Below are 131252 nucleotides of genomic sequence, written 5' to 3' on the forward strand. Positions count from 1 at the left end.
AGAAAAAAGTGGTGACATTAGTCTAATTCTAATTAATAATGTAGCAATAGGGCAGATTATCTCGTCCTAAATACTCACATAGGGTCCAAAACGGTAAAATGTTGCGGCAATGTAATCAACGTCCCAATAAAGCCTCCCCCGGGAACTGAGGTAATTGCAGCCGCGCACGGTAGGGCACACGCAACAAAACCTCCCGATGACCCAAGGCACAAATTGCTGGTGCGGGTGAAATATTGCGGTGGCCTGAGAGGGCAACCTGAAGTGATATGAGAAGGTCAAAAAAAAAAAAAGAATGTGAAAGTGAGAATGAGTAAAAATGTGAAAGAATGAAAAAAAAAAAAAAAAAAAAAAAAAAATATATATATATATATATATATAATAAAAAAATATTAAAAATTATGAATAAATAAATATAAAGGTGAAAAAATGAATACAAATAGTGAAATAAATGGAATGTGATATAAAAGAGGGGGGTGTAGGTTGACTAAGTGTATGAACTATGTGAGCATTATTGATGTTGTGTGAAAAGGTGAAAGGTGACAACAGTGATAACAAAAATAAATAAAATAAAACATGGTGACAGACAATTGTGGATGACCTAGGAAGTGACTTACGTGTTGGAGCAGGGCTGAAAACAAAGGGAAGTGTTGAATGCAATGTGATGACTCGGAGGTGTATCAGCATGAGTGTGACAGGGGAGGCAGCTTATATGTACCCCGCACACGTGCACGCCGGCTCTTACCAGCGTCACGCTGGCGTGTGATAGGCAGGAAGGGGCTCCGGAGAGGGCGGTGAGCACCGCCCTCCACAGAAGCCCATATTCACTGCCAGAACAGCTGGGATGGAAATCACGTGCCCTGTGCGTTGGCCCCAATCATGACGCCACATACACAGGGCAGGGTGCGTGGCGCCGATGCTCTGTAGGCATCCGCCCGCTACCCCGTAACACTCCCCGCCCCCCGGTGGGCGGAGAGGGGGGAGGGGGAGGCACATAGAGAGCATCGCAGCTCCCGGGTAGAGGACAAACAAGGAACCGGAGATCACCACAACCGCAACATACCCCAAATGAACTGGCGCAACGGCACTGTAGAACTACATGGATACAAAATTAATGTACCCTGAGTGTGTAAAAACCGGGTATGGTGGCATAACCACCCGGAATTTACAAACCTCACACTGGGGTAGTAGGGGAACACTACCAACCCAGTCATCAAATCTCCATCCCTGTTCAAAACGAATAGAAAGGGGGGGAAAAATTGGGACTTTAATTGAGGCACATATGCGGTGTGCCTCCATCCCTATGCTAAGTGCAAAAAGAGAAGGGAAAGTGGGACTTTGATTGAGATAGATGACTTTGTGGAGGCTAAATTGAAATAAATGCAAAATTGTTTTATTAATGACAAACGTTGTAAAGAATATGGCAATAAAGTAACCACATATACATTCAATACAGTAATTAGTATAGACTCCACCCACACATAACATACAAGTGTGGCATGGAAAAAAGTTTTGCATGAGTATGGTATAGTCAAAGCAGTTCAAAGGTACATAACATAGGGTAAATTTATATTATTACATATGACATAAAAACAGCACCAGCGGCAGGAGTATGGGTGTAGCAAGTATAACCAAAATGAATAAATAAATAAATGTCAGAATTATTAATCTGCTGCAGACTGAATTTCAATGTGTCCATTACAGACACAAGAAGCATCACTTGTGCCCGACGCGTTTCGTGTAGAGACACTCCTCAGGGGCAGATGCTAAAATATATCTGCAGAATGTAAAGAAAAAAGTGGTGACATTAGTCTAATTCTAATTAATAATGTAGCAATAGGGCAGATTATCTCGTCCTAAATACTCACATAGGGTCCAAAACGGTAAAATGTTGCGGCAATGTAATCAACGTCCCAATAAAGCCTCCCCCGGGAACTGAGGTAATTGCAGCCGCGCACGGTAGGGCACACGCAACAAAACCTCCCGATGACCCAAGGCACAAATTGCTGGTGCGGGTGAAATATTGCGGTGGCCTGAGAGGGCAACCTGAAGTGATATGAGAAGGTCAAAAAAAAAAAAGAATGTGAAAGTGAGAATGAGTAAAAATGTGAAAGAATGAAAAAAAAAAAAAAAAAAAAAAAAAAAAAATATATATATATATATATATAATAAAAAAATATTAAAAATTATGAATAAATAAATATAAAGGTGAAAAAATGAATACAAATAGTGAAATAAATGGAATGTGATATAAAAGAGGGGGGTGTAGGTTGACTAAGTGTATGAACTATGTGAGCATTATTGATGTTGTGTGAAAAGGTGAAAGGTGACAACAGTGATAACAAAAATAAATAAAATAAAACATGGTGACAGACAATTGTGGATGACCTAGGAAGTGACTTACGTGTTGGAGCAGGGCTGAAAACAAAGGGAAGTGTTGAATGCAATGTGATGACTCGGAGGTGTATCAGCAAGAGTGTGACAGGGGAGGCAGCTTATATGTACCCCGCACACGTGCACGCCGGCTCTTACCAGCGTCACGCTGGCGTGTGATAGGCAGGAAGGGGCTCTGGAGAGGGCGGTGAGCACCGCCCTCCACAGAAGCCCATATTCACTGCCAGAACAGCTGGGATGGAAATCACGTGCCCTGTGCGTTGGCCCCAATCATGACGCCACATACACAGGGCAGGGTGCGTGGCGCCGATGCTCTGTAGGCATCCACCCGCTACCCCGTAACACTCCCCGCCCCCCGGTGGGCGGAGAGGGGGGAGGGGGAGGCACATAGAGAGCATCGCAGCTCCCGGGTAGAGGACCAACAAGGAACCGGAGATCACCACAACCGCAACATACCCCAAATGAACTGGCGCAACGGCACTGTAGAACTACATGGATACAAAATTAATGTACCCTGAGTGTGTAAAAACCGGGTATGGTGGCATAACCACCCGGAATTTACAAACCTCACACTGGGGTAGTAGGGGAACACTACCAACCCAGTCATCAAATCTCCATCCCTGTTCAAAACGAATAGAAAGGGGGGGAAAAATTGGGACTTTAATTGAGGCACATATGCGGTGTGCCTCCATCCCTATGCTAAGTGCAAAAAGAGAAGGGAAAGTGGGACTTTGATTGAGATAGATGACTTTGTGGAGGCTAAATTGAAATAAATGCAAAATTGTTTTATTAATGACAAACGTTGTAAAGAATATGGCAATAAAGTAACCACATATACATTCAATACAGTAATTAGTATAGACTCCACCCACACATAACATACAAGTGTGGCATGGAAAAAAGTTTTGCATGAGTATGGTATAGTCAAAGCAGTTCAAAGGTACATAACATAGGGTAAATTTATATTATTACATATGACATAAAAACAGCACCAGCGGCAGGAGTATGGGTGTAGCAAGTATAACCAAAATGAATAAATAAATAAATGTCAGAATTATTAATCCGCTGCAGACTGAATTTCAATGTGTCCATTACAGACACAAGAAGCATCACTTGTGTCCGACGCGTTTCGTGTAGAGACACTCCTCAGGGGCAGATGCTAAAATATATCTGCAGAGTGTAAAGAAAAAAGTGGTGACATTAGTCTAATTCTAATTAATAATGTAGCAATAGGGCAGATTATCTCGTCCTAAATACTCACATAGGGTCCAAAACGGTAAAATGTTGCGGCAATGTAATCAACGTCCCAATAAAGCCTCCCCCGGGAACTGAGGTAATTGCAGCCGCGCACGGTAGGGCACACGCAACAAAACCTCCCGATGACCCAAGGCACAAATTGCTGGTGCGGGTGAAATATTGCGGTGGCCTGAGAGGGCAACCTGAAGTGATATGAGAAGGTCAAAAAAAAAAAAAAGAATGTGAAAGTGAGAATGAGTAAAAATGTGAAAGAATGAAAAAAAAAATATATATATATATATATATAATAAAAAAATATTAAAAATTATGAATAAATAAATATAAAGGTGAAAAAATGAATACAAATAGTGAAATAAATGGAATGTGATATAAAAGAGGGGGGTGTAGGTTGACTAAGTGTATGAACTATGTGAGCATTATTGATGTTGTGTGAAAAGGTGAAAGGTGACAACAGTGATAACAAAAATAAATAAAATAAAACATGGTGACAGACAATTGTGGATGACCTAGGAAGTGACTTACGTGTTGGAGCAGGGCTGAAAACAAAGGGAAGTGTTGAATGCAATGTGATGACTCGGAGGTGTATCAGCAAGAGTGTGACAGGGGAGGCAGCTTATATGTACCCCGCACACGTGCACGCCGGCTCTTACCAGCGTCACGCTGGCGTGTGATAGGCAGGAAGGGGCTCCGGAGAGGGCGGTGAGCACCGCCCTCCACAGAAGCCCATATTCACTGCCAGAACAGCTGGGATGGAAATCACGTGCCCTGTGCGTTGGCCCCAATCATGACGCCACATACACAGGGCAGGGTGCGTGGCGCCGATGCTCTGTAGGCATCCGCCCGCTACCCCGTAACACTCCCCGCCCCCCGGTGGGCGGAGAGGGGGGAGGGGGAGGCACATAGAGAGCATCGCAGCTCCCGGGTAGAGGACCAACAAGGAACCGGAGATCACCACAACCGCAACATACCCCAAATGAACTGGCGCAACGGCACTGTAGAACTACATGGATACAAAATTAATGTACCCTGAGTGTGTAAAAACCGGGTATGGTGGCATAACCACCCGGAATTTACAAACCTCACACTGGGGTAGTAGGGGAACACTACCAACCCAGTCATCAAATCTCCATCCCTGTTCAAAACGAATAGAAAGGGGGGGAAAAATTGGGACTTTAATTGAGGCACATATGCGGTGTGCCTCCATCCCTATGCTAAGTGCAAAAAGAGAAGGGAAAGTGGGACTTTGATTGAGATAGATGACTTTGTGGAGGCTAAATTGAAATAAATGCAAAATTGTTTTATTAATGACAAACGTTGTAAAGAATATGGCAATAAAGTAACCACATATACATTCAATACAGTAATTAGTATAGACTCCACCCACACATAACATACAAGTGTGGCAAGCTTGAGTAGATTTCCTTCGGAAAAACCATCCAAGGCTTTGGATGAGAATTCCGATCGTGTGTACGGGGCATTAGTGTGCTATTGTGATTCTATTGTCAGTGTAGAGTATCCGTTTACTGTGAATCTAGTGATAGTTCAGTCAGTGTGAGTGTAGTGACCACCATTCATCTTTATATTAGTGTGAATCTAGGGATAGTTTAGTCAGTGTGAGTGTAGTGACCACCATTCATCTTTACATTAGTGTGAATCTAGGGATAGTTCGATCAGTGTGAGTGTAGTGTGACCACCATTAATTTTTATATTAGTGTGAATCTTGGGACAGTTCAGTCAGTGTGAGTGTAGTGACAGTTTAACACAGTATATTTAATTGCGTTACTGCAAGTTTAACGCTGTATATTTCAGTGTGTTACATGCCGTTTAACACAGTATAATTCAGTGTGTTACTGAAAGTTTAACGCAGTATTTTTCAGTGCGTTGCTACAAGTTTAACGCCGTATATTTCAGCGTGTTACCTTCCGTTTAACGCAGTATATTTCAGTGCATTAGTGCACATTTGATGCAGTATATTTCAGTGCATTACTGCAAGTTTAACTCTGTATATTTCAGTGCGTTAGGTGCTGTATAATGCAGTATATTTCTGTGCATTAGTGTATATTTAACGCCGTATATTTCAGCGCATTACCTTCCGCTTAACGCAGTATATTTCAGTGTGTTACTGTAAGTTTAACGCCGTATATTTCAGTGCATTACTGCAAGTTTAACGCCCTATATTTCAGTGCGTTATGCACCATTTAAAGCAGTATATTTCTCTGCATTATTGCATGTTTAACGCTGTATATTTCAGTGCGTTACTGCAAGTTTAATGTTGTATATTTCAGTGTGTTACCTTCCATTTAACAAAGTATATTATAGTGCGTTACTGCAAGTTTAACGCCGTATATTTCAGTTCGTTACGCACCATTTAACGCCATATATTTCAGTGCATTACTGCAAGTTTAATGCGGTATATTTCAGTGGGTTAGTGCACATTTAACGCAGTGTATTGTAGTGCACCAGTGCATTTTTTCTGCAGTATATTATAGTGCATCAGTGGAGTGTGTCTGTGTAGTGAGTACTCAAGTTAAAGTGCACCAAACACCACTTTCCATTGATTAAAGTGCATCTACACATTTCCACATCTTTATTACATTTTGTTAATAAGCACCCCCCCGCCCCCATCATGTCTGGGAGGACAAGGAGAGGCAGACGTTCCCATGGCACTGTGAGGGGGCCAGCAGCATATGTGTCCACAGGCAAACCATCCTCATCCTCTGAAACCCAAGGAGAGACTAGCACACAGTCCACTACAGCTGCCAGAGTGGCTAATCCTGCCTGCTTGTCCACAGCTATTCCTGCCATAGCCCCACCATCAGGCATGGAGGAGTCAGCTGAGTTATTTGAACACAGTGTCAACCACTTGCTCCTTGGCGATGTACAGCCATTAATGGATTCAGATGTTGGTTCTGAGGTTGAGGAAGGCAGGAACATGAGCCTACAGAGAAGGGAGAAAACTGGTACACAAATTGGCAGTCATGTTCTGCTGCAGCGAAAAAAAAATACAGTCACTGCCACCCACTTGCCCGGCGTCTAAATGCAAGCTTGTCAAAGCTTCTGCCTTTCTGTCTGGTGGATTCTGCACCTTCCGTGAATTTGCACAATGTGCTGTACCAGAATGGCAGGTTCCCAGTCGCTATTTCTTTTCACATAAGGCCATTCCAGCTCTGTACCATCACGTGCAAGGCAATGTTGTGGCATCATTGGGCAAGGCAGTTAACCGCAAAGTCAGTTACTGCTGACACGTGGTCCAGCAAGCATGGTCAGGGACAATATATTACGTTCACAGCACACTGGGTAACTCTGCTTGCAACTCGGAAGGATGCACGATAGGGCTCAGTGCTGCAGCTTGTTGCGCCCTCACGTCTCCATACAGCTAATGGTGATGATGCAAGATTTGTCAGCTCTACCTCCTCCTCCTCCATGCCCTCCACTGCTGAATTGTCCTATGAACCACAAGTAACCCCTAAGCATTCAAGGGGCTATTCAATGAGTCAGGCTAAAAGGTGCCATGCAGTGCTTTAGCTGGTGTGCCTAAGGGACAGGAACCACACTGGAGCAGAGATTCTTGCAGTTCTGCAGGGGCAGGCCCAGAGATGGTTCATGCCATACCAGCTGGAGCCAGAAATGGTGGTGTGCAATAATGGCATAAACCTCCATTCCGCACTTAGACAGGAAAAGGTCACACATGTGCCATGCCTGGCACATGTCCTCAATTTGGTGGTGCATCGTTTTCTAAATAGGTACCGAGGGTTGAATGATCTTCTAAAGCGGACCAAAAGAGTCTGTAGCCATTTTAGGCAGTCATACACAGCTAGTGCTTGGTTGGCTGAAATTCAGCGGGAATTCCACCCGCCTGTAAACCGCCTGATTTGTGACATGCCCACCAGGTGGAACTCGACTTTGGGCTGTCAACGAGTACCTGTGTGAGTATGGCACAACGACAGGCTCAGGCCGGCTCGTCTTTTTTTCCCTACACCAATGGCTGCTTATAAAGGATGCATGCACTGTACTGTCACCATTTGAGGCCACAAGGATGGTGAGCCATGACAATGAATCAGTGACACCATCCCTGTTGTGTTTCTGCTGGAGCAGACTCTGCAGGGCATTATGGACAGGGCACTTGAGGCAGAGCAGTGGGAGGAAGAGCAGGACTTCCTTTCCTCTCAAAGCCCACTTTATGCAGACACCAGTGTTCCTACACCACAGAACACACAAGAGGAGAGGGAGGAGGAGGAGGATTCTGGCAGTTTTGGGGGCATTGAAGCAGAGAAAGACATACGTCAAACAGTAAGAGATGGTTTTCCATATTAGGAACCCTTGGGAGTAGTAGTAGTACGTGGCTGGGAGGAGGGTCCTCAGTGACCCAGAGGAGTCTGCTTCTCATGCCTCCACAAATTTGCGGTGCATGGGCTTCCTCATGCTTCAAAGCCTGGGAAAGGACCCAAAAATACGTGGCGCAAAGGAGAAGGATCACTATTGGTTGGAAACCCTCCTTGACCACCATTACAAGGGGAAAGTCTCAGAACTCATCCCGTCCCCACAGAGAGTGCAGAAGATGAAATCTCTTGAGGGCAAATCTCAGGAGTTTATCGAACGCTTTTCCCGACTCTGTTAGGTTACAGTGTCCTGGAAAACGCAGTTTTGATGCTACTGTTGGTCAAGAGAGGAACGGTGGAAAAGGCGGCCACCTAAGTGATGCATTTCACAATTTTTTTTAGTCCTCGCCGCCCAGGGCTGTCAGCTTCCACATCCCATCGGCAGCGACTGCATCACCTGGTGGACGCTTATCTGGGGCGAAAATTGAAATGGAGAGCTTTCCATTCGACGATCCAGTGGCCTACTGGGTCTTGAGAATAGACCACTGGCCAGAACTTGCCCAGTATGCAATTGAGCTGCTGGGCTGCCCTGCATCCAGTGTACTTTCAGAACGGGCATTCAGTGCTGCTAGAGGTTTTGTTACTGATAATAGAACGCGTCTGTCCACAGACTCCATGGACCGTCTGACATTTATCAAAATAAATCAGTCCTGAATTACCAGCAGCTATGAAGCCCCTGATGCCAATATCGCTGATTAAGTGTTTTTGGGATGTGGAATCTCTGCAGGACCTCTAGGCTGCCTAGCCTTGCGGGTGTTGATATAATTTGGAAGAATGTTTTTGGTGTAGGTTTTATGGGCACAATTAACACCCAAAGACCACATTTTTCCACACCAGTTTGACAGGTGCATATGATTGCAATTTTTGACAGCAAGGCCAATTCTTGCTTTCATCAAGAGCACCTCTTATAGGGTTACGGTGTGAAGGTGCAACCGATACCCAAAGACCAATTTTTACCACACTTGTTACTTCTTTTCAAAATCTGTGGAAGAGACACCAGAATTTATCCCAAAAATCTTTAAACTTGTCCCCAGTGCATTACATTGTGGCCTCGTCATACAGACTGGCACCCCAAGCCTTTGCTTACAAAATAAAGAAAGCTTGCAGGGAAAATGTAATTTTTGGGTGTTTTAAATGCAATTATTGCTGCAGCAGCTTCTATATATCCCCCAGGGTTGTACCATGACCCCATAACCATTTTATGCCTAATTACTTGCATATAAGCCTTCAAAATGAGCACTTTTGATTTTTAGTTCCGAACTTTCGCAATCTTGGAAAGTTCTGGTGCAAACCGAACACAGGGTCATTCGGCCCATCCCTACTCAACTGGAACCAGTTAGCTGAAGTCAGCAGTGTTGGCAAACCGGGGGGGAGCAGTGACATCACTGGAGTATGCTGTCCAGTTCTGGGTACCAGTCCTCAGGAGGGACGTGCTGGAACTGGAGAGAGTCCAGAGAAGGGCAACAAAACTAATAAAGGGACTGGAGGACCTTAGTTATGAGGAAAGGTTACAAGCACTGAACTTGTTCTCTCTGGAAAGGAGACACTTGAGAGGGTATATGATTTCAATGTACAAATACCGTACTGGTGACCCGACAATAGGGATAAAGCTTTTCCACGTAAGGGAATTTAATAAGACACACGGCCATTCACTAAAATTAGAAGAAAAGCGGTTTAACCTTAAACTGCATAGAGGGTTCTTTATTGTAAGAGCGGATAGGATGTGGAATTCCCTTCCACAGAAAGTGGTTTCTGTTGTCTTCCTGTGCCTGTTATTTTTTGTTGCTATATTGCCCACCCCTCTGCTGGATTGCTTTTATATGTCCCAACAGTCTAATGCCGCGTACACACGGTCGGACTTTCCGGCATACTTGGTCCGGCGGACCAGAGTGTGCCGGACAATCCGCCCATGTGTGGGCGCCGGCGGACTTTTCCGGCGGACTTTTTCCCAAAAGCCCGCCGGACCTAGATTTGAAGAAAGTTTTAAATCTTTCCGCCAGACTCAGTTTCGGGCGGAAAGTCCGCTCGTGTGTGTGCTGGTCCGACGGAAAGCCCGCTCGTGTGTATGCTGGTCCGACGGACCAGATATGACACGAGGGCAGGGTATTGCATCTCGCGCTCGCTGCAATAGGAAAAACAAATTTTCCTATTGCGGTGAGCGCGGGGCATACCAGGCCCTTAGGTCTGGTATTGATTATAAAGGGAACCCCCCTACGCCGAAAAAACGGCGTGGGGTCCCCCCTAAAATCCATACCAGACCCCGATCCGAGCACGCAGCCTGGCCGGTCAGGAAAGGGGGTGGGGACGAGCGAGCGCCCCCCCCCTCCTGAACCGTACCAGGCCACATGCCCTCAACATGGGGGTGGGTGCTTTGGGGGAGGGGGGCCGCCCTGCGGGCCCCCCCAACCCAAAGCACCTTGTCCCCATGTTGATGAGGACAAGGGCCTCTTCCCGACAACCCTGGCCGTTGGTTGTCGGGGTCTGCGGGCGGGGGCTTATCGGAATCTGGGAGCCCCCTTTAATAAGGGGGCCCCCAGATCCCGGCCCCCCACCCTATGTGAATGAGTATGGGGTACATGGTACCCCTACCCATTCACCTAGGGAAAAAGTGTAAGTAATAAAACACACTACACAGGTTTTTAAAATATTTTATTAAACAGCTCCGGGGGGGGGGATCTTCCTCCGGCTTCGGGGGTCTTCTTCCGGCTTCGGGGGTCCCTCCGCTTCATCTTCTCCCGGCGTCCGGTTGGTTCTTCTCCGCTCTCTTCTCTCCAGTTCTTCGGCCGGCTCCTCTGCTGTCTTCAGGTAGCTCTCTTGCCAGCAGAGGTCCGGACTTCTTGTCTTCTTCTCTTCTCCAGATGTTGACACGATGCTCTCTCCGGCTGGACTGCTCTCCGAGGGCTGCGTTGTGACTTATATAGGCGGAGACCCCGCCCCCTTTTGATGTCACAGTCCCTGGGCATGCTGGGACTGTGACATTTTAGGGGGCGTGGTCAACATCACCCAGTGACCACGCCCCCTAAAACGTCACAGTCCCAGCATGCCCAGGGACTGTGACATCAAAAGGGGGCGGGGTCTCCGCCGAAGAACTGGAGAGAAGAGAGCGGAGAAGAACCAACCGGACGCCGGGAGAAGATGAAGCGGAGGGACCCCCGAAGCCGGAAGAAGACCCCCGAAGCCGGAGGAAGATCCCCCCCCGGAGCTGTTTAATAAAATATTTTAAAAACCTGTGTAGTGTGTTTTATTACTTACACTTTTTCCCTAGGTGAATGGGTAGGGGTACCATGTATCCCATACTCATTCACATAGGGTGGGGGGCCGGGATCTGGGGGCCCCCTTATTAAAGGGGGCTCCCAGATTCCGATAAGCCCCCGCCCGCAGACCCCGACAACCAACGGCCAGGGTTGTCGGGAAGAGGCCCTTGTCCTCATCAACATGGGGACAAGGTGCTTTGGGGTGGGGGGGGCCCGCAGGGCGGCCCCCCTCCCCCAAAGCACCCACCCCCATGTTGAGGGCATGTGGCCTGGTACGGTTCAGGAGGGGGGGGGGGGCGCTCGCTCATCCCCACCCCCTTTCCTGACCGGCCAGGCTGCGTGCTCGGATCGGGGTCTGGTATGGATTTTAGGGGGGACCCCACGCCGTTTTTTCGGCGTAGGGGGTTCCCTTTATAATCCATACCAGACCTAAGGGCCTGGTATGCCCCGCGACGGGGCTCGCAAGGTGTCAATCTCGCCGATAAAAGCGGCAAGATTGACATCCTTTTCTAGTCCCGTCGCACCTGAGTCACGTTCAAAATGAACGGACTTGTCCGTGTGTGGGCAAGTCCGTTCATTCTGAAAGTCCGCCGGAACTCCGGCGAAAGTCCGTCGGAAAGACGGGCGGACTTAGCCCGCCGGAAAGTCCGGGCGTGTGTGGGCAAGTCCGTCCGTTTTAAAGTCCGGCGCACCTGGCGGACAAAGTCCGTCGGAAAGTGTGCCGGACCAAGTAGGATAGAAAGTCCGACCGTGTGTACGCGGCATTAGAATTCATGTGTTTTTTTTTTCTAACATCCTAGAGAATAAAATGGCGGCCGTTGCAATACTTTCTGTCACACCGTATTTGCGTAGCGGTCTTACTAGCGTACTTTTTTAAAAAAAATACACTTTTTGGAATTAAAAAATAAGACAACATTAAAGTCAGCCCAATTTTTTTTTATATTGTGAAAGCCAAGTAAATTGATACCCAACATGTCACGCTTCAAAATTGCGCCCGCTCGTGGAATGGCAACAAACTTTTACCCTTAAAAATCTCCATAGGCGACATTTAAAAAATTCTAACGGTTGCATGTTTTGTGTTACAGAGGAGGTCTAGGGCTACAATTACTGCTCTTGCTCTACCAATCGTGGCAATACATCACATGTGTGGTTTGAAAACTGTTTTCATATGCGGGAGCTACTCCCATATGCGTTCGCTTCTGCGCACGAGCTCGGCGGGAAGTGGCGCGTTTTAAATTTTTTTTTATTATTATTTATTTTACCTTTTACTTTTTATTTTTACACTGTTTAAAAAAAAAAAAGTGTCACTTTTATTCCTATTACAAGGAATGTAAACATCCCTTGTAATAGAGAAAAAGCATGTCAGAAAGACCTCAGATCTCATATTTACACTAAAATGCAATAAAAAAAAAAAAAATTGTCATTTAAAAAAATTAAAAAAATAAATTGGCCCTTTAGGAGCTATGGGCGGAAGTGACGTTTTGACGTCGCGTCCGCCCTGCAGTGTCATGGAGACGGGTGGGGGCCATCTTCCCCTCACTCGTCTCCACGTCAGCCCAGGGGACAGACGCGATCGCCTCCGCCGCGGCGGAGGGCACTGGATCACGGCGGGAGTGGGGCCCCCTCTCCCACCGCCGATAAAAGTAATCTTGCGGCTAGCTGCTGCCATAACAACGATATCCGTCACCAAAGTAGGGACGTACATCGGCGTGCGGCGGTCCGGAAGTGGTTAAGTACAAATACCTACTGTAATTTTCCATTCCTGGCGCCAATGTGTCCCTCAATGGATGATTTAAAAAATAGGATTTTTTAACTCAGAGCCCATTAAGGGACACAGGTCCCATCTCTCCGTTTTTAATTTCATGCTCTTGCTACTACTTTCCTGGTGCCTACATGTGGTAGCCCATTCTGTATGCTGCAATGTTGGCGCCAGAAAATGGAAAATTGTATCTAATACTTACCATAATTTTCCTTACCTGACGCCAATCCTTGGCAGCATACTAGCACACGTATGGTGCCATGTTGATGCCAGGAAAGCAGTATCAAGTGCATAAAAAAAAGAAGAGGTGGGATCTGTGTCCCTCAGTGCGTTCCAAGTTCCAAAATCCTATTTGATTTTTTTCGTACATTGAGGGACACATGAATTCTTAGACTGTTGGGCTGTATACAAGCAGTCTAGCAGAAGGGTGGGCAATATAGCAACAAAAACAGGCACAGGAAGACAACAGAAAAATGGGACCTTTATTCAGCTCAAAGTACCTCCTGAAGAACATAGTGCCCGAAGCTGGCATCAAACAAGGCCTAAAATACCAGGTGGATAAACTAAAAAAAAAGAAATCAGTAGACCAGATAGTAGCCTTGTAAATTGGGAAAAAAATTGCATGATGTCGAAAAGAAACACTCACAGATCTAGTAAAGTGAACCTTGACAGGAACGGGTGGAACCTGATCATCAAGACTATAAGTTTGCATATTGGTCTGTTCCAGCCACCTAAGGGATACCCATAAAGGTTTTAACTGGAATACCAAAGAAATACATCTTCCTGAAAAAGCAGTGCTTGAAACAAACACTCATAGCCTGAACCATATCCAGACAATGGAGAGAAATTTCCTTTTGGTGAACTGGAGATACACAGAGGGACAGGAGAGCAATGTCCAGGTTGAGGTGAAAGACAGAAGCTACCTCAGAGAAGGACAACATCTTCGGCCTAAACAACAACTCGCCCCTCAGTAAAACTAGAAAGGGTTGCCATGGTACTTGTGTCGCTCAATAGTTTTCAAGTGCAAAAATCCAACTTTTTTATCATCCATTGATGGACACATGAACTCTAATGGCCCGTACACACGGTCGGATTTTCCGATGGAAAATGTCCGATCGGAGCGTGTTGTCGGAAATTCCGACCGTGTGTGGGCTCCATCGGACATTTTCCATCGGATTTTCCGACACACAAAGTTGGAGAGCAGGAGATACAATTTTCCGACAACAAAATCCGTTGTCGGAAATTCCGATCGTGTGTACACAAATCCGACGGACAAAGTGCCACGCATGCTCAGAATAAACAAAGAGATGAAAGCTATTGGCCACTGCCTCGTTTATAGTCCCGACATACGTGTTTTACGTCACCGCGTTCAGAACGATCGGATTTTCCGACAACTTTGTGTGACCGTGTGTATGCAAGACAAGTTTTTAGCCAACATCCGTCGGAAAAAATCCATGGATTTTGTTGTCGGAATGTCCGAACAAAGTCCGACCGTGTGTACGCCCTATTAGACTGTTGGGACATATAAAAGCGATCCAGCAGAGGGGTGGACAATATAGCAACAAAAAATAACAGGCACAGGAAGACAACAGAAAGATAGGTCTGGTTTTCAGCTCCTGGTGGCCTAAAGCTGGCAGTAAACAAAAACAGTAAACAAGGCCGTATCCTTGCAAACTCACAGATCTAGTAAAGTGCACCTTGACAGGAACAGGTGGAACCTGATCCTCCAGACTATAAGTTTGCCTATTGGTCTGTCTCAGTCACCTAAAGATTATAGACAGAATACCCAGGGTACCCATAGGGGTTTTATCCAGAATACCAAAGAAATATATCTTACTGAAGAAGCAGTGCCTGAAAAAAGAGACTCTCATAGCCCGAGCCATATCCAGACAACGGACAGAAATTTCCTTTTGGCGAACCAGAGATGCACAGAGGTACAGGAAAGCAATGTCCAGGTTGAGGTGAAGTAGAGAAACTACCTCAGAGGAGGAAAACGTCCTGGGTCCAAAACAAAACTTGTCCTTCAGCAAAACTAGAAAGGGTTACTTGCAGGATAAGGGCGCCAGTTCACACATTCAGAGGGGATAGCCACAAAAAAAAAAAAAATCAAATACCACCAGGTGAGTAAGAGTAGAGAGAGGAATGTTGCAAATTGGTTAACATAGCGATATTAGAAGTGCAGAAATAACCAGTTTTAGATTCCATGGAGCCACAGGGGGAGATACAAAGAAGACTTTCTAAACAAAAGGTTTAAATCAAGGTGTTAAAGACCAACGGCATCTAAAAGGAGACCCGGCAAAAATCCGGCCTTTGAAAATTCTCAGGGCCAATGCTGGCCCAGACGCAGCAGCATAAAAGAAAAGATTTGTCCCATAGAGAATTTCCTATGGTGGAAGCGCCAGGACTCCACTAGGTGAAAGTACGCCATCCATTCCTGATGAATGGGAAATAGTCTTCATAACTTTATACAGAGAGCAGAGCTGAAGAAAACACACACACTTAGGCCTCTTTCACATGAACGATCCGTTCAGGTCCGCCTGTCAGTTTTTTAGGCGGACCTGAACGGACCCTCCATAGACCTTTATGGAGCGTCGGATGTCAGCGGTGACATGTCCGCTGACATCCGACCCGATCCGAAAAAGTGTATCGTAGGAAAAACCTACTTTTCCATCCGTTTTCGGATCGGATGACCACGGACTCTACGGTCCGTCATCATCTGATCCCCCACAGGGGAGAGCGGCGCTCTGACAGGTCCGTCGCTGCACAGTGTGCAGCGACGGACCTGTTATCTGCCTGCTCAGCGGGGATCCACGGAGCGATCCCCGCTGAGCAAGCGGATATTCACAGGGCGGATCATCACGGATCCCTCCCATGTGAAAGGACCCTTATGGATACAAAAAACTAAGGCATGATTGTTGTGGCAGGGTTAAAGGATCACTAAAGTCATTTATTTATTTTTTTTTTTAAATAACAAACATGTTATACTTACCTCCACTGTGCAGCTCGTTTTGCACAGAGAACCTGGTCTTCTGGGGTCCCTCGGCGGCTGTCTCAGCTCCCCCCCGCAAGGACTCAACACCTTCATGCAAGCTCCCTCGCATGGTGTTGAGTGCTTGCGGGCGTGCTCCCGTGATACAGCCGGTGGCCATAGCCGCTCACTGTATCACTCGGCCCCGCCCCCGGCGCGCCGCATCATTGGATGTGATTGACAGCATCGCAAGCCAATGGCTGCGCTGCTTTCAAACCATCCACTCTAGCCAATCAACAACCAGGCTGAGCGGCGAAGAGGATGTCGGGGGTGAGCGCGGGACTTTCGAGGGGTCAGGTAAGTAAAACGGGGGGGGGGGCTGGGGGGGGGGAGGGGGCAGTATTGCCGGATGTTTTTTCACCTTAATGCATAGAATGCATTAAGGTGAAAAAACTTTTACCTTTACAACCCCTTTAACCTGTTGACAAATGTTTTTTTGTTGCCGGTGTCCATTTCACTTGTAGGGGGCAATATAACCTACAGTCTAAGAATTCTCAATGGACAATAAATAAACTTTCTTTCATTTACATTTGCTTTGACCTAACACACATTAAAGTACCTACCGCTTTGACATGCTTTTTTGAAGCTTTAATGAAGTTGGGCACTTTGTACTGATTTTCTATTTGTTTTAAAGGGGCCCAGTAGAACCCCAGCTCAGTAGTACAGTACCCCCACTCAGCAGATCCCCAGATCAGTAGAACCCCTGTTCAGCAAGTCCACAGCTTATTAGTACCTTTGTTTAGCAGATTCCCCACTTAGTAGTAACCCCCAGCTATGCTGATCCTCTGTTTTTCTGATCCTCTTCTCTATCTGGTCCCTGCTCACCTCCCGCTATATTGCTCCCACGCTGCTCACCTTGTGTGGCATCTGCTAGTTTCTCCTGCTCTGGTGATCCTCTGCCACTCAGTCCTCTCTCTCCAGTCCCCGCACACCTTCTGCTATAGCGTTCCCATGTTGCATGCCAAGTGTGCTGTCTGCTAGTTGCTCCGGTCTGGACCCCGCTCACCTACCTCCACGCTGCACACCAGATGTGACGTCTGCACTAGACATTTCCATAATATATACACATGAACCGGAAGTGACTGCTGATGATGTCTTTCCGGTTCGCTTGTTGGTTTCCCAGTGCATCCTGGGATATCTCATACCTGCAATACCTCTAAAACAAAGTGCAGCTAAAGCTGAATAAAAGCCCTCAAAAGCTACAGGTCCTGTAAGCGGCCATTGTCATAGACTTCTATGGAAGCTTTGAAGACGCTTTGAGGCGCCAAGAAAGCAACATGAGGTATCATTTTTTAAGCAAAGCAAAGACAACTTCCCCTGGTATGTAAAAAAAAAGTTACCACAGAGCCATCTAGTGTACGAAAAGTATGTTGCGCTTACCAATCCTATCACTAGGACTGAAGCCAATATACTAGTCGTGCACCAGCCATCCATTTTTTCAGTTTTCCAAAATCTATATTGAGCTTCAGAGGTAAAGAAGTTATCAAATTTGAAGTGACTATCACGACCCCTGAAGAGCTTTACACAAAATTTGTATAAACAAAGCGTGATATGCCAATTGGTAAAATGAGTGAGGTGTAATGAGGGGAGTGTTAGTCACCATCTGCACCAGAGTGAAGATTTTATGAGTGGATGTTGGGGTCGCTATCTGGAGGCACTTAATTCTGTATATTAAAACTGAGCTTCACCCAAAATGGGAAGTTCTGCTTGTCTGATCCCCCCCCCCGCCCCTCCGCTGCCACGTTTGACACCCTTCAGGGGGGAGCGGTTACCTGTCAAAATCAGGTACCTGCTCCCACTTCCTGGTAAGATCGCCGCAATCTTTGTGCGGTGATCTACATAATTCCTAGCCACTGCTGCTTCTACCCGCTACCTTCTGGGAGACACACTGGTCACCAAAAGACAGCAAGACCATTTAAAAAGCACAGCGCAACTCGCGCATGCACAGTAGCAAACAGGGCTCCCTAGTCAGGTAAGTGTCCCTATCTTAAAAGTAAGCAGCTACAGTATTCTGTACATGGTTAACATAGGACAGAATTAAATTTAGACTTGGGAAACTTAACATTAATAAATTACCGGGACCAGATAGCTTGCAATTTGAAGAGGGATATCGTTGTTATGGCAGCAGCTAGCTACGATAACCCCGGTATCCTCTTCTTCAGCGGGCGGTCCGCTTGCAGATAAAAGTAGTCTCTGCGGCGGATTCACCGCAAGATCAATTTTATCAGGAGAGGGCCCACCCCTCCCGCCGCACTCCGGTGCCCTCCGCCGCTTTTCAGAGCCGCTTGCAGCGGCGGAGGCGATCACGTCCTGTGTGGTATGGAGATGAGTGAGGGGGAAGATGGCCCACCCATCTCCATACCATTGCAGGGCGGAAGCGATGTCAAAACGTCACTTCCGCCCATAGCTCTTAAAGAGGACTTTTTTTTTTTTATTTATTCTCAAACTTTTTTTTTATTGTATGAGATTTGAGGTCTTTTTGACCCCAGATCTCATGTTCAAGAGGTCCTGTCATGCTTTTTTTCTATTACAAGGAATGTAAACATTAGAAATAAAAGTGACACTTTTTTTTTTTAAAGAACAGTGTAAAAAATTAAAGTAAAAAGGTAAAATAAATAAGAAAAAAAAAATTTTTAAACGTGCCCATCCTGCCGAGCTCGCGTGCAGAAGCGATCGTAGTGCTGCATATGAAAACAGTGTTTAAACACCACATGTGAGGTATCGCCGCGATTCTTAGAGCGAGTGCAATAATTCTAGCCCTAGACCTCCTCTGTAACTCAAAACATGCAACCTGTAGAATTTTTCAAACGTCACATATGGTAATTTTAAAGGGTAAAAATTTGTCCCCATTCCACGAGCGGGCACAACTTAGAAGCGTGACATGTTGGGTATCAATTTACTCGGCAAAACATTGTCTTTCACAATATAAAAAAAAAATCATCTAACTGTTGTCTTTTTTATTAATCTAAAAAGTGCGCTTGTAAGACCGCTGCGCAAATACAGGGTGACAGAAAGTATTGCAACGACCGCCATTTTATTCTTTAAAAATGTATGTTTGGGGGGTCATAAGTAATTTTCTAGCAAAAAAAAAAGTTGTTTAACTTGTAAACACCAAATCTAAGAAAGAGGCTCGGGGATGAAGTGGTTACTTGACAATTGCGCAGTCGTGCAACACTGTACCCAAACACAAGGTTGTTGGTATTTGATCACCTCTGCGTTTTTTTATTTTTTGCGCTATAAACAAAGAGCGACAATTTTGAAAAAAAATATATATATATGAAAAAACACACATTTATTCATGAGTTTAGGCTGATATATATTCTTCCACATATTTTTGGTAAAAAAAAAAAAAAAAAAAATCAATAGTCATATATTTATTGGTTTGCACAAAAGTTATCGTGTGTACAAACTATGGGATAGATTTAGGGACTTATTATTTTTTGTATTGTTTTTACTAGTAATGGCAGCGATCTGCGATTTTTAGCGGTACTGCGACATTGCGGCTGACAAATCTGACCTCAAATGACACTTTTTGGGGACCAGTGACATTATTACATAGATCAGTGCTATAAAAATGACACTGGCAGGAAAGGGGTTAACACTAGGGGGCGATCAAGAGGTTAAGTGTGTTCCCTAGGTTTGTTCTAACTTTAGGGGGGATGAGCTCACTGGGACATGACAGAGATCACTGTTCCCGATCACTGGGAACAGAAGATCTCTGACATGTCCCGTCAGAACTGGGATCCGCCTTGTTTACACTGACAGATCCCTGTTCTGCCTCTGTGCTAGGTGTTCGTGGGTCGCCGATGGACAGAGTCCACCCGACCCTCAGGCACGCTCCTGCAGCAGGAGCACGCCACCCGCAACTGTGCAAGCCGCCATACAGGTACAGCGATTCACGCAGCGCTGCCAACCTGCCGCAGTATATCTGTGTGAGCTGGTCGGCATGTGGTTAAAGCGGAGTTCTGCCTAAAAGTGGAACTTCCGCTTATCTGATTCCTCTGGTGCCACATTTGATACCTTTCAGTAAAAAGCAGGTACCCGTTCCCCACTTCTGGAAGACTGGGCCGCGGCAAAGTACATCAGCAGCTCGGCCTTCCTCCTCTTCTGTCAAGCCAGTGAGAGAATGCAGAGAGCTTCACGCATGCGCAGTAGGGACCTGCCCGTGAAGCAAAAAGGCTACACTGTTGGGTTCCCTTACCAGCAATGGCGGGGGCAGCACCCTACCAGCCGATGTAAACATCAGCTGCGGTGCCGACGTCGCTGGACTCCAGGACAGGTAAGTGTCCTAATGTTAAAAATCAGCAGCTACATGTATAGCTGCTGGCTTTTCATTTTTAAAGGGGCGGGTGGAACTCCACTTTAAGAACACTCTATTGACTATGCACTTACACAGAGGTAGACTTCTGTATATGTAATTTAAATAGTGAAGTGCTATCTGGGATTGACAGACTGTTTTTCTTAATTGTACTAATTGATATATTATATATGGTAGCTGCTAACTTTTTTCATATTAATTGTTTTATATAACTTTTTAATTTGTGTGTCCCTCTGACCGTGGAGTGTTTTGGAATTTTCTTCTGATTCTTGACTATATGGGTGTAGCCAGCCATTTTCCCAGTGATTGGAAGCCATTTTGCAGTGGACCTTTCAGCTCTCATACAAGTCAATGGGAATGTCCACTGTGAAATGGCTGCTGGCCACATCCTTATGATCAAGAATCAGAAGAGCTGTGTCCGTCGATGAACGTGAGAGAAAACAGCTTATTTTCTATAGCAATTTATATCGGTGCTTGCCCCTGCAGAGCTTACAATCAAAATGTATATATATTACACACACACACACCCACCCACTGCACATTTTGATTCACCCTTGGAGAACAAACATCAGGACTACAGTACACGTGAAAGAATTTAGAATAATTAGATTTAATACAACAATATTTAGACCTAAACCCCCTGATAAAATATGCAAAAGCTGTTAAGTTGTTGTAAACCTTTACACATACCAACTGAAGTGGCTAACCTCAGGAGATACACAGAGGTTAGGCAAATCCACCTACATAGGTTGTACCTGATTATCTACAGCCCTCTCTGCTCTACATCCATTCTAAGTCCAGAATATACACAGCACTTCTTAGCTTCAGTAGAGAGAGGGCAGGGATATGACGTCACACTGCACAGCATAGAGAAGGAATCCGAGTGTAATCTGAGACCTGGGGGGAAATGGACACACAGCCCCTACACAGCCTCATGGGCAAAAATACAACTCCAGTTGCAAAAAAGTAGGGATGATGTTTAAAATTTCCATAAAAAAAAAAAAAAAAAAAAAAAAAAAAAAAAGAAAGAAGAATGCAATGATATGCAAATATCATAAACCCACATTTTATTCCCAAAAGAATATAGAAAACATGTCAATGTTTAAACTGAGAAAAAATACAATTTTAAAGACAAAAATAAGGTCATTTTATAAAAATTTTTATAAAATTGATGGCAGCAACCTGCCTCAAAAAAGTTGGAACAGGGCCATGTTTACCACAGTGTAGCATCCCCTCTTGTTGCTGGAGTTTTGGGAAAGGAATATTGTCCCATTCTTGCCTGATTTAGAATTCTAACTGCTCAACAGTCCTGGGTCTTCTCTGTTGGATTTTTCATTTCAAGATGAGCCAAATATTTGCAATTGGTGAAAGATCTGGACTGCTACTAATGATCGTTAGTTGCAGCCCTAGTTCACAGACAGTGATTTTTGGAATTATTCCTGAGCCCATGCAGTGATGTCTATCACAGAATCATGCCTGTTTTTAATGCAGTGCCATCTGCATGGCCATGCTTTGTCCTTTGCGCACAGAGATTTCTTCAGATTCTCAGAATCTTTTGATGAGATTATGTACTTTAAATGATGATTTAATATCTTTGCAATTTTACATTGAGGGACATTATTCTGCTATAGTTCGACAATTTTTGGACGCAACGTTTCAGAGATTGTTGAACCTCTGCCCGTCTTTTCTTCGGAGACACTCTGACTCACTAATGCCGCGTACACACGACCGGTTTAGCCGCCGTAATAAACTCCGACGGAATTCCATTTAAGCAGTCTTGCCTACACACGGTCAACTCAAAGTCCGACCGTCCAGAACACGGTGACGTACAACACTTACGACGGGACTAGAAAAAGGAAGTTCAGTAGCCAGTAGCCAATAGCTTCCATCTCATACTTGCTTCAGAGCATGCATCTTTTTTGGTCCATCGGACCAGCATACAGACGATCATTTTTCCCGATTGGAATTGGGTCAGTCGGAAAGATTTAGAACATGTTCCATTTCTAGGTCCGTCAGATTTTTCGAAAAAAAAAAAAGTCTGATGAGGCCTACACAAGATCGGTATATACGATGAAAAGCTTCCGTCTGACTTTTTCTGTCAGACATTCTGCTTGTGTGTATGCGGCATAAAATGCCCTTTTTTAAACAATGTTACTGACTTTCCAATTAACCTAATTAGTTGCAAAATGTTCTTCCAGCTCTTCCTTGTTAGTACCACTCACTTTGCCAGCTTTTTTGTTGCCCTGTCCCAACTTTTTTGAAATGCGTTCCTGCCATCAATTTTAAAATTAACTTTTTCTTTTCTTAAACTGGTAGATTTTCTCAGTTTAAACATTTGATATGTTTTCTATTTTCTTTTGTGAATAAAATAGGGGTAGATTTTACACGATGTCCCAACTTTTTTGGAAATGGGGTTTTACACAGATGATCACCTGCTATGTGCTGGAGGGGGGGCAGCCCTCTCCCAGGACTGTCTGATGACTGTCAGAAATGACTCATGCAGATAACATGGGAATGAGAGAGGAAACAGGAATCACACTAGGTGCTTTGGATGGAGGCAAGTACACAGGTTAGAAGGATATACTTTGTTCTGTTATCATTCAATCATTCAGAGGTTTACAACCACTTTAAATTTTGACTGGTAACACCATTTTTGAAAGGGTCATTCTAACCTATGATGTTTTTTCAAAACTGCCACCAGTACCGACTTTGTAACAAAATGTCAAGATATAAGAATATATAGTACATGAATTACACACAGGGTATTTTATATTGTTATCTCCAGCGCTCCAGCCTTGGAAAGAACTTTAATAGGTTCTACATCCTTGATATCCTGAAGTTTTAAACGTCTCTCTAATTTAGCATATTAATTGATTTCTGTTCCATGAAAGCCCACATTAAAACTGCAGTACAAGTATAGTTATAGTTTATGTAATCTAGCAGCTGTCCAAGTTCTCAAGAAGGTCTCCAAACTCGAATTGTCCACGATGTGTAGGGTCAATCTACACAACCGCCAATGTGCAAAACAAATAGGAAAGTACATGATTTTTCTTTTCAGGGAGAGACATGATAAACGTAAACCAGCAACCACATCTTGAAATAGCAATCATTCATCACCTATAGCAGGGGTCTGCAGACTGTGAAAACATAGGGCCAAGTTACTGCCCTTGGGGGGGGGAGGGGGGCAGACTGTGGCCAGAAAATGCCCTGGCATTGGTAGGAGTAAACAATGCCATAGGCTTGGTGGTCAGTGGGAGTAAAAAAAAATCAGTGTCAGTGGGAGGAATGGTGCCTTATCATTGGTGTTGGTGGGAGGAATAGTGCTGCATCATAGGTGTCAGTTGGAGAAATATTAACCCATAACTGGTGTCAGTGGGAGTAATAGCGCCCATCATTGGTAGCGGTTGGGAGGAATAGCACCCCATCATTGAGGTTAGTGGGAGGAATAGCGCCCCATCATTGGTGTCAGTGGGAGGAATAGTGTCCCATCATTGGTATCAGTTGGAATGAATAGTGCTCCATCACTGGTGTCAGCAGGACGAATAGTGCCCTGTCTTTGGTGTCAGTGGTAGGAATGGGGCTTAGTATCAGTAGAAGAAATAGTGCCCCAAGGGCCAGATAAAGGCAAGCAAAGTTTAGAGACCACTGACCTATAGGAATGGAGCAGAAGTTTAAGAAATAAGGATCTCTGAAAAAAAAAAACAGTATTCCACATTTGGACAATAAAAGACAAAATGGATTTGGTTATGGATAAATCCTACAAAAGGTTAGAACCCCTAGCACAGGGGTGTCCAACCTGTGGCCCAAGACCGCTATAAGTGTGGCCCAGCACAAAATCATAAACTTACATAAAAATGTTGATTTCTTTGGGGAATTTTGTGTAAAACTATGCTTACAAACACATGCAGCCAAAGAAAAATGTCACCGTGTCTCTTTACAGGAATTTTATGTTTTATCTTCCAAAAGAAAAATCTCTCACTCTCCACAATCACGCCTTATTCATGGCAGCAGTTTTCGGCAGCACTGATATTTGTGAGCAACTATTTTCAAGGATGAAGTAAAATGAATGGTAAAATTGGAACCAAAATATCTGAGGAGCACCTTGAGAATTCATCGAGAATTGCTACTCTATCCATCAAAAACAGTGTCAGATATTGCACTAGTTTTATGTTGCCCTCTTTTACTTTTATAATAAAAAATATTACAAAAAAAAATGAAGAAGTTTTATTCCTCAGATTGATATATATTATCTATATCAGCGATCGTTAATTTGTGATCTGCCCGACTTTTTCTGCTCATGAGCTCTCCTTATGGTTATTGTATTGTATGTGCAGCACAAAACAATTCCTCTTCTTCCAATGTGGCCCAGGAAAGTGAAAAGGTTGGATGCCCCTGCTTTAGAGGATTCTTATTTTGGTCTTTTACCTAATTTGCTACCCCAGTGACAGGAAGAGAAAACAAAATATCTTCAACAGGGGCACATCCAGGAACAAAGACTTTATTTGGCTGGAGCTTCGCTTTAAATCCAGGACTTGATGATAAACATCCAGACTTGATTACTTGCTAAACTGCTCCCACATTTAGCACAGGAAAAGTGGGAGATCAGAGGAATGGGGGAGATTTTGGCACACCAAGAAAAAGGACGCAGAAGAGTCTCTGAGTATATAAACTCTCTGTGATATGTTGGCAATAATAAGTCCTTATTGTCAGTCCAATAAATTGACCCAGTTGTAGCTTATTTCAAGAGCTAGAAGCAACTTTCCATGTAGACACAAACAAAAAAGAAGTGAAGCAGTGCCATCTGAGTGTAGTATTGATACAAAATTGGCAACTCACATAGAAAGCAATAAAAGCAATTGTCAAGCATCAATTACCACTGTACTCCGGACCAAACCCGCTGGACACAGGCACCTCTAAGGCTGTCCTTAGCTGTGCAGTGTACCCACACCGACAAGGGAGTACTGGAAGCCACCAGCAGAACAATGGACAGCGTTAGAAGTGCCTGTGTCCAGCGAGTACACCGGTGATTCATGCTTGACTAGCACTTTTATTGCTTTCTGGGAATTACAAATTTTGTGTCAAATTCTTAAGTGTGCAATACTACACTCAGATGGTGCTGCATCCCTTCTTTTTTATTGCTAAAATGGGAGATCACAATGTTAATTTTCTGAGGCATAGTTAGTCCTGCTTTAAGATTCCCCTGAGTGAACTCTTTCATGTCTGTTAAGATACGACTTAAAGTGAAAACTTTTACTGCATTTGGAACAGGAAAATGGCTTCACTCCTGAGTGAGTTCGCTGATGTTTAGTAAGATACATTCTTGAAGCAAAACATTTCCCACATTCAGAACAGGAATAAGGCTTTTCGCCAGTGTGAGTCCTCTGATGTACAATGAGACTGGAACACCGAGAGAAACATTTCCCACATTCTGAGCAGGAATAAGGCTTCTCTCCTGTGTGGATTCTTTGATGTTCAATAAGAATGGATCTGTCAGTAAAACATTTTCCACATTCTGAACACGAGTGCAACTCCTGCCCCGTATGGACTTTTTCGTGTCTTGTAAGGGATATTTTCCAAAAAAAACTTTCACCGCATTCGGAACAAGAGAACGGCTTCACCCCTGTGTGAGTTGTTTGGTGTACGGTGAGATAAGACTTTTTAGCGAAACATTTCCCACATTCTGAGCATGAGTAAGGCTTCACACCTGTGTGAGTTCTCTGGTGATTGACAAGATGAGACCTTTTAGCAAAACATTTCCCACATTCTGAGCATGCATAAGGCTTCTCCCCTGTGTGAGTCATTTGATGGCAGGTAAGGTCTCCTCTCTTGATATAGGACTTTCCACACTCTGAACATGAAAACGGCTTCTCTCCTGTGTGAGCTCTCTGGTGAAGAACTAGGTGATGTTTGGAAGGAAAACACTTTCCACATTCGGAGCAAGAATAAGGCTTTGCCCCAGTATGAGTCCTCTGATGGGTGGAAAGCAGTGCTCTGTGGGTAAAACGTTTTCCGCATTCTGCACAAGGGAAAGGCTTCTCAGACGAGTGTGTTCCCTGGTGCCAAGTAAGTCGCTGTTTCTGAGAAAAAGACTTTCCGCATTCGGTACAGGAATAAGGCTTTACACCCGTGTGGGTATTCTCGTGTTCAAGAAGAATCCACCTCCGGGTAAAAGCCCTCCCGCACACAGAGCATGAATAAGGCTTCACTTCCGTGTGAGTTCTCCGGTGTAGAAGAAGACCAGATCTATAGGAAAAACATTTCTCACATTCTGGACATGAAAATGGCTTCTCTCCTGTATGGCTCATCTGATGGGAAAGAAGGTGGCTCCGCCGCGGAAAACATTTCCCACATTCTGAACATGAAAATGGCTTTTCTACTTTCTGACTTCTCTTGTCTGATGCAAGTTTGGCTTTTTGGATAGAGGATTCACCATGCTGACTTGTGTAAAGAAGTGAGTTTTCAGCAGATGGAGCCCTATGTGTGGATGAACTGCTTAATAGAGCAACGCTGTGAAATACTGGATGGAGTTTTGGGGTAATAGGGTTATCTCCTGACGAATTGGATGTTATGTCATCATTTTCTAGATCACCAGCTGGAAAGAAATTAGTACGTTCTTCCATATTGTACTGTCTGTATCGGCCATCTGGAGAAAAAACATATGAAAGAACGTTACATTGCTCCAAGCAAATATACAGTGGGGACAGAAAGTATTCAGACCCCCTTACATTTTTCACTCTTTGTTATATTGCAGCCGTTTGCTAAAATCATTTAAGTTCATTTTTTTCCTCATTAATGTACACACAGCACCCCATATTGACAGAAAAACACAGAATTGTTGACATTTCTGCAGATTTATTAAAAAAGAAAAACTGAAATATCACATGGTCCTAAGTATTCAGACCCTTTGCTCAGTATTTAGTAGAAGCCCCTTTTGATCTAATACAGCCATGAGTCTTTTTGGGAAAGAAGCAACAAGTTTTTCACACCTGGATTTGGGGATCCTCTGCCATTCCTCCTTGCAGATCCTCTCCAGTTCTGTCAGGTTGGAAGGTAAACGTTGGTGGACAGCCATTTTTAGGTCTCTCCAGAGATACTCAATTGGGTTTAAGTCAGGGCTCTGGCTGGGCCATTCAAGAACAGTCACGGAGTTGTTGTGAAGCCACTCCTTCATTATTTTAGCTGTGTGCTTAGGGTCATCGTCTTGTTGGAAGGTAAACCTTCGGCCCAGTCTGAGGTCCTGAGCACTCTGGAGAAGGTTTTCCTCCAGAATATCCCTGTACTTGGCTGCATTCATCTTTCCCTCGATTGCAACCAGTCGTCCTGTCCCTGCAGCTAAAAAACACCCCCACAGCATGATGCTGCCACCACCATGCTTCACTGTTAGGACTGTATTGGACAGGTGATGAGCAGTGCCTGGTTTTCTCCACACATACCGCTTAGAATTAAGGCCAAAAAGTTCTATCTTGGTCTCATCAGACCAAAGAATCTTATTTCTCACCATCTTGGAGTCCTTCAGGTGTTTTTTTTAGCAAACTCCATGCAGGCTTTCATGTGTCTTGCACTGAGGAGATGCTTCCGTCGGGCCACTCTGCCATAAAGCCCCGACTGGTGGAGGGCTGCAGTGATGGTTGACTTTCTACAACTTTCTCCCATCTCCTGACTGCATCTCTGGAGCTCAGCCACAGTGATCTTTGGGTTCTTCTTTACCTCTCTCACCAAGGCTCTTCTCCCCCGATAGCTCAGGTCTAGGAAGGGTTTTGGTCATCCCAAACATCTTTCATATAAGGATTATGGGGGCCGCTGTGCTCTTAGGAACCTTAAGTGCAGCAGAAATTTTTTTGTAACCTTGGCCAGATCTGTGCCTTGGCACAATTCTGTCTCTGAGCTCTTCAGGCAGTTCCTTTGACTTCATGATTCTCATTTGCTCTGACATGCACTGTGAGCTGTAAGGTCTTATATAGACAGGTGTGTGGCTTTCCTAATCAAGTCCAATCAGTATAATCAAACACAGCTGGACTCAAATGAAGGTGTAGAACCACCTCAAGGATGATCAGAAGAAATGGACAGCGCCTGAGTTAAATATATGTGTGTCACAGCAAAGGGTCTGAATATTTAGGACCATGTGATATTTAGAGCTGGGCGATTTTCTCAAAAAAAAAAAAAAAAAAACTGTGATTTTTAAAAAAAAAAACTTGATTCACGATTCGAATCGAGTTTTTTTTTTTGGACGCCGCGCCGGTCCCGAGGAGCTGCGGGCAGGAGTTTTTAGGCGAGGCCGCGGCGTCCGGCCTCGCAGACTAGGCCGAAGCCGCAGCCTAGCCTAAAAATTCCTGCCCGCAGCTCCTCAGGACCGGCGCAGTGAAAAAAAAAAATCTAAGCCAGATCTTGTTACCAAGCAGTTGCTGGAATTTTGTGCTGCTTTCCATGTTCTTTAGGAAAGCTATCTCCATGTTGGCTGAGCAAAGGTTTGTTATTTCAGGCCTCTTATCATGCACCTCCACCACAGAACAGCATATGGGCAATCATTCAGCAACAGCTTTAGTGAAAGATGGAAATCTGCGCCACAATACAGTATTCCAACTGCTGCCCAGAAAGTTCACAAGACAACACAGTCAGTGTTGATGGGGGAATCCCTCCCGCAGCGCTATTGTGTTCTGCTGGCAGTTGGCGGGGGGTGTGGGGAGCCTTCCCAGCAGACAGAACATGATTACTGCTAGCGGCTGTAGTCACCTGCACTAATCCAATGTAAAAAATCCTGACAGGTTGGTTGTACCTAAGTCAATCCATGGAACGACTTGGGTACAACCAGCCTGCCCATACATAGATCGAATCAGTCCCTGCTGAACCGGCCGAATTTTGATCCATGTATGGCCAGCTTAAAGTGATAATAAAGGCAGAAGTTTTTTTTTTTTAAAGTGGATATAAACCCGATTCATAAACTTTAGCTGGGCACATCTTATCTCTCTCCAAAGCACCGTCCCGTGCATTTCTCTTGCACCATAGCTTTGTTATCAGCCTGATAATGTCTGACAAGTTTTCCGACACAGGAGATAAAAGCAGCCTGAAATTTGTGTTGTGGGAGTTTGCTATAAATAGATTAGCGGAAAGCTTGCCTTCTCACAGCAGAGCTCTGCACATTCCTTCCTTCCATTGCCATTGAGGTGAGGGGGTGTGTGCCTTTCCTCCAATCAGCTGTCTTGGCTGTATGCCCAGACTTCACACTCAGCGCTGAACAGGAAGAGAAAATCTGTAACACAATGTGCATTTTCTAACGGATATATCAAGCTGAAGACAGCAGATATACATGTAAAACTTATGTAGGGAGATTTGTTTCATCCCTGTGTATCATCTGAGGCTGTTCACTTCACTGGGTATATGTGAGGGTTTACATCCACTTTAATGCATTATATGAATTAGGATAAAAAAAAAAAAAAAAAAAAAAAAAAAAACCTTCTGTGTGCAGCAGTTCCCCTAATACTTACCTGAGCCCCATCTCGATCCAGTGATGTTGCACGAGAGCCTCAGCTATCCGGGACTCTTCCTCCTCACTGGCTGAGACAGCAGCAGACACCATTGGCTCCTGCTGCTGTCAAAGTCAGTGAGCCAATAAAAAGAGAGAGGGGGCAGGGCCAGGCCAGGGCTCCATTTCTGAATGGACACACAGAGCAGCGGCTTGGCTCTGGTGCTTCCATAGAAAGCTACTTGCTGTTGGGGCACTCAACAGGAGGGAGGGACCAGGAGCACTGGCGAGGGACCCGAGGAGGATCTAGGCTGCTTTGTGCAAAACCATTACACGGAGCAAGTAAGTATAACATGTTTGTTATTTTTAAACAAAAAAAAAAAAAAAAAGAAAAAACAAGACTTTAATCTCACTTTAAACAGTTGTGCTAGAGGGGGGCTGAACGTCACAATGGATTGCATGGTGTTGGTGAAAATAGCCAGAAGAAAATCAAAGTGATTGTTTGGAAAACAAGAGCACGGCTGGCATCCATGCCGGTACCACTCCTATAATGATCATAACAAAGGATTTTATTTGAAATGTTAACTACAAAGCTGATGCTTATCACTCACCTGCGCTAATTTCTAAATTAATCTCCTCTTTAATTTTCAGATTTCCATCTTCTGTCTCAGTTTTGACACTTCTCTGGGTCTCTCCGGGGTCTGTGAATAAAGATAAGAGTGAAGCCCCCTGTACTGAGATGTATGAGAGACCCCAGGGAGTGTGTGTGGGGGGAGACTGGTCACGTCTCTTGGCTGGTAACACACAATGACATGATGTGAGGAGGAGAGCCGGAGTCTAATAGAGGCTGATGTCTCCTGACTCCCCCACTGGGCACATTCTGTCTCCCCATTACTGTCTACTGACAGAGGAGGGGGGAGAAGAAGAGATTGTTGTAGCGACTGAACAAGGAGAATCTGGGACTCTTCTCTGGATTTAGTGTTTATTGCTCACCTGTGCTGATCTCTGGAAGAACTTCCTCCTCTTTAATCCTCACATGTTCTTCTTCCTTTTCCCAAGCTTTGCCGTCTCTCTGAATGGCTCTGGTGTTTCCAGAATCTGTGAATACAAATGAGAGAGAAGCCTCCTGTACTGAGATGTACAATATGAGAGACCCCAGAGAGTGTGTGAGGCTGGGAGCCTTTCTGGTCAGCAGAACACAATGATAACTGCTAGCCTCCTGCAGCAGTCGGATGTAAAAAAATCCGGCAGGCTAGTTGTACCCAAGTCGATTGATGGATTAACTTGGGTACAATCAGCCTGCCCATACATGGATCTAATCTTGGTCAGTCCCTGCTGAACTGGCTGAATTTCGATCCATGTATGGCCAGCTTTACAGAGGCTGATGGCTCAGGACTCCCCCACTGGGCACATACTGTCTCCCCATTACTGTCTACTGAGAGAGAGGGAAAAAGATAAGATTGTTGTAGTAACTGAACAAAGGAGAATCTGGAACTCTGCTCTGTATTTAGTGTTTGTAGTCAACGTCTAGATACTGGAATACAACTTACCCCAACTACGGCGGCCTGAAGTGTGCCATGGCCGCGAGGAACAGTATGCTTAAAAGAGGGCATACCCTGAGTATGAAATAAGCAGTATAAGGGGTATGGGTGGGAGGGACTAGGTAAAAACGCTAGCTGACGAGTAGGAGGGGGGGGGGGATTATAAGCCCCAGACTCCTCCTACAAACTCAGGCTAGCCAATGGCCAGCCTTCTAACTTGTAGTCAGCCTCTGGATACTGGAATACGACTTACCCCAACTACAGCGACCTGAGGTGTGCCATGGTCATACTGCCAGAGGTTGTATAGGGAAAGGAAGTAGTGGGCTATCAAGAGGAGCCGCTGCAAACAGAGGATAGCTGGTCCACGACATCCACTGGACAACAGATGGTGTTGGTCTTGTAATAGTTGATGAAACCCTGACCAGTCTGCCGGTTTTTGTTATTGGGTAGTTGGAGTGAAAAGTGATCAGGATATCTGGTGAGACTACCCTTGAGGAGCACTGATGCGCTATGCCTGGCTTGGGATACCTCCCCGGGTCTGAGGAAACCAAAGTAACACAGAACGACAGCAGTCTTGAGGACAAGGCTGAGGTCTGAGCCAAACGGTGACAGGGACAACAAATCAGACAGCCCACGGAACATCTGGCCGGTGATCAGCAGACGTGTCAAACGAGACTGACCCTGATTTCTCTGTATACCTTTCAGAATGGCTTTAATGGGATGAGCCGCAAAAAAATGATGGTCTATCAGGATCCTGAAGTGACATGAAGTGCTGAATACCCGAGAAGTACAATTTGATGGTATTGAATGAAATTGACAACTCGCCATGACAATAGGCAGCAAACGCCAACATGTGTTTGACATCCCCGACCCAATCACGAGGATAAAGGGGGCTTTCCGAAACATGCGACATGTCCGAATCTGTGGAAAAAATCCAACTTTAGACCATCAAACCCCCAGAAACTCAAATCCTGAACAAACAAAAACACCCTACCGTGCCTAACTCTGAATAAAATGAAAGTGCAGTGAAACCAAGCAAACATACCGGAACATCGCGTGATAGTGAATCTAGTGACCAAAACCCCCTGTGTGTATGTAGTAATCGAGCTCGAGCAACCTGCAGCGCAAAGACAGGTAATTAAAAACGAACACTCAGAGCTTGTAACCTACAGACCCTGGTAGGCAGAAATAGGAATAGAAGTGACGTGCAACGTATGAAGTACAGGCGAAAAGACTGCAGGTATTACAATCATTAAAAACGAAACCTCAGCCTGCACGGATCTGTAGACGTGACAGATCCTGGTATGTAATGCCACTAGCTATGACCCCTGACTGAAAGACACACAGAACACACCTTGTTGTTGCTGAACGTAAAATGTGGAATCCACCTGAAACAACATCATGAGGTATGCACTAAATAGAATGATGGAATGAACAAACAGAAAATCAAAAACTTAACAGCAACATAAAATAAAAAATAAGAGACCCCCTGACCAGAGTGAAGCGTGAGCTCTGTGGTGGGAAAAAAAAAAAAAAGAATGGTGAAAGTGCAGCAGAGAAAGCATCATGAATCCCCCTCTGTAGAAAAAAGGTGAGGGGCTGAGGGAACAGGCAGTGCGTGGCAGTGCGTATGCGACACAGCAAACTGCCCGAGTCACCAGTGACATGCCCAGGACTGTGGGCCCTGGAGCCGAGCCCTGCCTGCCCTGATCGTGCTGCCGTGCGTGATGCGGCACCCCGCGAGGAGCTGAACCTGCCACCTTTGGTGGAACAATGAGGCCCAGCAGCTAGCAAGAATGGCACTAGTGATGTGCCTGGTACTATAGCCCATGGTGCTGGAAAGGCTGACGCTGGCCAAACCAACACTGTGGCAGACCCAGTGATACCCTGCACGTGGGGGTCGGGTGACTTAATGCAACCCCCGGAGGAAAAAAAGCAACTAGCCCTGACAGATTAACCTGTCGTGACGTATCCCTCACCACAGGGCCAGTGACCGCCCCCCTGTGACTAGCATGGTGCCCCGCAAGTGTGACGAATCTATGCTGACCACAAATGCCGCACGTGCAGACCGCTGATACCTGCTGTGTGGGGGCACAATCCTGCCAATCACGAAATATGTGAGCCCGCCTGTCCACACCTCCTCCCGTGTCAAGTGCCTGAGGTGAAACCCCCTTAATTAAAATGACACAGCAGTGCTATGGAACCACCATCCCGATAGTATGACCCTGCATCTCTCCTCCTTGCTCCCCCCCACCTCCTGGCACTACAACTCCCAGACCACTGAGTGCTTTAGGAGCACCACCCACGGTAGGTACCTGCACTGATTTACCGGAGGAGAGCCAAAGATGAAAGGAGCGTCCCCACTGCAAATCTCCCGCCGTATGAACCCAGGAATGATGACGTTGATACATCCCGTGCCTGATCCGGAATGCAGAGACAAGAGCTTCCGAAGCGCCTGACAGCTGAGACTCTCTGACCCGATGAAAAAGCTGGATGGGGGGCCAAGTGACACAGGAACCGCAGGCTGTGCTTGACCCAGAAGTGACGTTATGACTGCTTTCCTCACTAGGAAAAAACGCTAGCCGACAAGAAAGTAGGAAGGGGGGGGGGGATTATAAGCCCCAGACTCCCCACTAAAAACACAGGCTGGCCAATGGCCAGCCTTCTAGCTTATTACTCACCTATGCTGATCTCTGGAGGGAATTTCTCCTCCTTATATATCTGGTCACTCCTTAAATAGGTCTCATCTGCTTCTTCTTTAATTTCAACTTTAATGGGATTTTCACCCTTAAAAATGAAAATAACCTTATTACATGAGAACCACTAAACAAACATACATACATATACATATATATATATATATATATATATATATATATATATATATATATATATATATATATATATATATATATATATATATATATATATATAATACACATTTCTGTAAAGACTCTTCATCCCATCTACCTGATCCTCCTGAAGGATCTCCTGATGTTCCTGTGTGGAGTCCCGGGAATACAGAGGACAGGGACATCTCTCTGGGGGATTTCTGTTCCTGGATCCATCTGTAGAAAACACACACACTGACTGAATACATTGTTTCTATGTCTTTATATCCCTCTCATTGTCAGCTGTTTTTGCATTTTTTTGCATACATTAAAATGCATATATTAGATATGAAGATTAGTTAAAACCCTCAAAACATTATATATTTTCTGAAAGCATAGACAAAGGATATAATGGTGGAAGATGATGTATCTACGGGAATCCTCAATACTCTTCTCTCCTTTACAAGAAATTAAAGTCTCCTCTTACCTGGTGATGTGAGGGGCGGCCGGTTCTCCATTATGAAGTCCCTGTACAGATTTGGCTGTCCGTCTAAATGTGCTCACTCCTTTTGCTCCGATCTAATAATGTCATAATAAAAAAATGTATCTGTAAAACAAACATATATTATACATTTCCATGTACACTTCTGTCATTAGAACAACAGTTCTTCTCTAGTCAAGGTCTTCAGACTAAGCGTTACCCCTGAGGTGAGCGGCTCTGCTATTTCTAAGTGTACTTTCATACTGGGGCGGGGGTGCGTTGGTGGTAAAGCGGCTCTAGTTTTAGCGGCGCTTTACTGCCATTTTAGCGGTGCTTTTCAGGCTGCTGGCAGGGCACTTTTAACCCCCCGCTAGTAGAGCTGCACAATTAAACGTTAAAAAATCGTGATCTCGATTCAACCCTCCTGACAATCTCTATTGCAGAGTTTACTGATTCTTTCATATGGAGAGACTTATCTGCTCACTCAGCTGTCAAAAGAAAACATCTGGGCAGTCTGCCAAGTTTTTAACATGAAACATTGTAACCAACTCTTCTTTCTTAGATCAAAGGGATAAACTTCTGTGTGAAAAAAAATCCAGGCAGTCTGCCAAGTCTTTAACAAGGTGTAAATGCAGGAAGTTTAACCACTTAAAGTCTAAATCTTTTTCTGACACTTGTTTCTTAAGTTAAAAATCAATATTTTTTGCTAGAAAATTACTTGGAACCCCAAAGATTATATATATTTTAGCAGAGACCCTAGGGAATAAAATGTCAATTGCTGCAATATTTTATGTCACACTGTATTTGCCCAGCGGTCTTTCAAACACAATTTTTTGGAAAAAAATACACTTCAATGTAATTGATCCAGTCAGATGGTGGTCCTATTTTCTATCCGTCTGGCGGATCGGATCATATATGATTGCATGAAAACAGACAGGCGGTCTGTTTTCACCCAATTTTCTCATAGAGGAAAGTGGGACTGTATCCGTTTCCACTCTGTACAGTGAGCGGAGATGGACCTGTCATCCACCTGTTCAGTGGGGATCAGCGAATCGATCCCCCGTTAAACAAGCGGAGTCCTCCAAACAGAGGCGTCCGTGTAAAAGGGGCCTAAGAATACAGAAGGGGTCTGATGACAAAGCCTTGGGGGGACCCCGCAAAAAGAAGAAGAGGAGTTGGAGTTGTAAGTAAGACTAATGCAGCACTTGGATAGGTAGGAAAAAACTAGGATAGAGAAAGTGCGAAGAGTTTGTGTTTGTGGGAAGCAGTGTAATTATATTGAAATATGTGAGCACAGGGATATCATCCCGAATATAGTAGCAATGAGGGAGAATGGGTATTGAGACTTTAAATATACCCCCCATGTGCACATTTACCACCTAAACAAATACTAATAACATACAATATGTCTAAAAGAATTTTTTCTTTATTTTACACAATATAAAAAGCACATGTTGCTATGATCAATAATAGTACATTACAAAAATCTGTGAGTAAAGTCTGCTGAAAAGGTCAACACATTTTGCGGATTGTCTGCTTCGTCAGGACCAGTAGAATTAAGCACATTGAAATAGATAAATGAAGAACCTAAAAACAGATCCAGAGTGGATGTAGTATAGTATGCTCGGTGTCCATTGAAGAAAAGGGTCAGTGGTCTCAAAAATAGCCTTCTGGCCCATGGGAGCACAATCCTTAGGTTATAATATCAAGGCCAGGTAAACCAGAATCTGAACTGATATAAATATAATATTGTAGTGGAGCAAAGATGGAGTCCAAATGAATTATCCTGCATGTTGTGCGATTGAGGGGCTCACCACACCTTAGATGTCAAAGATGGACAAATGAAACATAGGTCAGCAATAATTCAAAATCCCAAATAAGGCCCAATTGGCTCAAACAGATAGGTACAAGCCACAATCAAATGAAAGAAGTCATCTTCACAAGGGGATAAGCCACACACAGTCTAAGGGGATTCAACAGTAAACAGGCAGTTAGAGGGGGGAACAAACACTACAACCGGACTCAATCAGGTCTAGAAAATAACCTTATACCAGTAAAGATTACCTTGTATAGAGCTTAAAGACAGTATGTCTCACCCCTCCTTCCAGGATAGCAGCGCAATTCTGAATGGGAGTGAGATGCCTTAAATTCCTGATAGTGTGTCCTCCAAGGGTCACCAGGTGTGACGTGGGTGGGGCCAATCTGTCAGAAACCATGAATCAGACAGACAGAAGTACAGTTAAATCTACCTTTTTTTTATTATTAAACAAGTGAAACAGAGTAAACATTGTCAAAACATAGCCAGAGTTCAGGAACTGGAACAGATAGTCAGACAAGCCAAAATGTCAGGGAGCTAGAGTTGAGCGTAGTAGAACAACAAGCAGGATCTGGAGCCAGAAGGAATGTCAGCAAAAGCAAGTCTTTAACAGGAACACAGGAAAGCGTATAGAGATGTGACCAAGGCAAAGGCAGAGATCATCTGGGCTGGACGGCTTAAGTAGGCAGGACCGATGAGCAGAATATCATCAACAGGTGAGTCACTGTGGAGAGAAGAGAGCTGGCAATTAGCCAACAGCTGAGCGGCCAGCTCAGAGAAGGAAGGGCTGAGCCCAGCCCTGACACAATCAGATTGGTCCCATGATCGCCCACATCACACCCAGAGGGCCTTGCCTTACTCTTCTGTACCACACCCCACAGAAGTGACAGACCATGATGGCCAAACGGCATCCACACTATGATGTAAACCCGCGATTACCGCGGATGTACAAAGATAGCGTCCAACTGGAAATGCATCATTGGAAGCCTGAAAACCGTAAATACTTGGATCAACATCCTGTACACCCAAAATTCAGGTGTACCAATATGGCGCCTGCACAATACAGAACGCAGGCATTGCTCCATCTAGCTGTGTAACTGAGAACTCCCAGATACAATTACTCATCACAAAGATGGAGGGGCCATAGATGTCACAACATAATGATGTATATGTAAAAACGTGAATATCCATATATCGCAAGTGGAACAAAATATAAAAAGATCTGAAAAAGTGAAGAAGGGACATGGACCGGCAAGGCAAAAAAAAAACAAAAAAAAAAAAAACACAATGCCTCCTTCTGCATGTAACACCTAAATATCAAAAAAGGGAAAAAGATACAGAATCTCACAAAAGTGAGTACACCCCTCACATTTTGGTAAATATTTTATCTTTTCATGTGACAACACTGAAGAAAAGAGACATTGCTAAAATGTAAAGTAGCAAGTGTACAGCTTGTATAACAGTGTACATTTGCTGTCCTCTCAAAATAACTCAACACACAGCCATTAATGTCTAAACCACTGGCAACAAAAGTGAGTACACCCCTAAGTGAAAATGTCCAGATTGGGCCCAATTAGCCATTTTCCCTCTCCGATGTCATGTGGTTCGTTAGTATTACAAGGTCTCAGGTGTGAATGGGGAGCAGGTGTGTTAAATTTGGTGTTATTACTCTCACGCTCTCATACTGGTCACTGGAAGTTCAACATGACACCTAATGGCAAAGAACTCTCTGAGGATCTGAAAAAAAGAATTGTTGCTCTACATAAAGATGGCCTAGGCTAGAAGAAGAACCAAGAGCCTGAAACTGAGCTGCAGCAAGGTGGCCAAGACCATACAGCGATTTAACAGGACAGGTTCTACTCAGAACAGGCCTCGCCATGGTCGACCAAAGAAGTTGAGTGCTCAGCGTCATATCCAGAAAATGGAAATATGTCCAAATTAGGCCTAAAGTGTCAATATTTTGTGTGGCCACCATTCATTTCCAGCACTGCCTTAACCCTCTTGGGCATGGAGTTCACCAGAGCTTCACAGGCTGCCACTGGAATCCTCTTCCACTCCTCCATGACAACATCACGGAGCTGGAGGATGTTAGAGACCTTGCACTCCTTTACCTTCCGTTTGAGGATTCCCCACAGATGCTCAATAGGATTTAGGTCTGGAGACATGCTTGGCTAGTCCATCACCTTTACCCTCAGCTTCTTTAGCAAGCCAGTGGTCATCTTGGAGGTGTGTTTGGGGTCGTTGTATTGGATTACTGCCCTGCGGCCCAGTCCCCAACGGGAGGGGATCGTGCTTTGCTTCAGTATGTCACAGTACATGTTGGCATTCATGGTTCCCTCAATGAACTGTAGCTCTCTAGTGCCAGCAGAACTCATGCAGCCCCATCCCACCACCATGCTTGACTGTAGGCAAGACACACTTGTCTTTGTACTCCTGACCTGGCTGCTATCATACACACTTGACACCATCTGAACCAAATAAGTTTATCTTGGTCTCTTCAGACCACAGGACATGATTCCAGTAATCCATGTCCTTAGTCTGCTCTTCTTCATCAAACTGGTTGCAGGCTTTCTTGTGCATCATCTTTAGAAGAGGCTTCCTTCTGGGACGACAGCCATGCAGAGCAATTTTGTGCAGTGTGCGGCGTATGGTCTGAGCACTGACAGGCTGACCCCCCACCCCTTCAACCTCTGCAGCAATTCTGGCAGCACTCATACGTCTATTTCCCGAAGACAACCTCTGGATAAGACACTGAGCACGTGCACTCAACTTTTTTTGTTGACCATGGCGAGGCCTGTTCTGAGTGGAATCTGTCCTGTTAAACCGGTGTATGGTCTTGGCCACCGTGCTGCAGCTCAGTTTCAGGATCTTGGCAATCTTCTTATAGCCTAAGCCATCTGTAGAGCAACAATTATTTTTTTCAGATCCTCAGAAAGTTTTTTGCCATGAGGTGTCATGTTGAACTTCCAGTGACCAATATGAGAGAATGGGAGCAATAACACCAAATTTAACACACCTGACCCCACTCAAACCTAAGACCTTGTAACACTAACAAATCACATGGCAATGAGGAGGGAAAATGGCTATGTGGGCCCAATTTGGACTTTTTCACTTAGGGGTGTACTCACTTTTGTTGCCAGCGGTTTAGACATTAATGGCTGTGTGTTGAGTTATTTTGAGGGGACAACAAATGTACACTGTTATACAAGCTGTACACTCACTACTTTACATTGTAGCAAAGTGTCATTTCTTCAGTGTTGTCACATGAAAAGACAGAATAAAATATATATATAAGCACACAGACTTGATGGACTTCTGTGTTGGGGCAATGCACAGGCATGCCACACTGGAAGCAGAAACTGTGTCTGTTCATCTGCTGTGTTTCTATTGACAGCTATGGGACTTGCCAGCACGGGGATGTACTCAACACAACACCTGTGCAGGTAAAACACAGACCTAAATGGGGCACCAATGCAATTTTCCCTGTGTAAACAAAGCCTTAAGACTATCCTTCACTGGAAAAATCAGAAGTCAATAACTTTCAGGTATGTCCACATACATTTGGCCATATAATGGGTGTGATGGTTGGGTATCCACCAGTTTTTAGCAATATAAATGATTGATGAGGAAGTCTGAGTCTAAGGACTAAGGAGCTCCACATGGACCAAGGAGTCAGTGTAAACCAAGGTGACCACAACTTAGCCCACTTATTATCTTACTATCATTATCACCAACATAGGTTCACTGTAAAGTAAAAATCTCAGATCTTCAGTTCTGTAAAAAGGGGCACAGAGTGGGGGGGGGGGTGAAGTCACAGACATGTGTGGTACCGTATAAAACTATTCATGGTATCACCCTACCTGGAACCCAAAATAAATTTTCCCACAAAATGAAAAAAAGTCTTTCCGTCAGAGCTGTATATGTATCCCATCCACTTCACACAATCACCGCCAAATCCACAAACTATTACATTCCTCTTAACTAAGCGGACTTCCGTTCCTCTTCACCAGGCGGACTTCTATAAGGCTCAGGTCATGGTCTTCCAGGGAATACAGGTTCACTGTAAAGTAAAATCTCAGCTCCTCAGTCCTGTGAAAGAGGCACGGAGTGGGGGGGATGAAGTCATATAGACATCACCCTGTATACCCAGAACCAAAAAACTTTTCCCACAAAATGAAGTCTTTCAATCACAGCTGTATATGTATCGACTTCACACAATCACAACCAAATCTGCAAACTATTATATTCCCCACCCCCAGGCGGTCTTTCGTTCCCCCCCATCCCCAGGCGGTCTTTCGTTCCCCCCCATCCCCAGGCGGTCTTTCGTTCCCCCCCATCCCCAGGCGGTCTTTCGTTCCCTCACCCCCAGGCGGTCTTTCGTTCCCCCCCATCCCCAGGCGGTCTTTCGTTCCCCCCCATCCCCAGGCGGTCTTTCGTTCCCCCCCATCCCCAGGCGGTCTTTCGTTCCCCCCCATCCCCAGGCGGTCTTTCGTTCCCCCCCATCCCCAGGCGGTCTTTCGTTCCCCCCCATCCCCAGGCGGTCTTTCGTTCCCCCCCATCCCCAGGCGGTCTTTCGTTCCCCCCCATCCCCAGGCGGTCTTTCGTTCCCCCCCATCCCCAGGCGGTCTTTCATTTCCCCCCATCCCCAGGTGGTCTTTCGTTCCCCCTATCCCCAGGCGGTCTTTCGTTCCCCCCCATTCCCAGGCGGTCTTTCGTTCCCCCACCCCCAGGCGGTCTTTCGTTCCCCCACCCCCAGGCGGTCTTTCGTTCTCCCACCCCCAGGAGGTCTTTCGTTCCCCCACCCCCAGGAGGTCTTTCGTTCCCCCACCCCCAGGAGGTCTTTCGTTCCCCCACCCCCAGGAGGTCTTTCGTTCCCCCCATCCCCAGGCGGTCTTTCGTTCCCCCCATCCCCAGGCGGTCTTTCGTTCCCCCTTCCCCAGGCGGTCTTTCATTCCAAATCCCCAGGCGGCCTTTCGTTCCTCATCCCCAAGCGGCCTTTCGTTCCTCATCCCCAAGCGGCCTTTCGTTCCTCATCCCCAAGCGGCCTTTCGTTCCTCATCCCCAAGCGGCCTTTCGTTCCTCATCCCCAAGCGGCCTTTCGTTCCTCATCCCCAGGCGGCCTTTCGTTCCCCATCCCCAGGAGGTCTTACGTTCCTCGTCTCCAGGCAGACTCCTGTTCCTCATCCAAAGTCAGACTTCTATACCCCATCCAAAGGTGGACTTCTATATGGCTCAGGCCATGGTCTTCCGGAGAACATGGCTTCATCACCCCTGACCCCAGGGGAACCGGAAGATCTGACTGGTTGCTATGAGCAGCAAATATAGTTCTTCCTCCAGGTGCTTTTACATGAGGCTTGTCAAAACAGTTTGCAAAAATGTATGTGCTAGAATTTCAGTGGGGTCCAAAGGTGACATTGACACTAATTGGCCATCCCACTTATATAGTGGATACCCCTAAAACATCCACATTCTGCACATCTGAGGACAGCAGGAAGATGAGGATTTATGGAGGTGACATGATCCCCTCATCCAGTCCAAACAGTGCTGGGACCCCCTTCTCTCATAATAAGACATTATTACCTCCTCCTCACTGGACACACACTCTCCTTCCTCACATCCACCAGAAGCTGATACAAAACCGGAAGAGAACTCTGACAAGTCTCCTCATTTCCCACTTGAGCTGCAACAAAATGGACGCCGCCGGGCCTCCCACAGACTCTTCCTTCGCTCTGCGCACCCGTCACCATAGTAACCAGACGCGGCTAGCCGACAGAGGCTGATGGATCCAGCGCTCTCTATAAGGAAAACCACGCCCACCGGTCTGTGTACTCAGAGCAACCGCTAGAGGACAAAACTTATGCCCCCCTACATTTTGTCTGAACAGCGGCTGTTTTCAGCTATAATGCTCAGGAACATGTCTGAGATAATTTTTATGAATTTTAAAAAAGCATATGCTTTTACAATATTATTATTCATTGTGTTATATCTAATTGTAGGTTTATTTTTTGTTGACATTAAACAGAGAGAGCTGAGTGAAGATAGCGGCCATTTTCTTGTAGCTCTGAGTGTGAAGCGGAAGAGTTTGAATAGTTCAAAAAATTTCCTGTTATGCTTTGGAGGCTGAAGACTGTCACTACAGAGGAGGAGGTAATAATGTCTTCTTATTATGAGAGAAGGGGGTCCCAGCACTCTGTGGACTGGATGGGGGGATCATGTCACCTCCACACATCATCATCTTCCTGCAAGTCCTCTGATGTGTAGAACATTAGATGGGGGGCTCTGCTGAGCTGAGCATGTCTATACCCCATCATTGGTATCAGTGGGAGGAATAGTGCCCTATCATTGGTATCAATGGGAGGAATAGTGCTCCATTATTGGTGTCAGTGGGAGGAATAGTGCCCCTTCTTTGGTATCAATGGGAGGAATAGTGCCCCATCATTGGTATCAGTGGAAGAAATATTGCCCCATTATTGGTATCAGTGGGAGGAATAGTGCCCTATCAGTGGGAGGAATAGTGCCCTATCAGTGGGAGGAATAGTGCCCCATCTTTGTTATCAGTGGGAGGAATAGTGCCCCATCTTTGTTATCAGTGAGAGGAATAGTGCCCCATATTTGGTATCAGTGGGAGGAATAGTGCCCCATCATTGGCAGACCTTTTTTTGGTTATGCCCCATTGGACCGGCTGCAATACACATGGGCCAAACTGCTTCTAGTTTCTATTAGGCTTAAGTATTAGATTTTGGCTGAACTTCCATTTTAAGTGTCATCTTACAAGATCTAGATTGTATGTACATTTTAATGTTGATTATAGTATTATTCATATATTGCAGGGTTATTTTATTGCATCTGTTCAAGAAATTACATATAGAGAAGGAATATTTAGACAGACATAAGGATCTGTACAAGGAACTCAGAATGGAGGACCATCCATCCTTCACATCACAGGGTAAGGGTTATTTCTTGTAAAGGAGAGTATTGGGGATCCACCTAGATACACACATCCTCTGATATAAAGACATAGAAACCAAGTATTCAGTCAGTGTGTGTGTTTCCTACAGATGGATCCAGTAATGGGAACCCACCAGAGAGATGTCCCCATCCTCTGTATTCCCGGGACTCCACACAGGAACATCAGGAGATCCTTCAGGAGGATCAGGTAGACGGAGCTGAGAGTCTTAAAGAAAGTGCCATGATGTTTGATCTGAAATCATAATGCAGATAAAGTTGCCAACATTATTCATCTTATACAGGATGATAACCAGACTGTTAAAGCTGAAGATGAAGTTGAGATGCTTGTGAAGGGTGATGAGTTGTTAAAGGAGGAAGAAATCCCTCCAGAAATCGGCACAGGTGAGTAATAAACACTAAATCCAGAGAAGAGTCCCAGATTCTCCTTGTTCAGTCACAACAACAATCTCTTCTTCTCCCCCCTCCTCTGTCAGTAGACAGTAATGGGGAGACAGTATGTGCCCAGTGGGGGAGTCAGGAGACATCAGCCTCTATTAGACTCCGGCTCTCCTCCTCACATCATGTCATTGTGTGTTACCAGCCAAGAGACGTGACCAGTCTCCCCCCACACACACTCTCTGGGGTCTCTCATACATCTCAGTACAGGGGGCTTCACTCTCATCTTTATTCACAGACCCCGGAGAGACTCAGAGAGACGTTAAAGTTGAGGAGGAGGAAGAAGGATGTGTGAGGATCAAAAAGAAGGAAACTCCTCCAGAGATCAGCACAGGTGAGTAAAAAAACACTAAATCCAGAAAAGTGTCCCAGATTCTCCTTTAGTTTAGTCACTGCACTCTTCTCCTTCCCCCTCCTCTGTCAGTAGACAGTAATGGGGAGACAGTATGTGCCCAGTGGGGGAGTCAGGAGACATCAGCCTCTATTAGACTCCATCTAAACTCCTCACGTTGTGTGTTACCATCCAAGAGATGTGACCAGTCTCCCCCCACACACACTCTCTGGGGTCTCTCATACATCTCAGGCTTCACTCTAATCTTTATTCACAGACTTCGGAGACATCAGAAACACTCAGAGAGAAGTCAGAGCCAAGGAGGAGGAGATTAAAGAGGAAGAGATTGCTATAGAGATCGGCATGGGTACGTGATATAAAATAAATACAGAATAGTTACAGACTGAGAGCTCAGAGATTTGCAGAAAGAGATTTGCAACCATACTCCTAGAGATTCTACATCACAAGATGGCATACTATGCCAACGTCCAATATGAAAATGGTACTGACACAATTTTAAATGCAACACAGTGGCCTAATATTAACATGTTCCAAAAACAATTAGACAAAATGCATTTGAATAAATCACCTGGACCAGATGGCTTTCACCCATGTGTCTTCAAAGAGCTTAGCTTAGTTACTTCTGAGGTATTATTTCCAATGTGTAGAGGCTATCTAATGATTTGCTTGATACTATTGAATTGATGGCAAGAAAATATTGTGCCTTTTGTTTAAAGAGAGATGAAGGACTTTATTAACCACTTAAGGACCAAGCCTCTTTTTGACACTTGTTGTTTACAGGTTAAAATCTTTTTTTTTTTTTTTCTTAGAGCCCCCAAACATTTATATACCTTATATAAAAAAAAAAAAATATATATATTATATATAATTTTTTATGTCTACAGTGTCTACAATTTTGAGTTACAGAGGAGGTCTAGTGATAGAATTATTGCTCTCGCTCTAATGATCACGGCGATACCTCACATGTGTGGTTTGAACACTGTTTTCATATGCTGGCACAACTTACGTAAGCGTTCGCTTCTGCGTATTATTTATTTTACCTTTTTATTTTTACACTGTCCTTTTAAAAAAAACTTTTTTTGTAAACATCCCTTGTAATAGAAAAAAAAGCATGACAGGACCTCTTAAATATGAGATATGGGGTCAAAAAGACCTCAGATCTCATATTTACACTAAAATGCTTTGCTGGACACTGATAGAAGTCACAAGACTGCTCTAACTGCTGTTAAAAAAAGGTATTTAGCAGTTTATATTTATTCAATTAATTAATAATTTCCATGTTTTGTGTACTGTGGGAGTCCAGATATAGTGAGTGCGGGGTCCTGGGTTTAGTAACACTTTAAGGAGCCACAGACCTGTAAATTGAACTTTAATCACTTAAATACCAGGCACCTTCGCCCCCTTCCTGCCCAGGCCAATTTTCAGCGCTGTCGCACTTTGACTATTGCACGGCCATGCAGTACTGTACCCAAATTAAATTTTGTATCATTTTGTTTAAAGCAGATAGAGATTTATTTTGGTGGTACGTAATCACCACTGGGTTTTTATTTTTTACTAAACAAATCAAGAAAAAAAAAAATTTGAAAAAAAAAAAAAAAAGTCTTCTTAGGTTCTGTTACAAAATGTTGCAAATAAGTAATAGTCTTTACCAATGGCCACTGATGAGGCTGCACTGAGGAGCACTGATGAGGCTGCACTGAGGGGCAATGATGAGGCTGCACTAAGGGGCAATGATGAGGCTGCACTGAGGAGCACTGATGAGGCTGCACTGAGAAGCACTGATGAGGCTGCACTGAGGGGCAATGATGAGGCTGCACTAATGGGCACTAGTGAGGCAGCACTGATGGGCACTGACAAGGCTGCAGTGATGAGGCAGCACTGATTATCTGCATTGCTGGGGCTGCAATGATGATCATTGCCCTGATTATCAGTGTAAATCAGCTTTTCTTTCCTCATACAGTGACAGTGCATGAGGAAAGGAATGGCGATAACCACCAAGTTTGTTTACATGTGATCAGCTGTGATTGGACACAGCCAATCACATGATAAAGGGCCACTATGATTGGCCCTTTAGCTCGATCTGTGATCAGTTGTGTCCAAAGGACACAGTGGTCACAGAGCATGCCCGATGTCCGCCCTGGGATGACGTCCATGGACGCCCTCCCAGAACGAGAGACGTGCTGTAACCGTCTATCGGCTATGGCCCGGTATTAAAGCGGAGTTCCACCCAAAAGTAGAACTTCCTCTAATTTGTCATCTCCCCCCCCCCCCCAGTGCCACATTTGGCACCTTTCTGGGGGAGTGGATACCTGTCCTTGACAGGTACCCTCTCCCCACTTCCGGGAGACCAGGCCGCAGCGAATTAGGTCAGCAACTCGGCTCCCTCCTCCTTCCCCCGCTGCCAGGCCAGTAGGAGAGCACAGCGCATGTGCAGTAGGGACCCGGCGTGAAGCCATAAGGTTCCCTTACCGGAAATGGCGGTGGCAGCACCCGACAGCTGATGGAAATATCTGCTGCGTTGCTGACATCGCTGGACTCCGGGACAGGTAAGTGTCCTATTGTGAAGGAATGTAATGAACATAATGATAATCATAAAAATGCCTATTTTCTTATGTGTATACATGTTTCTATGCAACTCCTTACTTATTATATAGTAAACAGCTTAGCTCTGCATTGGAACCAAAGATGGCGTCTACAACCTGCTGCCCCCGTACTGGAGGTATGAGGAAGTAAGGAGAAGAACCAGCAACAACCAAGCCTCCAGCATCAAGTTTCTGCATTCTTCTTGTATTTCAGCCAATAAGATGTACCTTTTAGACTGACCACATTTACATAGTAGTGACGTATAATCTATTGTTCTTTGTGTATAAAACGTCGGACACCGCCCTGCAATAAACAGGGATCAGGAAGTGATTGAACTGAGCAGTCAGAGTGATTACTTCCAGCGTGCATGCACATCTACACTATATAATTAGAAACAGCAACAGACATCTAATTTGAACCCGATTGCGGTTCAGATCCATTACACTATTATTAAAAGTCAGCAGCTGCAGTATGTGTAGCTGCTGGCTTTTAATATTTGCAGGTATGGGCGGACTGTTTACTGTTCTATACTTTATGGAGCAAAGTATGTCTAGTACTATGTTGCTAAGTGCTTTCTAAGCCTAGTTGTGAGGTTATGAACTTACCTCCTCTCCCCTCCTGCTGTGGTTGACTTGACAATCGCTAGGAAGGAGATGGCTGCTTCATAACAGCAGTTTGACTGTGCTCTGGACACTTTCCACAGACAAGGAATGGCAAGGGAATTGCAGAGGCTACCCTGTTTCCCCCAAAATAAGACCTAGCGTGGTTGTCGGTGATGGCTGCAATATAAGCCCCACCCCCCAAATAAGCCCTAATTAAAGTCCTTGTAGGTCTTATTTCAGGGTAGGGCTTATTTTCGGGGGAAACAGTGCAGGGCTTATTTGGGGGGTAGGTCTTATATTGCAGCCATCACCGACAACCACGCTAGGTCTTATTTTTGGGGAAACAGGGTACCACCTCATTATTAATCAGCCCTTTGCTTCCTAGTTGTCAGATCAGCTATCAGATCAGCTGTGGCAGGATAGGAGGGGGTAGGACGGACCTCATAACTAGAATTAGAAAGCACCTAGCAACATAGGACAAAGCATTGCATGTACTGCATGTTTCAGACCATTGCTGGAAGATTACAGCTTACTCATAGATCAAGCATCCTTATTTGCAGCATGCTGGCAGGACACGGGCTTTTAGGCTTTTCTATTCAGGCTATGGCTTTAGAAAGGAAAAAAAAAACTTTAAATAAACTGTAAGGCATATTGATGCAACTCGAACACATTTAGCTTATATAAAGTGAAGATTAATTTGGGCTTAAAGAACACTGCCACTAAAAAAGTGCTAATGGTTCATCAATTTGCTTACTGTGTCACCTTCTTGGTCACTGGACTGGATGAGTTGGGTACTGGTTATGTCTGGGTGGGAATTCCTGCCTTTTTTCTTTTTTTTTTTTTTTTTAACCTGAAGATGGCAGCATGACCTAGGTAGTCATGAGTATGAAGTCCTCTGTGTCCTTTGATGTTTGATTAAGAAAACTTTATGCTTACCTGTCTGGTTGGGTGCTGATACTATCCGGCACTTCCAGGTAAGTCAAAAAGTGTGTTCATTGCTGGCCACTGTGGTTCCTCCTGGCAACCCCTTATTCACTACAGCACACATTTGTGACATGGGGGTTTGCAGTAAGAACTACAACGGCCAGCATGGAACAATGCTGTTTGACACTCCTGGAAGTGTCTGATAGTATTGGTGCCCAGAGCTCTGCAAGAGAATGAAATTTCAATACATCTGCCACCAAACCGTATGAAGCTTCTTTTTTTCTCAGGGTATTGCCAGAAAATGTTTTTATATTTACAGGGTCATTAAAAAACAGATACACTGTATTTCTTTTGTTAACTTTTCTCTTCCTGCAGATGGCCAGTACAGGACTTGTGATAAAGATGACATGACATCCGATTCATCAGGAGATGATGGTACCACATCCGATTCTTCTGAAGAAAATCCCAATGCCTCAAAACTATATCCTGTCCCTCACAGAGCAGATCTGTCATCAAATTCCTCTACACAAGGGGGAAGTCTTCCTGACAGTGGTAATACCGACAAGCATGATAAGTCTTATGCCAAAAAGGCAGACCCCATCTCACAGCCGATGAACCAAAAAGTAGAGAAACCCTATTCATGTTCTGAATGCGGGAAGGGTTTTACGCGGAGATACAATCTTAATATACACCAGAAAGGTCACAAGGGGGAGACACCTTATTCATGTTCCGAATGTGGGAAATGGTTTTCTTTCAGTTCAGATCTCACTAAACATAAAAGAACTCACACGGGGGAAAAGCCATACTCCTGTTCTGAATGCGGAAGATGTTTTTCACTTAACTCTGATCTTACTAAACACAAGATGATTCACAGAGGAGAGAAGCCATATTCATGCTTGGAATGCGGGAAGAGATTTACTCGGAGATACAATCTTCTCGTACACCAGAAAGGTCACAAAGGGGAGAAGCCTTTTTCATGTTCGGAATGTGGAAAGTGTTTCCGTTTAAAACATTTCCTTATTGAACACCATAGAGCTCACACAGGTGACAAGCCATACTCATGTTCTGAATGTGACAAATGCTTTATCAAAAAATCGTATCTTGATAGACACCATGCAACTCACACCGGAGAGAAGCCATATTCATGTTCGGTATGTGGAAAATGTTTTGCCAATGTATCAAATCTTAACAGTCACCAGAGAAGTCACACAAAACCATTTTCTTGCTCCAAGTGTGGTGAAAGTTTTTCTCGAAGATCGACCCTTAGCGTACACGAAAGAGTTCATACGGGTGAGAAGCCATATGCGTGCCCTATATGTGGGAAATGTTTTGCCCAAAAATCAAGTCTCCTGAAACATCAAAAGACTCACACAAGGGATGTTCGCTATGTTTGGCATTCCTGTTCTGAATGTAGGAGGTGCTTTAGGAGTAAATCAAATCTAAAATCACACGAGGAAGCTCACAAAAGATTAAATCTAATGTTAAATCAGATCAAAAACACACAGGAAAAATCTTAAGAAAAAAGCCAATGTTTGTTAACTTATTGATATATTGTATATCATTGTTAGACATTTTGTTATTTATTGTAAACATGATGCTATTAAATTCAACCTTATTATTTTTAATTTGCACAAGCTGTAAGTTTTTTTTTTTGTTTTTTAGTTTTTTTTTTAGAAAAAACATTTTTGGATGCTGCATCTTTGCAGTGTAGAAAACTAGTTGTTTTGAACGTTGAGGCATATGATGTGGCTTTTTTCATTACAATGAAGATATTGCTCATGTGGTGAAAATGAATAGAAAACCAGAAGATGAAAAATTACTATGATATATTAACCATAATTTTCCTTTCCTGGGGCCTAAGCATGTCACCAAGATTAGGTTGAACTCTGCCTCAGAGACCTATATGACTGGGTGCATATAAGGATTTACCCATTACATGCAGCCAACAATCTGACAGTCTAATCCAGGGGTCTCCAAACTTTCTAAACAAAGGGCCAGTTTACTGTCTTTGAGATTTTGGAGGGGCTGGACTGTGGCCAGTGGGTTTTGAAAATGCTCCAGCGTCAGTGGGAGTAAGCAATGTCCCAGGTTTGCTGGTCAGTTGGAGTAAAGAGTTGGATGTGAAATAGTGTCCCATCATTGGTGTCAATGGGAGGAATGATGCCCTATTGCTTTCAGTGGGAGGAACAGTGCCCCATGGATTTCAGTGGGAGGAATAATGCTCCATCGTTGGTATCAATGTGTGGAATGATGCTCCACTGTTGGTGTCAGCGAAAGTAATTGTGTTTCAGTGAGAGAAATAGTGCCCAAAGGACAGATAACATCTAGCAAAGGGCCACATCTATCCCGCGGTTTGGAGACCATTGGTTTAGTTCAAGATTCTTAACAAACCTGGGTGGGGAATATTGTGCACAGCAAAGGAAAATTATGGCATGTATATCATGCCTCACCATGTCACCACAATTGAGAACTGTGTACCAATCATCCAAAAAAATGGGAGAGTGCCACTGAAAAATAAGAAATCTGAGTATGAGAAATGGCAGAGGTCAAAACTTTAGAACTGAATGCACAATGAGAGACTGTGGCTACTTCCAGCCTGTTGTGACTGACAAAAGTATTCTACAAGTAAAACCTGCAGCTTTAAAGATTTCAGCTTGTACCCCCATCACCAATGTCCAGGATGCTGTCATGCCTCTGGACGCACCTTAATATTGCACAGCAGGTCCAAGCCCCACATGTTGTAGGCTATCTTGATGGTTCGTAGAAGCCATGCTGCAGATCTTCTTGCAGTGGCCAGTTGACCTTTACCCATACCCATAGATGGGATGAAAAAACCTGATTGGTACAGTTTTCTTCAGATACTTCAAGATGAGACTTTTTGGATTCAGAGTGTGCCATTGGTGTTCCTCTGCTGTTTGTGGATCTGGAAAAACCTGGCAGAGACTACTCCATGTCTAGATAGAATTTGGTCATCTATATGTAACTTTGGATGAAAGGCCAATGAGGGTCCTAAGTCCACCTTGTCCTGATAAATCACAAACAAGGTTCTATTATACTCAGTGCTTGAAGCTCAGAAACTGTCCTGGTGCAGGTTACGGCACTTTGTATAGCATTTCACCCTAAAGACGGCATTTTCAAGTTTCACTTACCTGCTAAAAAGATGAGTTTTTGAAGGCTTTAAGGGTCATAGGAACACCCCAATTTGGAAAAATTGGCTTTTTGGGCAGTTTTACCTTCAAAAGAGCTTTGTTATTCATAGAGCAAAGTGCTGAAGTTTGAACCTTGGTGGTACTATATGATAAGCCCAAATTTGTTTCTTTCTGTAGGAAGCGAAATGGAAGACTTACTGGCAAAATCACAATGGCCTGCACTCTCTTTTGCTTACTTTTTTGGAGAACCCGGAAGATCAGAGGTAGGGATGAGCTTCGAGTTCGAGTCGAACTCATGTTCGACTCGAACATTGGCTGTTCGCAAGTTCACCGAACAGCGAACAATTTGGGGTGTTCGCGGCAAATTCGAATGCCGCGGAACACCCTTTAAAAGTCTATGGGAGAAATCAAAAGTGCTAATTTTAAAGGCTAATATGCAAGTTATTGTCATAAAAAGTGTTTGGGGACCTGGGTCCTGCCCCAGGGGACATGGATCAATGCAAAAAAAAGTTTTAAAAACGGCCGTTTTTTCAGGAGCAGTGATTTTAATAATACTTAAAGTCAATCAATAAAAGTGTAATATCCCTTTAAATTTCGTACCTGGGGGGTGTCTATAGTGTGCCTGTAAAGGGGCGCATGTTTCCTGTGTTTAGAACAGTCTGACAGCAAAATGACATTTTGAAGGAAAAAACTCATTTAAAACTACCCGCGGCTATTGCATTGCCGACAATACACATAGAAGTTCATTGATAAAAACGGCATGGGAATTCCCCAAAGGGGAACCCCGAACCAAAATTAAAAAAAAAAAATGACGTGGGGGTCCCCCTAAATTCCATACCAGGCCCTTCAGGTCTGGTATGGATATTAAGGGGAACCCCGGCCAAAATTAAAAAAAAAAAAATGACGTGGGGTTCCCCCTAAATTCCATACCAGACCCTTCAGGTCTGGTATGGATTTTAAGGGGAACCCCGCGCCAAAAAAAAAAAAAAAAAAAAACGGCGTGGGGTCCCCCCAAAAATCCATACCAGACCCTTATCCGAGCACGCAACCTGGCAGGCCGCAGGAAAAGAGGGGGGGACAAGAGTGCGGCCCCCCCTCCCTCCTGAACCGTACCAGGCCACATGCCCTCAACATTGGGAGGGTGCTTTGGGGTAGCCCCCCAAAACACCTTGTCCCCATGTTGATGAGGACAAGGGCCTCATCCCCACAACCCTGGCCGGTGGTTGTGGGGGTCTGCGGGCGGGGGGCTTATCGGAATCTGGAAGCCCCCTTTAACAAGGTGACCCCCAGATCCCGGCCCCCCCCTGTGTGAAATGGTAAGGGGGTACATAAGTACCCCTACCATTTCACGAAAAAAGTGTCAAAAATGTTAAAAATGACAAGAGACAGTTTTTGACAATTCCTTTATTTAAATGCTTCTTCTTTCTTCTATCTTCCTTCATCTTCTGGTTCTTCTGGCTCTTCTGGTTCTTCTGGTTCTTCCTCCGGCGTTCTCGTCCAGCATCTCCTCCGCGGCGTCTTCTGTCTTCTTCTCCTCGGGCCGCTCCGCACCCATGGCATGGGGGGGAGGCTCCCGCTCTTCTCTTCTTCTTTTCTTCTTTTCTTCTTTTCTTCTTTTCTTCTTTTCTTCTCTTCTTCTCTTCTTCTTCATTTTCTTCTCCGGGCCGCTCCGCAATCCATGCTGGCATGGAGGGAGGCTCCCGCTGTGTGACGGCGCTCCTCGTCTGACAGTTCTTAAATAACGGGGGGCGGGGCCACCCGGTGACCCGCCCCCCTCTGACGCACGGTGACTTGACAGGACTTCCCTGTGGCATTCCCCGTGACGTCACAGGGAAGTCCCGTCAAGTCACCGTGCGTCAGAGGGGGGCGGGGTCACCGGGTGGCCCCGCCCCCCCGTTATTTAAGAACTGTCAGACGAGGAGCGCCGTCACACAGCGGGAGCCTCCCTCCATGCCAGCATGGATTGCGGAGCGGCCCGGAGAAGAAAATGAAGAAGAAGAGAAGAAGAGAAGAAAAGAAGAAGAGAAGAAGAGAAGAGCGGGAGCCTCCCCCCCATGCCATGGGTGCGGAGCGGCCCGAGGAGAAGAAGACAGAAGACGCCGCGGAGGAGATGCTGGACGAGAACGCCGGAGGAAGAACCAGAAGAACCAGAAGAGCCAGAAGAACCAGAAGATGAAGGAAGATAGAAGAAAGAAGAAGCATTTAAATAAAGGAATTGTCAAAAACTGTCTCTTGTCATTTTTAACATTTTTGACACTTTTTTCGTGAAATGGTAGGGGTACTTATGTACCCCCTTACCATTTCACACAGGGGGGGGCCGGGATCTGGGGGTCACCTTGTTAAAGGGGGCTTCCAGATTCCGATAAGCCCCCCGCCCGCAGACCCCCACAACCACCGGCCAGGGTTGTGGGGATGAGGCCCTTGTCCTCATCAACATGGGGACAAGGTGTTTTGGGGGGCTACCCCAAAGCACCCTCCCAATGTTGAGGGCATGTGGCCTGGTACGGTTCAGGAGGGAGGGGGGGCCGCACTCTCGTCCCCCCCTCTTTTCCTGCGGCCTGCCAGGTTGCGTGCTCGGATAAGGGTCTGGTATGGATTTTTGGGGGGACCCCACGCCGTTTTTTTTTTTTGGCGCGGGGTTCCCCTTAAAATCCATACCAGACCTGAAGGGTCTGGTATGGAATTTAGGGGGGACCCCACGTCATTTTTTTTTTTAAATTTTGGCCGGGGTTCCCCTTAATATCCATACCAGACCTGAAGGGCCTGGTATGGAATTTAGGGGGACCCCCACGTCATTTTTTTTTTTTAATTTTGGTTCGGGGTTCCCCTTTGGGGAATTCCCATGCCGTTTTTATCAATGAACTTCTATGTGTATTGTCGGCAATGCAATAGCCGCGGGTAGTTTTAAATGAGTTTTTTCCTTCAAAATGTCATTTTGCTGTCAGACTGTTCTAAACACAGGAAACATGCGCCCCTTTACAGGCACACTATAGACACCCCCCAGGTACGAAATTTAAAGGGATATTACACTTTTATTGTTTGACTTTAAGCATTATTAAAATCACTGCTCCTGAAAAAACGGCCGTTTTTAAAACTTTTTTTTGCATTGATCCATGTCCCCTGGGGCAGGACCCAGGTCCCCAAACACTTTTTATGACAATAACTTGCATATAAGCCTTGAAAATTAGCACTTTTGATTATTCATGTTCGTGTCCCATAGACTTTAACGGTGTTCGCATGTTCGAACGAACTTTTTTCCTGTTCGCATGTTCTGGTGCGAACCGAACAGGGGGGTGTTCGGCTCATCCCTAATCAGAGGCACTGGGGAAAGATGTACTGTAAACTAATGGGCAATAACCGACTGTTTTGCTTTCTATTATGCTACACTTTACTCTCAGATAAATTACTTAATGGACAATCTCCGCACTTACCTCTCTGACATTGACTTCCTTGTCTTGACCTCGGCCTATAGAGATCAGCTTGACTCACTATCACGCTCAAGGAGGTTCAGCGGCCCTATCGTCCCTTTAGACACGGAAAACATCGGGGCCTGATGGGTTCCCTACTGAATTATACAGGATATATGCAGAAGACATAGCACCTAGATTCCACTCTATGCTTTTAACCTCCTTAAGAGCGGGGTCCCTGCTGGCCCAAACCTGGCAAAGATCTGAAGCTTTGTAAATCCAATCGCCCAATATCTTTGAACGTGGATGCTAAGATTCTGGCAAAGATTTTGGCAAACCGTTTGAATAAGGTAATTATGGCCCTAGTGCATCCGGACCAATCCAAGTTCATGCCGGGCAGAGGGACGGATATTAACATTCGCAGACTGTTTACCCATATCGATCTGGCTGAGGAAGGTAATACTGGGGTGGTAGCGGCGTTGGAAGGCATTAGACTCAGTCGAGTAGCACCTCCTCTGGATGGTGTTGGAATGCTTCGGTTTCAGACCTAAGTTTATCTCATGGATACAACTTTTGTACGGGAACCTGACAGCTAGAGTTAGAGTGAATGGCTGCCCCATTTAGCTTGAGTAGAGGGACTAGGCAGGATTGTCCTCTTTCCCCGGGACTCTTTGCCCTGGCGATCCTTTTACGCCAGGACTCCAGGGTGAAGGGAATTCCAGTTGGAGTACTCCAAGAAAAAGTGTCTCTCTACGCAGGTGACACGCTATTATACCTGGCTGATGCGGGTGCCTCATTGAAATCCGCCCTGGAGATTATTGACCAATTTGGTCAGTACTCAGGGATACGCACTAACTGGGACAAGTCAGTTCTATTTTCCCTTCATCCCTCATGTTCTGGTATGGACACACATATGCCACTCTAGTGGGTGGAGGACTTTACGTATCTGTGATCCTTACTTGCCTACCTGGAAAACAACCTATTCCTCTTAATTGCCCAGTTTACTAGGAAGTGTCAGTCCTGCAAAACCCTGGCATTATTGCCAGTGGGCAGAGTAAATTTACTAAAGATGGTCTATCTGCCCTAGTTTTTGTATTTTTTCAGGAACACTCTGATCCCTATCCCTAAATCAGTCTTTCGTAGGTTGGATAGAATCATAGTGTGTTTTGTTTGGGCATGGAAAACTCCACGAGCGGCAAAGCGAACACTCCAGCTCCCTCTCTCTCAGGGGGGTCTGGCAATGCCATATTTTCAACTCTACTACTGGGCGGCAGTACTGGTGACTGTCTGATGGTGGTTTAGCCAGCCCAAACAGAATCCTGCGGTATCTTTGGAGGCAGCCATTCTGGGGTCCTATGCAGCCTTGAGTAATCTGGTTTATAGAGGGCCTAGGAATAAATAATTAATTACGGTAATATTTAACTCAGATGTTCAAAATTATTGAGACAGTGTGCCACTTGTGAACTGTGACGTGTTCTAATGTAAAACAGGATTAGTTTAGCATTAAGTAGAAACACTAACTATGCATAAATAAAATTATAAATAGATAAATATACAATAGTTCCAGTTTATCAAACAATATGGTAGATTTCAGGTAAAGTTTATATATAGTCCATGCAAAGAGGAAAATTATAAACCATGTAGGAAAAGCAGAGTTCAGGTAAAAATTGCTGTGTATTTCACCCTAGAGGGTACACCGCGGTGACTTCAGTGCGATTTTTCACAAGATGACTTGTAGTGCTCGCCCCCCAGTGTTACCCCACTCACCAGAAATAACCACCCCTGCAGGGGTACCAAGCGTCTGAGTGGGTGCCTTAGGGCGGGTGTTTTTCACTCCAAAGACTGCTTCCAATCCTCTGCTTAGTGCGGTCCTCACGGTTGTTGCAGGGAAAAAGAGTGTTCTAATATCATCATACTCCTCCAGCTGTATACCACCTTTAAAATGTTAAACTCTCCAGATGACCGAAGAAAAGAGAAACACAAGGGGCTGCCTTCGTGAAGTATGTATAGGTAGTTTATTCCAATTAAGCAAAGAAAAGTTCAAAACGAATATCCAAATCGAAACTAGCCAAAAATTGTATTTGAAATCGAATCAAGCTGCGCTGTATGCAAGGAACGAACCAGCATCGAAATTGCGAGCGTGCGTTCCAACTTGCGTTCCAGCGTCTACTTCCGGGTATGACGTGTGAGCGTGACTCCGCCTTACGCGTTTCGTCATAGGACGTTTTCAAAACTTTCACCACACTTGGAGCATACAGCGCAGCTTGATTCGATTTCAAATACAATTTTTGGCTAGTTTCGATTTGGATATTCGTTTTGAACTTTTCTTTGCTTAATTGGAATAAACTACCTATACATACTTCACGAAGGCAGCCCCTTGTGTTTCTCTTTTCTTCGGTCATCTGTAGAGTTTAACATTTTAAAGGTGGTATACAGCTGGAGGAGTATGATGATATTAGAACACTCTTTTTCCCTGCAACAACCGTGAGGACCGCACTAAGCAGAGGATTGGAAGCAGTCTTTGGAGTGAAAAACACCCGCCCTAAGGCACCCACTCAGACGCTTGGTACCCCTGCAGGGGTGGTTATTTCTGGTGAGTGGGGTAACACTGGGGGGCAAGCACTACAAGTCACCTTGTGAAAAATCGCACTGAAGTCACCGCGGTGTACCCTCTAGGGTGAAATACACAGCAATTTTTACCTGAACTCTGCTTTTCCTACATGGTTTGTAATTTTCCTCTTTGCATGGACTATATATAAACTTTACCTGAAATCTACCATATTGTTTGATAAACTGGAACTATTGTATATTTATCTATTTATAATTTTATTTATGCATAGTTAGTGTTTCTACTTAATGCTAAACTAATCCTGTTTTACATTAGAACACGTCACAGTTCACAAGTGGCACACTGTCTCAATAATTTTGAACATCTGAGTTAAATATTACCGTAATTAATTATTTATTCCGGGGGGTATTTACCACTTAATTACAATTTGTCACTGGTCTATTAGTTATTGCACTGACATTTTTTCACTCATGTTTTTTGATTTAACATAAATATTTTTTATTTTTTTTCACTTTTTTGCGCCATCTTGTCCCAATACTTTTGTACTTTGGGGTGTATTTTTCATTAATTTTTGAATTTCCTCTTTGTTGTGGTGCAAAGATTATTGCTTCACTTATGTTAGCACAACGACACATGTAATATCATATACACTTCCCACCTGCATCACAGTATTATCGTATTTATCTTACTCGAATATAATTTTTCTGTTCTGTTTACATTATAAAGATTTTCTATCTTGGGACCTGTTTACGGCATTTAGTGATGAAGGTCCTATATGCCACAGACACTTGTACTTAGGCTAAAGATTATATTATTCAACAAGCAATATAGAGGGCAGCGCCACTTCTATCTCTTTTAATATCTATTTATTTCTGTAATTAGACCCTTAGTGGTACTAACTTGAGATAGGCAGCAGCCCACTGACTGTCCTAAGCGCGGATTTTTGTATATATATATAGAGGGCCTAGGGCTCATCTTGCGATGGCGACTCCAATGAGGATAACCATTAGACTATGGCAGCAGGCTAGGGCCGTCTATAAGGCTGACTCTACATTTTCCCCTCATATCCCTCTATGGAGTAACCCACAGCTTCAACATTTTAATAGTTTGCCGGATGCCCAGTTCTGGGCATCCAAAGGGATTACAGCCCTTAAACATATTTTGTACAGTTGGCAGACTTTCCTCCTTCTCAGTGATGAGGGAAAAATATGCTATACCCGTCTCAATAACCTTTAGATATTATCAGCTTAGATATGCAGCACAAGCCCAATTTCCCTGTTCTATAGTCCTTCAGCCTGACTTGGTGGAGCGTTTGCTGACCTCAAAAGTCCTGGAGAAACCGCTGTCCTCCCTCTATCTTCACCTGGCTTTGGCCCATGCTACCTCCCTGATGAAGCTATATGACAAATAGAAGGCTGACATCCCGGAGTTGACTGAGGAGTACTCTGTGTGGATAGCTATATTACTACAGTGATTTCTGCAAAGGACCATTTTATCCAACCAATATTCCTTCATAGAGCTTACTACACCCTGGTTAGATTGGCCAGTATGTACTCTGAGGCAAGTCCTCTATGCTCCAGATGCTAGTCCTCTCCTGGTACGTTATTTCATACGGTATGGACGTGTCACCACGTCCGTCCATTTTGGGAGAGGGTGATTGAAGTTCAGAATGATTTCAGAGACTGGTCCCTTGGACAGGAAATAGCTTTGGCATTACTAGGCAGCATGGAGGATGTTGTAGCCACCAGGCATGTAAAACTTTTTCTCTTCTATGCTTTGTACTATGCTAGAAGGCAAATCCTACTCAGTTGGAAGCAACCTACCCAACCAACGGTTAATACTTGGATAGCTGCAGTTGACTCTGTCTTCCCATTATATAAATTGAGCAGGAATTGCCAAAAAAAATTTGACAATGTATGGTTGCAATGGATTGATGCATACGGTTTGACATCTCGGAGTACCTTGTGAACGTCCTATATGGTACTCCTTTGCTTGCATTCCCCCCCGGGAGAGTATAGTGGCTGTAATTTTTTCTGTTGTTTCCTGACTGGACTTGCAAACCTGATGTGATGTTGGTCAACTGCCTTCTTTGAAACCTTGCCATTTGTTGGAGTTTCTACTGCTATGTTCTGACTGTGCATTATGTTACTATTAATGTTTATTATTGAATAAACTATTTACCTGTTAAAAAAAAAAAAAGATCAATACGGCCGGCGGCCGCTGCCCGCTACCATTTTTTTTCTTCTCTAGGAAGTCAGGCCGGGGGGCACGTTCGCGGTGGCTGGCCAATGTTGTAGTCCACGCTGAAGCTCTCAGTGTTGAGAGCAGCGCAGAGGAAACTACAACTCCCGGAGTCTTAAAGGCAGGGCACGCCAGGGAGTGACTGGCACTGCATGACTGGCTCGAGCTGCGGGGCCTCAGGACCAGGAGAATCAACCCCCCCAGGAGGCCGTGGCATGCAGGGACCTGCTGAGCTGAGCTTCCAGGTGAGAGATCCTGACACCCTCAGCTGATCCCCACATTCCATCTCTCCCCCCCATACACCCTATGTACCCTGCCCCAGTGATCAGGCTGCATTGATGGGCACTGATAGGCTGCATTCATGGGCACTAGTGATGCTGCATTGGATGGGCACTGATCAGGCTGCATTGATGGGCACTAAACAGGCTGCATTGATGGGCACTGGTGAGGCTACATTGATGGGCACTGGTGAGGCTGCAATGATGGGCACTAAACAGGCTGCATTGATGGGTACCGATCAGGCTGCATTGATGGGCACTGATCAGGCTGCATTGATGGGTACTAATCAGGTTGCATTGATGGGCACTGGTGAGGCTGAATTTATGGGCACTGGTGAGGCTACATTTATGGGCACTGGTGAGGCTGCATTGATGGGCACTGATGAGGCTGCATTTATGGGCACTGGTGAGGCTGCATTGATGGGCACTGATGAGGCTGCATTGATGGGCACTAAGGCTGCATTCATGGGCATTGGTGAGGCTGCATTGATAGGCACTAAGGCTGCATTGATGGGCACTGGTGAGGCTGCATTGATGGGCACTATTTAGGCTGCATTGATGGGCACTGGTGAGGCTGCATTGATGGGCACTATTTAGGCTGCATTGATGGGCACTGGTGAAGCTGCATTGATGGGCACTATTTAGGCTGCATTGATGGGCACTGGTGAAGCTGAATTGATGGTCACTGATCAGGCTGCATTTTATGGGTACTGATCAGGCTGCATTGATGGGCTCTGATCAGGCTGCATTGATGGGCACTGATCAGGCTGCATTGATGGGCACTGATCAGGCTGCATTGATAGGCACTGATCAGGCTGCATTGATGGGCAATGTTGAGACTGCATTGATGAACACTAATGAGGCTGCACTGATGGGCACTGGTGAGGCTGCATTTATAGGCACTGATAAGGCTGCACTGATGGGCACTGGTGAGGCTGACTCTGAGGTTGAGGAAGGCAGGAACATAAGCCTACAGCAAGGGGAGAACACTGGTACACAAATTGGCAGTCAAGTTCCCCCAGCCGCAGCGTATTGCCAAGTTGTCTCCAGTGGTAATGAGGATGGAGGAGATGATGATGATGAGGTCACTGACTCAACTTGGGTGCCGGATAGAGCAGAGGAGGAAAGTGAGGATGAGGCACAATCCCAATGAGGCAGCAATCATGGAAGAGTAGAGAACAGCCACCCTATTCTATTACATTGTGGAGCTGTTAACTCCTAGCCAACTTCCCACAGCTCAGCTGTCTGTCTTTTGTAGTACATGTGTGGCCGATCGCACTGTTGCTATTTGCAAACTTTGTCTCAGGGGCATCAAGTGTGGCAAAAACACCAACCATTTGGGTACCACATGCTTGCCAAGGCATTTAACCTCCCACCACTCAGCCCATTGGCAAGATCACCTAAAAGCCACACAAATGGGGGAACAAATCTTTCCCTACTCCTTACTCACCTCAGTCTGTCCCTGCTATACCTCATGGCCTCTCAGCAGCCTCCACTAACAGGGATGATTGTAAAGCACAGGGTGTCCCAGGTCCTTGCAGCACATCTTCCAGCAGCACACTACCAGCTGTAGACTATAGCCGGCAAATTTCTCTGCCCCATCTGCTGCAGTGAAAAAAAATACAGTCCATGTCAAACAGGTGTGGAAAAATTGTTCTTTGGGTGTTAATTGTGCCCATGAAACGTACACCAAAAACATACTTCAAGATAAAATTAACACCCACAACACTAGGCAGCCTAGAAGTCCTGCAGAGATTCCACATCCCAAGAACACTTAGCATCGGCATCAGGGGCTTCATAGCTGCTGGTAAATCCAGGACTGATTCATTTTGATAAAGTCCACGGAGTCTGTGGACAGACGCATTCTATGATCAGTAACAAACCCTCCAGCAGCACTGAATGCCCGTTCGGAAAGCAGGGATGCAGGGCAGCTCAATAACATACTGAGCAAGTTCTGGCCAGTGGTCTATTCTCATGACCCAGTAAGCCAGTGGATCGTCGACTGGAAAGCTCTCCATCTCTGTTTTCGCCCCTAGATAATCATCCACCATGTTATGCAGATGGTGCCGATGGGATGTGGAAGCTGACAGCCTTGGGTGGCAAGGACTAAATAAATTCAGAAATGCATTACTTAGGCAGCCGCCTTGTCCACTGCTCCTCTCTTGACCAACAGAAGCCTCAAAACTACGTTTTCCACGACACTGTAACCTACCAGAGTCGGGAAAAGCATTTGATAAACTCCTCTTTAAGGTTTCGTTAAGACATATCATCTTCTGCACTCTCTGTGGGGATGGTATGAGTTCTGAGACTTTCCCCTTATAACGGTAGTCAAGGAGGTTTGCCAACCAATAGTGATGCTTTCCCTATACGCCACATATTTTTGGGTCCTTTCGCAGGCTTTGAAACAGAAGGGAGCACATGCACCGCAAATTTGCGGAGGCATGAGAAGCAGACTCCTCGGAGCCACTGAGGATTACAGTATCAAAAATTGCCTCCTCCCAGCCATGTACTACTCCCAAGGGTTCTGGGGATGGAAAACCATCTCTTACTGTTTGTCGTATGTCTTCCTCTGCTTTAATGTCTCCAAAACTGCCAGAATTTTCCTCCTCTCTTTCCTCTTGTGTGTTCTGTGGCATAGGAACAATGGTGTCTACAAAAAGGGAGCCTTGAGAGGAAAGGAAATCCTCCTCTTTGTCCCGCTGCTCTGTCTCAAATGCCCTGTCCATAATGCCACGCAGAGTCTGCTCCAACAGGAACACAACAGGGATTGTGTCACTGATGCATGCATTGTCACGGCTCACCATCCTTGTGGCCTCCTTAAATGGTGACAGCACAGTGCATGCATCCTTTATGAGCAGCCATTGGAGTAGTGAAAAAAAGCTGAGCCGGCCTGAGCCTGTCGTGCCATACTCACACAGGTACTCGTTGACAGCCCCCTGCTGCATGTGCAGCCACTGCAGCATTGCCAAAGTCGAGTTCCACCTGGTGGGCATGTCACAAATCAGGCGGTTTACGGGCAGGTGGAATTCCCGCTGAATTTCAGCCAACCGAGCACTAATGCTGCACCACCAAATTGAGGACATGTGCCAGGCATGGCACATGTGTCAATTTTCCCTGTCTAAGGGCAGACAGGAGCTTTGTGCCATTATGACACACCACCATTCCTGGCTCCAGCTGGTGTGGCGTGAACCACCTCTGGTTCTGTCCCTGCAGAGCTGCAAGAATCTCTGCTCCGGTGTGGGTCCTGTCCCCTAGACACACCAGCTAAAGCACTGCACGGCACCTTTTAGCCTGGTTTATTGAATAGCCGTTTGAACGCTTAAGGAGTACTTGAGGTTCATAGGACAGTTCAGCAGAGAAGGGCATGGAGGAGGAGGAAGAGGGGGTAGAGCTGACACATCTCGAATCATCACAAGCTGTATGGAGACGTGAGGGCACAACAAGCTGCAGCACTGAGCCCTGTCCTGCATCCTTCCGAGTTGCAAGCAGAGTTACCCAGTGTGCTGTGAATGAAATATATCATCCCTGCCCATGCTTGCTGGACCACCTGTCAGCAGTAACGTGGACTTTGCAGCTGACTGCCTTGCCCAACAATGTCACAACTATGACTTCCACGTATTGGTAGAGAGCTGGAATGGCCTTACATGAAAAGAAATAGCGACTGGGAACCTACCAATGTGGTACAGCACATTCTGCAAATTCACAGAAGGGGGCAGAATCCACCAGGCAGAAAGGAAGAAGTTGTAGAGCCAGCAGCTTTGACAAGCTTGCATTTAGATGCAGGGCGAGTACTGTCAAAAAATTTTCTGCACCTGTTTGACAAGTGCATATCATTGCAATTTTTGACAGCAAGGCCAATTCTTACTTTCATCAAGAGACGCTCTATAGGTTTACGGTGTGAAGGCGCCACCAACACCCAAAGAACAATCTTTCCACACCTGTTTGACAGGTACATATCATTGCAGTTTTTGACAGCAAGGCCAATTCTTGCTTTCATCAAGAGTACCTCTATAGGGTTACGGTCTGAAGGCGCCACCAACACCCAAAAAACTATTTTCCGCACCTGTTACAGAAGTAGAAATCCAAAGTCTGTGGTAGAGACATCAGAATTTATAAAAAAAAAAAAATCTCTAATCTTATTCCCCGTGCACTACATTGTGGCCTCATCATACAGACTGGCTCCCCAAGCTGTGGCTTACATAATAAAGAAAGCTTGCAGGGAAAATGTCAATTTTTGGGCTTTATAAGTGCAATTATTGCTGCAGCAGATTCTATACACAGTACAGATGTGCCACTTTACAGGTGGACTAAGGGGACCCCCTACAGCACTATATTGAAAGGAATTTTCCATTTTTATACTTTCACTTTAAGCATCAATAAATCACTGCTCTTTTAACCACTTCCCACTCAGCCTTTAGCAAAATAACGGCTGGGCTGTGGTTCAGTTATCCTGACTGGGCATCATATGACGTCCAGTATCATAACTGCTGGTGCGCACCCGTGGGGGCACGCAGCATGGCGATCAGTGGTGCGGCGTGTCAGTCTGACACACCGCTATACCGATCTCGGTATAGAGCCTCTGACGGAGGCTCTTTACCACGTGATCAGCCTTGTCCAATCACGGCTGATCACAGTGTATTTTTAGCGCTGTTTTACCGCCGACACCCCCTACCGCCCCAGTGTGAAAGGGGCCTAACTGTGCATGCTGGCGTGTTACAGAACCAGCCTCAACATTTTTTTGATACCTCCTCGTAGGCACCATGCTGAGAATGTACCCTGAGCTGCACATGCACAACTCAGTGCACATTGTAAGGAAGACTATGAACAGGTAGGTAAGTTTGTTTTAAAGCATAAGAAGCGTAGGGGGTTATTTATGAAAAGCAAATCCACTTTGCACTACAAGTGCATTCGCTGTAGATCTGAGGGGAAGATCTGAAATGAGGGGGAAGCTCTGCTGATTTTATCATCCAATCATGTGCAAGCTAAAATGCTGTCTTTTTATTTCCTTGCATGTCCCCCTCAGATCTACAGCAACTGCACTGCCAAGTGCAGTTTCAGTGCACTTGTAGTGCAAAGTGGATTTGCCTGTGTTAAATAACCCCCCTTGTGTGACTCTTCTGCGATAAATAGCTCGCCTTCTCGCAGTTTTATGTTTTCCCCTTTAGTGCCTTTTAATCTGGGTGGCGAAAAGCTGTCATCAGGGAAAAGAATGCACAAGATTTAGATGAACCTACAGATAGCTGACTATGAGGCTGTATGTCTGGAGGATGTCAAATAGTGTACAGCTACTTCTCAGGATGAATTCAGAGCAAAAAGGTAAACTTGACAGGGCACTGCTTATCCCCATTTAACCTGTCTATATTTAAACATCAAATCTAAACTTTTTGAATAATGGTTCACGTAACCAATATCAAATTAAAACCATAGTCGTTTTAGATATACAGATACACAGTCATCCTAAATGTTTGTCATATAAAAAAAACCAAAAAAACAAAACATTCACTACTTGGCACAAGACACCGATCACACTTTATTGACATCGGCCTTCACTATATTTTATTGTTCCAGGACAGGATCACCAGAAGCCTGCCCAGATCAGGCCTTAAAGTGGAATGTAACGAGCCCCTTGCTCGCTCGGCTCCACTCTCCCGACACTCCTCTGCTGCTATAGAATCAGATTGCAGATCGCAACATCTGATTGCTCGGTCATCCAATGCTTCGGGATTAGAACTACAGCTATGTGCCGTTCTAACCCAGTTGTGATATCTCAGAACAAACACCAGGCAGGCTGTATGCAAGTTCAACCAGGAATCTCTTTTATTCAAAAATACAGGCTCTTTTATACACTAACAGTGGAGGTGCATACCTCCGGCTCATATTACTCTAACAATACACCTGTATCCTAATTAACCTAATTAACATGGGCTAATTAACTAATCCCTTTAGACAGCCTGGATGACTCAGACATGACGTTTAGGCCAGACTGGCCGTCTTGTAGCTTAGAACCCCCAATCAACATTATCACAATAGCAGAATTAATTAACACAAACAACAATGGGGATCTAATAACTCTTAGATCCCATACTAGAGACTTATTTACAATACACATTTTAGCACACAACAGACAGGTAGCTGGAATTGATGACATTAGCATTTAACAGTAGGAGTCCCAACAGTATGAATCAGTCACTATTCTAATATGGCAAATCCAGGGTCCCCAGAGTCTGTGTGTCCTGGGGGACCAGGACCCGAATCCACAGTAATACCACCTCAAGGGTCCCCAGGCATATAGCTCACAAAGAACACCGTTCCCCCAAATGCCAGGGCCCAGGATCGATCAGCAAGAGGCTAGCATACAGTCCCCTCCAAAAGTCTCTCTCCCGGCTAGGTCTGTCACATGGAACTTCACCCAAAAGAGGAAGTTCCGCTGGTTTGCATCCCCCCTCATCCACTGCCACATTTGGCAGGGGGAGTGGGTACCTGGTTTTGCAGGTACACGCTCCCACTTCCAGTCAGATTGCCACAGTGATATGTGCGGAAGTTCGGCCCCAATCCTACCCCTTTCAGCCTTCTGGGACACATCCCAGGTCCAGAAGACTGCAGGACCATTCACAAAGCGCAGCGCAGGTCACGCATGCGCAGTAGGAAACCGGCTGTGAAGCCACTGTAGATGGGGGTTGGCAGCCATTTCGATTTTTTTTTTTATTATCACAGCAATGATTGGTAGTCAAAGAACACATGGCTTAGGCTCAATGCTCAGTATTTTTTTTTTTATTCATGGCAAGCAGCAGATACTACTTTATGCAAAGTAATAATGTGCTTTAGTAACGCTGACATGTAACCACTCAATTACATGAAATTTAACACACCTGTTAGTAAAGCCAAGATAAAGGCATTCACTTTGCAACTTTGCACAGTTTAAACGTTAACGTTTTTTATTTACACATTCAATTACTAAAAAAAAAATTACAATAATTACACAATAAACAGGATTTACGTGCTAATCACATAATGGTAATTTACAATTATATACAAGTACCAAGCATCTGCCCTACCCACTGACCATGTCTGCAATCTCATATTCAAATGGCACCATACAGAGGTCAAATATTTCAATGTTGTCGCATTTCATTATGGGTTTCAAACAGGATCAAGGATTAAAGACTTGTGGTACACACTGGATCACTTGGTCATTTCAGTTAAATTATACTTCATGCTTTAAGGTTCTTCTTAGAATACATTTCAAGGTGTATTTATACAAATAAAATTGCAGAGCTTTTTATCCTGTGAAACTGCATGTACATTTGTTCTGTGCAAATAGGGGAAAAAAAAAATCAAAATGTCAGGCCTTTTTTTCTTCAGGTCCAATGTTATTTTGTCATTAAGAATAGAGTGAATCTGGAAAATACCACATTATGGCCACTAGCTGGAGCCAACAATCATAATCAGGTATTTATTTACTGTATACCAGCACAGCATCTAGAGGCCATAATGCGATAACCTCTCTGGAAGGGTTTAACCCCTTCATGACCAGGCAATTTTTTGCTATTCAGCACTGCGCTACTGGCAGTGGTTCTTTCAGCTGGCTACACATTATACACATTTCCTTTAGATTTACCAAAACCATATAATATGAGGTCAAACCTAAACACTTTCAGATTGAATGCAACCAGGCAAGTCCTTTCACTATATACAGTAGATATAAAAAGTCTACACACCCCTGTTAAAATGTCAGGTTTCTGTGATGTAAAAAAATGAGGCAAAGATAAATAATTTCAGAACTTTTTCACTTTTAAATTGACCTATAAACTGTACAACTCAATTGAAAAACAAACTGAAATCTTTTAGAGGGGGGGAGTAAATCTAACATAATGTGGTTGCAGAATTGTGCATACCCTCTTATAACCGGGGATGTAGCTGTGTTCAGAATTAAAGGGGTTGTAAAGTTGTTTTTTTTTTTTTTTTAAAAATAACAAACATATCATACTTACCTTCACTGTGCAGCTCGTTCTGCACAGAGTGGCCCCGAACCTCGTCTTCTGGGGTCCCTCGGCGGCTGTTTCAGCTCCTCCCCGCAAGCATTTACCACCTTCATGCGAGCTCCCTCGCACGGTGGTGAGTGCTTGCGGGCGCGCTCCCGTGATACAGCCGGCGGCTATAGCCGCTCGCTGTATCACTCGGCCCCGCCCCCCGGCGCGCCGCGTCATCGGATGTGATTGACAGCAGCGCGAGCCAATGGCTGCGCTGCTTTCAATCCATCCACTGCAGCCAATCAGCGACCAGGCTGAGCTGCAATGAAGCTGACGAGGACGAGGAGCGAAGATTCGAGGCGTCAGGTAAGTAAAACGGGGGGGCTGGGGGCGGCGGTACTGTCAAAAGTTTTTTCACCTTAATGCATAGAATGCATTAAGGTGAAAAAATTTTTACCTTTACAACCCCTTTAAGCTATCACATTTAAACTATGTTAAATAGGAGTCAGTACACACCTACCATCATTTAAAGTGCCTCTGATTAACCAAACAAATAAAGTTCAGCTGTTCTAGTAGGTCTTTCCTGACATTTTCTTAGTCGCATCATACAGCAAAAGCCATGGTCCGCAGAGAGCTTCGAAAGCATCAGAGGGATCTCATTGGTAAAAGGTATCAGTCAGGAGAAGGGTACAAAAGAATTCCCAAGACATTAGATATACCATGGAACACAGTGAAGACAGGCATCATCATGTGGGGAAAATATGGCACAATAGTGACCTTACCAAGAATTGGACATCCCTCCAAAATTGATAAAAAGATGAGAAGAAAACTGGTCAGGGAGGCTGCCAAGAGGCCTACAGCAACATTAAAGGGGCTGCAGGAATATCTGGCAAGTACTGGCTGTGTGGTACATGTGACAACAATCTCCTATATTCTTCATATTCCTGGGCTATGGGGTAGAGTGGCAAGACTTTGCCTTTTCTTATGAAGAAAAACATCCAAGCCCAGCTAAATTTTGCAAAAACGCATTTTGCAAAGATCTGAAGTCACCCAAAAGTATGTTGGAAAATGTGTTATGGTCTGATGAAACCAAAGTTGAACTTAATTCCAAAAGACATGTTTGGCGCTAAAACAACACTGTACATCACCAAAAGAACACCATACCCACCGTGAAGCATGGTGGTGGCAGCATCATGCTTTGGGCCTATTTTTCTTAAACTGGAACAGGGGCCTTAGTCAAGGTAGAAGGAATAATGAACAGTTCCAAATACCACTCAATATTGGCACAAAACCTTCAGGCTTCTGCTAGAAAGCTGAACATGAAGAGGTACTTCATCTTTCAGCATGACAACGACCCAAAGGATACATCCAAATCAACAGAGGAATGGCTTCCCCAGAAGAAGATAAAAATTTTGGATTGGCCCAGCCAGAGCCCAGAGGGCTGTGCACAGGAGATGCCCTCGCAATCTGACAGATATGGAGTGTTTTTGCAAAAAAGAGTGGCCAAAATTGCCAGGTCAAGATGTGCCATGCTGATAGACTCATACTCAAAAAGACTGAGTGCTGTAATAAAATCAAAACGTGCTTCAAAGTATTCCTTTAAGGAGGTTGTAAACCTCTGAGGAAAAAACAACCCTGCAAGACAAAGGCATAATGAGCTAGCATCGCATACTAGCTCATTATGAAATACTTACCTCAGAACGATGCCCTGAAACCGAGTACAGGGCCGACATCTTCCACCGGAGTTACTTATGGGTTTGAGGCTCTGGTGCTCTGATTGGATACTGAAGAAACGGCACCAGTGGCCTGTTTGTTCAGTGAGCATATACGGAATATCTCCTAAACAGCAAGTTTAGGACATACAGTGGGGACGGAAAGTATTCAGATCCCCTTAAATTTTTCAGTCTGTTATATTGCAGCCATTTGCTAAAATCATTTAAGTTCATTTTTTCCTCATTAATGTACACACAGCACCCCATATTGACAGAAAAACACAGAATTGTTGAAATTTTTGCAGATTTATTAAAAAAGAAAAACTGAAATATCACATGGTCCTAAGTATTCAGACCCTTTGCTGTGACACTCATATATTTAACTCAGGTGCTGTACATTTCTTCTAATCATCCTTGAGATGGTTCTACACCTTCATTTGAGTCCAGCTGTGTTTGATTATACTGATTGGACTTGATAAGGAAAGCCACGCGCCTCTCTATATAAGACCTTACAGCTCACAGTGCATGTCAGAGCAAATGAGAATTATGAGGTCAAAAGGAACTGCCTGAAGAGCTCAGAGACAGAATTGTGGCAAGGCACGGATCTGGTCAAGGTTACAAAAAAATTTCTGCTGCTCTTAAGGTTCCTAAGAGCACAGTGGCCTCCATAATCCTTAAATGGAAGGCGTTCGGGACGACCAGAACCCTTCCTAGAGCTGGCCATCCAGCCAAACTGAGCTATCAGGGGAGAAGAGCCTTGGTGAGAGAGGTAAAGAAGAACCCAAAGATCACTGTAGCTGAGCTCCAGAGATGCAGTCGGGAGATGGGAGAAAGTTGTAGAAAGTCAACCATCACTTTAGCCCTCCACTAGTCGGGGCTTTATGGCAGAGTGGCCCGACGGAAGCCTCTCCTCCATGCAAGACACATGAAAGCCCGCATGGAGTTTGCTAAAACAACACCTGAAGGACTCCAAGATGGTAAGAAATAAGATTCTCTGGTCTGATGAGACCAAGATAGAACTTTTTGGCCTTAATTCTAAGCGGTATGTGTGGAGAAAACCAGGCACTGCTCATCACCTGTCCAATACAGTCCCAACAGTGAAGCATGGTGGTGGCAGCATCATGCTGTGGGGGTGTTTTTCAGCTGCAGGGACAGAGCGACTGGTTGCAATCGAGGAAAATATGAATGCAGGCAAGTACAGGGATATCCTGGATGAAAACCTTCTCCAGAGTGCTCAGGACCTCAGACTGGGCCGAAGGTTTACCTTCCAACAAGACAATGACCCTAAGCACACAGCTAAAATAACGAAGGAGTGGCTTCACAACAACTCCAGGAATGGCAGAGGATCCCCAAATCCAGGTGTGAAAAACTTGTTGCATCATTCCCAAAAAGACTCATGGCTATATTACATTAAAAGGGTGCTTCTACTAAATACTGAGCAAAGGGTCTGAATACTTAAGACCATGTGATATTTCAGTTTTTTCGTTTTTAATAAATCTGCAAAAAATGTCAACAATTCTGTCTTTTTCTGTCAATATGGGGTGCTGTGTGTACATTAATGAGAAAAAAAAAAATGAATTTTTTTCTTAAAAAGGTAAAATGTGAGATCTGGGGTCTTTTTGACCCCAGATCTCTCAATAAAGAGGACTTGTTTAGGATGTTTACATTCCTTGTAATAGGAATAAAAGTGATAAAAAATAATAAAGGGACAGTGTAAAAAAAAAAAAAAAGTAAAATAAATAATAATAAAAATCATCCCCATCCCTGCGAGCTCGCGCGCAGAAGCAAACGCATTGCACCCACATATGTAAACGGTGTTCAAACCACACATGTGAGGTATCGCCGCAATTATTAGAGGGAGAACAATAATGCTAGCACAGGACCTCCTCTAATTCTAAACAGGTAACCTGTAAAAAAATGAAAAGCACTGCCTATGGAAATTTTTAAGTACTGTAGTTTGTTGCCTTTCCACAAGCGAGAATAATTTTAAAGCGCAACATGTTAGGCATCTATTTACTCGGTGTAACATCTTTTACATTCTACAAAAAATTGGGCTAACTATTTTTTATTCATTAAAGTGTATTTTTTCCAAAAACATCACGTTTGAAAGACCACTGTGCAAATACAGTGTGACATAAAATATTGCAACGGTCACCATTTTATTCTCTAGGGTCTCTGGTAAAAAAATATATATCATGTACAGATTTTTACTTGTAAACAACAAATGTCAGAAAAAGGCCTGTTATTAAAAGGGGTTGGTTTGTGTGAAAGTTATTGCATCTACAAACTATGGTATATATACTGGAATTTTATGCAGCTATGACTGGTAATGGAGGTGATCATCGGCTTATAGTGGGACTGTGATGGGGGGGGGCAGGCAATCTGCCGCTAACAGACACTGGCTGGGAGGGTCACTGACACCAATAGTGATACAGTGATCAGATATAATACTGTATACTGTACTAATGAACTGGCTGGAAAGGGGTTAACATCTAGGGGCAATTAAGGGGTTAACTGTGTTCCTAACAATGTGTAATGTGTTCTGCTTTTACTAAGATATCTGCCTATTTTTTCTCCCTGCTTTGCAGGTCGAAGAAACAGTCAGATCACTGCTCTGTGTACAGAGTCCTGTGTGTTTTTACTGGCGGCCGAATGCTCTCCATACTCCGCACTCCCCCTTCTACGTATCCCGGCCTCCGCTTGCCCATCTGTGGGCCCGGGACCAGCATAGCTGGTGCCGCTATGTAGAGGGGAGGGAGGAGAGCGGACACACTCCAGATTGGAAAAAGTGGGCTCAGTAAAAGCTGGCTCCTGCTCACAATGTTAGATCTTAAAAAGTTTATGTTAGAAAATAGCATAATGCCAGAAGATAGAAGACCAAGTCTGTCAAAGGTGGAAGAAAGTCTGCTATTCCTAAGACTCCATACACACTATACAACTTTTGTTGTCTGAATTCCTTTAGATTTAGCCAAAACCTTTTATTGCAAGGGCCTGCCTGATTGCATACGAATTTAAACTCTTAAGGTCTGACCTCATATTATATGGTTTTGGTAAATCTGAAGGAAGACATCTACAGAAAATTGTATAGACCTTTTATTCCTTTCAAATAGTGACAGAATTATTACTGGGTATTCTAGCCAATATGGCTTCCAGATCAGGTCTCTGCCAGGAGCTGTCTAGAGACGACGTCCTAATACATATGGTTTTTAACCTACTGCAAAATGTTCACACATTAAGGGAGAACTGCAGGTTGATTTTGACCTGTTTATGCAATATAGATGTCCGACACATAAGGATAGCAAGAACCTGCAAATATGACTTCCTATAGCAAAGGCTGTCTTATTATGACCTATTATGGAAATGATACCTTTCTTGCATCAACTCCCGACGAAGTGGAAAGAGGTTCAGGAAATGCGTACATAGGATGTCATGTATCTTTTATAGCAACGTCATTATGTATACAAATGCCAGGATCTTATGAACTGATATTGCATGTGTATTCCCTATGTATCAGCTCATTTTAATCTGTCTACATTTTGTATTTGAAATCTGTCATCATGTACTTCTATGAATATGGAATGTCCAATTACAATTATTTTTAATAAATCTGAAATCATGTGTACCATATATTTATTTTAGAAATGATTTGCCTCACACAAAGTCCCATGACCAATATATCCTCTCTTTGCATGCATATTTAGGGATGGAGGCATTTCTCTCTTGGTGCTTCAGACCACAACAATTTGTGTTTATAAACACACTTACCTTACCCCTAAGCTTTTGCCCACAGCACTATGGTGAGAATGATGCTGCCATTCGTACTCCGCATTCCCTGGGATCTTGCTGGAAGGATGGGGGCATCATCCCAAGCAGTATAGTATAAGGCAGGGGTAAGGCAAGTATATTTAGTCATCACAATAACTTACCTGTCAAAGTGGAATTTCAAGTTAAAGTTATGTAATCTTAAAAGCGGAACCCAACCCATCTATTTAACAGTTAAGAAAAGTTACAATCCTGTCACGTGGCGGGAATGTAACTGTCACATTGGTTGTGCTCTTAACTAAAACTGTCAAATTATTAAATGGCTGGTGTCATAACTGATCACATATGCAGCATCATAGCAGTTACAGATCCAAAAAAGGTTAAGGCTGAGTTCACACTGGTGCAAGGCCAGACATTGCATGTGATTCACACTGCATTGATATGTCTGTGCAATGCAAATTCAGACAGTTTGCATGGCTGAAATCGCTTCGCATTTGGACCAAAATGGTGCAGGACCCATTTTTTGATCCACACTGGAATCGGATTGCATGGGTGTGCAGCCCCATGCGATCCATTTCCGTCCAATTCCACAGTTCGCACTGTGTTCTGCAAACAGATTTCACGATTCAACTTTATATCGACACCTACCGCCGTTCAGTGGTGTGAACTGCCTGCGAGTCAGATGCGATGCAGGATCCCGCACAGGAATCGCTGTGGTCCCCGCATCGCATCAGTGTGAACCCCGGCTAAAGCAGAACTAAACCCATCAATTTTACGCTTTAAAAAAAAAAAAAAAAGCAGTTACATTCCCGGCTGTCACATTTGTTTGTGTTTTCAACCAAACTGTCAAACCATCCAATGTCTTGTGTCATAACTGATCACATGTGCAGCATCATGGCAGTTGAAGATCAAACAGAGGCCAAAATGACAGCTTGGCTGAGATAGAAGGGTTTAGTTCCGCTGTAAAACTATTCCCCCTCACCCTTCTAATGCCACATACACATGATCGGCTTTCTCGTCGGAAAAAGATATGACGGCTTTTCCGACAGGATTCCGCTCAAGTTTGCCTTGCATACACACGGTCACGCAAAAGTTTGCTGAAATTACGACCGTCAAGAACGCGATGACGTACAACTCTACGACGAGCCGAGAAAATGACGTTCAATGCTTCTGAGCATGCGTCAAATTGTTTCCGAGCATGCGTAGGGATTTTGCGCGTCGGAATTGCCACAGACGATCGCATTTTCGGATAGGAACTTTTCCCGACTGAAAAATTGAGAGCATGCTCGCAATCTTTTGCTGGCTGGAATTCCGCCAGCAAAAGACCAATAGTGCATACACACACGGTCGCATTTTCTGACAAAAAAGTCTCATCGGTCTCACCTATACTAACTACTCTCTGGAAGAAGATCTGTTTATTTACTTATTTTTAGGCTGCTCTGGTCCAGTCACATGATCTCCCCTGTATCACCGGCTACAGGGGAGAGAAGAGAGCACTCAACAATGGCTGGAATGTCTGAGTGCTGACTTCACTCATAGGCTTACTATGGGCCATCTGTTGTCGGTGCCCCCTCCTCTCCCCTGCAGGATGACACAGGGGAGCCAATTATGTGCCTGGGCTGGAGCGGCTTGAAAACAGGCAAGCATACAGATCTTTCTTCCACAGGGTAGTTCGTATATGTGTTAGAAAAAGGGTGGGAGCAGTTTTAAGATTAGTTAGCTTTAGCCCAGATTTCTACTTTAAAGTGGTTGTAAACCCTCACATATACCCAGTGAAGTGACTGGCCTCACACGTTGCACAAAGGTGAAAAAAATCCTCCTACATAAGTTGTACCTGTTTATCTGCAGTTTTCTCTTCTCTACATCCGTTCAAAGTCCATAATTTATAAAGCTTGTCTGAGATATCAGAAAGCCGGAGGCAGGGAGCTGATGTTACACACTGCAGAGCTCAGCGAGGAGAGCTCTGAGAGCCGACTGAAGAGAAGGGACACACCCCTTCACAGGAACAGAGCCTGATGCTGTCAATCACAGGCTGTGTGCTAGAGGTCCCTCCTATCATCTTTTTTCTCTTGGTGTCAGGAAAACTTGTCAGAAGCGATTCATGCAGATAGTAGAGGAACGAAGCAGCAGACAGAAATGACACTTAGTGCTCTTAACTAAGACAATTACACTCTATAGAATGATATTGCTTTGTTTATATTTCATATCTGAGGTTTACAACCACTTTAAAATTATGTTTCTCCTTTCTCCCTATTCTCTCTGCTTATATATCAGTGGCTTTCTGAATAGTTTATTTTACGTTCTTCTGTGTGATCGTGTGACTGCAAAGCTCCAGCTAATCTATACACCGTAAAGACCGGACAACAGTGCTGAATTCTGATGTTATCCTGCCAGCATCCATAGCTACCAGCATTGTCAGCCAAGTAAAAGAGTTTTACCCACCACTTGCAGAGAAAAGGTGGGGATGGGCTGGAGCTTTGCGATCATGTGACTGCTTAGAAAAACATAAAAATCAAGTATTTGCAAGGCGATTTATTGGAAAATGTAAGCAATGCAGATCAGAGGAAAGCAGAAGCATCATTTAACAGGTAAGTGTTTGTGATGCATTTTCCTTCTAACTTATTTTCCCCTAATATGCCAAGTAGACTTTGCCATTTACTGCAATGTTCGCTTTAAGCATCAGTGACAATACAGAAACCTCAAATCTGCAGGAAGAGAAAGTTTTATAAAAGAAGAAGTCCATTCTGTCACAGGAATCTTCTGTCAGGAAACTGACACATGGCTCACAGTGGTGGATTTCTGTGAAAACTCTATCCTGCATTCAGAACACAATTAGGGCTTAGCCCTCGTTCACAGTGCTACGAATTCTAATGTGAGTTGCTGTGATGTGCGACGCAGAAAGTCACATGACAAGTCAAAACACATTCACTTAAATAGGTGCCAGCTGTGACTCAAGTCGCAGCAGCGAAAAATAAATAAATAGTTACTGCACTACTTTTCTGCATCTTACTTGCGATATGAGTGCCATAGACTTCAATGTTAAAATCACAAAAGTCGCAAGAAAGTTGTTTGCCTTATCTTTGCCACATTGGTTGTGGCAAAGCTTCAGGGGGTTTTGGAAGTTCAATAATATGTGCCACACTCTGTATCGTAATGATTGATTGGCAAAGGAACAACTAAGTGCAGTTTTAAAACACAAGTTTATGAAAAAGTCAATGGGCAACTTGCATGTAAAAATAGAAAGGCAGGCATATTGGATTTATCTGCGGTCTGATGGTGGGAACAAGTCAGGTTCCCTGGCTGGACTGGTGTTTCTGCTCCTCACTGCACTCAAAGACAATGGGGGATCACAGCCCGAAGTAGCAGGGCCAGCGTGAAACAAAACCGGAAGGGACTTCACCAAGAGGCCACAGGAAGGAGCGTGGTTATGTGTTTCAAAGCTTCCACTTTTCTATCAAACCTGTTACACACTATGGAGAGCATCCTAATATAGGAACAAACAGAAGACTATATTAAGAAAAGTGTCGCCCCCAAAAACAAGTTTCTGGGGTACCCCTCTGATCTGTTTGAGGAGGCCTACTCCTTCTCTTTGTCTTTTTTCATGCAAGTTATCCATTGGCTTTTTAACCACTTCAGCCCCAGGAGGATTTACCTCCTTAATGACCAGGCCATTTTTTGCGATACTGCACTGCGTTACTTTAACTGACAACTGTTCAGTTGTGCAACACTGTACCCAAATAAAAATTCATGTCCTTTTTTTCCCCACAAATAGAACTTTCTTTTGGTGGAATTTGATCACCTCTGCAGTTTTTATTTTTTGCGCTATAAACAAAAAAGAAAAAAAAAAAAAACCTGACAATTTTGAAAAAAAAAAAAAAAAAAAATAATAATAATAATAATAAAAAAAAAGTACAAAAAAAATAAAATTTCTTAATCAATTTAGGCCAATATGTATTCTACATATTTTTGGTAAAAAAAAAAAAAAATCCCAATAAGCGTAAATTGATTGGTTTGCACAAAAAAGTTATAGCGTCTACAAACTATGGGTTAGATTTAAGGAATTTTTTTTTTTTTATTGCTTTTACTGGTAATGGCAAGGAGCAGCAATTTTTAGCGGGACTGCGACATTGTGGCGGACAAATCTGACCCTACGTGACACTTTTTTGGGGACCAGTGACACCAGTACAGTGATCAGTGCTAATGCACTGATCACTGTATAAATGACCCTGGCAAAGAAGGGGTTAACATCAGGGGCAATCAAAGGGTTAACTGTGTTCCTTGCTAGTGTTTTCTGTGTGGGAGATGGACTGACAGGAAGAACACAGAGATCACTGTTCCTAATTAATAGGAACAGAAGATCTCTGTGTACTTCCCTGTCAGAATGGGGTTCTGCCTTGTTTACATAGGCAGATTCCCGTTCTGCCTCTCTGTGGAGCGATCGTGGGTGGCCGGCAGACATCGGGTCCGCCGGACCCACGGACTGGTTCCTGCGCCATGCAGCAAGCGCGCACCCGCAGTATCTAGTGCACGAAAACAACATACGGGTACGTTGTTTCGCACAACAGAGCTGCCCTGCCACAGTATATATGCGGTGGCCGGTCTTTAAGTGGTCAATAAACTTGTGTTTCAATACTGCACTTAGTTGGCGCCCCCTTGTCTTCCTTTTCCAGCTTGACAGAGTTTGCTTCACTCACACTTTCTGCTATGAAAGCCATGGACTATAATCAATTTTAAAGCTTATGGACTTTAATGTTGTGTATTGGGGTAGTACACAACTCCTAAAACGACATTTATATCCCTTGCATTGTTATGATTGGCCTGAGCCAAAGTTGCAAAACATCAAATTTGCACTGAAGTCACGTTGAGGTTGCAGGGCTTTGGGGTTGCAGCAGTGTGAACCGAGCCTTAGTTCCAGTGTGGACTTGATAAAGTGCAGTCAAACTTGATCTCTTCGTAAAACCTTTCACCCGCTCAGATCTCCAAGTCAGGAGCACACCTGTGTGAACTATTTGAGATGCAGCAAGGTTTCAGATGTGCAACTTCCCCTCTGTGTTTTTTGAGTTCCCCTGTATGAACTTTTTCGTGTTTGTTAAGATCTGCTTTAAAGTGAAAACTTTTACCGCAGTCCAAGCAGGAAAATGGCTTCACCCCCGAGTGAGCTTTCTCATGTTTAGTAAGATACGATCTGGTAGCAAAGCATTTTCGACATTCAGAACACGAATACGGCTTCTCACCGCTGTGAGTTCTCTCATGTTCGATCAGACCGGTTTTCCGAGTGAATCTTTTTCCGCAATCAGAGCATGAATACGGCTTCACATCTGTGTGAGTTCGCTGATGAACAATAAGACTAGATCTCTCTGTAAAACATTTCCCACATTGTGAACACGCATGTGGCTTAACCCCTGAATGAATTCTTTCATGTCTAGTAAGAGATGAATTTAAAAAGAAACTTTCGCCACATATAGAACAGGAAAAGGGCTTCACCCCTGTGTGAGTTGTCTCATGTACGGTAAGATAGGACCTTTTAGCAAAACATTTCCCACACTCCGAACACGAAAATGGCTTCACACCAGTGTGAGTTCTCTGGTGACTAGCAAGATGGGACCTTTTAGCAAAACATTTTCCACATTCTGAGCACGAATAAGGCTTCTCCCCCGTATGAATCATTTGATGGTAGGTAAGATCTCCTTTTTGGGAAAAGGATTTTCCACACTCTGAACAGGAGAATGGCTTCTCTCCCGCATGAGCTCTCTGGTGAAGAATAAGTAGATGCTTAAAAGAAAAACATTTTCCACATTCTACACATGAATACGGCTTCTCCCCCGTATGAGTGGCCTGATGAGAGATCAGACGCGACCTGTGAGAAAAACATTTCCCGCATTCCAAACACGAAAAGGGTTTCTCAGCCGAGTGGGTTCTCCGGTGCGCAATAAGGTGTTGCTTCTGAGAAAAACATTTCCCACATTCAGAGCATGAATATGGCTTTTCACCGCTGTGAATTCTCTGATGCTCAATAAGACCGGATCTCCGAGTGAAACATTTCCCACATTCCGGACAGGAGTAAGGTTTCACTCCTTTGTGAGTTCTCTGATGTACAAACAGGCTGGATCTGAAGGTAAAACATTTCCCACATTCCGTACAGGAAAATGGCTTCTCTCCAGTATGACTGATCTGATGGGAGATAAGATAGCCTCTTTGGGAAAAACATTTGCCACATTGCGAACATGAATATGGTTTAACCACTTTTTGACCTGTCTGCTGTGAAATAAGTTTTTCTCTCTGAGCAAAATACTCAACAGTCTCATTGGGTAAGTCACCCTGCAAGTTCCTTTCAGATACTAAAAGTTGATTTGGGAAAATTTGGTCTTCTCCTGAAGAAACTGATGTAATGTCGTCCTCTTGTAAATCACCACCAATCACAAGATGGTCTTCCATGTTATATCTTCTGTATCGTCCATCTGGAGGGAATTAAAGTTAAGGTAAATAAGAATGATGAAGTCTACTGGGGTTGGCTGAATGACCCACCACTCCCTTCCCAGTCCAAAAAACGATTAGGAGCAATGTGCTTCTATGCCAACAAAATCTATTCTTTTCGCATCGAAACTGCCCCCTCACTAACTGAATGGAGAACTCTTATTAAGGCAGGCCATTGATGATATGATTTTCTTTCCTGCCACAGGTGGCAGGAAAGAAAATCAGTCGATTCCTTCATCAACAGATCAATATTGATGTGGGAATCCCTCCCTCGGAGCTGTTGTGTTCTCCTGGTGGGAGGAGCAGTCCTTCCCGGGAGAACACAGTAATTACTGCTAGTGGCTAGCGATGGATCAACTTGTGTACAATCAGCTTGCCCATAGATGGGCAAGTTAATATAGATGGAGGGCCATGTTACGTCGGCCATAGATGGTTCGTATCTTGGCAAGATCAGCAGGGACCAGCCGAGAATCGAACCATCTATGGTCGGCTTAACTCAGCCCTCAACTTGCCTACCCTAACAGGGGTTTTAATACAGTTTGATACAATTTGTGGCTCATGGTCTAACTCACCTCTTATGGTTACATGTGCAGATGGTTAGCAAGTCACGAGATGGTATTATTACTATAGCACTGTATGATATGGATATTTCCCAAATTGTATTGTTCAGCAAGCCTTGTTAAAAGATCTTGTATGTACCCAGCAAGAAATATGCAAAACCATGGAGTTGATTAACTAAAACTGGAGAGTGTAAAATCTGGTGCACCTGTGCATGGTAGCCAATCAGCTTCCAACTTCAGCTTGTTCCATTAACACCTTCAATACTGCCAAAAGTCATATGAAGTCCTCGGCTTTCAGTGGTGATATCTGAATGATGCCATCATCCAGATATTGTTTTTTTCAGCCGGCAACTCCCTACAACGTAAGAACAATTATAGCTGCAGTTCAGCCGCTTGATCATTCTTACCGGCAACAATAAGAATGATCCCCCCTCCCGCCACCCTCTAGTGCTTCTCCAGGCTCTCCCGTACGATTGGGGACCGGAGAAGGAATCCACCGGCGCCTGAAGGAAGTCATAGAGAAAACCGAGGGACAGATGGTCCCTGGCAATCTCGATGACTCTCGGAGACCCAGGCGCAACGTTATAAGGTCACGTCTGGGCCGCCGGAATTAAACAAAGCCGGGGACTCAGCTAGAAAGCATCAGATCATTACATTTTCTTTTGATCTGATGCTTTTAAGCCTGAAGGAGAGATGTGAGGGTCACATCTCTCCATTAAGAGGACCTGTCACGTACTATTCCTATTACAAGGGATGTTTACATTCCTTGTAATAGGAATAAAAGTGATCCAATTTTTTTTTAAAAAGGGAAAAAAGTGTAAAAAAAAAAAAAAAAAAATTTAAAGTGCCCCCATCACCACAAGCTCGTACGCAGAAGAAATTGCATACGCAAGTCGTGCCCGCATATTTAAACAACGTTCAAAACACACGTGAGGTATCACCGCGAACATTAGAGTGGGAGCAATAATTCTATCCCAAGATCTCCTCTAACTCTAAACATGTAACTTGTACAAATTTTAAATGGAGATTTTTAAGTATCAAAGTTTGGCACCATACCACGAGTGTGCACAATTTTAAAGCGTGAAATCTGAGGTATCTATTTACTCGGCGTAACATCATCTGTCAAATTATACAAATAAATTGGGCTAACTTTACTATTTTGTTTGTTTTTTTAATTCATGAAAATGTTTTTTCCAAAAAAAAATTGCGTTTGAAAAATGACTGCGCAAATACCGTGTGACATAAAAAGTTGCAATGACTGCCATTTTATTCCCTAGGGTGTCTGCTAAAAAATTATATAATGTTTTGGGGTTCTGAGTTATTTTCTTGCAAAATAAAATGATGATTTTTACATGTAGGAGAGGAGTGCTGGAATTCACGTGATATGGAAGTGGTTAAGCTTTGACAAAAAACCTGGAAACTGATTGGTTTCTATGCAGAGCTGCACCAGATCTTGTACTCTCCAGTTTTCAATAAATCAACCTCAGTATTTCTATATCATTTTTTTGTGAGATTTAATTCTTGCGCAAGCTGTCTATTTCTATGTTCTTTCCTAAAATAGCAAATTCAACATAAAGAATATTTAAAAACAAAATGGCAAAAATATAGAAAAAATAAGCTATGTTACATATTCAATAAAATATTAGATGCATTTAGTTGGTAAAACTACCAGAAATGTAATGTTTTGTTCTCTTCCTACAATCACCTGCACAGCAGACAGTGTGGAAGGCTATGCCCTGGACATATCTTTGGAATATACAGCAGAAGATCGAACAGTGTCCAGGCTGCAGTGGTACTATTAGTGCAATGCTTCTGATCAATGAGATTTCAACTTTAGTCCCTGCTATTATTTAAATGAAATAAGTTCCCATTGATTTCTATTATCACAACTAATGCTATTCAAAAAATAGCAGGGACTGGAAGTACCAAGAACACTGCTTGGAAGCACTGAGCTAATGGCACTGTTCCTCTCCTGGCACAGTTTTAGGAGGATTGCACCTTTGGTGAAATTTCCAGGTACTAGAAGCTTGTTCCTCACCCAACCCTTATCTGGTTAGGACTGATAAAGGCAAAAAAAAAAAAAAAAATCGCAGTGTGTAAAAAACCCACAAATTATTTTCCATACTCACGCATTCTCAAATTAAAAATATATTATAGTTCACAGAACATAATACGTCCTTCCTTTGCAGTAAGTTTTGCAACAGAAAACATCTTTCTTTCAAAAAACAGAAAAATAAAAGAACAATTAAAAGTCTTGCTATCAAAACTACAGAGATGTGGAGGAGACTGAATTGAGATCTACGGAGATGCGGAGAAGACTGAATTGAGATCTACGGAGATGCGGAGAAGACTGAATTGAGATCTACGGAGATGCGGAGAAGACTGAATTGAGATCTACGGAGATGCGGAGAAGACTGAATTGAGATCTACGGAGATGCGGAGAAGACTGAATTGAGATCTACGGAGATGCGGAGAAGACTGAATTGAGATCTACGGAGATGCGGAGAAGACTGAATTGTGATCTACGGACATGCAGAGAAGACTGAATTAACCTCTATGGCATTTAACAGCGAAGTTGAAAAATCCAAGCTATAGGTCAGCTTCCTCCTTTTCCAGAGGATCCAGCTTTGCATCTCCTGTACCACAACTCTTCTCCTTTATCAATTCATAAGAGACTGCAAGAAGAAGAATAAGTGACCCTATTCTGCATTTAGTGTTTATATTACTCACTTGTGCTGATCTCTATGTGAACTTCCTCCTGTTTAATCTCCAGATGTCCTCCTTCATCCTCCTCAGCTTTGACATCTCTCCGAGTGTCTCCGGGGTCTGTGAATAAAGAGGAGAGTGAAGCCCCCTGTATCGAAATGTATGAGAGACCCCAGAGAGTGTGTGTGGGGGGGAGACTGGTCACGTCTCTTGGCTGGTAACACACAATATGATCTGATCTTTCTAAAACGGAGCTTGTAATGGTTCCTCCTCCTTGATCCCCCGCTCATGACTTTACCATTGAAATCAACAGCAACTATTGTTCCCTCCCCACATGCCAGGGTGCTAGGTGTTATCCTGGACTCTGACCTCTCCTTCGGGCCCCACATCCAATCACTGGCTAAATCCTGCCTCCTCAACATTTCCAGAATTCACTCCTTCCTGACTAACCACGCTAAAAAAACAACTTATCCTCACCTTGGTTATATCCTGCCTTGATTACTGCAACTCCCTCCTTGCTGTCCTACGTTTCCACAAGCTATCCCCCTTTCAGTTTATTATGAACACTGTTGCTAGACTAATACACCTTAGTAACCGACCCGTGACTAATGCCCCTCTCTGCCAATCTCGTCCCTGGCTTCCACTACCCCACCATATAATATTAAAATACTAACCACAATGTACACCCCCCCCCCCCCCATCAACCTCATCTGCAGATATCGTCCAAGACATTTCTTGCTCTCTAGCTCCCTTGTAAACTCGTCCCATGCTTGCCCCCAGGACTTCTCCATTCCTCTAGAACTCCCTACCCCAGTATGTCCGGTCAGCTATCCACCTTTAGGCGATCTTTGAAAACTCATTTGTTCAAGGAAGCCTACCCCACTTCTACCTAAATAAACTGTACCCTCCATCAGATCATTCCCTGCAGCTATGCTCCATGAGCAGGGCTATAGGTGTGCAAAGCCTATTGCATTAGGGAGTGCATCCCAAAAGGTCAAAAACACACATGCGCTTGTGTGAATATATATATTATATTGTGCTGTCCCCCTTTATATTGTAAAGGACTGCACAAACTTTTGGCGCTATATAAATACTGTATAATAATAATGCGAGGAGTAGAGGAGAGCCGGAGTCTAAAAGAGGCCGATGACTCAACTCCCCCATTGGGCACATACTGTCTCCCCATTACTTTCTATTGACTGATGAAGGGGTACATGGGATTGTTCTAGTGACTAGAATAAGTAGAATGAGTTTTTTTTTTTTTTTTAATTACTCACCTTGGCTGATAAAAAGTTCCTTCCCTTTAATCCCTACATGTCTTTCTTCTGTTTTCTCAACTTTGATGTCTTTCTGAGTGGCTCTGGTGTTTTTTGGTTCTATAAATAAATGTGACAGTAAAGCTCCCTGTACTGGCATGCATTCTGGCCTCTAAATACAGTGGGGGGAATTCAATAAAGCTGCTACGACACTTTTCTGGCGTTAATCCCTCTTGCCAGTGTATTGTGCCAAATTTGTGAAGAATACACAACACCTTGGTTCTAACAGCGACTTGTAGACCAAAATTCAGGTAGTTCTAAAATGCGTCACTTTTACATTGTGGCGCAATGAATGCACCAAATTAAAAATAAAATACCAACAGTTCATATCTTACCAAGGTATAGCTAATTAAGACCAACTCTCTTTTGGCGAACAGAGAAACTGGCTCAGACAGATTTTGTGAAAGTGTCCCACATGCAATCTAAAAAGTGTCTCAGCTTGCACCAAACTCAAGTGGAATCTTTAATAGTTTTTTTGCATTTGGTATTTATTGCCCACCTGTGTTAATCTCAGTAGAAATGTCCTCCTTTTTAACCTTCACAGGTCCTTCTTCCTCCTCCTCAGTTTTGACATCTCTCTGAGTGGTTCTGGTGTCTCCGGGGTCTGTGAATAGAGATGAGAGTGAAGCCCCCTGTACTGAGATGTATGAGAGACGGGAGACTGGTCATGTTTCTTGGCTGGTAACACACAATGACATGATGGGAGGAGGAGAGCCGGAGTCTAATAGAGGCTGATGGCTCCTGACTCCCCCACTGGGCACATGCTGTCTCCCCATTACTGTCTACTGACAGAGGAGGGGGGAGAAGAAGAGATTGTTGTAGTGACTGAACAAGGAGAATCTGGGACTCTTCTCTGGATTTAATGTTTGTTCCTTACCTGTGCTGATCTCTGGAGGGGTTTCCTCCTCCTTACACAGATCATCTCCCATCAAATATGGCTCTTCATTTTCCACTTTAATGACAATAAGCTCTTTATCCTAAATTAAAATAACATATTTCGTTGGTGTCTGATCTACAAGAGTGTTCAGTTTTAGGCCTGGTTCACACCTATGCAGGTTGGGGTTGACGCATATTCCAGGTGCATTTTGCATTTTTCAATACACGTTTTTGATCCATTGAAGTCTTTGGAACCAAAAACACAACCTGCTAGTCCCTGGCCTTTTCCATAAAATGCACAGATGTGAACGTGACCCATAGGAAACCATGTTAAATGGACTGTAGCCTGTTTCTGAAAAACTGAAAACGCACTAAAAAAATGCATAGGTGTGAACCAGGCCTTAGTACAGATCCTTAATTCTAGATACCTGATCATCCTCTGGAATCTTGTCATTTTCCAGTTTCAAGTCCCAGGAATACAGAGGACGAGGACATCTCTCTGGTGGGTTCCAATTACTGGATCCATCTGTAGGAAACACACACACTGACTGAATACATTGTTGCTATGTCTTTATATCAGAGAATGTGTATATCTAGATCATTGTTTCTGAACAGCCAGGCTGTGGCTTGACAGTATATATTTTTTTATGTGTGCTGGCTCAGACTGCACGCAAATACACACACAAGACATTTGTCACAACCTCTGCAGTGTCACAATGAGGTTCATTTACTAAAACTTGAAGGTTTTTTTTTTTTTTGTCAAAGCTTAATTGAATAAGCTGATATTAGAAGCTGATTGGCTACCATGCACAGCTACACCAGAGTTTATACTCTCCAGTTTAAAGGGCACATATTGATCACTGACCATCACTATAAGGGGGATACACTGAGCAGGTACCACCAAAACATAGGCGAACGCTGAGAACTGACCAAATTAAAAAGGTACACTGATCACTGACTACCAATTTAAGGGGGTACACAAAGCACTGGCTATCAACTAAGGGGACGCACTGAGTGCTGACCACCAATGTAAGGGAGTGTACTGACTACCAGTGTAGGGGGCATGCTGGGTGAAGGAGGCATACTGACCACCAACGTAAAGTGGTTTTAAACCTTAGACATTAAATATGAACAAAGCATATCCTTCTATAGTGTGTACTTGTCTCAGTCCAGAGGACTAAGTTTTATTTTTATCCGCTGCCTCCTTCCTCTGCTATCTGCATGAGTCACTTCTGACAAGTTTTCCTGACACCAAGAGAAAAAAGGCGACAGGGGAGAAAGCTCCAGAACACAGCCCGTGACAGCCTCAGCTCTGTTCCTGTGTGCTGTGTGAAGGGGGGTGTGTCCCTTCCCTCCAATCGGCTCTCAGAGTTCTGCTCACTGAACTCTGCAGTGTGTAATTTCAGGTCTCTGCCCCTTTTTTCTGACAGCTCAGACAAGCTTTTTAAATTTAGCAGAACACTGCAGACAAACAGGTACAACTTATGTAGGACAATTTGTTTCATCTCTGGGTATCACCTAAGGCAAGTCACGTCACTGGGTATATGGAAGGGTTTACAACCACTTTAAGAGGATACTTACTCCTGACCCTTGCACTTTGACTGTTGCAAAGTATGCGGCATGGTGTACATTACATAGATATACCTGCTGCAATGTATATTCTTCAGGAGTCCCCAACCCCTGGGCCGTGGACCAGTGCCAGTTCATGGCCTGCTGGGACACAAAGTAGGGCTTGGCGGTGGGCAGACCAAGCCAGTACAACCTGCACTGTCACCCTACGACCACCAGAGGGCACCGACTCCCTTTCTCCTAGCATCACTATTCCCTTTCCTCTCTGTGGTCATGGAGAAGGGGAGAGAGGAGCACTGATGAGACCCAGGCTGCACCCCCAATACCCCTGTGGTGAGAGGCTGCAACCACACCCCCCCACACCCCCCAGCCGGTCCATGGAGGGGCTGACTTGACTTCCACCGCTCTACATCCTATCATATCTATCATTATCCTAGAATTAACGAGTATATTTTTTTTGTTCTTTTTTACTAGGCTCTGATCTCAAAGGTTGAGATCCACTAATCGATCTCTATACTTTTTTTTTTTTTCCAAGAAAGTCTTCTCTTACCAGGTGAAGTAAGGGGTGGCTGGTTTGCCATCATGATGCCCCTGTGCAGGTCCATGTCTTTCAAATGCTCCCGCTCATCTTGCTTGCAATGCAATACAATCCTTAGAAAAAAAAAATATACATTATATTATTATTATATTTGGCTGAGGGGAGTTGTAGTTGCAGATGTGGAAGCCAAATGCCTAGAGGTACTAGCAAAGTGCCCAGGGACCCAGGCAGATTTATAAATGTAGGTCATGCTCTAGTTAGCTATGTAGTAGGAAGGGGTTTCTTGGTTTTTAAGTTAACAGTGACACGGGGGTACAATACATAAAAAAAAAATGCCTATATATTACAATTTAAAATCAGGTTATACTGTATTTGGACTTGGAAATGTGGGCTGCCTATAGCAGGAAAACTGATTCCCCATCCACATGATACTAAAAAGTGGATATCTAAAATCATGCAAGATCCAAGATATTTTTACATCAAGGTAAATTTACAGCATCTATTGCAGTGGTCTCAAAATTGCGGCCCTTTGTTTGCCTTTATCTGGCCCTCGGAGCAACATTCCTCTCCCTGACACCAGCAATGGAGCACTATTCCTCCCAATGACACCAATGTGTGGGCACTATACCTCCAACTGACACCAACAATGGAGCACTATTCCTCCCAATGACACCAACAATGGGGTACTATTCCTCCAATACCAATGACAGGGCACTATTGCTGTTCCTACTGACCATCACTCCCACTGACCATCAAGTCAGAGGCCTTGTTTATTCCCACTGGCAGTGGGGCATTTTCCACTCCTGAGGACCACAATCTGGCCCCTCTAATGTCTGAAGGACAATAAACTGGCCAATTGTTTAGAAGGTTTGGAGACCCCTGTTCTATTGCAACAGAACCTCTGACGCAATGCCTGGACAAGGCCTTCTAGTACTAGGAGAAAATTTTCCCGGTACAATCATTTTTATTGAAGCAAAAAGTAAACAGTACACAATGAATAAAGGAACGTTCGGTTCCCATACAATGCATAACAGGAGCAATACTACAACATCGATGTTTATGTTGAAGTATACAATATAAACTAACTGCCCCGACCAACAGGGCCAGGGGTAGTCTCAAGTGATGGGCCCAAGGGACCCAGGTCAGAAATCAAGAGAAACACAAAAATGAAAGGGAGGGGGTAGAAGAGGAAAAAAAAAGGGGGGGGGGGGGGGAGAGTAGGATTGAGTTCAGAGGGGGAGAAGAGCAGTGAGGAGCAACAAGGAGAAGTTTTTAAACAGCCTTGTAGAGCTTGTTTAAAAAGACTGTTATCCACCCAGGAGCACAGAATAATCCTGCATCCCCCATGATGAGTGAAATGCAGGCTTACCAAATAATTAGACCTCATGCTGAATTATGGAGGTCAATAAATACTTTGGTAAGTGGTTACTGTTAGAACAGCCACCTCCTTGTCTCTGGCACTGTGTCCAGGGTGACAGGATGTTGAGAAATTAGGGCTTCATCGGGGCCCGATCGGGCAAAACATGTAGGGTGGAACCTAAACATTTGATGTCAATCTATTACACAGGATGTGAATGGTAGCTACTGCAATATTTTCAGTCCGGGTGAGGTAATCTCTAGATTGTGGCCACTAGAGCTTTTACAGGTATATATTTTTTTTTTTTTCCTTTATGCTTTATTTTTTTTCTAAACAAACTTTGCATTACGAGGCGTGTCTAAAAAGTTTGGTGAATGGTCCGTTATCTTAACAGCAACATGGGTCAGGTGCGTGCGCATGCACATAGCTATTCGGAGACATATCGAGAAGCGCCAACTAGCGCAGAGTACATGTGACTAAGGGTAAACCCCTTGAAAGCAGTCAAATGTAGTCAGTGTGAGAGGTAGGGTCACAGTGCAATGGAGCAACGAGAGAACATCAAGTTCTGCTACAAACTGGAGAAAACAGCAACGCATGAAATGTTGGTGCAAGTGTATGAGACAGAAGCCGTGAGTAGAAAATGTGTTCAAACGCTTTCGCGACAGGAAGGAAACGACTGAGGACGAGCCACGTTCGGGTTCACCGTCGAAAAGCAGAACCCCCAGATATGATGGCGTGAGTAATGCTGGCACGTGATCGGCGACTGACTCTACGATTGATGGCGGAGGAATTGGGAAGTAGCAAGGACACATGCGCACCATCGTCCACAAAGATTTGGATTAGCAGAACATCTGTTCCCGGTTTGTGCTGCACAAGCTGACAGATGAACAGAAAGCAAAACGGATGGAAATCTCTGGAGATTTTATTACCATGTGTGACCAGGATCCATAGTTTCTGCAATCCATTGTCACAGGGAATCCGTGTGCACCAATTATTGGCTCACCTGTTCTCGATCATCCACCATATGCCCCTGATCTGGCGCCTGCGGATATTTTTGTTTCCCTGCCTAAAGAGCATCATGAAAGGCGCACGTTTTGTGGATGTGGTGGCAATCCAAGAATGTGTGACAGCAGTTCTGCGATTGATTCTTAAGGAGGCCTTTGCTGACAGTTTCCAGAAGCTTTATGAACGTTGCCAAAAGTGTGTTGTGAAGGTTGGCAATTATTTTGAAGGCCAATAAAGGTAATTTGTTTGTATCTTCTGTTTTGCTTGTTTTCTGATACCATTCACCAAACTTTTTAGACACACCTCGTTTCACTCTGGACACAGAGCCTGAAACAAGGAGGTGCCATCAATGTCCAAAGTGCATATTGAGATCCATAATGCAGAGGTCTAATTATCTGGTAAGTCTGCATTTCAGTTATAGTACATTTTTTTATAATTTTTTTAAGAGATCAGATTTTTAAGAGATCAGAAAAATTACAAAAGAAGATGATCAACCACAAAAATGTTCAGGCACATCATATGACACCCAAAAACAAGGTAACAGCCTGAGGAACCAAGAGATGGTACAGCTAAAGTACATGGCAGGTCCACACAAACCTTCTTAAAAAACTCCCCTCTGTTGTACCTTTTTGCTGGTATACTACCCTTTCGCTTACTGCTTGTGGGTAAGTGTCAGTCTTATTCCTTTCTGGTTTCCCTCCCTCCCTCTCCCATCTCCTCTTCCCCCTGTCACATTCTCTTCCCTCTCATGTTTTGTCTTTAACTTACCTATTGGCATCACTTACCTCAAGCTCCTGAAAAAGCACATTAGCGCGAATCATGTAGTGCTACGAGATTTCTACCCCTTACATCAACTTAGACCAGGCCTATATAGATATTGATGTTTGCATTTGTACAAGTTCCATGCAAAAGTTATAGTTTGGCCTATGAGTGGTTACTGTGATGTCTATATAGTAGCTTCACTAGCCTATGGTGCTAGGAATTTTAACCTCACTTTGTTTGTAATTTTTTTAACAACAAACTACTTATCTTTAGATGATCGTGTGCGTTGCCCAAAAAGTCCATCTAGAGTCCATTTTTCCAATCCATCTACAATTGAGGATCTGGCAACCTCTTATTATACTTGCATCCACAGTATCACTCTGTGGGGATGCCCTTTTTTTCATCACATCAATCTGAGGATGTTTCAGTCTTTTGGTAAATGTGATTCATAAGCCTTTGGACCTGCGCCAGGCCAGATGAGAACCCCAATGGAGTTGTCATCAAGAGCGTCCAGTATGAAGAAACACAAACTTTACTTCATGGTGCTTCAAAGCATCTCCAAAGTCTCCATAGAAGTCTATGACAACACTCGCTTACAGCACCTGAAGAATTTGAGAGGCTTTTATTCAGAGTTAGCTTTGCTTTGGAGGTATTACAGGTATGAGATATCCCAGGATGCACTGGGAAACCAACAAGCGAACTGGAAAGACTTGATCAGCAGTCACTTCTGGTTCAGGTGTATACATTCTGGAAGTGTCTGGTGCAGACGTCACATCTGGTGTGCAGCATGGAGCAGCGGAAAGGTGAGGGGACAGCACACGTGGTGTGCAATATAGAAACACTATAGCAGAAGGTGAACGGGACTGGAGAGTGAGGACTGAGCAGTGGAGGATCACCAGAGCTCGGGGACATGAACAGGAGAAACTAGCAGATTTTACATGTGGTGCGCAGCATGGGAGCAATATAGTGGGAGGTGAGCAGGGACCGGAGAGAGTGGAGGATCAGCAAACAAAGATCAGCAGAGCTGGGAGTCACTACTGAGCGGAGGATCGGCGGAGCTGGGAGTCACTACTGAGCGGAGGATCGGCGGAGCTGGGAGTCACTACTGAGCGGAGGATCGGCGGAGCTGGGAGTCACTACTGAGCGGAGGATCGGCGGAGCTGGGAGTCACTACTGAGCGGAGGATCGGCGGAGCTGGGAGTCACTACTGAGCGGAGGATCGGCGGAGCTGGGAGTCACTACTGAGCGGAGGATCGGCGGAGCTGGGAGTCACTACTGAGCGGAGGATCGGCGGAGCTGGGAGTCACTACTGAGCGGAGGATCGGCGGAGCTGGGAGTCACTACTGAGCGGAGGATCGGCGGAGCTGGGAGTCACTACTGAGCGGAGGATCGGCGGAGCTGGGAGTCACTACTGAGCGGAGGATCGGCGGAGCTGGGAGTCACTACTGAGCGGAGGATCGGCGGAGCTGGGAGTCACTACTGAGCGGAGGATCGGCGGAGCTGGGAGTCACTACTGAGCGGAGGATCGGCGGAGCTGGGAGTCACTACTGAGCGGAGGATCGGCGGAGCTGGGAGTCACTACTGAGCGGAGGATCGGCGGAGCTGGGAGTCACTACTGAGCGGAGGATCGGCGGAGCTGGGAGTCACTACTGAGCGGAGGATCGGCGGAGCTGGGAGTCACTACTGAGCGGAGGATCGGCGGAGCTGGGAGTCACTACTGAGCGGAGGATCGGCGGAGCTGGGAGTCACTACTGAGCGGAGGATCGGCGGAGCTGGGAGTCACTACTGAGCGGAGGATCGGCGGAGCTGGGAGTCACTACTGAGCGGAGGATCGGCGGAGCTGGGAGTCACTACTGAGCGGAGGATCGGCGGAGCTGGGAGTCACTACTGAGCGGAGGATCGGCGGAGCTGGGAGTCACTACTGAGCGGAGGATCGGCGGAGCTGGGAGTCACTACTGAGCGGAGGATCGGCGGAGCTGGGAGTCACTACTGAGCGGAGGATCGGCGGAGCTGGGAGTCACTACTGAGCGGAGGATCGGCGGAGCTGGGAGTCACTACTGAGCGGAGGATCGGCGGAGCTGGGAGTCACTACTGAGCGGAGGATCGGCGGAGCTGGGAGTCACTACTGAGCGGAGGATCGGCAGAGCTGGGAGTCACTACTGAGCGGAGGATCGGCGGAGCTGGGAGTCACTACTGAGCGGAGGATCGGCGGAGCTGGGAGTCACTACTGAGCGGAGGATCAGCAAAGCTGGGAGACACTACTGAGTGGAGGGATCAGCAGGCCTGGGGGTTACTACTGAACAGGGGATCTGCTGAATGAGGGTACTACTAAGCTTGGGTTCTTCTGGGCCCCTTTAAAACAAATAGAAAATCAACACACACAGGGGACTTGTCAAGTTTAAAAAATAGCATCACTAAGACATCAAAAAAACACGAAAAGCATGTTGAAGCGGTAGGCGCTTTAATGTGTGTTAAAGTTGAAATGTAATGGAAGGCATAATAACTGAGGTGAAGCCGACGCCAGGCTGGAGTAGGCTGAATTGCCTGACCCTACGATGAGCTACACATGGGCATTTAGGCCCAGTTCACACTAGTGTGACATGCGCTCCGACTTTGAGAGAACATGTCACATGACAAGTCGCACCCAATTAAGTGCAATGGAACCGTTCTAGGAACAACTTGGGTCGCTCCAACTTAGAAAAAGGTCCTTACTCTACTTTTGTTACAGAAGTCGTATGCAAGTCATGTTGGGATGTCGGTGCAGAAGTCAGCGTGAAACGGGCCTTAAAGGGGAACCTCCTCTCCTTTACAGCCACTGAAGCCGCCATCTTGGCCTATGGTTTGATCTGCAGTCTCCATGGTGCTGCACATGCAATCAGTTTTAACTAGAGATGGGCTCAGGTGTGTTCGGGGTTCCTAGTCCCAAACCACGTGCCCGATCCCGCCATGAAACCGACACTGCACACCGCTAATCACAGGCAGTGAGACATTCCCGATCCGTGAAGCTGTGAAATGTCTCACTGCCTGTGATTGGCGGTGTGCATTGGTCGGCGTCCTGGCGGGACCGGGCACGTGATTTGGGACTAGGAACCCCGAACACGCCCGAGACCATTCCTAGTTTTAACAAAAGGCCAATTGATGGCTTGACAGTTTGGTTCATTGCACAAGCAACTGTGACAGTTACCATCCACAGCATGTCTTGACCGGTACTGTTTCGGGAAACAATGATAGGTTTAGTTCTACTTTAATTTGCTGACCTATTGGCTTGGCTCTCTCTCTAAGGCATACAAACATGCAATCACAGGTTCCAAAGAGGGCAATATCCATTGCTCAACAGTTATAGCTTCAGAGAGTGCTGAGACCCCTTTATCTGTCCCTAATCTGATAATAAGAAAACATTATTACCTCCTCCTCACTGGACAGCCAGCCTTCAGCCTCACACCCCCCACCAACAGCCACTAGCAAACAGTGAAGAATCCTGTCAGGTTGCTCAACAAAATGGCTGCCAACCTCCCATAACTCTTCCCTTCACACTGCGCGCGCGCGTCTCCATAGCAACCAGGCATAGCTACCGAGGGAACAGTGTTTCATCAGATTTGGCGACCCGTCAGAATGTGTAACGGAAGTGACGTTTTGTCGCCGCCATCTTGCTACACCCCGCACTCCTCTACAGTAAAGATACACTGAGAAGAGGGAAAGCGGACATCTTGTTACACCCACCGGAGTTTTGCGTTTTACACTTATTTTTAACAGTAAAGTGAGTTCACATAGTGAAATACAGTACTTAGAACTCTGAATGTCTGAATGTTTAGATGTTTAATTTTAAAAGTAGCGATCCTCTGTCAGATTAGCAAACCTGTGAGATCGGAAGGCTTGCCGCTGCTTTTAAAATTCAACATCTAACCAGTCAGACGGAGTTCTAACTACTGTAATTCACTATATAAAGTCACTGTACTGTTAAAAATAAGTGTAAAATGCAAAACTCCGGTGGGTGTAACAAGATGTCCGCTTTCCTCCTTCTCACTGTATCGTTACTGTAGAGGAGTGCGGGGTGTAGGAAGATGGCGGCGACGGAACGTCACTTCCCTTACACATTCTGACAGATCGCCGAATCTGACGAAACACCAGCAGAGCGGAGAGCGACGCTGCCTCATAAGGAAAACTCCGCCCACTGGGCTGCTGTTTTCAGAGCAACCTCTAGAGAACCACCTCCTACTAGTGTAAGGGGGCCTCAGATGTATTGATTCCCTTTCGCTCGTCGGACATTTTCTTGAAGGGCAGATAAACACAGGAAGTAAGACAACGCCAACGAGTATTACCCAAATATTGCCAAGGAATAATGTTGAAATTACATTTTCTGTAGCAGTGGAACTATTTACTTGGTTTATTGACAAGCGAACTAGAGAGCGCCAATAGTATGGATCAGGCGGACATTTTACTGTAGCCTGCCTGAGGAGTTAGGAGTTGCTCTTGTAGTTCAGGAACTAGGAGGGGGTGTGAGGCTGGAGAATGGAGGTCCAGTGAAGAACAGGTAATAATGTCTTCTTATAATGAGAGAAGGGGGTCCCAGAGCTCTGTGTGGATTGGATGGGGGGATCATGTCACCTCCACACATCATCATCTTCCTACAAGTCCTCTGATGTGTAGAACATGAGATGGGGAGCTCTGCTGGGGCAGAACAGGGAGCTGTCAGAAGAATATGACATTTCATACACATTGCCATAAAGCATAGCTTCCAACTGTCCCTGATTTGGAGCAATGTCCCTCTGTCCCGCTTTCCTCCTCATTTGTCCCTCATTTTACTATCTAATCTATACACTCACTTTATTAGGTACACTTTGCTAGTATCGGGCTGGACCCCCTTTTGTCTTAGTTCTTCGTGGCATAGATTCAACAAGGTGTTGGAAACATTCCTGAGATTTTGCTCCATAGTGACATGATAACATCATGCAGTTGCTGCAGATTTGTCGGCTGCACATCCATGATGCAAATCTCCTGTTCCACCACATCCCAAATGTGCTCTATTGGATGGAGATCTGGTGACTGTGGAGGCCATTGGAGTACAGTGACCTCATTGTCATGTTCAAGAATCCAGTGGTGAGATGATTGGAGCTTTGTGACATGGTACATTATCCTGCTGGAAGGAGCCATCAGAAGATGAGGACACTGTAGTCATAAAGGGATGGACATGGTCAGCAACAATACTCAGGTAGGCCGTGGTTTTTAAATGATGCTCAATTGGTACTAAGGGACCCAAAGTGTGCCAAGAAATTATCCCCCACACCATTACACCACCACCAGATCCAAGGCAGGATGGATCCATGCTTTCATGTTGTTTACACCAAAATTCTGACCCTACCATCTGAATGTCGCAGCTGAAATCGAGACTCATCAGACCAGGCAACATTTTTCCAATCTATTGTCCAAATTTGGTGAGTCTGTGTGAATTGTAGTCTTAGTTTCCTTTTCTTAGCTGACAGGAGTGGCACCTGATGTGGTCTTCTGCTGCTGTAGCTCATCTGCTTCAAGGTTGGATGTGTTGTGCATCCAGAGATGGTATTCTGCATACCTTGGTTGTAACTAAGGATGAGCTCCGGTGTGTTCGCACACCCCACGTGCAGAGCCCGCCAGGAAGTCGGCACTGCGCTGCGCTAATCACAGGCAGTGAGACATTGACCCGATGCGCGGCTGCAGAGATCAGGAAATGTCTCACTGCCTGTGATTAGAGCAGCGCAGTGCCGACTTCCTGGCGGGCTCTACACGTGGGCTGTGCGAACACGCCAGAGCTCATCCTTAGTGGTAACGAGTGGTTATTGTTGCCTTTCTATCATCTCAAACCAGTCTGCCCATTCTCCTGTGACCTCTGACATCAACAAGGAATTTATGTCCACAAACTTCCACTCACTGGATATTTTCTCTTTTTGGGACCATTCTCTGTAAACCCGAGAGATGGTTGTGAGTGAAAATCCCAGTAGATCAGCAGTTTTTGAAATACTCAGACCAGCCCATCTGGCACCAACAACCATGGCACGTTCAAAGTCACCTAAATCCCCCTTTTTTCCCAATTCTGATGCTCGGTTTGAACTTCAGCAAGTTGTCTTCACTACGTCTAGATGCCTAAATGCATTGAGCTGCTACCATGCGATTGGTTGATTAGCAATTTGTGTTACCAAGCAATTGAACAGGTGTACCTAATAAAGTGGCTGACGAGTGTATATTTGTATATAAAATGCAATATTTAGCTTTCAAATAGTGTTTCACAGTGCTGAACCTTTCATTCAGATTCTAAATGGCTGAATTTGTAAATGTAAAAAGCAAGTAAAGGAATAGTAATGGTAAAAAAAAAACACTTGTATGTTTAACTACTTTTTTTTGTATAATTCTCCTTTAAGGGGGTGTGTCCTATGCCTATATCATGTTGCTAATGGGCGTCCCTCATTCCCATTTCAAAAAGTTGGGAGGTATGACTATGGCCATAAAGGAGTCATCATGTCCGATGCCTATGGTGGGTCCGGGCTAGACATAAAACACACCTACAGAATGTGGTTCCAAATATAGGTATCTGTCTAAGAATAACTAGAAGATATCTACCTATTCCTTGAACCAGCGTTCCTCTACTGGGGTACCACTAGCATGGGACCAAGGCTGGACCGGATTAACAACATGAGTCACCATGGTGTGGGCAGGCTGGCCTACAGCACCACAACGACCAATGACGCTCTGGGGGGCCATGAAGCACAGTGTCATTTGTTGCTATGGTTTTGGAAGCTGGCCCGTCTGCACCATGGCAACATCTGCCTGCCACCAGCATTCAGGAGAGGATGGAAGTCTGCTCCTCCTCCACACCTCTTCTGCCTCCTGCCCTCTGCTGGAGCCAAATGGTAGGTCTCTGATGTAAAGAGGAAATTTGTGCGATTGAGTGCTCTGTTACTTGGGGACAGTGTGATTGGTGGGCACTGTGATCAGGGGACTGTATGACTGGGGGCCTCCGATGTGATGAGAAGACTCTTAGCTAGGGGGCTCTCATGTGTAAGGGGGCGTCTGATGTATTGCTTCCCACTGATAAGTAACATTTACATTTTAGACTGGGTTGTCTGGAGATTTTGCATGGTACATAGGTGAATCCTATTCTGTACAGAAGAAGGAAGGGTTGACCCCAGAGAAAAGGATAGGCCATACTTGTAGGAGACGTTTCCAGCAGTCAAGAAAATATCCTTATGCCGGTGCCTCCAGCAAATAGAAGAACTTGTTATTGGGCCAGCTGTGGCTTCCTTATGGCTGAGCCGAGTACAGCCAGTAAGAAATTCTAGGCTCCTGCTGATCAGAGGAAGCTTCCCTCTGGTAAGGTACATTTATGGTCAAAGTCCTCTGATTTATTGAGTTCAGGAATCGCCAGTGAAGAGGACTGCCAATGCTACACCATACAAAGACATTTAAGCTTGTGAACCTCATTGAGACCAGAGACTAGTAAAAAAAAAAAAATTATACTCCCACCACTACAAGAATGCAAAATGTGTATTGAAATGCTGAAAGGCTCTGGATGGAGTGGTTTCTATAGGGGGTTAGGGGACACTGCAGTAGACTTGCTGGCTCTGTAGGAAATGAGTTTTCTGGATGGAGCTTTGGGTAACTGTGGGGTATGTGGTTTCTGGAGGGGGCCGGAGTCTCTCCAAAGGGCTGGAGGATTTGCAGGGGCGCTGTGTGAGACTGGAGGGCACTGCCCAGGCTGGGGGGCACTGTTGGAGGTTGGGGGCACTATGAAAGTCTTGAGGGTCTGCAGGAGGCTGAGGGACACTATGTGAGTTTGGGTAGCACTATGGGAAGTTGGAGGTCACTGTAGGGGCTGAGGACTCTACAAGATCATGGGGCCGCTGTGGGAGGTTGGGGGCATTATGGTAGCTGGGAGGCACTGTGGTAAGTTAGGAGATCAACAGCTGTCTGGAGGGCCAGGAGAAAGTAGGCTATGGCCTGCAGTGGGTCAAGGCCTGGTGGTTGAGAATCGTTCTTTTAGACAATTGTGCACTTCCATCATTCGTGGTTTGGAGAAGGCCCTTTTACAGTGTGACTGTGCCCCTGTGCACAGAGCAAGCTGTAAAAAAACAAGGTATAATGAGTATGGTGTGGAGGAACTCAACGGAGTTGCTGTCCGTTTTCATCCGATCTTCCCATAGAGTTCAGCGGGGCTCTGACAGGTCTTTCCCTGCACAGTGAACAAAGATGGACTGGTCATCTGCAGGCTCAGCGGGGATCAACGGATCGATCTCCCACTGAGCTAGTGGAGTCCGCTGAGCGGATCCCCCCTGTGTGAAAGGGGCCTAAAGGTTGAATAAAACAAAATGTAAGCAACATGGCCAACTTTATTTTTGTTTCAGATACGCCTGAAAAATGTTTGTCATTATAATGTTGATTTATTACTTGGAAAGCAAGAGGAGTATATGAAAGGACACAAGGATCTGTAGAAGGACGTCATGATGGAGAACCGGACGCTCCTCACATCACCGGGTAAGAGGAGACATTCATTTCTTGTATTGAGGATCCACCTAGATACACACATCCTCTGATATAAAGACATAAATAAACAATGTATTCAGTCAGCGTGTGTGTTTCCTACAGGTGGATCCAGTTACAGAAATCCCCCAGAGAGATGTCCCCATCCTCTGTATTCCTGGGACTCCACACAGGAACATCAGGAGATCTCGAAGGATGATCAACTATATCAAACTGAGGTTTGTAGTTAAAACTAATAATTGTCTGTTACATCATAATTCAGATGTTATTATAGATATTCTGTATTGCTGTTTATCTAGAGTGAGGAACTGTTTGTTATTAAAGTGGAAGACGAAGATGAGATGTTTATCAGTGGTGATGAGCTGTGTAAAGAGGAGGAGATCCTTCCAGAGATCAGCTCAGGTGAGAAACAAAAACGAAACCCAGAGAAGAGTCCCCGATTCTTCTTGTTTAGTCACTACAACAATCTCTTCTTCTCCCCCCTCCTCTGTTAGTAGAAGACAGTATATAGGGGAATTAAAAAGGGAAATTAAGAAAATGGGGAAGATCTTGCGTCTAATTAACAAAAGGGGCACAAACCCCTTTGTTATTTAGCAGTGATCTATTCCATGTTCTATGCTGTGCCTGTGACAGACACAACAGTAAATCCTGTAGGCCCTGCTTGTGCAGGGTAATCACCGCACGGGCAGAGAGGCCTATGAGCTGATAGCTCACATCCCTGCCAGATCAGACCTGGCTTACAGGATGTGAGCTATCAGCTCATAGGCCTCTCTGCCCGTGCGGTGATTACCCTGCACAAGCAGGGCCTACAGGATTTACTGTTGTGTCTGTCACAGGCACAGCATAGAACATGGAATAGATCACTGCTAATTAACAAAGGGGTTTGTGCCCCTTTTGTTAATTAGAAGCAAGATCTTCCCCATTTTCTCAGTTTATAAAAGCTGTGTAGGCATAAAGACTGCACCACTCTTTCTTAAGTCCCCCAAATTTCCCAAATATCAGGGATGATCAGACTGTATTACACTTCCACACTCCTCAGTAAGAAGCTTGTCTTTGTTTCCAGAACCCGAAAACTGTACAACTCCACAGAGAACTGTCAAACCAGAGGAGCAAGAAATAAAACGTGTGAAGGTTAAAGAGGAGGAAATTCCTGTAGAGATCAGCACAGGTGAGAAACAGACTAATGCAGAATTGTATTTATTGTCCATGTTCAAACAACACTATTCATTAAATATGGGTGCATCCTATAGGAGGATCCAGTAAGAGATGTCCCCGTCCTCTGTATTCCCGGGACTCCAAACAGGAACATTACAAGATCCTTCAGAATGATCAGGTAGATGTCAAGTAACTATGTGTCATATAAATCTTGTGTCCAAGAAACTTGACAATATTCTTATAATTTGTTGCTCATGTAGGAGAAAGACCTTAGCAAATATAGAACAGAAGACATGGATGGAATAGGGACAAATGAGAGGGGTGATGAACTGCACAAGGAGGAAGTATCTCCAGAGATCAACACAGGTGAGTAGAATCTAGAAAGGAGTTTTCATTTTTTGTTTAGTCGCTACCACAATCTTTTCTTCCTCCTCTCCTCCCCTGTCAGTAGACAATAATGGGTAAACAGTATAGGGAGGGGAATTAACCACTTAAGCCCCAGACCATTTGGCTGCCCAAAGACCAGAGTACTTTTTGCGATTTCGGCACTGCGTCGTTTTAACTGACAATTGCGCGGTCATGCGTCATGGCTCCCAAACAAAATTGACGTCCTTTTTTCCCCACAAATAGAGCTTTCTTTTGGTGGTATTTTATCACCTCTGCTGTTTTTATTTTTTGCGATATAAACAAAAAAATAGCGACAATTTTGAAAAAAAAAAACGCATTATTTTTTACTTTTTGCTATAAAAAATATCCCCAAAAATATATATACAAAAAACATATTTTTCCTCAGTTTAGGACGATACGTATTCTTCTACATATTTTTGGTAAAAAAATCGTAATAAGCGTTTATTGATTGGTTTGCGCAAAAGTTATAGCGTCTAAAAAATAGGGGATAGTTTTATGGCATTTTTATTAATAATTTTTTTTTTTTTACTAGTAATGGCGGCAGTCAGCGATTTTTATTGTGGCTGTGACATTATGGCAGACACATCGGACACTTTTGGCGCGATTTTGGGATCATTCACATTTATACAGCGATCAGTGCAATTAAAAATGCATTGATTACTGTGTAAACGTGACTGGCAGTGAAGGCGTTAACCACTAGGAGGCGCTGTAGTGGTTAAGTGTAGGGAGTGATTCTAACTGTGGGGGGGTGTGGCTATGTATGACACAACACTGATCACCACTCCCAATTACAGGGAGCTGTGGTCAGCGTCCTGTTACTAGGCAGAACGGGGAAATGCTTGTTTACATCAGCATTTCCCCTCTTCCTCTCGAGTCAGCGGGACCCGCGATCACACTCACGGAGGTCGCGACGGGCGCGTGCCCGCAAACCGCTTCTTAAAGGGCAACGTACAGGTACGTTAATCTGCCTGTACCTGCCCTTCTGCTGACGTATATTGTGTAAGCCGGTCGGCAAGCGGTTAATAAAGCGAAAATGGAGAAGACCCTGAGCCTAATTAACAACCAGGCGCAAGCCCCTTTGTCAATTTGGAGTGATTTGCTCCTTTCTCTATGCTGCTTCTAAGCATACAGAGTGTCGACCCCACCCCTTGCCCCCCAAAATAGGTCTAATGGCTTTGTTAATATGGTCTATACCTCTCACACCATTATAAAGGTACAGGAAGCTTTGTCTATTCCATGGTATGTAACCAGTGTGGGAACCGAGAGAAACTTGCAGTGCCGCTCTAAACTCTCCCTGCCTCTGTGACCAAGCTCCTGTGAGCGGGACGAAACATGTTAGGAGGATGTGGCTGGAGCGATGCAGGCTGAGGTCATATTCATTTACATACTAATGCACTGGGTTGGTGAGCGGCGCCCTTTCTTTATGATAATAGTTGGGAAACCAAGAGTTATAAAGCTTTCTTAGACTTTCCTTCTTAACTCATATCATTGTGTGTTACCAAACATAAAATGTGGCCAGTCTTTGCCCCCCCCCACACAAACACACACACACTCTCTGTGGTCTCTCATATATCTCAGTTCAGGGGTCTTCACTATATTTTTATTCATAGACCCCGAAGACAGCAGAGCCACTAAGAGAGGCGTCAAAGCTAACAAGAAGGAAGAAGCACATGTGAAGATTAAAGAGATCGGCATAGGTGGGTTATTATATTAAATGCTGAGTGTTATGCCCCGTACACACGGTCGGACATTGATCGGACATTCAGACAACAAAATCCATGGATTTTTTCCGACGGATGTTGGCTCAAACTTGTCTTGCATACACACGGTCGCACAAAAGTGTCGGAAAATACGATCGTTCTGAACGCGGTGACGTAAAACACGTACGTCGTGACTATAAACGGGGCAGTAGCCAATAGCTTTCGTCTCTTAATTTATTCTGAGCATGCGTGGCACTTTGTGCGTCGGATTTGTGTACACACGATTGGAATTTAAACGATCGGAAAATTTTATAGCCTGCTCTCAAACTTTGTGTGTCGGAAAGTCCGATGGAAAAAGTCCGATGGAGCCCACACACAATCGGAATTTCTGACAACACAATCCGATCGCACTTTTTCCGTCGGAAAATCCGACCGTGTGTACAGGGCATTAGTGTACAGAAAGCCCCCACAAATGCAATTTCCTGCTTGTGTGAGTGGCTCATATATTTTACCAGAATTCTGCCTTTAGATACAAGTCAAATTTATAGGCATCCACTGCAAAAGAAATCTAGGTTTTAATTGGACTCTACAGGGGTTAAATACTTCTAAAGGGATGCAGACACTGCAGCGTTTTTCATCAGAACACTAAGCGCCGGTTCACATTAGAAGCGGCACGACTTGCAGGTCGCCTCACCGAGGCGACCTGCACACGACTGCCGCGGCGACTTGCAAGACGACTTCTGTATAGAAGTCTATGCAAGTCACCCCCAAAGTAGTACAGGAACCTTTCTTCTAAATCGGAGCGACCGATCAGAACGGTTCCATTGTACAGAACGGGAGGCGACTTGTCAGGCGGCTAGGTCGCCTGACAAGTCGCCCCCGTGTGAACCGGCTCTATAGCTAACCATAGATTGATCGAAATTCATCTGGTTCAGCACGGATCTAAGGAGTGACTGGTCTCTAACAGGCTTGCTGGAAATTTTTGTGATACGGCACTGCGTTACTTTAACTGACAATTGTGCCGCCGTGCAAAGCTGTACCCAAATAAAATTGATAAACTTTTTTTCCCACAAATTTAACTTTCTTTTGGTAGTATTTGATCACCTGTGCGGTTTTTAAAAAAACGACAATTTTGAAAAAAAAAAAAAATATTTTTTACTTTCTGCTATAAAACACATCCAGTAAAAAATGTAAACAAAAAAAGTTTCCCATCAATTTAGGCCAACATGTATCCTACTACATATTTTTGGTAAAAATTAATCCCAATAAGCGTATATTTATTGGTTTGCGCAAAAGAAGATATCGCGTCTAAAAACTATGGGATATTTTTATGGCATTTTATTAATTTTTTACTAGTAATGGCGGCGATCGGTGACTTATAGTGGTACTGCAACATTGCGGCGGACAAATCGGACACTTAGGCTCGGTTCACACTGGGACGACTTGGGATCCGACTTGTCGCCCCTCAAGTCGCCCCAAGTCGCCCCAGAAAAGGTTCACATGACAGTGAATGGGAGCGTCTTAATAGACACTACTGAAGTCGCTCCGACTTCAGAGCGTACTCCCTGTACTACTTGGATCCGACTTGGTAGGCGACCTGTACCATGGAAATCAATGGAAGTCGCCTCCAAGTCGGATCTCTCTCTAAAGTCAAGCGACTTTGCAGGCAAAAAATTTTGTTTGCCCAGGCAAACCCCTCCCTCCCAGAGAGCTGATTGTCCTGTGATTGGCCACAGCCGAAGTCGCCTGTCCTGGAGGCGACTTAAAGTCGCGTTGTAATTTGCTAAAGTCGCGTTGAAGTCGCTGTGCAAAGTCGCGCTGAAGTCGTGTTGCCCCTGTGTGAATCGAGCCTAAGTGACACTTTTTTGGGAACCAGTCACACTAATACAGTGATCAGTGCTAAAAAATGTACACTGTTACTACTAATTACACTGGCAGGGAAGGGATTAACACCAGGGGCGATCAAAGGGTTAAGTGTGTCCCTAGGGGGTGCTTTCTTACTGTGTGGGGGGGGGGGTGGACTGACTCTATGAACAGAGAGATCTGTGTTCCTGCTTAGCAGGAACACAAGATCTCTCTGTTCATACCTGACAGGACGGCGATCTGCCTTTGTTTACATCGGCAGACCACCATCCTGTCTCTCTGTAGAGCGATCGTGGGTGGTGGCGGACATCGCGTCTGCCAGACCCGCTGATTGGCTCCCCCCTGGCAAATCAGCGCGCGTGCACCCCCGGTGCCTATTGCAGGAAATGACGTACAAGTTAGAAGCTGATTGACTACCATGCACAGCTGCACCAGATTCTGTGTGCAACAGTTTTAGTAAATCTCCCTTATGCCGCGTACACACGATCGGAAATTCAGCCCGCAAAAGACCGATGAGTTTTTCGTTGGAAAATATGACCGTGTGTATGCTCCATCGGACTTTTGCTGGCGAATTCCAGCAAAAGATTGAGAGCAGGTTCTCAATTTTTTCGGTCGGAAAAAGTTCCTATCCGAAAATGCGATCATCTGTGGCAATTCCGACACGCAAAATCCCTACGCATGCTCGGAAACAATTCGACGCATGCTTGGAAGCATTGAACTTCATCTTCTCGGCTCGTCGTAGTGTTTTACATCACCGTGTTCTTGACTGTCGTAAGTTCAGCAAACTTTTGCGTTACCGTGTGTATGCAAGGCAAGCTTGAGCGGAATTTCGTCGGAAAAGCCATCGTATCTTTTTCCGACGAGAAGTCCGATCGTGTGTACGCGGCATCAGAGTCTCTAAAAAGCTGTTTTAATATTTTCTCGGAGTCTTGCCTTATTGGTCTCATCTATCTCAATCCTCTAATTCTTTCCAGATGGGCGATACAGAAAGTACAACATGGAAGAAAACCATGATATCTCTCCAGATGATGAACTAGAAGATGATGACATCCCATCCAAATATCCAATCGCCCCAAACCTACATCCTGTATTTCGGAGTACAGATCAGTCCATTGATAGTGGGGTCCATTTTTGCTCTCATCGTGAGAACAATGAGGGTAGTGAATCACACCAGCCCCCAGACCCCATCTCACACCAGAGAGGTCGCCTAGGTGAGAAGCCATATTCGTGTTCGGAATGCGGTAAATGTTTTAGCTTGAGATCCGGTCTTCTGGAACATCAGAGAACTCACAGAGGAGTGAAACCGTATTTATGTTCTGAATGCGGAAAAACATTTGCAAAAAGGTCGCATCTCACAACTCATCAAAGAATTCACTCTGGGGAGAAGCCATTTTCCTGTTCGGAATGTGGTAAAAGTTTTCTTGTTAAATCGTATCTTATCAGACATGAAAAAGTTCATACCGGGGAAAACCCTTATACGTGCTCGGAGTGCGGGAAGTGTTTTTTTCAGAAACAGCATCTGCTTTCACATCAGAGGACTCACTTGGCTGAGAAGCCGTTTTCATGCACTGAGTGCGGGAAAGGTTTTTCCCAGAGTGACCATCTTCTCTCTCATCAGATAAGTCATTCAGGGGGGAAGCCTTTTTCATGCACGGAGTGCGGGAAGTGTTTTTCCCAAAGGGACCATCTTGTCTTGCATCAGATGAGTCACACAGGAAAGAAGCCGTTTTCATGTTCCGAGTGCGGAAAATGTTTTACGTGGAGACCCAACCTCATTGTACATCAGAGGACTCACACTGGGGTTAAGCCATATTCCTGTTCAGAATGCGGGAAGTGTTTTTCCCAGAGCAAAAGTCTTGCCTACCATGAGATGACTCATACAGGTGAGAAACCATATTCGTGTTCGGAGTGTGAGAAGTGCTTCTCTTTTAAACATCTACTCATTAAACACTATAGGGCTCACACAGGAGAGAAGCCTTTTTCATGTTTGGAATGTGGAAAGTGTTTCTTCGAGAGGAAACGTCTTATCTCCCATCAGAGAACCCACACCGGGGAGAAGCCATATTCCTGTCCGGAATGTGGCGAGTGTTTTCCTTCTAAACACTCGCTCACAGTTCACCATAGAGCTCACACGGGAGAGAAGCCGTTTTCATGTTCGGAATGTGCTAAATGCTTCACGACAAGATCAACTCTCGCTAAACACCTGGCGGGCCACACGGGGACCAAGCCGTTTTTCTGTTCCAGGTGCGGGAAATGTTTTTCTCGGAGATCCTCGCTCATCACACACGAAAGACTTCACACGGGGGAAAAGCCGTATTCCTGTTCTGAATGTGGGAAATGTTTTACAGATAGATCAAATCTTACTTCCCATCAAAAAATTCACACCGGTGACTTGCCATACTCGTGTACAGACTGTGGGAAAGGTTTTAAAAGGAAGTCAGACCTGGCTTCACATAGTAGTCGAATCCACAAGAGAGAACAGCTTGGCTAACGGCAGGAGAGGGACTTGCAAACGTGTTTTTCAGATGTGTATTTAGGCCTCATGTACGCTGGGTGTTTTACCCCCCCCCCAGTGCCCGAGGCTCCAGTATTTACCTTCCCATGACCCCTACATCATTAAATGACTCAGCAGGAGGGAGGGGCCACAATGTGCAGGAAGGAGGGGCTACAATGTGCAGGAGGGAGGGGCCACAATGTGCAGGAGGGAGGGGCCACGATGTGCAGGAAGGATGGGCCACGATGTGCAGGAGGGAGGGGCCACGATGTGCAGGAGGGAGGGGCCACGATGTGCAGGAAGGACGGGCCACGATGTGCAGGAGGGAGGGGCCACGATGTGCAGGAAGGAGGGGCTACAATGTGCAGGAGGGAGGGGCTACAATGTGCAGGAGGGAGGGGCCACGATGTGCAGGAAGGATGGGCCACGATGTGCAGGAGGGAGGGGCCACGATGTGCAGGAGGGAGGGGCCACGATGTGCAGGAGGGAGGGGCCACGATGTGCAGGAGGGAGGGGCCACCATGTGCAGGGGGGAGGGGCCACCATGTGCAGGAGGGAGAACAGGCACCTAACCCTCCCAGAATTGTTGAATGCTGAAAAGAGGCTGCAGCGTTACAATGGGGGGGAAGTAGACATGTGCAGAATGAAAATATGTGTTTTGTTTCAAATCAGTATTTTAAATTTGTTTAGTTAAATTTGTTTAATTCGTTTTCGGAATTTGTTTCGTTTATTCAAATTCAAATTTTCCGAGTTCTTAAAATTCGAATTAATTCAAATCAAATTGCATTCAAATTGAATTTATTCTATACAAATTTTGAAAGATGGTCATGTTCTTTCTATTCCATTGTTTGTTTTTTATTCTATTCTATTTTTTTTATTTTCTGTTGTATTCTTTTGTACTATATTCTATTCTTTTCTCTTCTATTCAAATTTATTCTATTCTATTCGGAAAACGGTTATATTGTTTTTTCGATTGTTTATGCTAGTCTATTCTTTTCTATTCAATTTTTTTTATTTTCTATTCTATTCTTTTTTATTCTATTCAAGTTTATTCTATTTGAATTTCGGAAAACAGTTATATTGTTATTTCTATTGTTTATGCTAGTCTATTCTTTTCTATTCAATTTTTTTATTTTCTGTTCTATTGTTTTCTATTCTATTCAAATTTGAATTTATTTTATTCGAAATTAGAATTTCGCAAGAAGGTTCTATTCTCTGTACAGTGTTATATTCTATTCTATTCTTTTTTCATTTATATTCTTTTCTATTCTATTCTTTTTTTAATACTTTTCTTTTCTATTTTGATCAAATTTATTCTATTTGAAATTTGAATTTCAGAAGATGGTTATATTCTTTCTATTTTATTCATTTTTTATTCTATTCTATTCCTTTATTTTCTATTCTATTTTATTCCTTTTTTTTTATTTTCTATTCTATTTTTTCTATTTTTCTATTTTTGTTCTGTTTTACTCTATTATATTCTATTCTTGTATTATCTAGTCTATTCTTTTCTATTCTATTCTTTTATTTTCTTTTCTATCTTATTCTCTTCGGAAATTTGAAAGCGATTCGAACTCGAAAACTATTCGGATTCGATTTGAAAGCTATTCTAATTCAAATTTCAATGGAAATTTTGTTTCATTATTTCGGATTTGTTTAAATTCGTTACTATTGCAATTTGGCCGAATTTCAATTTCGGAACGAAACAAACCGCACAAGTCTAGTGGGGAAGGTAGGAGACGCTGGAGTATAATACCATTTCAGTTGCATGTAAGTGGTGTTTTGAGATATGGCCTTTCTTGTGAAGAACCCGCTGTTATAGATGGGAGACATGCCATTTGAGTAAAAAAAAAAAAAAACAAAGCACTTTATAAGGACAGGGTCATATGTTGTGCTTGTATTAGGGCAGCCAATGGGGAAACAACACAGCCCTACAAGTGTTATTCTCTATGGTCTGGCCAGGCACATGGGGGACACAGACAGAGCTCATTTATATTAGCATTGCCACTGAAGAGCAATATGCAGTGGATTGTTTTTCAGCGGGCGGTTGACAGGCGGTGAGGAGACGTTATGTTGCCTACTCACTGCCTGTTTTAATTTGTAAAAGCCCGTACCACCAGTGCAGGTCCATTCACTTGAATGAGTCATGTTCAAACGAACAAGGGGATTTAATTCTTGCTGTGCTGAGCCAATCATTGTGACTGCCGCAAGTATAGAACCCCGTCCCGCTGCCTTTGCAGCTTTTGGGGGATGGTAAAACTTGGCTCAGCTGCCTGTTTTTTACTGCCACCCAACCGCACCCCTGAATGGGCAAGGTGGCACTGTACTTGAATAGCTATGATGAACCATTTAAAAACAAATAGGAAGCGAGAGAAATATCTCCCATATCAAGAGTGGGACTTTAATCGCTTGCCGACCAGCCGCCGTCATTTTATTGCGGCAGGTCAGCACGATCCCGCGAACCGTCGTAGCTATATGTCGGCTCACGGCATCGGAATAGCAGGCGCGCACACGCGCCCGCTACACAGCGAGGGTGCCGATGCTCGTGGCCGACGGTCGCGATGACTGCCAGCCACGAGCAATCAAATCCTATTAACGAGGAACCACAATCTGTCACTTTCTTTAGTCAGTCCCCTCCCCCTTCAGTTAGAAACATGTAACAGGGAACACGGTTAACCCCTTGATTGCCCCCTAGTGTAAACCCCTTCCCTGCCAATGACATTTATACAATAATCAGTGCATTTTTATAGCACTGATCGCTGTATAATTGTCAGTGGTCCCAAAAAAGTGTCCGATGTGTCCGCCATAATGTCGCAGTCCCGAAAAAAATTGCAGATCGCCGCCATTACTAGTAAAAAAAAAACTAATAAAAATGCTATAAATCTATCCCCTATTTTGTAGACGCTATAACTTTTGCGCAAACCAATCAATATACGCTTATTGCAAATTTTTTTTACCAAAAATATGTAGAAGAATACATATCGGCCTAAACTGAGAAAAAATTTGCTTTAAAAAAAAAAAATGGGGATATTTATTATAGCAAAAAGTACAAAATAGTGTTTTTTTTTTTTTTTTCAAAATTTTCTCTCTTTTTTTGTTTATAGCACAAAAAATAAAAACCGCAGAGGCGATCAAATACCACCAAAAGAAAGCTCTATTTGTGGGAAAAAAAGGATGTCAATTATGTTTGGGTGCAACATCGCACAACCGCGCAATCGTCAGTTAAAGTGACACAGTGCTGTATCGAAAAAAAATGGCCCGGTCCTTCAGCAGCCAGATTTTACGGGGCTGAAGTTGTTAAAGGGTATAATATTGTCACTGAGGGGAGCACGCAAAATGTATGAGTTAAAAAGTATTTTTATTGTACAAACATAATAAAATTAGCATAAAGAGATATAAAAGCAGATTGCAGTGTGTAATAAAAAACACAGAGCTATAGTTAACAATTGATACTTGTTTCCCGCAAGTGCATTCATATGGCTGACTTACCCACATCTAAACCATATCACCCATACCCACATCTAAACCATATCACCCATACCCACATCTAAACCATATCGCCCATACCCACATCTAAACCATATCGCCCATACCCACATCTAAACCATATCGCCCATACCCACATCTAAACCATATCACCCATACCCACATCTAAACCATATCACCCATACCCACATCTAAACCATATCGCCCATACCCACATCTAAACCATATCGCCCATACCCACATCTAAACCATATCGCCCATACCCACATCTAAACCATATCGCCCATACTCACATCTAAACCATATCACCCATACTCACATCCAAACCATATCACCCATACCCACATCTAAACCATATCACCCATACCCACATCTAAACCATATCACCCATACCCACATCTAAACTATATCACCCATACCCACATCTAAACCATATCACCCATACCCACATCTAAACTATATCACCCATACCCACATCTAAACCATATCACCCATACCCACATCTAAACCATATCGCCCATACCCACATCTAAACCATATCGCCCATACCCACATCTAAACCATATCGCCCATACCCACATCTAAACCATATCGCCCATACCCACATCTAAACCATATCGCCCATACTCACATCCAAACCATATCACCCATACTCACATCCAAACCATATCACCCATACCCACATCTAAACCATATCGCCCATACCCACATCTAAACCATATCGCCCATACCCACATCTAAACCATATCGCCCATACCCACATCTAAACCATATCACCCATACCCACATCTAAACCATATCGCCCATACCCACATCTAAACCATATCGCCCATACCCACATCTAAACCATATCACCCATACTCACATCTAAACCATATCGCCCATATTCACATCTAAACCATATCGCCCATACCCACATCTAAACCATATCACCCATACCCACATCTAAACCATATCACCCATACCCACATCTAAACCATATCGCCCATACCCACATCTAAACCATATCGCCCATACTCACATCTAAACCATATCGCCCATACCCACATCTAAACCATATCGCCCATACCCACATCTAAACCATATCGCCCATACTCACATCTAAACCATATCACCCATACTCACATCCAAACCATATCACCCATACCCACATCCAAACCATATCACCCATACCCACATCTAAACCATATCACCCATACCCACATCTAATCAACCAGACAGATACCCTAGGCATATGGGAGAGGGAAATGAACCAACACAAAAGTACTCAAGCCACATGGACATGAATAGGCACTCTTGCCTCGCTGGTCAAATCCACACTTCTACTCCCACCAGACCTGCTACCACACAGCCAATAGTACTATTTCCCTCTCCCATATCCCTAGGGTGTTTGGTTGATTAATGTGGGTATGGGTAATATTGTTTAGATGTGGGTATGTGGCGGGGGGATCTGGCTCTTTGGATGAATGTTTCCTTTGGATGGTGTTGACGCATGGATCTGTGTGATATGGGTACTACAAGTTGGGGAGGAGGCATGTATATGTATGGGGTGGGGGGGGGGGGGGCATTTGGATGTGTGTGAGTGTGTGTATTTTTTTTTTAGGGGGGGGTGGCGATTGGATTGATATATATGTACGTTACTGGTGGCACTTACTGGTATGATTTTGAATGTCTTGATGTTGATTGAGTCCGTAAACCATTACAGTGGACGCATTTTGTTTTTTTTTGTTTTTTTTTATACGTGTCTTTTATAGCTTAGTGCTTGTGCATGGTAGCCAGTGTTTGTCAGACCTGGTCCTGGGTACTGACACCATGGATTATATAGTCCGCCTATAGCAGGGATGGCGAACCTTGGCACCTCAGATGTTTTAGAACTACATTTCCTATGATGCTCAACACTACACTGCAGAGTGCATGAGCATCATGGGAAATGTAATTCCAAAACATCTGGGGTGCCAAGGTTCACCATCGCTGGCCTATAGCCCTGGGTCCTTGCATATATAGAGATAATATACAGCCATATTTTGTGGAGCAAAAATATGTGTTTGAGCATGTGTTTATAATTTTTTTTCTGTATTATCGTTTTTTTTTATTAAAATGAAAATGTAGATATATAGAGTGTTATGATTGTAATGATGTTTTTTTCTTTCAATCTAACAATAAATTGATACATACCGAGTTTCCCTGACGAAGCGGAAATACACCTCTGCGAAACCCGTTGGATTACTCTGTATTAGTCAACCATATGAATGCATTTGCTGGAAACAAGTATCAATTGTTAACTATAGCTCTGTGTTTTTGATTACACACTGCAATCTGCTTTTATATCTCTTTATCCTAATTTTATTATGTTTGTATAATAAAAATACTTTTTAACTCGTACACTTTGCGTGCTCACCTCAATGACAATATTATACGCTTTAAAGTCCTACTCTTGATATGGGAGATATTTCTATCCCTTTCTATTCGTTTTTATGCTGATTTTTCAGGATGTGGGTATTATTTGTCCCTAGAACTGGTTCAACTACAAGTTAGCTATAATGGACCTTTTGTCACAAGATTAAAAGATTTTTTTTACCGCCAACGCCCGCCCCAGTGTGAAAGCAGCCTAAAGCCTCGTACACACGAACTGATTTTCTGCTGGGAATTGTGTGATGACAGACTGTTTCCCTAAAATACAACCGTTAGTACGCTCCATCAGACAATTGTTGTCCAACTTTCGGCCAACAAACTGTGGATGGCAGGCTACTAAATTTTCAGGGGACAACGGTCTCGTCTCGTCCTCACACAAAAGTGCAAACACGCATGCTCGGAATCAGTGCTCACCAAACACGACATTAGCAGAAGGTGCCCAAAGGGTGGCGATCAAGAGCTGAAATTCCACATAGTACGTCACTACTACGTTTGTGTTTGTTGGCCGACAATTGTGTGCCGTTAATATGCAAGAAAAGTTCCTGGCACACGCCCTTCGGACAAAAGTCTGACGCTCTGTTGGCCAACAATCCAATCGTGTGTATGAGGCTTTAGTCTGTAAGACTAAAAGACTCTGTTTTTCTGTGTGTCAGACAGGTTTTTGGGCAGCGGTAGGCTGTTCCAGACCAGGTAGATAGGTTCCTGTGTTTTGCAGTTAGACACCCAAAGTGGCAAGGGTTTATTTTCTGTTTTGTTTTATTTTTGCTGTTTTTAATACCTGCACTTGTAACCACAGACTTGGAAATAAACCACTGTTTTGTTTTCACAAAGATCCTGCTGTCTGTCCGTGCATACTTCACTGTGCTGTGACCCATTCAGGGGGTCCTGCACACCCTGCTACTGAGCTAATCCCTTACAAATATATATATATATATATATATATATATACACACACAATATCTTACAAAAGTGAGTACGCCTCTCACATTTTTGTAAATATATTATTCTATCTTTTCATGTGACAACACTGAAGAAATGACACTTTGCTACAATGTAAAGTAGTGAGTGTACAGCTTGTATAACAGTGTAAATTTGCTGTCCCCTCAAAATAACTCAACACACAGCCATCAATATCTAAACCGCTGGCAATAAAAGTGAGTACACCCCTAAGTGAAAATGTCCAAATTAGGCCCAAAGTCTCAATATTTTGTGTTGCCACCATTATTTTCCAGCACAGCCTTAACCCTCTTGGGCATGGAGTTCACCAGAGCTTTACAGGTTGCCACTGGAGTCCTCTTCCACTCCTCCATGACGACATCACGGAGCTGGTGGATGGTAGAGACCTTGCGCTCCTCCACCTTCTGTTTAAGGATGCCCCACAGATGCTCAATAAGGTTTAGGTCTGGAGACATGCTTGGCCAGTCCATCACCTTTACCCTCAGCTTCTTTAGCATAGCAGTGGTGGTCTTGGAGGTGTGTTTGGGGTCGTTATGATGGAATACTGCCCTGTGGCCCAGTCTCTGAAGGGAGGGGATCATGCTTTGCTTCAGTATATCACAGTACATGTTGGCATTCATGGTTCCCTCAATGATCTGTAGCTCCCCAGTGCCGGCAGCACTCATGCAGCCCCAGACCATGACATTCCCACCACCATACTTGACTGTAGGCAAGACACACTTGTCTTTGTACTCCTCACCTGGTTGCCGCCACACACGCTTGGCACCATCTGAACCAAATAAGTTTATCTTGGTCTCATCAGACCACAGGACATGGTTCCAGTAATCCATGTCCTTAGTTTGCTTGTCTTCAGCAAACTGTTTACGGGATTTCTTGTGCATTATCTTTAGAAGAGGCTTCCTTCTGGGGCAACAGCCATGCAGACCAATTTGATGCAGTGTGCAGTGTATGGTCTCAGCACTGACAGGTTGACCCCCCACCCCTTCAACCTCTGCAGCAATGCTGGCAGCACTCATACGTCTATTTCCCAAAGACAACCTCTGGATATGACGCTGAGCACGTGACCTCAACTTCTTTGGTCGACCATGGCGAGGCCTGTTCTGAGTAGAACCTGTCCTGTTAAACCGCTGTATGGTCTTGGCCACCTTGCTGAAGCTCAGTTTCAAGCTTTTGGTTCTTCTTCTAGCCTAGGCCATCTTTATGTAGAGCAACAATTCTTTTTTTCAGATCCTCAGAGAGTTCTTTGCCATGAGGTGCCATGTTGAACTTCAAGTGACCAGTAGGAGAAAGTGAGAGCGATAACACCAAATTTAACACACCTGCTCCCCATTCACACCTGAGACCTTGTAATACTAACGAGTCACATGACACCGGAGAGGGAAAATGGCTAATTGGGCCCAATCTGGACATTTTCACTTAGAGGTGTACTTACTTTTGTTGCCAGCGGTTTAGACATTAATGGCTGTGTGTTGAGTTATTTTGAGGGGACAGCAAATTTACACTGTTATACAAGCTGTACACTCACTACTTTACATTGTAGCAAAGTGTCATTTCTTCAGTGTTGTCACAAAGCTATAATAAAATATTTACAAAAATGTGAGGGGTGTACTCACTTTTGTGAGATACTGTGTATATACACACACACAACACACACACATGGGTGTTTGAACTTTGGGGTGCACTCCTATGCCCTCAGCTGTATTTCTGTACTATCAGTATTGTGTGCATGTGCCCGCTTCCAGTTTCTATGTTATAATATGGAATCTTGTTTTGTCTGTCTTTACCTTGAATAAAAAGATGCAATTAAACATGAAGTTTATTCTGCTTATATTTTGTCTTCCCTGATTTCTCTCTTCTGTGTCATAAATATGCCAATAAAAAAAAAAAATTTTTGATTTTGTTACAAACCTTATATTAGATTTTATTATTGGGTCTCTGTGCTTCTCTAGGCAATGTGGGAAGATCATGACTGGTGGGAGGGGCTGCCAGGATGATTTAAATCTTCCTGGAAAAAAAATCACAGCACCCGGCCCCAGTACTCCTCCCAAGAGTCCTCATCCCTGAAGGAAGTAGTGGGCTGGGAGGATTTATGCAAAAATCAATATCCTTAATGAGTAGATGTCAATCAGGAGGAGTGGGTGTTTGTAGGCAGGCTTAATGTGCATGCATATCACCTTGGTAAGGCCCACTTGTGTTGCTAAGTCCCCGATACTCAGGGTTCTAATGCATTGCACAGTGCTCTCAGTTTAACAGAGGGGGCTTTCTCACAGGAGAAGAGCACTTAAACACGTCATGTGTTTTCAGGCAATGCTACTACAAAAAAGGGCCTACAAAATGCATAGGAGGCACTAAAAAGTAGACCTGCACGTTTATCGATCAACGCAGCACACAGATGTCGAATAGCACCATTAAAGTTTATGCATTGAAACATGTGTGGTCAACGTGAAACAAAAAGACAATTGGCTGCACTCCCACACAATGCAATATCGTCTTTATTGTGTCAAAAATCATTAAAAACAACCAAATACAGGCACAGGAGAAAAAAAGGTTGACGCGTTTTACATGAGATTCGTGCTTTGTCAAAACCACATGGAAATGCAATCGCTGTCTCAATATATATATATGATATTCAGAGTTAAACACAGATGTGTCCAATCTCATAATTACATTTCTTGTTTCCAGGCCTGTCATGCATATTCAGATCTTACAAAACATCACTGAAACAATTCAGGTGATACAAACATAAAAAGTGACAAAAAATGAAGAATAAAATAAAAAACATAACAAGTATCATCCTGAAAACACTAAACAATACATAACGAAGCTAAAAACATTTATAAGCATAGCAGTATTTTACTGTGGAAATTTCTGTCATCCAGACATCATATAAATATGTGTGTCCGGAGATCTGTAACTCTATTAGGAGGTCCCTACCAAGGAAAATATCCAAATCTCACATGAGTGTATATCATTACAAATGTATGCAAAGATATATACGTACGTCCATATGTTAGTGCCAAAAACTGTGTATAATAGACCACAAATAGATGTGTACTTATAAATACATACAAACACAGTATAGGCACAAAATACACACATGTAAAAGAAAAAACAGATTACAATTTAACCATATTATGTCCCATCATAAAAGGGGGAGAAAGATGCATGTATACTCATGCACATGTAGCGGCGTCACACACTGCCCCTGATAAATTCCTAATGCAACATGATATATAGAAGATATAAAACATGTAAAACAGTGCGAACACAAACAACATGCACATATATACATGTACATACAGGGGAAATCGCAAAACAATAATCAACTATTATTCATTATCTATCATAGTTAAACATAGAAATGGGTCCAAATCCCATTCGAAGTTCAAGCCTTTTGAGATTCTAGTTTGCAAGCTAATTATCCAGAAGACTTCACATGTTCAAAAAATCCTAAAACTATCACCCCCTCTTCTAGGTGTTGTAATTCTTTTTCTACCCTGTATTTGTATTAGAGATGTATTCCCATTATGGATCTTATTGAAATGTTTAGCAACATTAGTGGCATGTTCCTTTTCAGTATCACGAACATGATCATTCAATCGATCCCTTAATATCCTTGTATGACCTACATGTACCAATGTTACATTCTTTACACTTAATTAAATAATTAAGAATTGTTGAGAAACACATCCCCATTTTATATGAGGATGATGTATATACCAATATCCTGTCTAAGGGGGTCAAAGCGGTGTCCCGATGGGCTCCCTCTCTGAGTAGTACTCTATCATCTAGTGATTTTTATTCTGGCACCCCAAATAGGACATGGCTTGATTTTGTTGGCAACTATAGATGTAGAGCCAATATATGTCCATGTTGTCCACATATACCATATTTTTCACTCCATAAGAGGCACCTGACCTTAAGACGCACCTAGGTTTTAGAGTAGGAGAAAAAACAAAAAGAAAAAAAAATATTCTGAACCAAATGGTGTACTAAAATATTTACCAGTGCCCATGAAATGCAGCCTGACCTGTGCCAAAGAAATGCAAACTAGAATCTCAAAGGGCTTGAACTTCGAATGGATTTGACCCATTTCTATGATTAACTATGATAGATAATGGATAATAGTTGATTCTTGTTTCGTGATTTCCCCTGTATGTACATGTATATATGTGCATGCTGTTTGTGTTTGCACTGTTTTTTATGTTCTATATATCATGTTGCATTAGGAATATATCAGGGGCAGTGTGTGACGCAGCTACATGTGCATGAGTATACATGCATCTTTCTCCCCCTTTATGATGGGACATAATATGGTTACATTGTAGTCTTTTTTTTTCTTTTTCTTTTACATGTGTGTATTTTGTGCCTATACTGTGTTGTATGGATCACTATTTATAAGTACAAATTTATTTGTGGTCTATTATACACAGTTTTTGGCACTAACATATGGACGTACATATATATCTTTGCATACATTTGTAAGGATATACACTCATGCGAGATTTGGATATTTTCCTTGGTAGGGACCTCCTAATAGATATACATATTTCCGGACACAAATATTTATATGGTGCCTGGATGATAGAAATTTCCACAGTAAAATACTGCTATGCTTATAAATGTTTTTAGCTTAGTTATGTATTGTTTAGTGTTTTCAGGATGATACTTGTTATGTTTTTTTATTTTATTCTTCATTTTTTGTCACTTTTTATTATGTTTGTATCCCCTGAATTGTTTCAGTGATGTTTTATAAGATCTGAATGTTTTCAGGATGATACTTGTTATGTTTGTTATGTTATGTTTTTTATTGTATTCTTCATTTTTGTCACTTTTTATTGTTTATACCACCTGAATTGTTTAAGTGATGTTTTGTAAGATCTGAATATGCATGACGGGACTGGAAACAGGAAATGCAATTATGAGATTGGACACATCTTTGTTTAACTCTGAATATCACACACACATATATGTGTATATATATATATATATATATATATATATATATATATATATATACATATATATATATATATATTGAGACAGCGGTTGCATTTCCATGTGGTTTTGACAAAGCACAAATCTCGTTTGATAGGCGTCAACCTTTTTTTTCTCCCCTGCCTGTATTTGGTTGTTTTTAGCGATTTGTGACACAATAAAGCTGATAGTGCATTTTGTGGGAGTGCAGCCAATTGTCTTTTGGTTTCATGTGTTCTCTGCATGGCAGTGGCAGGGCGTGCACCCAACCGTTTGCAGCATGCTTTGAGGATTATGGTCTGTTTGACTCACCTGTTAGCAGCGGTCTTCTTGCTACATGTGGGGTCAAATTAATGTTCATTTTCAATCACAGTGATGGGAAAACGTGAAGGTCTACCACTTACAAATGCTTTTACCTGCTAAGCCCACCTCAAACCTGTTTTATTGTACTTTCTTGACCTATGTACAACCGTGGATGAAAGTTTTGAGAATGCCATAAATATTAATTTTCACAAAGTCTGCTGCTTCAGCGTTTAGATCTTTTTGTCAGATGTTACTATGGTATACTGAAGTATAATTACAAGCGTTTCATAAGCGTCAAACGGCTTTTATTGACAATTACTAATGGTTGTAAACCCTCATGGTTTTTCACCTTAATGCATTCTATGCATTAAGGTGAAAAACCTTCTCCTTCTGTAGTGCTGCAAACCCCCCCCCCCCCCTGTTTTACTTACCTGAACGCTGTCTTCCTGTGGCCAGGAATGAGCACACCAACTCTAGCTGGTGTCTCGTGTCCTGATTGGATAGATTAATAACATTGCAGCCATTGGCTCCCACTGCTGTCAATCAATCCAATGACGCAGGCACCAAGGGGCGGGGCCGACTCCTGCTTTGTGTGTGAATACACGCAAAAGCAGGACTTGGAAGCACGCCCGCACAGGTGTCCACCAAGGAGAGTGCTTCTCCAATGTTGACCCCTGATGCGGGGAGGAGCTACCAGAACCGCCGGGGGACCCCAGAAGGGGTAGCTCAGGGCCACTCTGTGCAAAACGAACTGCACAGTGGAGGTAAGTATACCATGTTTTTTATTTAAAAAAAAAAACAAAAAAAACGAGGATTTACAACCCCTTTAAGTTTATGCAGAGTCAATATTTGCAGTGTTGACCCTTCTTTTTCAAGACCTCTGCAATTCGCCCTGGCATGCTGTTAATCACCTTCTGGGCCACATCCTGACTGATGGCAGCCCATTCTTGCATAATCAGTGCTTGAAGTTTGTCAGAATTTGTGGGGGTTTTTTCTGTTCACCCATCTTTCGAGGATTGACCACAAGTTCTCAATGGGATTAAGATTTGTGGAGTTTCCTGGCCATGGACCCAAAATGTTAATGTTTTGTTCCCCAAGCCACTTAGTTATCACTTTTGCCTTATGGTGTGGTGCCCTATCTTGCTGGAAAAGGCATTGTTCCTCACCAAACTTTTCTTGGATGGTTTGGGAGAAGTTGCTCTCGAAGGATGTTTTTGTACCATTCTTTATTCATGGCTTTGTTCTTAGGCAAAATTGTGAGTAAACCCACTCCCTTGGCTGAGAAGCAACCCCACACATGAATGGTCTCAGGATGCTTTATTGTTGGAATGACACAGGACTGATGGTAGTGCTCCCCTTTTCTTCTCCGGACAAGGTTTTTTCCAGATTCCCCAAACAATCAGAAAGGGGATTCATCAGAGAAAATTACTTTACCCCAGTCCTCAGAAGTTCAATCCCTGTATCTTTTGCAGAATATCAGTCTGTCCCTGATGTTTTTCCTGGAGAGAATCGGCTTCTTTGCTGCCCTTCTTGACACCAGGCCATCCTCCAAAAGTCTTCTCCTCACTTTGTGTGCAGATGCACTCACAGCTGCCTGCTGCCATTCCTGAGCAAGCTCTGCACTGGTGATGCTCCGATCCCGCACCTAAATTTGCTGTAGGAGGCAGTCCTGGCCCTTGCTGGACTTTCTTGGTTGCCTTGAAGCCTTCTTCACAAATGCAATGGAAATGAAATGAAATCTGATCACTCTCCATAACATTGTAGAGTATATGCAAATTGCCATTGTAAAAATGGAGGCAGCAGACTTTATGAAAATTAATATTTGTGTCATTCTCAAAACTTTTGGCCACGGCTGTACATCATATACTGTACAGAGCCTTAAAAAAAGTATTCATACCCCTTGAAATTTTCCACATTTTGTCATATTACAACCAAAAATGTAAATGTATTTTATTGGGATTTTATGTGATAGACCAACACAAAGTGGCACATGTGAAGTTGAAGGAAAATGTTTAATGGTTGAGGGGGCGGAGCCGGCAGCCAGAGCTGATGGATGTGTGACACCTAAGCTCTGCTACAACGGGCGACATTAAGCGGCTCACAGCGCATTACAACACCCCAAAAGTACATCTACCGGCTCCTTAGGACGTGGGGCACACAGCGGCAGCGATGGCCAAATGAAAGGAGAGAGAAGGACTGCGGAAATTAACAGATTTCTATCCCCTCAGCACGGCCCGAGATTTCCAAGATGGCGCCGGCGCGGAGAGCCGCTCAACAGCCTCCACAGCACAGCCACACAGCCATCCAGTGCCATCCTCGGGTGAGCCAAATTCTAGTGACCATCCGTTGCCATCCTCCCCATTTACTAGCCCTGCAAAGCAGAAAAGGAGGATTGGGGAAGAGGATGGGACCCGGGATAGCTCAGGAATGGAGGGGGAAGATATGGAGGAATCCTCTGCTTACACACAGAAGCTAGATGCCAGGGATGTTATCGCACGCATCCACTTCTATCATATCAAAGATCAACTGATGAGGTATGCAAGACAACACCCTGCTCTACCTGACCCTTTTACCGGGATTGCATTGTATGCTGACCTGTCCCAAGCGACTCTTACAGCACGGCACAATCTGGTGCCAATCACCAAAATCCTACGTAACCATAAAGTCATATATATATATGGGGCTTCCCAGCCAAACTAATTGTGGATATGCAAAACGAATCGCATGCAATCACATCACTTGATAAAGGCCTGGAGCTCCTCCGAAAATGGAAACTGCTGCCTGAGAATGGTGAGCTAGCAGACCCTGACCCGCTACACGGAAGGAACAGCACCCTCAACCGGCAAAGAAGAACCAAGTAACCACCTCATCCGGGCTAGTACTACCTCTCCAAGCCTCCAACCTACTCTTAATGCACCCGGTATACCAGATATACCCTAATCTTTGTGCCTTCACCCTGCGTAGCGAGTGTAATGCTCAAGGATCAACCGCCCGCTGTTCGGCTGTTTTCTTTTTCTTTTTACTCTTCTTTTTGACCTTATACTCTAATACCCCAATTCAAGTTACGAGATGTTGTCCGTAACCTGTACACCAAGTTTGATGCGATCTATACGTTATAAGATCTCACCAGTTCAAGTGTTTATGGTTCCTGACACCACAAGTTTGTCTGATCAGCATGGGGCGGGGCTGCGGGGAGCTCCCTACACACTGGACACGCCACCTACGTCACCTTCAACACCCATTTTCACCACCAGATGGCATAGTCGCACCTTCTACCACCTGCATGAATCTTAAGCTAATAACCTTCTATGTGAGAGGCCTGTACAGTCCCTACAAAAGAAGAGCCCTTTGGAAAACTGCCATGGAAGCGAACTGCGACATCCTATGTGCGCAAGAGACTCACTTCTCCAGCACGAAACCACCGAAATGCTCACATCCCAAATTTCAGCAAGTATACACAGCCAACAACAACACTAAGAAGAATGGAGTACTAATAGCTATCAGGGACAGATTAACCTTTTCTCTCTTGCAGGTACATGCTGATCCGCGTGGTCGCTTTCTCATCTTAGTAGCTGAAATGGACCATGTCACCTACACCCTGGTAAATCTGTATGCACCTAATGTGAGATCTCTCAAATTTATTCGTAAGGTATTCACAATGGCAAAAAAGATGCAAAAAGGTAGTTTAATTATCTGTGGCGATTTTAATATGGTTATGAATGCGGAGTGGGACACTTCTTCAGTGGCTCTTAGGCAGAGACCCTCTTTGGGAGCCCTCTGTCATGAGGAACGGCTTTTTGACCCCTGGCGCTGCCTTAGGTCCACTGAAAGAGACTATACACACTTCTCTGCAGTCCACAACAGCTACACTAGAATAGACTTCTTCCTTACGGATATGTACACGCTACAGAAGGTCCAGACCGCTGACATCCATAACATCACCTGGTCTGATCACGCTCCTGTGACAATTGAGATTGTGGATGGCAGCAAAACTGCTCAAAAACCGCTGTGGCGCAATAACACATTTCTCCTATCGCAACCCAAAATTCGGGATGAAATAGCAGAAAAAGTGACTGAGTATTTTAACTTTAATGATAATGAAGAATGCTCCCCAATGACGATATGGTGTGCTCATAAGGCCTTTGCTCGAGGTGTCCTCATTCAGATTGCTTCTAGAGAGAGGAAAAAAAAAAGGAAACGTATGTCACAACTCCATGACACTATAGCAGACCTAGAGCTGAAACACAAAAATCCCAGTACCAGAACTAACGAGGTCCTCTCCCGGCTTACAACCTGCCGGGAGGAACTTAGACAGGAACTAAGAGCAGATTACGAAACATACTTTAAAAAACTAAAACTTACTTACTACTCCCAGAATAACCGCTCGGGAAAATTGTTAGCTGCCCAACTCAAGAAAAAACAGGCACGCTCGAACATCGCTCACATTAAGCATCACCTCAACAACACTGTATTTCACAACCCCAAAGACATAGATAACGTATTTAAAGATTACTACGAATCCCTGTATAATCTTAACAATGACCCCACAACGCACCAGCCCACAACCAACCCATTCCTTAAAGGAATTCGCCTACCTTCGGTGGACAAAGCGTCACTCCAAAAACTAAACTCCACTATTACCCATCAAGAAGTAGAAACAGTAATCGCATCCCTACCCATTCATAAATCGCCTGGTGCGGACTGATTTTCTGCCGAGTACTACAAGGCACTTACCCAGACTCTCACCCCTGCACTAGTTAAAGTTTTCAATATAGCGGCCACATCAGGCAGCTTCCCCAGAGAGATGCTACAAGCTATTATAGTCACAATACCGAAAAATGGCAAGGACACATCGAACCCCCAAAACTTTAGGCCCATATCCCTCTTGAATTCGGACCTCAAAATATATGCTAAAATCCTAGCGAATAGATTAAAAGACATCACCCCTTCCCTTATAGGATTGGATCAGGTCGGTTTTGTCAAAAGCAGGCAGGCGCCGGATGGAACCAGACGTATGTTGAATCTCCTGAGAATGGCTGAAACCAAAAAGGTACCTAGCATATTCCTGGCCTTAGATGCGGAAAAGGCCTTCGACAGGGTCCACTGGGGTTACCTGTCTAGGACCTTGCACAAGTTTGGCATCTCAGGCCTGATCCACTCAGCTATCATGTCTTTATATACGAACCCCACAGCACAAATCTATACTTCCACGTTGCTCTCAGACCCCTTCAGGTTATCTAATGGTACCCGGCAGGGATGTCCACTCTCGCCGATAATCTTCTCCTTGATTATAGGGCCACTAGCAGCATATGTAAGAGGCGATGCTGCGATAGAGGGCATCGACACTGGTCACGAATCCCATAAAATAGGGCTCTTCGCTAATGACATTATCTTAACATTAACTAATCCACTTGCATCCTTACCTGCTATTAACTCCCTCTTACGTACGTTTGGAAATGTTTCCTACTACAAGGTCAACACTAGCAAATGCTTTGCACTAACCATCAACATGCCTGAAAACACAAAGTCAAGACTAAAGGAAATTTTTCCTTGCAACTGGGACCCACCCTCAATCACATATCTGGGTGTGCAGCTAGCCTCCTCCTCCACCAACATCTACTCTTGCAACTTCCCTCCACTCTTGCTTAAAGTGGAAGCGGAACTAAATCAAATAAGTAAACTCCCGCTCACGTGGCTGGGGAGAATAGCTGCATATCAAATGCAAGTTATGCCCAAACTTCTCTATGTTTTCAGGACCGTACCCATCTCTATCCCCAACCAATTCTTTATACACATAGATAAACTACTTAAAAAATTTATATGGGGTGGAAAAAAAACGAGAATCGCGATAGCACAGCTTTATAAACCTAAACATCTAGGCGGCGTTGGCCTCCCCAATGCTCAACTATACTATAAAGCAGCACTACTGGACCAGATGCGCTACTGGTTCTCATGTCAAACGGACAATAGATGGTCAGACATTGAACGTACAGTGACCCCTGGTCACGATCTACCCGCACTAGCTATAGCGCTACCCTTCATCACAAACCCAATGTACCCCCATACCCAGCCATACAAGCTACTGTTAATGCATGGTCCTCTCTAGTGAATTCTAAGTTCACTGACATTCCAACCCGCACATTAAGAATACCAATAGCAGCTTATGAGTACCTAATACCGAACTTCTCAGCCCGCAGCTGGAAGAAACAGGGAGTACACTTCCACACTACTGATCTGGACACAACGGATGAACTTGATAGATACAAACTGTTCCAACTAAACCACTATTCATACTCCAACCCGACCCGTCCGGTCATAATTCCGCAGATCCTATGGGAATTTCTGCTCAATAAATCCCCGTCTACTCGCAAAGGCATATCTTTTACACATTCGCCTCCCCTACCTATCTGCACGCTAAATTACCTAACATGCATAAGTGGGAGCGGGATCTACAAAGGGAATATCCTCTGCACCAATGGCACATAGCTATAAAATACAATAGCAAATCTTCCTCTTGCATAGACCACTGGGATAACGCACAAAAATTACTACATAGGTGGTACCTCACTCCCTCCCGACTGCACAAGATGAAACCCTCCATATCAGCATTATGCTGGAGAGAATGCTTATCCACAGGCAATCTTCTCCACATATTCTGGGGTTGTAAAAAAATCCAACCGTTCTGGGAGGAGGTCCAATCCCTCATCTACGATGTTACCAATACCCCTCTCAAACTTGAACCAGCACTAACACTCCTGAGCCTGGGCATTGAAGCCTATCACCCCCTAATGAGGAAAGTAGTAATCCATATCCTATTTGCAGCCCGTATTTCAGTAGCAAAAGAATGGCGTTCACTAGCACCCCCTAAAATAGAAGAAGTTATCTCTAGAGTAAACGCCCAATATACAATGGAAAGAGCTCTTGCCTACACTAAAGGAGGATCCCCGAGTTTCCATAAACAGTGGGAAATTTGGAAATCCTCCAAATACGCCTCCTCACATTCATGATCTCCTCTCACTGATACTGATACAATAATGTACAAGGAATGCCTCTGGTGCGGTGGTATGATAACAGCATCTTTCAACATGCATAGATTGGATACTTACCAAGGAGCAACTAATGGGGGTGTGTTGGGTGTGTGGGGATAACTCTGCACTCTGCTTCTATGACAACTATATATCTTTGTTTGTGTTTTATACCCTGAATTAATAGCATTTACTGCTCACAGCCTATCTTTCCATGGATCCTTCATAGGACCCATGGCAAGCTACTATGCGGTTAACCAGCAATAAGCCTGGTCACAGTGTGAACCCAAAGGGGGTGACAGGCTGTACCTCTTATAGAGGTCAAACATATAAGCCTATAGGTAGCTTGAATACATGTTGTATATTCTTGATTACTTAGGTAGTAAGTGTTGTATATGCATAATCACCTTGTATAATCTTAAGAACTGTCTATATTGAATGCTCTGTAATGTACAAAGTGAAATTCAATACAAATCTATTGTTTAAAAAAAAAAAAGAAAATGTTTAATGGTTTTCAAAATTTTTGATGTAGCACCCTTGAGTTTAGGCAGGGTTGCTCCTCACAAATTTACTTGCCAGGAATAATTATCCTGGTTGATTGTTAGAGATCAATTGATTTCTCCCTATGTTTGGCCTTGTTGCACTCTTCTCTTCTACCACTACGTTGCCAGGTACTTGGTGGTACTAGATATGGGAAGGGCAACACAAGGTCAGGTTATGGGTATATGGAGTATCTCACCCAATGGGCAGGGGTTTTCTTCAATCCCTTGACCTGCTGGGAGAGCCTATATATTTGGGTGGAGTCAAGTGATCTATGTTCTATGTGCTGTGCCACCTGGACGGCTGTCTGGGTGGAGGTGTGTTTTCCTGCCCAGGCTGCTAGGCCAAAGATTGGGCCTATTCCAGGCACATCTGGCTACTAGGCTGTCTGAGGGCCTATCCAGAAGCAAGAGAGCAGCGCAGGGTTGGGACTGCGGCTTGCAACCAAAAGTGACGGTTCTGCTGGCCGGAGAACCTGTCATGGTCGGAGGTAGAAGGGAAGCTGTCGCCACTAAGGGACCAAACATCTTATTACCAGGGACCACAGTGAGTAACTGAAGCAAGTACAGGAGCAGAATTCTCACCAACCTGGGATGGTGAAGAATCGGGAAGCTTTAGTGGGTATCAAGCCAGGGACCCAGCCAGCGGAGGTGATGCTTACAGAGCAACCTTGTGTGTCAAGCCAGGGACTGAGCAGGCCAGCGGGGGTGAAGCTTGAGAGGTATCTTGAGTGCCAAACTAGGGACCCAACAGAGAAGTGGGGGTGGTGCTTGAGGATACTACCGTGAAGATTTTGTTTTTTTTTTAAAAACAAACATATTATACTTACCTCCACTGTGCAGTTTGTTTTGCACAGTGGCCCCCATCCTCTTCTTCTGGGGTACCCCAAGGGCACTCGCAGCTCCTCCTCACATTCGTAAACCCCCTAGGAGAAGCGCTCTTTGTGGGCGCGCTCCCGAGTCCAGTATTTGCGTCCATGTTTGACAGCAGCAGCTCTGAAGTTCCGGCACGATAGGCCGGATCTTCAGAGCGCATGCACTGCTGACATCAGCAGCTGCATGCAGGATGAATATCTCCTAAACGGTGTATGTTTAGGAGATATTAATTTTACCTACAAGTAAGCCTTATTATAGGCTTACCTGTAGGTAAAAATCACAAAGCAGGGCATACAATCGCTTTAAAGTGGGTGTAAACTCCCATGCATAATTTGTACCTTTTAGGAGATATTTACTGTACATGCAGCCGGTGATGTCACTGGCGCATGCTCTGTAAAGGAACAGCCGCCCAGGCCGTTCCTTCAGAGTCCTGTGCCGTAATTGGCGGCTCCCGCGTGTATGGATGGGAGTGACATCATCACGGCTCCGACAACTCATACAGCCGAAAGAGAGACCAGGTGAAGAAAGAAGCCTTGTCAGCTGTGAGGCTTCGTTCTAAGGTAAGTTTCACCTAATGTGCCAGTATTCGATGCATATATAATCAAAATAAGTGCAGCACAAACTTGGAAAATAAATTATGACCACTCAATTAAAATACACAATAGACATTTAATGTCTCCACAATAATTCACAATATAAAAGCTGAAAAGAACAGCATTGAGCTAGGAGAAAATCCACAAATATGTGAAGGAAAATCAGAAGTACATTATACTCCAGGTGGTTGGTCCCTTCACCCACAGACAGAACGCGCGCTCACCTCAGATAAATAACCCCTGTATTCAGTGGTGTATTTAGGTTTTGTGCTGCCCTAGGCCTGACTAAACGCATGCACCCCCCTAATTTAAATACGACCCACCCCATCCTGCCGAGGCCACACCCCTTCCTGTTTAAGACCCACCTTATCATCTGTAAACAACACCCCTTCCTCTTTAGGCTCATTTGGCACCTTTCAGGGGGGAACGGGTACCTGTTTCTGACAGGTACCCTTCCCCACTTCTGGAAAACTGCGCTGTCCCCTCTGAAGTTTGCCCCCCCTCCTCCTTCCTCCACTGGGCCATTCAGAAAGTGCAACGCGCTTCGCACATGTGCAGTAGGGAACCGGTCGGTTTCCCTTACCATGAATGATAGTGGCAAAAAACGAGAGCCAATCCGAAAATCGGCTGAGGTGTCGACATCGCTGAATCCCTGGACAGGTAAGTGTCCTAATATTAAAAGTCAGTAGCTACAGTATTTTTAGCTGCTGAGTTTTAATGCTATCACGGGGGGGGGGGGGGGGTCTCACTGTGCCCATCAAATGCAGCCACTGTGCCCATCAAATGCAGCCACTGTGCCCATCAATCGCTGCCACTGTGCTATCAAACGCAGCCACTGTGCCCATCAAATGCTGCCACTGTGCTATCAAATGCAGCTACTGTACCCATCAAACGCAGCCACTGTACCCATCAAACGCAGCCACTGTACCCATCAAACGCAGCCACTGTGCCCATCAAACGCAGCCACTGTGCCCATCAATTGCAGCCACTGTGCCCATCAAATGCAGCCACTGTGCCCATCAATTGCAGCCACTGTGCCCATCAATTGCAGCCACTGTGCCCCATCAATTGCAGCCACTGTGCCCCATCAATTGCAGCCACTGTGCCCTCAAACGCAGCCACTGTGCCCATCAAACGCAGCCACTGTGCCCATCAAACGCAGCCACTGTGCCCTCAAACGCAGCCACTGTGCCCATCAAACGCAGCCACCGCGCCATCAAACGCAGCCACCGCGCCATCAAACGCAGCCACCGCGCCATCAAATGCAGCCACTGTGCCCATCAAATTCTGCCACTGTGCCCATCAAATGCTGCCAGTGCCCATAACACTGATATACTTTTTAAAATCATTGTACCTGCTGTCCTGGGGGTTTCCCTCGTGCTCCTCTCTCTCCTGACCTCACAGCCCCAGGGCCGAGGAGAAGATTCACTGCAGCAAAGCAGTGCAGGGGAGGGTAGGCGGAGCTTAAGGCTCCACCTGTCACCTGTTGGTTATGGGGGCGCGATTGACACACGGTGCCCCCCCGCATGAGAGGAAGCCCCCCCACCCGTCTTGCTGATTCCCGGCTCCCGCTGCCGCCTCCCGCATACATGCAGCGCACGGCGGCCGGCTTTCTGTAGCGGCGCCGTGGTGTATGGGCGTGCTTGTCAGAGGGTGGAGGCGTGTATCTCACGCCCCCCTACTCTGACAAGCACGCCCATACACCACGGCGCCGCTACAGAAAGCCGGCCGCCGTGCGCTGCATGTGTGCGGGAGGTGGCAGCGGGAGCCGGGAATCAGCAAGACGGGTGGGGGGGCTTTCTCTCATGCGGGGGGGCGGCCCTTTTTGCCGCCCCCCGCAAAGTGCCGCCCTAGGCCTAGGCCTAGTCCAAAACACAGCCCTGCCTGTATTACCAGGAGGTCACTATCGCTTGTCCCATTCAGGGAAATAATGTGTGAAGCAGCAGGGGTTCCCGGTCACTAACCCCACTTTTGGCTGCAGGCGCACCACAGATCCTCTTCTCCTTTGGCCGCCCCTCTTACTAGAAGTCTCTAGTCGGGAGTAGATCTGCACTATTCTCCTCTGATGCCACTTCCAGCAATGTCTCCTCTCTACTCAGAGAGAGATCAGACATTTCTGATTGGAGCTTGGAGGCAGAAAAAATGTAAAACTCTCCTAAACTCTGTACAAAAAATGCATATGATCGTTTTTTACTCCCGAGAGAACAGACATTTTTTTAAGCCCAGTGTGCATGGAGCCTAATATTATGAATTAATGTGGAGGCTATTTCTGTCTATATTGTATATTTTAATTGAGTGGTTATCATTTATTTTACATGTTTGCGCTGTACATGATTATATATGTTGATACTGGGCTATGCGAAAAACCCTCTAGTGTTCAGCTGGCAATGTTTTATTTCCTAATACTATAATGATTTTTTCAATAGTATGCAATGCATCCTAGCACATTTTGGCTTTACCTTGCAAGCTCCAAAAAAAAAAAAAAAAACACACAGAGATTTACTACCGCTTTAAGGTAAAAAAAACCCTCTGTGCCACAGGATCCTAAAAATTCCTAGTGCCTGTGGGAGGAAAAATAATACACCACTGTGTAGTCAGTGGAAGAAATAGTGCCCAATTATTAGTATCAGTGGCAGGAATAATGTCCAATTGTTGCCATCAGTGGAAAGAATTATGTCCCATCAGTGGTGCTATTAGGAAGAATTGTGGCCATTGCTGATGTCGGTGTGTAGAATCTGGCATCATTGGAAGGAATTATGCCCCATCATCAGTGTCAATGTACAGAATTATGACTCATTGCTGGTGTCAGTGGCAGTAATATGGCCCATGGGTTACAGGTTGAGGAGCACTGTATTTACCGTATAATCATTTTTGATTGTGGACTTGTTAAGGATTGAGGTCAGTGGTTGGTTCTGAACCAGCAGATGGGTCACTTCATGTGCTGTCAGGACCTGGATCACCTGTGGGTGGCACTGTGATTCCCAGAGGGGAAATTTGTAGTTCCAGTGTCCACTAGTGGGCGCCTACCAGCAGATCCCAGTAATCAGCTCCATCTGATGGACTTCACACTTGTGCATTCCGATTTACTGTACATTGGGTGCAACCTTCTTTTCTCTGTTTTTCAATGCACGTTATGTGTTTCCTCGGGCTGGGTTCACACATGTCCAGCTGCGGTTTGCAGTCCAGAGTCCGGTGTGTTTCTGTTTACTGGTTCAGGTGCAAATATTTGCCTGAATTTGCACCTGAACTGGACCCAAAAAATGAACAAGACCCATTTCAAATCTGCACCACGGCTGCCCTAGACATGTGTGAACCAGCTCTATTG

At 44.4% G+C, this 131252-nt stretch overlaps 3 protein-coding genes across 4 annotated transcripts; 2 read left to right on the forward strand and 1 right to left on the reverse strand.

Moving 5' to 3' along the window:
* Positions 1–20977: 20977 nt before the first annotated feature.
* On the reverse strand, positions 20978–94166 carry LOC141106751 (uncharacterized). The gene is made up of 14 exons (XM_073597677.1): positions 94037–94166; positions 87520–87620; positions 85829–85926; positions 85402–85501; positions 85024–85128; positions 84486–84584; positions 83233–83328; positions 78442–79926; positions 34706–34768; positions 34358–34455; positions 34069–34174; positions 30840–30944; positions 30458–30547; positions 20978–27029 (listed from the first exon to the last, which is right to left on the reverse strand). Exons 2-14 carry the CDS (start codon positions 87572–87574, stop codon positions 25576–25578), a joined length of 3954 nt encoding a protein of 1317 aa, XP_073453778.1. The 5' UTR covers positions 87575–87620; positions 94037–94166; the 3' UTR covers positions 20978–25575.
* On the forward strand, positions 42522–50005 carry LOC141104520 (uncharacterized). Of its 2 annotated transcripts, XM_073594108.1 has the most exons (7): positions 42522–42662; positions 43346–43461; positions 43574–43671; positions 43766–43865; positions 44158–44253; positions 44528–44617; positions 48756–50005. In XM_073594108.1, exons 2-7 carry the CDS (start codon positions 43431–43433, stop codon positions 49895–49897), a joined length of 1557 nt encoding a protein of 518 aa, XP_073450209.1. In that variant the 5' UTR covers positions 42522–42662; positions 43346–43430; the 3' UTR covers positions 49898–50005. The 2 variants fall into 2 exon arrangements, with proteins under 2 accessions (XP_073450209.1, XP_073450210.1); XM_073594109.1 differs by lacking the exon at positions 44158–44253.
* A 675-nt stretch (positions 94167–94841) lies between the features above and the next one.
* On the forward strand, positions 94842–111776 carry LOC141104503 (uncharacterized). Its single transcript, XM_073594066.1, has 9 exons — positions 94842–95162; positions 99004–99133; positions 99245–99357; positions 99439–99541; positions 100203–100307; positions 100390–100472; positions 100555–100660; positions 102313–102399; positions 105240–111776. The coding sequence occupies exons 2-9, from the start codon at positions 99100–99102 to the stop codon at positions 106754–106756; spliced, it is 2148 nt and encodes a 715-aa protein (XP_073450167.1). The 5' UTR covers positions 94842–95162; positions 99004–99099; the 3' UTR covers positions 106757–111776.
* Positions 111777–131252: the final 19476 nt, after the last annotated feature.

Source organism: Aquarana catesbeiana, linkage group LG08 (genome assembly GCF_042186555.1).
Source record: "Aquarana catesbeiana isolate 2022-GZ linkage group LG08, ASM4218655v1, whole genome shotgun sequence".
NCBI lineage: Eukaryota > Metazoa > Chordata > Amphibia > Anura > Ranidae > Aquarana > Aquarana catesbeiana.

Bases quoted from the DNA above. Each gene is read 5' to 3' on its own strand.
- LOC141104520 (XM_073594108.1), top strand. From the start codon at position 43,431: ATGGAGGACCATCCATCCTTCACATCACAGG. The intron at 43,462-43,573 runs GTAAGGGTTATT...TGTTTCCTACAG, and splicing joins TCCATCCTTCACATCACAGG to ATGGATCCAGTAATGGGAAC. The intron at 44,618-48,755 runs GTACGTGATATA...CTCTTCCTGCAG, and splicing joins TGCTATAGAGATCGGCATGG to ATGGCCAGTACAGGACTTGT.
- LOC141106751 (XM_073597677.1), bottom strand. From the start codon at position 87,574: ATGGACCTGCACAGGGGCATCATGATGGCAAACCAGCCACCCCTTACT. The intron at 85,129-85,401 runs GTAAGGAACAAA...CTCTATTCACAG, and splicing joins CCCTCCAGAGATCAGCACAG to ACCCCGGAGACACCAGAACC. The intron at 84,585-85,023 runs GTGGGCAATAAA...ATTTATTTATAG, and splicing joins TTCTACTGAGATTAACACAG to AACCAAAAAACACCAGAGCC.
- LOC141104503 (XM_073594066.1), top strand. From the start codon at position 99,100: ATGATGGAGAACCGGACGCTCCTCACATCACCGG. The intron at 99,542-100,202 runs GTGAGAAACAAA...CTTTGTTTCCAG, and splicing joins CCTTCCAGAGATCAGCTCAG to AACCCGAAAACTGTACAACT. The intron at 100,308-100,389 runs GTGAGAAACAGA...TGCATCCTATAG, and splicing joins TCCTGTAGAGATCAGCACAG to GAGGATCCAGTAAGAGATGT.